Below are 140,081 nucleotides of genomic sequence, written 5' to 3'. Positions count from 1 at the left end.
GGTCTTTTCTCGTTCTTCCGGGTCAGCAGAGTGCGTAACAACTGTTGTACATCCTGCCACGTTGGATTATGTGTCTGCATAAGCAGGTTCGCCATTTCGGTGGGCTTAGTGGTCAGCGGCCCATAGTGTTGTTTCCAGTTTAAAAGGTCAGTAGTAGTAAATGGCACATATTGAAAAAGGGGCTGACGTTCCACCTCCCCCTGCTGGTTCACTATTATCTGATCCACCTGGCGTAAAGGCGCTGTGACTTCTTGCTTACTAGCCTTCAATTTAGCTTTCACTGCGCGAGATTGCATCCCCGCCTGCTCTTTTCCTGTTGCTTCCTTTAACCCCTCATCACCCCGATCCTCTCCTTCACTCCGGCTATCTTCTTCCAGCGGGGGACTTCTCTTAACTTTTGGTATAGCACCCGGATCACTCGTGCATCTTTGATCTCCACCTCCATCTCCTCCTACGGCCCCCTGCAACTGCTGCTGCTGTGCTGGGGGCTGCTGCTGCGCTGGGGGCTGCCACAATGGAGCATACGGGGGTGGTCTAACTACCTCCTCCACGTCCTCTGTCAATACTTTTCTCCTTCTCGGATATTCCTCTGTTATTTCTGCCTGCATTTTTCCTTGCTCACTTCTCTTCCCCTTAATCTTCCTGCCTGATCTAGATACACATAACCTGACCATTTCAGCCTGACACTGCAATAAATCCTCAGCTTTTTCTGTTAAGGCTCTCGCCCATTGATCAATGTATTGAAATTGATCAAGATATTTATCCTGATTCACTACAATCACTCCCCACAACTTATCCACCGTTTCTTCCCTTAGCGATCCCTGAGGGGGCCAGCCCATCCCCATTTGTGGCCACACATGTTTACATAAGAATTTTAATCGATCCTTTGATCCTTTCAGATAGGAAGGGTTGCTAAAATAATTGTCAAAACCTTTTAACATGCATGCCAAAGGAGTATTTGGCATGCTCTGAGCTCCTCCCATTCTATCACACTGCTGCCAACTCGTAGCCCCGGAACTCATGGTCACTAACGAGAACTGCGATGGCTTACCCAACCCACACAACCTGATGGAACTTGCAGAGATAACTAAATTCACTTTGCTTAGAGAAAAAAAAACCAATATCTACATTTATGATTGATTGGAAACCCCTTATAGAGACCCCTTTTTGCATGAAACAGGAAAAAAAATGCACAGATGGTTTATTGTTTTGATGGACAATAGAAAAAAGAGAGAATTTTATAAATATACTTATATTCGCTGCGAAGAAAAACAGAAGCTTCTATTTTTCTTTCTGATTCTTTCTACACTTTTGCTTTTCTTCTTTTCTTTCTTTACTGCTTCTCCACTTTCTTAATTTGTGTTACTTTTGATGTCTTTCTTTCAGGGGTGAAATGCTACAGGTTCGCATCAATTCGGGGCGAACTGGTAGCAGCAGCGGTGGGTGGTTCAGAGAACCGATAGCGGTGGCAGCATGAGGCTCCGCCCACCCACCCAGACGTCATTACTTCCTGGTTTTAACCAGGAAGTAACCTGTTTTTTATTCTGCGCATGCGCAGAGAGTCCAAAATCACACGTGACACGCATGCGCATACTTCCAAACCGGTAGGGCAGGTAAGTAGATTTCACCCCGGTTTCTTTACTAAAACTTTAGTAAAATGTTTACTAAATGTAATAAAATGTTTATTAACTTTACTAAAATGTTTATTAAAAAAGAAAAGAATCACATGTATCTCAAGGTCAAATTCGAGTAGGAGGTCGACTGTATTTAACTATTACAGCTGCTTGAAATATGGAAAAAAAATCTTTCTAACGTCATGGTGTGTCTGCCCTGTTGAAATCTAAGTGAAATTTCTTCATTTCTTTGAGCTCTGCTTTGCTTTAATTTAACGCACTGTCAACATGTCAGGAGTCTTCTTACTCTCTTTTTGTCACACCATTAAAATACGCTGACATATTTGTCTTTTGTTCTGGATAATTTAGTTAATAAGAAAAAAGCAAGACTTCTCTCCCATCAGAAATTGAATAAACCCAGGTTTCCCTTCACTGCTCAAGAAGTAATAGATTCTCTGTTTTGGTCTCTGTGGTGTCCACACAACTACTGCTTCTATATAGAAAATACAGACAAAAAATCCATCAGTAAACCTTCCCCCGGTTCCCACCATTTTTCTTTTCAACTTAAGAAACACTTGGTAAAGAATTCTACAGGGTTTGCAAATGGGGATATGCCAACTGGTAGGCTATTGATTTTCCTTAAGTGACTGTAGAGCTGTGAATCAAGGCTCCTTTGAGGAACAGCCTCAGTTTTGCATTCCAAATTTGATTGCTAACTTTGAGGGCTTCCTCTTAATCTTTAGGGGGCCATGACTCCCACTAGTCTTTGGAGAAGCCTTTCAAAACCCCCAAACCCAACCCTTCTCTAAGGTGATCCTTTTCAAATGTATTGTCATTTCCTCCAGTGAACAGAGACAAAGATAGAAAACTGAACAGAAATACATCTGATGGGCATCATGTTGCTGAAGACTATTATAGTTTATATGTCATGTTTTAAGCAAAAGACATAATAACATTTAGAAGTTCTCTTTGAGAATCTGTTTCTCCAATACCTTATAAGGCAGATGGGCAGCATAAAAATGTAATAATTAATTTTAGAGCTTCAAATAAATGTCACTGAAAATGTATCCAAGGGTATTTTTTCAACAAGTCCTAATTAAGTTAGAGAGGTTGAACAATGTGGTTGTGGCAGGCCTGGTTGCTGTATTCTGCCCTGCTCTGCTAGAATGGAATTGGTGGAGCAAGAAATGATGAAATGTGTATTGTGACATCACAAACAAATCAGATAATTCACATACGTATGTCTGTTGGAAGAAATATGCATCTGGTTCACTTCCGAGCCTGAAAACATGGAGGCTGATTGGAAAGATGGTTTAATGGTGAAGCAGAACCACCAAGCACATAGTTCTGGGCAGCTGACCACATGGAGTTGAGAGTGAGTGGGTTTTATACCTTCTCTTGGGCCTTGCACTTGAACTTCCTGTTCCTGTGCAAGAACATGTATTCTATTGGCTGTTGTCAAACTCCCATGGGGCCATGTGGGGTCATGTTTATCTGAGCCAAGTTTGGTTGAAGTGTGCTGATGCAATGTCCTTAGGAGATTGTGCAATGTAGTGAGATCTGCTGCTAGTGTGTTAATCCTATTATGTCCTGGAAAGTCATGTCTTAATCCCATCACCCTGGAGCTGAAGGTCTTTTGTCTTCTAGATAGGACGGCCCAGTCTTTCTTAATGGGCACTAAATAACTGCTGGGGGCAGGGGACTGAAGCTCTGAGTTTCTGTCTCCCTTAAGATGTTTATTTCTCTTTTGGGGGAAATATTTTATCCTGCCTTTTAAAAAATATTTCTCAAAATATTTCTTTCTTCTAGGAGGGGTGGCTTCCCTCATGTCTGATATCTGGAGCAAGCAAAAAAGGGGCTGGTTGCATTGCAACACAATACGGACTTTGTCAGTATCCATCAACGTAGTTTGTACCTGATGCTTGTATTTTCACTGGGACGTGTGTGTGTGTGTGTTTCTAATATATATTTGCCTTGCTGTTTGACTTTAGGAAGGTCATCTGCCCTCTTCCTGCCATCTGTGAGGTGTCTGACAAGTAAACCTCCCATGAAGAGGTGCTGAAAGGCTTAATTATGAATTGTGGCAGGGACATCATTTTAAGGAACACCATGGAAGAGTGATGAAGTGAAGGGACAGCAAAAACTTTGATCAAAAAGTGCCTGGCCATTCAACCCAATATAGCACAACCAACACAAGCCATAAAAAGAATAATATTGGCATACATCAAGAACATCTCAGAAACCACCAACAGACTACTACAACCACATGGAATCAGAAAAAAAAAACAGGAGTCATCTACAACATACAGTGGAATGATTGCAACAGCCACTACATAAGATAAACAGGCAGAAGACTGACAGAACACATCCATGGACACCAACTAGCAGTCAGAGAACATGATGAAAACTCTTTAATTTCAAAACATATGGAGAGAACTAACCATAATTCCAGCTGGAAAACTATGACTCTCCTAGACCAAGACAAGTCCAAAAATGCCAGGGAACTTCTAGCATCCTGGCACTCTGACAAATTAGCCATCAATAGACACATAAACATAAACAACATCTACATATTATGCAAAAGAGACAATCAACAAGCCAAAATAGAACAAAAAAACCAAAACACCTCCCCACCAGCAATCAGCACCCAGATGAGTATAGATTAACTCCAGGATTAACATCAGATCTACAATAAGGAGTAAACAATACCCCAATCAAGGAACTGCCAAAGAAGCTGGCAGTAAACAGCCCAACCAAAGAACCTCTAAGACAGGGGTGTCAAACTCAGGTCGTCACGGCGGCGTCACATGATGCATTGGGACTTTTTTTCCCTTCGCTAAACCAGGCATGTGGGAGCCATCATGTGACGCATCCAGCCTGCGGCCCGCAAGTTTGACACCCCTGCTCTAAGATCATTCCCACCAATGCTGACAGGCCACAAGAATATAAACTGAGGGCAAACCCCACTCCTTACTAGCACTGATCATGTTACCTAGTTTGGGTAATAAAATGTCTGCAAGAAAACAAGCAAGCTCAGAGAGCACCAAGAATCCCTCACAGCATAAACTACTTGATGCCTCCCAACTCCTTGTCTGAGGGGGGGCAAGGACCTGGAATCTCTTTTTCTATGCCACTGAGTATTGCTGTCATGCCAAAGAATGAGCCTCTGGACTGATGGTTAGAAGCTGGGTCTGGATTCTTAAAATGTCCTTAAAAACCTTAAGCAACTGTATTGTGACGATCGGATGCTTGAGGTGCAATCTGGTCATTCTAAAGCTACAGGTTGTTTTGTTTTCTTTATAAAATCCTAATTGTCATCAAGTATAACATCCGGAGAGCTATGATAAATGTAAGTGCAGATTATAGAAAGAAGCAAGTCACCATAGAATAAGAGACAAATTTAGAGCGGCATTTATAACTGCTATAAAGAAGATTGGAAACTAGTTTCTTTGTACCTTTTTTTCCTTTTTTTTCTATTTTTCTTTAACTTTCCTGCACTTTTAGTTTTCCCTTTGATTTCTTTTTTAAAGACTTTTATATACTTTATATAATTTGTATTAGTTTTATCTTCCTCTTTTTTAAAAAAAAATCTTTAATAAAACTTAGATAAAATTTGTAGGTGCAAATATAGTAATTCTCCTCCTCTTCTGTCCTGAGTAGCATCTAACAGTCTCCTCTACTTTGCCTTTGTAAGTTCCTGAGGAACAAATGGTACTTGAAATATCGTAACACAAAGAAATCATTAATCCTCACCCAGCATATCTAACAGCTCTCTGGAAATTATAGATGGTCTAATACGTCTGCAGGAAAAAATTTCCAGATGGGAAAAATTGATTTATGAGTTTCTGCATGTCATCTATTGCTTATAAACTCAGATAGAAGAAGGTTGATCTCTCCTGCAAGAGAATGTTATCGTAAAGCTAAATCCAGAAGATATGTATGGAGTTGGCTATCGTAATGAATAAAAAACATGTATGAAATTGGTTCTCCAGATAGGAACCCAAATCTTTCTTAGCTATGATTGATACACGAAACAATGAAATACCATGATTACCAAAGCTTGTGAATATTCTGGGGTCCAAACTTTAGGTTTGAAAAAAAATCAGTGTATGTATAAGTCTGTCTCTTACCAGATGCTTTGCCTCTTGTTAGCTCCTGCTTGGTAGTAGTTGAATAGAAGTGACATAACTATCCCACAAGAAGCTGAGTGTATTGAAAACTGGATGCTAATAAGGTTAGAGACGGGGAGATGGTCACAGGAAACTGAGCAATAACCCCCATGGAGAGGAGCTTCTTTTCATCAAGGAATTTACAGTGGCAATTAGCTGTCTTTGCATTTTGATGCTTGCTCTTTCAAGTGAGCCAAATTGGTGGCTGCTTTGACAAGCCGTTTGCTTCCAGCCTCTCATCTCTTTAATTTCATTGTGACAAATGCTTCCGGCCTGATTTCATGTTTAAGCTGCTGCTTTCTCCTTCCCAAACCCCCTCCCCTCTTTTCTGACAGGGCAGTTTATAATAATTGAGGTTATCGCCTATTCTCCCACCACCTTCCCCAGCTGCAGGGAAGGGAGTCCCAGCCCTGAGAACAGTTTGCAATCTGTTGGCTGGACTCCCTCTCCCTCTCCCCCTCTCCGTTTCACCCAAACGCTTAAAGTGAAGATTGACTTCATCCTGTCTCTCCAAGGATACTAATGAGGAGGCTACTTGTGCCTTTGCAGGGTTCTCTAAGGAAAATAAGCTGGCTGTGGAGCCCAAGCAGCAGCAGAGTTGGTCGTTAGCCTAGTTCAAAAGAGCATTTATAAAACCTTTCTGGTTCGGTAAGACAAGCCTTGTCAAAAATGCATATAAAAAGCTTTCTCTATGTTCTCCTTTAGGGGAAATATTCTATCCTGCCTTTGTTAGTATCCCCCAAAATATTTCATTCTTCTGGGGAGGGGGGGCTTTCTACAACCAGATAACTGCAAGGAGGAACATTAAACTCCCCAAACCAGAATATATTGTGCAATAAAAATAAAAAGCAAGAGTGGGTTTTGATATAGTAGCTATCAGACAAGTGTAGTTGGACAGCGATGATGGTAATAACCGCCCTATCCTGAGCAGATGATGATGATGATGATGATGATGATGATGATGATGATATCCATCCAGTCAAGTCTGACTCTTGCTATTCTATGGGCCAAGTCTCTCCACATCTTCTGATCTTGCACTACTTATGTTTTTCTATGTTTTAGCATAGCTTTGATGGTGTCCAGCCACCATGTTCTTTGGAGGCCTGGCTGGGTTCCCTTTTTCCGCTAACTCTTCCAAACATAATTGCTCTCTCCAGTGAATTCCCCTGCAAGACATGGCCAAAGTAAGTGAGATGCAGTTTCGTGATTTTGCCTTCTAGTGACATGTCTGATGTGAGCAAACAATAGCAAGTTGCAACTGGTTTTATTATAGGGTTGTATGTAATTCAAACAGGCAGGTAGAACTTTTGGCTGAACGGTTGCACACAAAGTTCAAGGGGAATTCTGGGAAGGGAAGGGAAGGTCTGTCTGGTAATCAGGGCACAGCCAACTTGATACTTCAAGATCCAGAACTGGAGTCAGCAGTAAGAGGCAGATCTAGGAAGTGGAGGGCCCAAAGCATAAAAATAGGAAGAAGCAACAGCAGAGAAACCAGAGTGGCCTGTCTAGCTAGAATTCAGACACACAAGACTTCTATAAGCTATTCTGAGTTGTAAACCTTGAGAGCCAAGAGTAAGGATACAGGTATGCAGATCTGACATCACAAGGCTGATTTCAACAGAGAGCAAGACTTGGTAGCTACTTCAAAGTAACCTCCACTGTGGGCACAACTCAGGATCGCCTTTGTTCTGTCCTTCAAAATTGGGAATGTGTCTTGGAGCTGGGTGTCATGTTTGAACTTGGCCCCTCGTGATCTGAGTCTGCCTTCCCCTGCTCTGCTGATGGTCTCTCTGCTCTACTTCAGGTGACTGATTGCTTGCCGGTTCCCAAACTGACAACACATCAGATTAGGCCCTTCAGCCTCTGACTCGGATGAAACAGAAGAGAACATAACTGTGATAATCAAGAACAGGAATAGGAACATCACCAGACTACTGTCACCTGTGGCTGCATTCTGAACATGCAGACGAGTGTACCCTTTTTATGCATTTTATCCAGGACTGTCTGCTCACATTTGCTGAGATGTGAGCTGTGGTTTTCTGAATAATTAATCTACTCATTTGAAGGGATGATAGCAAGTTCCAAGACGTGGGATAGCATTATAGCACTTCTAAAGGCAAATTATATTAGGTCATGGATTCTTCAGTGTATTTTAAGGTCCAGGAGAATTGTGCCCAAAGGTGGGAAGCAAATCTGGCAGACTGTTGATGTCTAAGAGAGCTGAGCTACTGAGCATGGGGGCTTGATGTGGAAGAGACAAAGTCTCTGGGAGAAGAGAGTCTCATTATGCACATGGTCTGGGCTACCATTATAGCTTGATAATACCCAACATTATTAAAGTGAAAGCTGAATGTACTGTACTGTACTGTACTGCCAGGTATCTAAGCCAGTGGACACATATTCACAATCCAGTTTTATAGCACTTTACTTATTTAAAGCGATCTACACTGGTCTTTTGCAAACTGGCCTTAGTTTCTTCTTGCAGAATGTTTCTGGGGGAGAAAGAATCGAGTCCAACTCAACATAATTTTGACTGCCTGAATTAGATATTCAAGCCTCACTCTAGGCTGCAACTTATGAATTAGGTCCTTTTCTTGGGGCCGTATTTATTAATTGCTGACTTGCAACATTCACCAACCCTGAGCACAGCCGCTCTTTTTGGAGGTTGAACTAGCAAAGTGCTTGAGGAAATGTGATTTTTCACATCCGAGTTCAGAAGCAGAATAAATGAAATTGTTTTTTAACTGTACAATGATATATAGCACTTAGACTTATATATTTATTTATTTATTGGTTCGATTTATATGCCGCCCTTTTCCGGAGACTCAGGGCGGCTTAAGCAATAGCCTTCATACTTTTGTATATACCTGCTTAGTAGGGCTTTCGGCCTCCCCTAAGCGGTGTTCTTTTCTATACAAAGTCAGCTTATTGCCCCTACAAACCGGGTCCTCATTTTACCTACCTTGAAAGGATGGAAGGCTGAGTCAACCTTGAGCCTGGTGAGATTCAAACTTGCAGTAATTGCAAGCAGCTGGTGCTACTTAACAGCACTTTAGTCTGTTGCGCCACCAAGGCTCTTAATATACTGCTTCATAGTGCTTCCCAGCCCTCTCTAAGCAGTTTACAGAGTCAGCATCCTGCCCCCAACAATCTAGGTCCCCATTTTACCGACCTCATAAGGGTGGAAGGCTGAGCCAACCTTGAGCCGGTTAGGATTGAAGTCCTGGCTGTGAGCAGAGTCAACCTGCAAACTGCATTCTAACCACTGTGCCATCAGAGTTCTTATACATGCATGCTGTGTGTGTGTGTGTGTGTGTGTGTGTGTGTGTGTGTGTGTATTAGTATTGGCATCCTTCAGTCTCAAGAGACTATCATATCATGCTCTGGAAAGAGATCCTAAAACAGCATCTAGTGTGACTAAAAAGGCCAATTCGAGAGTGGCAATCCCTTCCACACTGAGGGCAGATACATTATGTCCCCTGCCCAGCCCCCAGATTTCGCTGGTTCTGGGACTGCCTCTTTGCCTCAGCTTGCCAAACAAGTGTCTCTTCGAATTGGAGAAGGCCATGCTGTGTCTTTAGCCTCCAAGCTGAACGATCGGAGGTCAAGGTTTCCCAGTTGTTAATGTCCATTCCCAGGGCCTTTAGGTTCTTCTTGCAGATATCCTTATATCGCAGCTGTGGTCTTTCTCTGAGGCACTTTCCCTGCACTAATGCTCCATACAAGAGATCTTTTGGAAGCCGACCATCAGCCATTCTCACGACACGCCCCAGCCAGTGTAGACGTCGCTGTTTCAATAGTGTATACATGCTAGAAATTCCAGCACGTTCAAGACTGTGTGTGTTCCAAATATGTGTGTATGCATATGTATATGCATTATGGATAAAATGAAATTAATCTGTTATTAGTGGGTCTTTAATTGAGAAATCAACAATCCTGCCAATTATCTCTTGCACATGTTCTGGTGGCTGCAGTTTAGCCTGAGATCCAGCCTGTCTTGGGGTTACATCATTAAGAGTGCAGGTTGGCCACTCATTCTACATCTCTGTCGCTGACTTTTGCCCACTTGTGAACTTTCCTTTTTCTAATAGCTCCACAACATCTCTCAATTTGGTCTATCTGCAGTCAGGTATTATCTCTATTTAAAATACTCCAGAGAAGGGGGAAAAAAATCTGCCTAGTTTTGCAGTGCTGGAAAAGAGATGGAGATGTCAAGCTCTCAGCTTGCCCGCTCAGGATAAAGTCTTTGATGGAAGATGCCATAGGAGACCTTTCAGTCAAGCAAGTACTTTATTTGAAGTACCCAGTTGGGTTTCTTGTAATCAACAGAATGTAAGCATGAGATGAAATGTTTTACAGTCCCAAAGGAAGACGGTCCGGTGCTTCCAGTGGGCATCTGTGTACTAAATCTGGATTAAGGGCTCTGTCTTTAATTTATTTATTTTATTTATTTATTTATTATATTTCTATACCGCCTTTCTCCCATAGGACTCAAGGCGGTGTACAGTCAAGGAAAATATAGACACACAAACATCATAAAATTGCTAATTAAAATTGTGTCTACCATCAAATCTTCCCCCTTTTAATGTTTTAATGTGGAAATTTTAAATTTGTTTTAATTATAGGGTTATGGGTAAGGTGTTTTAAATTGGGGAGCCATTTTGGATTTAATTTTGTTTTAAATGTATTTTAATGTTTATATTGTATGTTTTTTAATCTTGGCTGTTCACCGCCCCGAGTCCTTCGGGAGAGGGGGGCGGTATAAAAATTTAATAAATATAATATATAAAATATAAATATCCTCTCAGCCCTCAGTGCCACCTCTTAATTTGTGGAGGCTCGGGCTTCCTGGCCTAGAAAATAATAACTACCTGTGACTTTTTAAATCAGAAAGACGGCATCCTTTATTGTTCATCTCTTTCATAATCTAAAATCCCTTCTGCTCTTCCTTTTCCACGATGTTCTGAAAGGTAGTGTTCAACTGATTGAAAACAAAATTGTGGTGATAAACAAATAATGCTTAAGTCATCTGGCAGGCTATAAAGCAAACTATCACCCTGATAGTACACGCACCCTTTCAGCTGGATAGGGTAAAGGGCAGGGGTGAAATGCTACCAGTTCGAGCCAGTTCACCTGAACCGGTAGTAAAAAATTGCTTTAAAAAATAAAACAAAAGTTCCAACAATCGTGCGGCACAACTGATTTTTTAAAGCATTTTTTTTACTACCGGTTTCGGGAGAATAGGTAGTAAAAAAATGCTTTTAAAAAGTTAAAAAAAGGTTCCAATGATCAGCTGTGCCGTGCGATCGTCGGAATTTTTTTTTTTTTTACTTTTTAAAGCATTTTTTTACTACCTATTGCCCGAACTGGTATTTTTGTGTAAAGCATGATAGTTTGTTTTTGAGCTCTCTGTGTCTCTGTGAGGTTCCTGCTTGTTGCAGGGGCCATTTTGTGTGAAGTCCAGCTGCTTTTGCATTGTGTGTGAGTCAGTTGTGTAGCTTTTGTGTTATTTTTGTGTAAAGTGAGATAGTTGGTTTTCCCGGTCACATGACCACCAAGCCACGCCCATCAAGCTGTGCCCACAGACAATTTTTGAATTTCACAACTGGTAAAGGGGAAACTGAAGGAGAAGAGGGTGATGTATTTGTAGAGACTGTTCTAATCAGAAGTGAAAGGACTTCCATTTTTTTTTCACATAATATTGACCCAGAGAAGAGTCAAGGAATTTGTTTCAGCATTGTACAAAGAACATCTTTGCTGGGTATAAGAGTCCATGGCCATTTTAACTTTCTATTTAAAAAAAAATGCATCAAGCAAAATGTCCTTTACATGCTGTTCCTAACATTGGAATATTTGAGATCTTCATCTAACTATGAAATCAATGCGGAACATGCAGTTGAGGGAGGGGAACAGTAAAAAATTGCAGGAAGTTTTCATTCCACCACCTGCATTGCTGTGAGGATAGCCAAATATTTTCTTTCCCCTATTCCAAAAGCCACTCATGTATCATGAATAATAGTTCATGTATCAATGAATAATAGAAACAACTTGGACAAATACACTACACCTGTGTTTCTCAAACTTGGCACCTTTAAGGTGTGTGGAATTCAACTTCCAGAATTCCCCAGCCAGCCAAGTTTGAAAAACGTCAGACTAGATCCTAGACTAGGAGTGATATGATAGCAGTGTTCAAATATTTGAGGTGGCTGCCACAAAAAAGAGGGGGGGGAGAGTGCTATTTTCCAAAGCACCTGAAAGAAGGACAAGAAGCAATGGGTGGCAACTAATCAAGGAGAGAACCAACCTAGAACTAAGGAGAAATTTCCTGACAGTTGAGAACAATTAATCAGTGGAATGACTTGTCTCCGGAAGTTGTGAATGCTCCAACACTGGAGGTTTTTAAGAAGTGTTTGGACAGTCATTTGTCCTGAATGGTATAGAGTCTCCTGCTTGTGCAGGGGATTGGACTAGAAGACCTCCAAGGTCCTTCCAACTCTATTGTTCTGTTATTTCTCTCCTTCTATAGGAAGGATTAGAATTGTCTTTTGCTGACATTCCAGTTTCATCGCAAATAAAACAAAACCTCTTGAAATTAACATATGCAATATTTATTGTATGCAACCAATCTCTTTTCTTCTCTTTTTTTGTATTGTTCCCATATAAGGTTATCTAATCACCCCAAACTGGACTTTGAGGATGCAGCTCTATTTCATGGTTTATTGCTTGGATAACATGATAGCTTTTCAGCAGCCATCTAGGCAAGCAGTGAGAGTTACTTACCTGGACCATCTTTTGCAATAGGCTCCATTTTTGCATTCCTGGCCTTGCAAATGTTCTGGAGCTCCACAGGTTTTAAGGCAGGATGAAAGTCATTTTTTTTGTTTTTTATATGGATATCGGGGGATTTGATGCTTTTTGTGTGTGTTTTTAAATTTGATAGAGTCCAAGGGGGCGAAGGGGGTAATTCCCCTCCCCTTTTTTGGATAATGATTTTCTCTTTCTCTGACAGTGTGATGGATTAGAGCATGAACCAAAAATACAGTAGACATTTAGAAGTGCTTTCTCCAGCAGATTAGATGTTATTTTCAATTTTCCACTATGTTGCGATAGTGAAACACATGTTTAGGGGAAACTATTGCAGCATTTTGAGTTGTGAAGCATGCATTTTTTTAAAAAAAGAAGTCTTTGAAGGTCTTTGAGTGAAACTTTGGGTTTCCTACACATTTTCATCCAGTTCTTACGGATGGTAAACTTATATTTGCGTACTATCACTATAGGAGAAGGCTCTGGCTATCTTCCTCCTCTGCATATAGAATCTTAATAGAAACATTTACCCCCTTAACTTCATGGTAAACATTTATCTCAAAGTTTGCTAAACATTTCTTTCTTGCATAAGATAAAGAGCAAATAGAGAAATGGGTTATCTTAGAAATGCAAAAAGTAAGGAATCATTAGATGCAGATATTAGATATTTAAGCATTTTCTTACCGAATCTAGTGGTCAGCTGGATTTTTGCAGCTCATATCTGATAGCCCTTTCAAAGTTGGAAAAACCATACCCTGCAAGGACACAAAAACTGGATCTGCCAATCCAAATTCTGGTGAACGGCAGTTAGACCTGGCATTTATCTCAGGGTCACCAAATTCCAGTGACTACAAAAGACTACATGGTGGCAAAGCAGAGGAGCCTCAAAAAAGTGAAACCGCAAACTGAACTAAATGTACCAACAGAAGAGATTATTTGTCACTCGGTATTGAACTGTAGGGTCCTCGGTGCTCTCTGAGCTCGGTTTTTTTCCTTGCAAACATTTCATTAAACGAGGATCCAGATTGTTGGGGGCAATATGCTGACTCTGTAAAGCACTCAGAGAGTGATGTAACCACTGTGAAGTGGTATGTAAGTCTAAATGCTGCAGTATTTAGACTTACATACAGTACGATCTACAGTATGGGCTTAATAAAAAGATCACAACTCTTGGAGAATAATTGCTCTGCTCCTCATGGAGTGTTTGAATATCACTTAAAGTGGGGCTTCTTTACAACTGAAAACTCCAGGTGATTTGTTTTCAAAAGGTGTATCATGCAGATTGCCTTTTGTCTACAAATTACCTTTAGGTTCTTAGAAATTATTGCTTTATTACTGACATTTATACTATATTGAATTGGAGCACCGTGATCTTTAGAAAAAAAGAAAAAAATATTTCAATAAAAATATTGGCATTATTATTCAGATCTCTGTCATTTTTAACTCGTAATACTAAAGATTTTTATTACAAGGGTGGCATTTTGTTGTATGCTGAATGTTATCAATTTGATTTTCTTTTTATTGCTTAATGCGTATCATTTGTCAGAATGCCAAAATCATTGACTGATGAACTCTCCTTGGTCTGGTCAGTGAATGAGGTAGTTTATAGGAGAGTCATTTTGATAGTGAGATGGGTGGCATATAAATGTATTTATAATACATGTCTAAAGTTCATGACAAATTAAATGTAGAGCAGTGTTTCTCAACCTCAGCAGCTTGAAGATGTATGGACTTCAACTCCAGCTGGTTGGGGAATACACACAGTTGAAATCCACACATCTACAAACTGCTAAAGAGGAGAAACATTGGTGTAGAGGAAAAGAATGGAGATGGTTAAGAGGATTCTAGGTTGCTTTCCTTTGGATACCAACCACAATATTTTCCACAGAGAGCAAACAAATAATCTCCAAAAACCACAATACTATAACATCCAGTTTTGCAGGACTTAGTGAGAGTTGAACTGAATAGCTGGAAGTACAACAAGTTGTTCATTCCTCCTTTGAGCAGTACCGATTCTCTGCCAGAGCGTTCGCATTTAAAGTAAACGCTAAAGGTTGCATTGATTAAACCTTGACCTGTTCTACAGAATGGAGCTATGAAGTCAGCTTATCAAATTTACAGAAAGCAGAAAACAGTTTGAAAAATAAAAGAGAAGATTCAAAAATATCTAAGCAGGCTTGAACAATGACCTGAAATAGACAAGATGAAATATATCATCTGGGAAGAAAAATAAATTTATACAGGATGGGGGAGACCTGGTTTGGCCGGTGGTGTATCTGAAAACAAACTACTGCAGGTTGTTCTAATATATCATGAATTAAACATATGGCAGCAGGGGCCAAAGAGGCATGTGCTATATAGAGTTGTATTGATATAGTCCAGATCACAAGAAGTAACTAATCCAACCCCCTCTAGCTTGGTCAGACTCTGTTAGGAAGATTGTACTGTGTCCAATTCTGAGCACTGCAGTCTAAAAAAGAAAATTACAAACTGGAAGAAACTAACTCCTGTGAGATTGTTAAAAAAGGAATTGGGTCTATTTAGCTGCAGAACAGAAGATTGAGGGGAGATGCAACAGTACTGTAGTCTTCAGATATCTAAAAGAGTGTCATGTTGAGGAAGATTTGTTCTTTGTCACCCCAGAGGTCAGGACCAAAACTGTTGTGTTCAAATGATAGAAAAGTAGATTTAGATTAAGCATATTTATGCACCGTAAGTGCTGCGGACCAATTGAATTAGATGTCTTGCGAAGTGATCTATTCCTCCTTCAGCAGGTCTTCCAACAGAGACTGGATCACCTTTTGTCCAAAATGGTTTAGCAGATCTAGCATTGGACTTGGTAACCTCTGAGATCCCTTCCAACTCTGATTCCAGACAAAATCACCTTGCGTAATAAAACGTACACCACGCACACATTTTACACTCTGCGTAAATACATATGCACACATGGAATTCTAGTAAGCTGTTGTGAAGAACAGATTGCCATCTCATATTTTGTAATATGAGATGTTTCACTGATCGGATATACATTTCAAAAATAAGTAGTAAATCAGGCTTCAGTAACAATTGCTCCCTTGTAAAGGGATAGGTGAGAGCCTGTGTGGTGTATTGGCTAAGGCATCAGGCTAGAAACTGGGAGATGGTGAGTTCTAGTCCCATCTTGGGCACAAAGCCAGCTGGGTGACCATGGGCCAGTCACTTTCTCTCAGCCCTAGAAAGAAGGCATTAGCAAACCACTTTTGAGAAACTTTGCCGAGGCAACTACAGGGATCTGTCCAGCATTTGTGTTGAGAATCAGACTCAGTTAAACAGACACGCACAAAGAAATGCATTTTGGGGGATGGAAAGTGTGTTGGAGCAGGGGTAGGTGTTTCCCATTTTCTCTGCTCAAATTAGGTTAATAATAGTACTGCTCCAGTAGTAGGTTTCCAATATTCTTACCACTGGTTCGCCCCATGCCAGGGGTGAAATCCAGCAGGTTCTGACAGGTTCTGGAGAACCAGTAGCGGAAATTTTGAGTAGTATGGAGAACCGGCAAATGCCACCTCTGGCTGGCCCCAGGAGTGGGGAGGGAATGGGGATTTTGCAGTATCCTCCCCCTGGAGTAGGGTGGGAATGGAGATTTTGCAGTATCCTTCCCCTGCCACACCCAAGCCATGCCCACCAAGCCTCTCCCACAGAACTGGTAGTAAAAAATTTGGATTTCACCACTGCCCCACGCGTATGCTCACTTCTCGCACATGCCTTCTGTGCATGCAGCTGGCCTTTCGGGCATGCGTTTTGCTCTTGTGCATGCCTTCTGGTCTCAAAAACGTGGCTAAATAGGATGGCATTATGCCGGGGTGAAGTGGTGGGCCCTCCTGCAGTCGCCCAAACATGTCCAAACTGGCTGAATACCACCTCTGTACTGCTCCTGCTATCAAGTGTTTTGTGTATAGAATAAGCATCCATGCTTGCTATTAGTGAGAAGCTCTAAGACATGGTCACAGTATCTCTTCTTACAGAGGAGAACAGCAGCCCCCAGGATCTCACTGCTGAGGTCGGGTGTCAAAATGATTAATTTGGGGGCAAAATCATTGCACACAACTAGAACAGGAGACTAGACCCCTGGGAGGCCAAGTGTTCTCTGCCCATCCTTCAACCACCCCCCCCCCCAGACTGGTTCCATATCCTTGTGATGATCATTTGATGCCAGATTTTAGCAGCCCAATTTTAGGAGGAGGGTGAAAAGGAGGCAGTTGAGCTGTCAGGGATACCCTGCTTTCAATTTGCTCCCATTCTTAAAAGCACTTTTTTAAAAAAAGGCTGGGAAAATTGGCACTGCTCTTTTGGATGATGTCATTGAGTCACCAGATGGGACAGAGACAGCAATTGTGGGCACGTTGCTCACTGTCTAGGAAGTCATCCTCCCCCTCAATGTGAAAAAGTTACCCTGAAACTAAGCCAGCATGCAAAACACCTAATGCTGAGCTTTAAGGTGGATCTGTCTTAAAAAGTTTCAAAGGCAATGGAACAAAGGACCGTGCACTGTTATATTTGCTTCCTTGTTTTCGTTTTTAAGTCAACTGGATGACTCATTTGCAAATGTTACTCTGAAACAGAGTCAGACAATTGTGTTTAGTTTGGAAACAACACTTTTGTGATTTGTGAAGGCTTCCAAAGATCACCTGGAGAAGATGGGGAGTGTTCGTGACACAAAGATATTTATTTATTTATTGGTTCGATTTATATGCCGCCCTTCTCTGGAGACTCAGGGCGGCTTACAATGCGTTAAGCAATAGCCTTCATACTTTTGTATATACCTGCTTAGTGGGGCTTTTGGCCTGCCCTAAGCGGTGTTCTTTTTTATACAAAGTCAGCTTATTGCCCCCACAATCTGGGTCCCCATTTTACCTACCTCGAATGGATGGAAGGCTGAGTCAACCTTGAGCCTGGTGAGATTTGAACATGCAGTAATTGCAGGCAGCTGGTGTTACTTAACAGCACTTTAGTCTGCTGCGCCACCAAGGCTCAGCACCAAGATAGCACATAGCAATAGCACTTATGCTTATATACTGTTTCACAGTGCTTTACAGTCCCCTCTAAGAGATCTACAGAGTCAGTGTATTGCTCCCAACAATCTGGGTCCTTATTTTACCAATCTTGGAAGGATGGAACGCTGAGTCAACCTTGAGCTGGTCAGGATTAAAGTCCTGGCTATGAGCAGAGTTAGCCTGCAATACTGCATTCTAACCACTGTGCCACCAGGGCTCAAGGTTGTGGGATAGGAGAGAGAGAGAAAGAGGGAGAGAGAGAGAGAGAGAGAGAGTGAGATGTATGCATTTCCCTTATCACATCTGAGCTTGTCGATCAGAAAGGTTGGCAGTTCGGCGGTTCGAATCCCTAGTACAGATCTCCTGCATGAGCAGTGGGTTGGACTAGATGACCTCCAAAGTCCCTTCCAAGTCTGTTACTGTCACTGTTACAATCTATTTCTGTTCTCCCTTTTTGTGAAATAAAAACAGCCCCCTTTGCTGACAAATTTAACTGTAACAACTTCAAGATGGGCTGTGCACTGCCCATCTGCACAGGCAGACAAGTGTCAGTCTTTCCAAAAACAACTGGAGGGCCACCAATGTCGACTCTACACTAACCCACTATAAAAAGAAAATTTGGCACAGGAGAAATGATTCTCCTCTACCAGCAGGGAAAGCAGGAACTCCCAGGCCCCTTTTCAGTCCAGTTGTGCTGCTAAGTTGTTTTGTCTCAGGTATTTTGCAGGCCGCTTGGGCACTCCCGGCCCCCACAGATTCCATCTGGAAAAAGGGCAGCTCCATCACTGAAGTCAAATGAGCCCCTAGCTAGCAGGTGACATTAGTGAAAAATTAGCAAGGAGGTGATCTTTCCTTGAGACATTTTTGATCCTGCTGGGATTATAATGAGGCAAAGTGAGTGAAACACAAAAAAACAAGCTTTGTGGAAATGAAGAGACAAAAATATCAAAGGTCCTTCCCCACTCCCCACCTCCAGCAACATACTGAAACTAAATTAAATACATTTCTTTTCTTTTCTTTCTGATTTCTGTTGAAAGCCTGAACGTTCATGCTGTCAGGTTGGCTCTGAATATATTCAACCAGGCAGGGGGAAACTGAGGTAAAATATATTCCAGGAGCAGCACTGGCGAGAGCTAGTTTAGTCAGCAGTTAAGCCGTCAGGCTAGAAACCAGGAAACTCTGCCTACAGCCTTAGGCACAAAGCCAGCTGGGTGACCTTGGGGCCAGTCACTTTTCCTCAGCCCTAGGAAGGAGGCAAGGGCAAACCACTTCTGAACAATCTTGCCAAGAAAACTGCAGAGACCAGGGCAGGCAGTCACCACTTCCTCTCATTCTCTACATTTCTAAAATTAGTAATAAATCAGGCTTCAGTAACAATTGCTCCCTTGTAAAGGGATAGGTGAAAGCTAGTTTGGTGTACTGGCTAAGGCACGGGTGCGGAATGATGGCCCTTTTATGACTTGTGGACTTCAACTCCCAGAATTTCTGAGCCAGCAATGCTGGCTCAGGAATTCTGGGAATTGAAGTCCACAACAGGGGTGGGTTCTACTTACCTTTACTACCGGTTTGCAATGGGATCTGCGCATGTGCAGATCACCTATGACGACATCCAGGGCAGTGGGTGGAGCCTCCCGCCGGTTTTACTACCGGTTCTTGCGAACCGGTCCAAACTGGGGGCAACCCACCACTGGTCCACAACAGTGGTAGGTTTCAAAAATTTTTACTACCGGTTCTGTGGGTGTGGCTTGGTGGGCGTGGCAGGGGAAGGATACTGTAAAATCTCCATTTCCTCCCAATCAGCTGGGACTTGGAAGGCAGAGAATAGATGGGGGCAGGGCCAGTCAGGATTTTTACTACCAGTTCTCCGAACTACTCAAAATTTCCACTACCAGTTCTCCCGAACTGGTCAGAACCTGCTGAAACCCACCTCTGGTCCACAAGTTATAAAGGGGCCATTGTTCCCCACCTCTGGGCTAAGGCATCAGGTTACTGGGAGATGGTGAGATCTAGTCCCACTTTGGGCATAAAACCAGCTTGGTGACCACTGGTCACTTTCTCTCAGCCGTAGGAAGGAGGCAATGGCAAACCACTTTTGAAAAACTTTGCCAAGAAAAATTCAGGGACTAGTTAAGCTAGTCACCAAGATTTGTAAAACTGACTTGAAGGTGCACACAGACACAGACACAGACACAGACACAGACACAGACACAGAGCAAGTTATCCTCTTCTGAATTTTTTTTAAATGTAATTTCTCTTTTCTAAAGCAGCAGAAATGATGTATGGTACCCAGCTGCATATCCCATGCCTTATAAAACCCTGCCCCTATTGCATATTCTTTTATATTGTAATTGATCCTGATAAATGTATTGCCCTCGGTGGGGATTGGAGTGGGGGGAGAAGTGTCAGTACAGCTGGTGTTACTTTTAAAGTGCCTTGAAAGGGAAAAAAAAGTCAGCATTGCAAATCTCAGTGTAATTTTCACAGTTTATGAAGTATGAAGGGTAAACAGTTTTTTCTTCATTTGTTAGAAATGTTTCCCAGAATATTATAGAGAGGACTGAAGATTGATTATGCATGAAGGACATAGATTACTTCCTATGTCCCCAAGATCTACCCACAAACATACATATCAAATCCTGTGCTTTAGCCATGGCCATAAAATCCCAGGGGTTTGCAAGCAAAATATTTGCAATTGAGAAACAGGATTCACCTGGAGGGGGAAAAAAAAAAAAAGAAATCTAGCAACTTCAATGACAATACATTTTGAAGACTCAACACAGCTCTTTGCTGTCGTTGTATTGCTCAGAATAGAATATTTTTTTTAATGTAATGTTTTAGTGGATGGCTTTATGGTCAACAATGCTTACATAAGAGAAGCCAAACGAAAACATGAGCGTTGAGTTAGTTACTGTCCCTTTCCTAATTTTTCATCAAGAATTTCTCAGTGGAGCTTACTTTCACAATGGTGAGAAGGAAAAATGAAAATGAAATCCATTGGTCCATTTTGGACATGACCTGGGGCAGGACGTGGACAGGAAGAGGATAAAGTTTCTGGTCCTGCCAGACCTCTTGACAATTTTCACTACCATTAATTGATATATTCTCCTAGATTACCTGCAAGGTTAGGAGTGGGAAACACTGAGCTGTCGTGGTTCTCTTCCTTCCAGAGCAGGTGGGGCACTCGGCCCCTTTTATTATTTAATGTCTAACCAAAGTTTCTAGGGGAGGTCCCCTACTGGCATAGGTGAGGCATCTTTAATATGCTGATGATAATCCAGTTGCATACCTACACCTTGAACCAAATAGGCAATGCTAAGGCCTGATCTGGTGCCTATAAACTGTTAAAAATTGGAAGGGGAAAGAAACAGCTTGGGTTTATCCCAGCAAAATGGAAGGCTGTTGAATTAAAGTCTTCCGATTCCAGAAAAAAAAAATCCAACTGACTCTAGAACAAAGCAGTACTCCCCTTGTGGAGAGCAAGTTTGCAACCTGGAGCTTCTCCTGTGCTCAAGACTCCTGCTGTAATAACAGTGGAAGTCATGGCAGAGGAGTCTTTTTCCAGCTTCAGCTGATACATTAGTTGTGGCCTTTCATGGAAGAAGAGGTTTTACTATGGTAATTCATGCTCTTGTCACTTCATAACAAGAGGAATGTAATTCGCTCTATATGGGGCTGCCCTTGAGGGCCAATTGGGAGCTACAGCCAATTCAAAATCCAGCTGCACAGAGTAACAAGCGAAGCCTGCTTTAGTCATGTAACAGTTGGTAACACCACTATTGCAGAACTGCTGTTGATTGCCAGACAGCTTCTGAGTGGAATTTAAGGTGCTAAATGTCTATGGAGATTCTCAGTCATCCAAGTCATGGTTGTCTCAAAGGTGCTTTTTCAAAAGGCAGCTGGACTTGGTTTTTCAAACGAAGGAAAAACGAAGTCCAGTTGCCTTTTGGAAAAGCACCTTTGGGACAATTTAAGGTGCGGATTAAAGCCCTATCTGGTTTCAGGCTGGCTATCTGCTCTGAGTGGCATATGCCCATCTGATAAAGAGCCAGCAGAATGTGCATGCGATGGATGCCTCCTCCTGCAGTTTCAGCAAACAGTCACCTGGGGCAAGCTTCTCAAGGACATCTCAAGGGATATCTAAGGGATACAGGTTTTCCCATCCCTAAACAAAAGATAGTAGCAAAAAATAACATTCCTTTTTGCAATTCTGTCCGCAGACAATGTGCGTGAAATAGCTACCAATTGTTTGTTTGCTTGTTTTTCTCTAGGCTCAACTGTCTAGCATCAGTATCCTATTAGTTCTGGAGTCCTTGCTGGCTCCCAAATCCCAAACCTTTGCCTTTTAATTTACAGCTCTAAGCTTCAGCATGCTTCTGGAATTCTCCAAATATATAGAAAACTTGTATGTTGGTGATCTCCTTTTATTTGCAAACCAATAAGCCAGTCTGCATTTGCTGTTAACATAAATAATTTTTAAAGACAGTCAACAGGGCCACCGAATGCCTCTCTGGTGATCCCTTTTAAACACGGAGCCTTCACTAGGCTGCTACAAATATCTTATCTGAAACTGGGAAGCTACACAGCTGCTTCTTCTGATGCCTTCTTGATATATAAGAATATTTCTGCCTGAATTTGAATTTTTGGTCATGCTCTGGGAGTAAGCAAGATGCCTGAATGAATCTGGAATATTAGTCTGCATAATAAGACAATAACATTCTCACGAATACTTTCCTGTCACCTGTATTTGCTCAGCAGTTCAAATTTGATGTGGCAATAGCAGCTACTGTTTTAAATATGTCTTTTATATGATGCTGTACTTTTAAAAGGAAAGGCAAGAAAGCCTTTTTACTGTTTTAGGGATAATGTAAAAGACAAGATTTGCCAATGCAGCCAAAAGCTACATGAGAAAAAGAAAGGGGAAGTTAATACATTTTAACACATGGCATTTGAGGCTCTTTATGAAGAATCAGAGGGTAATGTAAAACACTAAAAATATAGTATTTGCCTGTTAATCATTTATATAGTTCCATTTATACCAGTGCATAGGGATAAACAAGATAGTCCTAATTTTTATTAGGATGCTGTCGGCCGTTTCCAGCTGTGTTACGGACAGCATACTCTGAAAAATTGCTGGCACTGCGTTGTAGATGTTTGACACTGGAATCGATGTGTTTTAAGCTATCCACACAGAGGCTGCATGCTGTGAATTGCCACCAGGAGCCTTTTGCATGAAATGAGTGCTCCAGTGCTCAGCAATGGAAGACTTTGGAATGCAGTCCTTAAAGTGCCTTCGACTGGGCTTTGAGTGTTGCTTTGATCTTAATTCCAGCAGGAGATAAAAGAGAAAGGTCACTTGCTCTTGTGTGTACAGAAGAGACCGTGACTTTTTCTTGGTACCGGTATCATAGGGAGAAGGAGATCGATAGTTCAAGATGGTTTGTCATTTACCCATACATGTCTATTTCTAGAGTGCCCCCACAGAAGTGGTTTCTTGTGCATGGGAATGATAAGTTACGCATCAAGCGCAGGCACTCTTAGCGTCATCCTCTCCCCGCTCCACCCCCGCCTTTTTTCCATGATCAGACTTCAGATTCTAGGCTAGATATGCGCCTCCATGATCTTGTTGCGCAAGGGCTGTGCATCCTCGGGGTTGTCGACGTATTTCTCCTCTCAGTGTTGGCCATCTGAATAAATGTTGGATAAACCCTGCTCTGATTTCTGCAGTCTCTCTGTGTGCTATCAAAGTACGTGGCCCTCTGTCCGTCCTCATGGACCAAGAAATCCCTGCTGCATGAGGGCCAGGATGCCTGGCTGAAACAGTGCTGGGAGGCACTGGATTGTTCACATAGGTGAGAAGAGCCTGGATGAAAGCTTCTCCAATAAACAGGTAAATTTGGGTACGAGTTCACATAAGCATATTGCTTCTGCACTACAGCTGAAGAAGCCCTGTGTATGCCTGAGATGTACGGTAGACAGGCCTCTCGATAGGATGGGAGCCGCATAGATTGTGAATGTAGCAGCTGTTTCTCCTTCCAACTTAGACCGTCGGCCTGCATACATTTCCTATTGCACGCATTGCTTGGCCTAAGGGCATCAGGAGAATGGTGGTGGACTCCATGATGGATCCCAGGCAGCAGTTTTGCTTTGGGGATCAAGCTAGCTTTGGGAAAGAAGTCCAGGACATCCCTGGAACTGGAACACTTTGGTGGATGCTTCCAGATGCCTAGAGAATGGAACTGTTCATGCTGTTCCAAGGTTGATCTTGAAAGGCTAGCTGTATAGGTCTCCTTTTCTCTCCCCAGCTCTAGTGGGTCGTATTCTTTATGTGCAAAGGGTCTACAAGTTCTGTTGTCCTTTGGGAAGGAATTATATATACAGGGATGGGGCAAGTAGTGAGTTTCCAAATTCTTTTTCTTCTCAGAAGAGAAAGCTAGCCTTGAATCCTGGATTGCACTGCTATGCTCACCTTCTTTATACAGGGGATCATTCTGGTGGAATTTTTGTTTCCCCTGGCCTCTGGACACAGGGAGCGTATACTTATGATTATGTGGAGAAAGTTCCTGAAGAGCCCTGATTGGAGAATGAGGAGCATCACTAAGAGGACTTCCGATGTGTTTTCTGAGGTTAGCCTGAGATGTGGTTACCAAATACTGTGGAGCGTGGTACACAGCAAAACCTGGAATAATCTTATCTTCAGAGCAGTTGCCTCCTAATTTGAGTGGATGCAGTATCGGTGAGTGCTCAATTGTCTCTCCGCAGCTTTCACTGGTTGGTCCCACAGTTTGCTGAGGTGCCAGAAGCAAAGGTGGAAGGTTTCTCCCTAGCTTCTCACTTGTTGTAGTGTTGGAGGAATGAGCTGGCCTGTTTGACCCACTAGTGTTTTGAATCACAAATTGGGGAGTCCTTAAGGAGAAAGTTGTTTGGAAGTTTTCACTCCTACTAGACCAGTTCTCTATAGTGCGTGTAGCATTTTCCAGTGAGTTTCCAACACTGGCTGTTGATACCATATTCTTGGCTGCCTGCAGCATCTTAAGCACATTGGCTTGAGCAGAGTTAGCAGTGACATCTGGTTTGTAAACATGAACAGGACTCTCCAGGTTCTGGACTCCATTAAAACAGCTGTAAATACCCTGGGAATACAAGATGAAACAAGAAAAGAATGACAAATTGTCTTGAGAAGGAATGACCCATGGTGATACTAAATTAGCCTTTTTTTCACAGAGAGAACTCATAAATATTGAATAATTTCCTTTATCTGAGCAAAACTAAATGCCAAAACCATATAAACCTGTATATCAGATTCTTCATCCTTGAAATAGGAAGATTCAGAGAAAGCATTTTCTACTAAAATTAGTTAGGGAAGATTGAATAGAACTTTTTAAAAATTTCTTTTCAATTGTTGGTCTTACATAGAAAATCTGGATTCCACAATGAAGACCCAACAGCTCACTAAATAGTGATTGGAAAGAACTGTTCCCTCTTCTACAATGAGCTGCTCATTCAGGCAGATGTTGTAGTATAATGAAGCTATCTTCTCTTTATCTCTCAGTATGGAATCTTGTATTCAAGTTGTTAGCTTCATAACTGTCTTCAATCTGTATTTTAAAGTGTTTGCTGCTTAATTAAATTTTGTAAAATATTCCTTGAGGACACTAATAATGATTGTTATGAGATGCAATGAATCTAGTGGCTGGTTAAGAAATTTCATGTAACTAGAATTCAGAAAATGCTTCTCAAATACATGACTTTAATTTAGGCATTTAAAGCATTTAACAACAAAAGGAAACGAATGTTTTAATAGGTAAAAACTCAAATTGTATAAATAGTTATTTTCTGTCTGGTTTCTATTTACGCAAGACTTGAAACATAAGTGTTTTTATTGTTTTTTTATTGCTTAGCTAAGGTGTTTATAATGGAAAAGACAAAAGGACTTGGAAATGTATATGCAATATAAATGTAATAGAACTCAACAAGCAAATAAATTCTTGTTCAATAGCATGATTGTTTTCTTTCTTAGTAATTGTGGAAACTGTTTTCTAATCACTTTATTTTCAAATAAATTTCACACAAATTCATATTAGTGGCACCTTTCTAATTTGCTTTTAGAAATCCTGACAGCACATCCCCACCTCATGAATCCATACCAGGGATGTTTGTTAGAAATTATGGGATTATTAGTAAGGCTGAAAACTCTCCAAAAGCAGTTTAGAATAAGTTTTTGGGGCCTTGCCCAAATATCAGAACCCTCTGCTTGGGGCAAGTTCGAAAACCAGTGTAACCATAGTTGAGATATTGGATGGAAAATGTTGTACTTAAAAATATGACAAGTTATGAACAGTGAAAATCCTTGAGTCTTATATGCACAGGAGTCATTCTCATAGTCAACTTCCAGATTTTATTGCCAGATTTATCATCTGAATTGGCAATCATTTTAGTTTATATAAACATTGTATTGCCTAAAACACTTATAATTTGCAGCTCTTCACCTCTACACATGTTGTGAGTGAAGACAGCCAAAGTATCTTCCTACCCACTAGAATTACTGAGTTGTTCAGAATCAGACTATTATTATTCACACAATTTCATGAAAACTCTTACTAAGCATTTAGGCTGTCACAAGTTTAATAAGATTTAAAACACCTAGAGGGAGCAGGAGGCCTTATGTGGAGGCGGGACAAATGATTGAATAACAAATAAGATTGCCCCTTATGCATCAGCTAGCTGAAGCTAGGTTTAATTTATTTATGGCAGCACTTTGACTAGACAGACCTAAAGCTGCAATCTTGACAAAGGAACTGAGAGAAAAACAAATTTATTACTATTTATTATTAAATTATTATTTACTGTATTAAATGTGTTATTCATGTTGTGACATATTTATCCCATAATTCCCAGCCAGTTCTGCTCCAAAGGATTTTTGGGGTGAGGGTTTGATCACAATTTCCACTCCAAACAGACTATTGAAAACGTAGCCCATCAATTTAAGTCCTTAGTCCGTAAACTGACATTCAAGTACTGTGTTTCCCCCCAAAGTAAGACTGAGTCTTATGTTAATTTTTGCTTCAAAAGATGCATTATGGCTTATTTTCTGGCTAGATATTATTATTATTATTATTATTATTATTATTATTATTATTATTATTATTATTATTATTATTATTATTGAGATTTATATGCCGCCCTATCTCCAGCCGGACTCAGGGCGGCTCACAACAGTAAAAAACATCTAATGAAAAAGTAAAAAAGAAATTAAATCCAGCAGCTGAATCCATATATTACTGCTTAGTGCAGTATGTGGAACTCCGCCTCAGAATAGTTGTGGAGAAAGGAGCACACTGAACAGTGGGTGGAATACAAATCTAATGAACAAATAAACAAATAATTTAAATGGTTCTTTTTTAATGAACATTTATACAAAAGAATAAGAGTATTTCCTGGAGGAATAGAAGAAGGATTTTGATTATGATTAGTATGATCATTAGATTTGTATTCCATTTTTATTTGTGCAACTCAAGGCCGCTTGCATGTTTCCCGCCTCCTATTTTCCCCACAACAACCCCCCCTCCCCCCAGTGAGATGGGTCAAATTAAGAGAGTAAATGGCTCCAAGTTTACGTAGCTGGCTCTGATGCCTAGAACAGAAGACTAGAACTATCAATCTTCTGGTTTCAAGGCCAGCACTTTCATCCACACCAAGAGCTGGACAGCCCCCGTTCTACTCGTGCTTTGAAGATCTGCTGCTTTTCTCAGGCCTTTGGCGAGATTGAATGAAGTTTCCTTGAATAGTATGGATTTGTTTCTTTTTTCATCCCTGTCTGGCTCTTGTTATCTTTGCCAATCTTTATTTTGGTTTATTATTATATACAGGTAGTACTTGTCAATTTACAACCGTTCATTTAGGGACTGTTCGAAGTTACAATGGCACTGAAAAAGTGACTTATGACCATGTTTCACGCTTATGACCATTGCAGCGTCCATATGGTCACAAGATTAGAATTTGGAGGCGTGGCAATTAGAATGCATTTATGATGTTTGCAGTGTCCTGGCGTCATGTGATCCCATTATGTGAGATCATTTGGGCAATAAAAAATGCAATAAAAAAACAATAAATAAATAAACTGCCTGTGCAGGAACATTACTTACCCTGCTTATAGCTAGAAGGAAATCAAGTTTGTGGGACTTTGGCACGGAATGCCGCAACTTCCAAAACACCAGGTGTTCCCAAGCAAAGACAAGCAGGCTCAGCCCCATTGCCACCAGCAGCATATAAAAGACCCCCGCCATGTTATCAATGTCTAGCTTACTGCTCATCACTTCATTCTTTTCATTTTGGCAGATACCAGACAACCATACAGTCTCCAGTTTTTGGGTATCACCTGCAAAACGACACACAAATAGGCAAAGGGTAGGCGAGGGAATGCTTTTAGCTAAAGAATCCATCCGACATTAAAGATCATCCCCTTTGTGGGCCAACTCTTAACATTTCTGGGGGGAAAAAATGATGTTTGGGGTGCACGAATTTCGCCGAAAAGAATTAAAAAAGGATTGTCTTGTTTTGAAAAGGGTTTTTGCTATTTGTTTTTGTTTTTTTTTGAAAAAAAAATTATTTTTAAACAAATACATAAAAAAACAAATAAAAACCATCTTCAATACAAATGCAAACAGTGTGTCGGTTGGTTACAAGTCTTTTGTGCATCTTCACTCTATTCATATATATCCATGTATTATTATCCTCATTAATCATATGTTTAACTATGGCTGTTTCTTCCCTCATTTCATACAGAATAGTCTTAAGATTTAAGTTAATTTGTATTATGCCATTCATTCTCCTAAATCATTCCAATAACAGTACATCTTTGTTTTTTTTTAAATGTCTGTGCAAAGCGATCATTTTAAAATGGCCAGATCTGAGGTGAAAAAAACAAACACGTGGTAGCTTCTTCTCCTACAGTGCATCATATTTGCTTGTTTTTGTTTATTCTGCTTCTGCATTTATGTGGCTGAACTAATGATGTAGGCAAAACACAATTATGATTTCAAGTTTTAACTTCCAAGCAGTGCAAATGTTCAAGGGAACCAGAGTGTAGCTATCATCTTCCTTTGCTCCTATGGAGTTCACAACCGTGAGCACCTGGCAGGTGCAGCCTTTTAGATCAGTGGAACAGCATGAGTGGGTAGTGACCAGCTCATTATCCTGACCGCCGGTTTCCCATTTAAATCAGAAGATTAAAAGCAGTATACATGAAGCTCTGCATCGATGTCAAATCTCTGTATCTCAAGCAGATATTGAAAACGTACCAAATGTAGTGGTACTCTCAATTAAATTGTCAGACAATTAGAATTGAGCTAAAAGGGATCTCTATAAGCTTCCAAGGCAGACTTTTTCTGGAGCACATTGCCGTATTGACACTTTCCATCTGCTAACAAATAAAGCTATAATTTAAGACAGAGATGTCTCTAAAACCTGCAAATGCAAAAGTACATAACTCAATATATAAAAGTCTTCTGTTCACATGCATTGTCTATTGGTTAAATCAAACTCTCCCATTACATTTATCCCATCTGATGGGATAAATGATTTTAATTTGGTCTTAATGGGGTTTTAAAATTGGTTTTAAAATGGGAGTTTTAAATTCGGCCCATGATTTAATTATTTTAATCTGCTCTTAAATTCTATTTTTGTACATTGTTTTTATTATGGCTGTTCACCACCCTGAGTCCTTTGGGAGAAGCGCGGTATATAAATAAAATAATAAAATAAAATAAAATAAAATAAAATAAAATAAAATAAAATAAAATAAAATAAAATAAAATAAAATAAAATAAATAAATAAATAAATAAATAAATAAATAAATAAATAAATAAATAAATACATTAATTTGGTGTCTCTTTCACAGGAATGGCATCCAGGCAAGTAGGAGTCAGTGATTTTATTTATTTTTATTTTTTTTGAATAGGCCACTGCTGATAACTAGGATATACCCACCTAGTGCTCACGCTTGCTACAGTAGATCAGAAAACCCTGGGAGATTAGATCTAAAGGCATACCTAGTTCAGCACTGTGTTTGCACAGTGAGCTAATGAGAACCCTAGAAACAGGAACTGCAATAGAATTTCCATTCGGATTCCAAGGAGCTAGAATAGAATAACAGAGTTGAAAGGGACCTTGAAGGTCTTCTAGTCCAACCCTCTGCTTAGCCAGGAAACCGTATACAATTCCACACAAATGGTTATCCAACCTCTTCTTAAAAACTTCCAGTGTTGGAGCATTCACAACTTCTGGAGGCAAGTTGTTCCACTGATTAATTGTTCTAATTGTCAGGAAATTTCTCCGTAGTTCTAGGTTGCTTCTCTGCTTGATTAGTTTCCATCCTTTGCTTCTTTTCCTGCCCTCAGGTGCTTTGGAGAATAGCTTGACTCCCCCTTCTTTGTGGCAACCCCTGAGATATTGAACACTGCTATCATGTCATCCCTAGTCCTTCTTTCCGTTAAACTAGACATACCCAATTCCAGCAACCATTCTTTATATGTTTTAGCCTCCAGTCCCCCAATCATTTTTGTTGCTCTTCTCTGCACTCTTTCTAGAGTCTTCACATCTTTTTTACATTGTGGCGACCAAAACTGGATGCATTATTCCAAGGCATTATAAAGTGGTATTAACACTTCACATAATCTTGATTTATGATCAAGATGCCTTCTGCCTCCTTATAAATAGTCCTTGACTTACGACCACAAATGAGCCCAAAATTTCTGTTGTTAAGTGAGGCAGTTGTTAAGTGAATTTTGCCCCAATTTTATGACCTATCTTGCCATAATTAAGTGAATCACTGCAGTTTTTACATTAGTAATAACGTTGTTAAGGGAATCTGGTTTTCCCCTTGACTTTGCTTCTTAGAAGGTCACAAAAGATGATTACATAACCGAGGAAGGAAGCAACTGTCACAAATACCTTCTAATTGCCCAGCATCCAAATTTTGATCATGTGACCATGAAGATGCTGCAATGATTATAAGTGTGAAAAACTGTCATAAGTCACTTTTGTCCATGCTGTTGTTAACTTCAAATGGTCACAAAACAAACTGTTGTAAGTCGAGGACTACATATTCATATATGAATATGAATATTTTACTACTTAGACAATAAATAAGAGCTAAATAATAGAGTTTTGGAGAAAGACACATTCTGTGTGTGTGCCAGGACATATCACAGGGATCCCAAGTTTGTTTTTAACTTATTGCACTTCCTGTAAGTGGCATAAATATTTATTTTGCTTTCCTCTTCTCTTTCTTCTCCTTCTACATCTGATTAATAAAATACTTCTCCTAAATTTCCCTAGTCCTAATGCGTATTAAGCACATGCTTGCATATTTACTTATAGTATATCAGCCACTTATTAAAGCTGCTGAAGTAGCGGAAAATTTAATTCCTGCTGAAGTGAAGCGAGAGAGAAAGACTTTTTCAGGGAATTGCCAGGAGTTTGGCTTCATTTAATATGAATCTTCGCAGGGCAGAGGAGAGCAGTTTTCTAAAAACTTTTCAACATTTTCTCCAATGACTAAGGAATTCATCATCAACATTCAGCACCAGAAATTTGAGGAAAATACAGAATGGGCAAAATGCATGTTGGTGTCTAGGACAACATTTAGCCCATATATTAGGAAATAAAGAGGAAATAAGAACTAATGATGCCTTTCATAACTATTGTGTTACTGTAATAGGAAAAAAAAATAGCTGAAGTAAATCCTTTCCATTTTAATGAATTTCACTTTGCTGAAGTTTTGGAGCTACTTTTATTTCCATCTTATAATTCAATTTTAATTTATATGTAACAGAATAATAGAATTGGAAGGGACCTTGGAGGTCTTCTAGTCCAACCCCCTGCTCAGGCAAGAAATCCTATGCCATTTCAGACAAATGGTTGTCCAATCTCTTTTTAAAAACTTCGAGAGTTGGAGCATTCACAACTTCTGGAGGCAAGTTGTTCCACTGATTAATTGTTCTAACTGTCAGGAAATTTGCCCTTAGTTCTAGGTTGCTTCTCTCCATGATTAGTTTCCACCCATTGCCCTCAGGAACTTTGGAGAATAGCCTGACTCCCTCTTCTTTGTGGCAGCCCCTGAGATATTGGAACACTGCTATCATGTCACCCCTAGTCCTCCTTTTCATTAAACTATGTGAACAGTACATTTGCAAATGACCAACGAGAGAGTGGGAGTAGCCATTTGTCTTCTGGTGAAAATATCTGCCCTCTTCCCATCTTGCAGATGCTGCTTTATCCTGCTTTGTTTCTATCAAAGGAAATGGGAAATGCAGATGTGAAGATGAAAAATCATTGAGTGGAAGGACTGAGAGGAAGCTTATTCACATGCTACAGGCATGTCTCACTATCTCCTATTTTTATTCGATATCCATACTTTTATATGCCACAAATTCTGCAGATATTTTTCTATTGCAGGTAGACCTTGACTTACAACAGTTTATTTAGTGACTGTTCAAAATTACAACAGCACTGAAAAAAGTGAATTATGACTGTTTTTCACATTTACGACCATTGCAGCATCCCCATCGTCACATGATCAAAATTCAGACGCTTGGGAGCTGACTCACATTTATGACGGTTGCAGTGTTCCAGGGTCATGTGATCCTCTTTTGCGATCTTCTGACAAGCAAGATTCACTTAACAACCTTGTTACTAATTTAACAACTGCAGTGTTTCACTTAACAATTGTGATAAGAAAGGTTGTACAATGGGGCAAAATTCATTTAGCAAATGTCTCACTTAGCAACAAAATTTTGGGGCTCAATTGAGGACTACCTGTATAGACCCCCAAAAAATGGAATTTATCATATATGAAGAATGATGGATTTATCAAGCTTGAGGTGTAACAAAAACATTTATTCTTAGATGTTGGAAAGTTGCGGCCTCAAGGTTACAGTCTTGAACCTGTGATACGTGTTCACTATTTATCTATAAACTGGCTAGTGTAATGGAAAAAAATCATCAGTATTATTCCATGTGATCAAGGTTTAATGATTGTTTCAAAAATGGACTGCACGTTCCCTATTTTAATCATTGTTTCCTACAGAACATGGAATATAATATCTTTTTGTTGTTTTCTTTTTCCTTTGGTTCTTATGTTTGGGGTTTTTTTTGTTGTGTTTTTGTTTTACGCCTCTGTATTATAATAAAGAAAAAGCTCTACTCTGAACTTGGCAAATCATTGTGACCCTGGAAGAAAACAAATAGGATGAAGCAGTAATTTCTCCTAAATATTAGGTAGCAATGTGTGACTAACAGAGAAAACAACCCACCGTCTCCCAGGAATTGCAGGAGAGCTAAATCAATTGTTCTCTTCCACTTGGAGTCCTTCTGGAGGGCAATGCCATAGCCAGTGGTGGCAAAGACTTTCCCACTGCCAATGGTTACCAGCTTGCAACCCTCATCCTTGCCAGCCATGTAATTGAGCACTGCAGCATCATAGATAAAAGCATCCAGCTTTCTGGAATCAAGCACACAGAAAAAGCAGATTAGGGAACAATTGCTATGAAACACAATAGGAGGAAACTAGGGACTCCATCCAAGTTGGGAAAAGCTTGTATTAGACAATAGGAATGTTCCCATTTTTAAAATGACTCTGAAGAAGTGCTTTGAGCTTTGTAGCACTATAGCGTGTCTCTGTTAATTAAGGGAGTCTGATCTGTTTTTAGGCTTCTCAGACAAGTCAACATTTCAAGGCAACCTCAAAGCTTCTCCAAGCTCACTTGAAATCCAGGTAAAAGTCAGAATGTGTTAATGAATATTTGTCTTCGTGTGAGGTCTGAAGCCATGTTCCAAATCATTTTCAAAGCATGCACAATCCTGCTGTAGATCGGGTACTGCTGGGTTTGAACTTATCAGAGAATGCCAAGGCTGCAATTTCAACTGGACTATAGACTATTGGGCCATTCTTCACATAGAAAGAATGACCCATAGCAGAGGTGGGTTTCAGCAGGTTCTGACTAGTTCTGGAGAACCGGTAGCAGAAATTTTTAGTAGTTCAGAGAACCGGTAGTAAAAATTCTGACTGGCCCCACACCCATCTATTTTCTCTGCCTCATGAGTCCTATCTGATTGGGGGGAAATGGGGATTTTGCAGTAACCTTCCCCTGGATTGGGGAGGGAATGGAGATTTTACAGTATCCTTCCCCTGCAACGCCCACCAAGTCATGCCATGCCCACCAAGCCATGCCCACAGAACTGGTAGTAACATTTTTTGAAACCCACCATTGACCCATAGGCCAGGTGAGTACATGAAACTGATCAAGACATCATTCATCCCATTAGCATTTTCATCAAATATTCTATCTGTCGGGCTTCCCACCAGAGTTAATTGTAAATTAATTCTTGCTTTGTTGATTATTATTTATTCAATACTGATAGACAAGCTCCTGTATATAAATAGGGCGCAAACCCCACACTCACAAAGGAAGGGGCCAACTCGATATAGCCAACTGCCATGGCCAACTCACCATGGCCAATTCGCTGTGGCTAACTTGCCACAGCAAACTATGTAAAATAATTTTAAAATAATTTTAATTTTTGTAATTCACTTTTCATTTTGTCCCTCCTTTGGCATACTTTCTTTCATGATTCTATTCCACTATTTCTTTGATATTAGTATAAGTCTTGTCCCACGGTGAGTTGGCCATGGCGAGTTGTCCAACATTGAGTTGGCCACAGTAAGTTGGCTTTGGTGAGTTGGCCATGGTGAGTTGCTGTAGACCCCGCTCACTAGCATTAATTACGTTTCTTAGCAAGTAATGAAATCAGTGGTGGGTTCCTCCCGGTTCGGCCCGGTTCCGCCGAGCCGGTAGCAGTGACAATATGACGTCACTGAACTGGTTCTGCCCCCCCCCGCCCCCCCTGCATTATTCTTACCTTTTATTTGGCCCCACCCCCAATCTATTGCTGCCTGCTGAGTCCCAGCTGATCGGCTAGAGGGAAAAAAAACTGTTTAAACTCTTGTCGCAGGGCTTCAAAGGGTCGCCCTACAGCTGATCAGTGTTAAAAGAAAAGAAATGAGTAGACCGGTGCCTACAAAAATAAATGGGTAGACCAGTGCCTCCAAAAACAAATGAGTAGACCAGTGCCTCCAAAAACAAATGGGTAGACCAGTGCCTCCAAAAACAAATGGGTAGACCAGTGTCTCCAAAAACAAATGAATAGACCGGTACAGCTCTGCAAGCAGTTAAAAGCCTGGTAGACCAGTACCTCTGCTAAATCCTAAATAATTGTCACATGACCATCAAGCCATGCCCACAAAATAAGCCATGCCCACAGAACTTGTAGTAAAAAATTTTAGAACCCACCCCTGGATGAAATGTCTGCAAGCAAGACAACCCAGCTCAGAGAGCACTAAGGACTCGACAGTTCAAACCTAAACTACATATATGCTCTTCTATTGGGGACATCAAATTGTTTCTTCACAGGTTCATGTTTTCAGATGGAGAAGGGACTAAGTAAGGTGAGAGCATATGAGAGTATGCAAAAATGCTATCTGTAGGCTGAAGACTGGTAGAAGTTCCATTATAGTTAATGCCATAAACATTAGCAATATATAGAAAGTTTGGGTATCAAGGACGTTTGAACACACAAGGAGGCTATCATAGGCTGCCCCGTCTAATATGGTGTTATACTCAACACATATGCCTACTATTTGAAAGCAGCTGTAGATACAGCCACTCAAATTGGAATGCCTATGTAAATTTTTCCTCGCTGAAACAAAGTAATTACTACAACTTGAAAGGACTAAGTCCTAGAAATCAATGTTGGTGCTACTTCAAAAGGACTAGAAATCTTGTCCTAATTAGATCTGGTTAGAAATAATGTCATTGGACACAGAAATCTTGAGGATGAAGAAACGGAAAGCTACCCCATTTTGAGGCTGACGAGGGCGTCTTCCACCGAGCGCTGGTTGTATTTTACCATGTGGGTATGCATGTCGTGGTAATTGCTCCGGATATTTCTCTCTGTACTACCATTGGGAACTGTTCCAAATCGGAACGGAGGGTACTGCTCTTGAGGTTTTTGGAACTGAAAAGGAAGACCAAAAGAAAACAGTTGGTGTATTTTATTCAGCACTAGAATCTGGCCCAGAAAGAGCTATGTACATACTTGTGTACCTTCCATTTTACAGGTTGAATAAGGAGGTTATGTACACATTTATTTTATTTTAGCTGATAACTTAGATTGCCACAATGTTCCATTTACATTTTACAGAGAGTCATGATACATTCAAGGAAATGAAGAAAGAAAAACTGCTATCTTCACTCATAAAAAAGTCAAATATAGGAGCACAAAATGGTTTCCCAGAAAATTGCTTTGTTGTAATGTAGATACAGAGACCATTATTTTTAGTAACTTTTGCTGTTAGCCAAAAATGAGTTTTCACATGACTGTTCTCCAAAGACTGGTTTCCTATGGTAACAAATACTTATGTAAATTTAGGTTCTGACAATGATCACACCCATGAAAGACAACTGAGTGGTCTCCATGTGTCTTGCATTTTGACTCCCCCCCCCCCCATTTTTATTTATGTTATGTTATTTGGAAAATTTATATGGCCATCAATCTGAAAGAAATAACTTGGAGTGACTAACAAATAATGCATTAAACTGTGTTTATAAAAAAAACCAATGTAAAACTATATAGAGTGCAATAATAAAATATTAAATAATAATAAAATAATATAAACATAATATTGTAATCAAGGGAATTCACACGTTCTTAGCAACTCATACACTGTCATATATATTGGGCTTTAGTATCTTGGCTCTAATACCTGAGGAAGCCAGGTTATCCCATCCTTTCAGAGCAGGGTCTGGTTATCTGTAAGTTCAGGAGTAAGACTGTCCCAGGGGGCAGGTTCTGAGGTAAAGAAAGCATGTCTCCTGGGTCCCATAAGATGAAGTTGGTTCAGAGGGGGTTTTGTGAGGCGCAAAAGACCAGGTCCACACAGAAAGTTCAATTTAAGTGATTTATTGCTAAAAGCCTATGCACATGAAACCTTCTCAACTCTCAGCATCTGCTTAGAGTTAGATAAGGATCAACGAAAATCAAGCGGGGTTGGACTTTGTTTGTGGCTATGTAGTGATTCTAGGCTGAGTCCTCTTTTTATCTCTTCGCCTGACTCTGCCATTCCTTCTTTGATGGACCTGGTTGAAACCACTGGAGAAAAAGCTATTCCAAAAATAACCTGTCTCTGTGCCGTGCAGGGCTTGTAATGGTGATAACAAGCACCTTGAATTGAATCTGGAAATATTTTTGGAACCAGTGTGTTCCTTGTAGTATTGATGCATTTATCAATTTATTCATTTATCACTCTCGAAGAGCAACTCTGGTGGTGTACAAATAAAATATTAAAATATAATAACAATATATAACATATAAAAAGAGGCAAATGATTAAAATTCAATGTTAATTAAAAGAAGGGGGAGGTTCTTCAGGGCTGCTAACCAGCCCCATGTCTGCATGATCCTCTGTGAACTCCCCAAGGAAGACAGCAGAACAGTTATCATGTTGTGCCTCACATGGCCCTAAACTTCTATTTAAAATGACTCTGGAGATAAACCAAATCCAACTTCACAAACCTTCACTGATTAGCAATAGCATCTTAAACCATGTCCTAAACAACAAACCTCAAAACCGTACTTTGAGCTCATCAGCTCCCAGCAGCATGGTCGATAAACAAGGGATCCTAGGACAAATGGGAAGGAGGCATCAAGTTGCTACCATTGATCTTTCTGGTGACATACTCCAAGGTCATTAATGTTGGTTACCACCAGGGTGAAATGCTACCGATTAGGGCCAGTTTGCCCTAACTGGTAGTAAAAAAAGAAAGTTCCGAAGATCAGCTGAGCGATGCGCGATCGTCGGACCTTTTTTTAAAAACTTTTTAAAGCATTTTTTACTACCAGTTCACTGGTAGTAAAAAATGCTTTTAAAAAGTTAATAAAAAGGTTCCCAAGCTCGCGTGCCACCGCTGATTCTCTGCCCCCCTCGCTGTCTACTTACCTTCCCAAGCCTCCTTTTAGTGCGCACCGCACATGCATGCACACAGCACGTGCTTGGCATGCAGCATGCATGCGCAGCCAGCAAACCGGTGGCAAACCGGTTCAGATTTCACCACTGGTTACCACCTTCGTATCATATTAATTAAATCATCATTATTGCTCACCTTCCTATCGCTCAGCCCAGAGACGGTATCAATATATTGCTCCTGGATCATGAATGCTGCCAAGTTTGCAGTGTAGCTGGCTAAGAAGATGACAGCAAAGAAAGCCCAGATGAGGACCATAATTTTACTGGTGGTGCCTTTGGGATTTTCAATGGGAACAGAATTGTTGAAAACCAGAGCCCAGAGTAGCCAAATCGACTTGCCGATAGTGAAGGATGGCCCACCGGACTCTAGAAGGAGGAACATAAATAATGAGTCTTTCTTGCAAAAAGAAACAGGTCTCTTAGCAATAAAATAAACCTGTAAGGCATGGTTCTCATCCTCAGTATTATGAGTGCCACCTGAGGGATGCAACTCTGAAGACTTTTCACTCATTGATACAAAATTTTGTAAAGATGAGCATTTTTAGTAGTGTACTTTGGAATTTGCATTGCTTTGCTTACTTTTTTAATCACACGATCACGCTTGGAGATAAAACTGTCTCTTTAGAACTAAAGCTAAATGTTGCGGTTTATTTTTGCTAGCTGATGGGAAATAACTAGAAATATTCAAAGGCCTCAAAATAAAGGCAAATTAGGGAACAGGCAATGAACATCAGAGTCAGGAGGATCAATTTAGCTGTGATATAAGAAAAAATCCTAGCTACTTGGGATGGATAAATGTGCTTATCCTTCTTGTGGGTTACAAGCTGACCATTCTGGAGAAAAGAAAAGAAAAAGGAGGCAAAGCACAGAGTCGGTCAGGAAAGGCTGAATCAGAAAAGGTGAGATCTGCTACTGGGACACAAGTGCTCTGACCCAGCCTTAGCAGAAGCAAGAAACAGTCTCCTTGTCACGAAAAACCCCTCTTTATTTACCTCTTGTGAATTAATTGCATTCACCCACCGAAAAGTCCAGGCAATAGTCCTTCAAAGAGTTAACTGCAGTAACAGATCTTATCAGTTCCTTGCGATAATTGCAAGGCCATGAGCTCCCAGCCAAAAGGCTGAAAATTAAATTCTTTAATTTAATTTTGTGGTACGAAACACAATGAGCAAAATCTTCAGAAATACGAACTGTTATCTCCTACAACAACTACTCCCCTTTCCTTCTATTTATTCCCCAGCCAGGGAGGGGCCATTCAGCGTCCACGTGTACTTTGCTCCCCGAGTTGACTCCTTGTCCTCCGTTGCTCACCTTTTCTAACTGCTCTGCACATACGTGCATCAGGAACAGGCCCCAGCTGTTCTTCCTCCTCACTCATATCAGCCTCCAAAAGCAGCTGCCTCTCCAGTTGCTGGGAAATGTCGGACAGCCCTGGCTCTATCTCTGCGTCTGATGCAGTGCATCCATCAGAGCTTTCTCCGGACTCCAGAACTGGCCCAAGTTCCTCCCCAATCTCCTTATCATCTGAGTCTGCCGCCAGCACATCTGGCAGCTGGCGGACCACAACAACAAGAGGATAAAAAGAACACGGGTGTGGAGAGGGCAGAAGATCATAGCTGTGTTCCAGATACATGTGCCCACCCTCTCTCTAATTATCCCCCAGCTTCTCTAGCTCTACAACTCATCTGATCAGAATTCCTGTCGGCCCCTCGACTGGAATCTTCAATTGGATAATCTGCTTGAACTTTGGAGAGAAGAAATCCTCCCTATAGGATCTCTGTATGTTCTTTGACTCAGTGTAACTTGCTTGCTTGTTGTTGAGTAAAAACAGATTGGACTGATTTTGCTTTTGTATATTTGGTTGTCATTCTGTCCTAAAGAGGAGAAAATGTGGTTAGGAGATTCTCCAATGTATTTAAGTGTAGATAACTTTGTCTACAACCATGAAAATACCTGTAACTCTAATTAAACCATAATAATGAGACATTTCTGCAAAATATACTGCTCAAAAAAATAAAGGGAACACAAGCAGAAGACATCCGAGATCTGAATGAATGAAATAGCCTTATTAAATATTTTGTTCTTTACATTCAGTAGTTTATACACTGCTCAAACAACTAAAGGGAACACAAAACTACTGTATGTAATGAACAAAGTATTTAATAAGGCTATTTCATTCATTCAGATCTCAGATGTCTTCTGCTTGTGTTCCCTTTATTTTTTTGAGCAGTGTACTTCGGAATAAAGAAGCCTAAGGGTTTATTAAGTATTCCAAGAGATCAGCCATTGAGTGTTTAAATACATGAAGCTTAGAAATCTTCTAAGTTTAGCCTTAATGTTACTGTGTATGCCATTAAACATACATATATTATCCAAGAGCTGAAGAAGCTTCTTGGATTAGAAGCGAAATGTCTTCAAAGAAAAACAAGGGAGCCCAGTTGCCTCTTGAAAAAGCAACTTTGGGACAATCATGACCTGGATGACTGAGAATCTCCATAGACATTTACCTATAAATGTATTAAATTTTTAAAAATTAATGGCTACGTTTTTGCCATTTCCCTTTGACCAGCTGGATTGGGCCAGGCCCCTACATTGGTGTTACATATCCTATAACTGCTCCTATTTATTGGAGTCATCGGAGAAGGTGAAGGAGTAGGACCAACATAATCAGCTGCCTGGAGTAGACTCTGGACAGAAAACGTTGATAGCAAAGGAGAACCGAGAGTCAGAGGTAGAGAGAGAGGAATAAAGATGATACTGGCTTACAGGCAACCCAGACTAATAGAAAGTTATATCCCTCTCTGCACACACGGAAGGAAGGCAGCAACATGCTGAACTTGGCCAAGCACTGCAGATTTTCCCTGGGATTAGAGCTGCAACATTTCAGCCACTGAAATGGGCAGGAAACGATTCAGTCTTACGTTGTGGCAGGCCATCCTACCCAAGAAATGTGTGCCTGGTAGGTCTTACTTTTTCCTCTAAACATTCTTTCAGGCTGCAAAAAATGGCTTGGAATATATATATATATATCCTTCAGACATTAATCTTGAACTCGTTAATGGCAATGGTTTGGAAGGAGTTAACGGATTCAGAATTCTGAGAGTCTTCACAGTTTTCATGTTCTTGATCTCTCTACATTACACAAAAGTCTCAAAAAAATCACCACAGGACATTTGGGTATGGAGCAGTGGTGAAATTCAATTTTTTTTTACTACTGGTTCTGTGGGCGTGGCTTGGTGGGCATGGTGTTGCTTGGTGGGCGTGGCTTGGTGGGCATGACAGGGGAAGGATACTGCAAAATCCCTATTCCCTCCCCACTCCTGGGGGAAGGATACTGCAAAATCTCCATTCCCACCCCACTCTGGGGCCAGCCAGAGGTGGTATTTGCTGGTTCTCCGAACTACTCAAAATTTCCGCTACCGGTTTTCCAGAACCTGTCAGAACCTGATGGATTTCACCCCTGGTGAAAGGGGATTCCTTCAATTTCTAAGCAAAGTGGTAGGCCCAAGTTCTGAATATTTAATTTCTCCCCCCCCTCTTATATTAGGACAGTCTTTTTTGCTTTAAATGAAGAATGCAACAAACAAAACAACAATCTGAAAATGTAAAATACTCTGTGTGTGTGAAAGAGAGGGGAGGGGAGAGAGAGAGATTCCAATAAAGCAATCAGGAACATCCAGGTGTCCCGTACCCTGCCAAAGAACATGATGGAAGCTAAAAAAAGATTGCTTATTTTTACTCTGGTTTCTTCTCTCCTTCTAATTAGTTTGCCATCTCATTCCAGCATCCTTAACTATGATCTCTGAACGATAGCAAATTTTCCAAGGTGAGAAATTCAGAGAATTCTCTGGAAGGTGAGATGACTGAACAAAAGTGACAATGGACAGTTGGAAGGAATTCATTCTACTCACACCCTTTTCATTATCTACATGTCAGGATGTATAAGTTTTATCAAGGATAGAGGTCAACAGCAGCTTGCATCTAAAAGCAACTGTGAGAAAGCTCTCGAAATCTCTAAGAAGTGGGACCCACTAATTGGAGAATCTGCTCAAGAAGCCTACAGGCACTTTCAGAGGCAAAGAACTGTTGAAGAACTGACCAGGACTAGAATGGAGGGATTTTCACACAATGCTTAGCCGCAACCTGGGTCAGAATGACAAAAAAAATAAAGGACAAACTACCATGTGGCCTGCAATGTTTTTTACTGTGGATCAAATCAAAACAGTGTCACGGGTATGATGTTTATAAGGCTACCTACAAGATTCAAAGGAGAATCTTTTAATTATTGTAGAGAGGTCAGAATTTTAGGAGATGGTGCAGTTAATCATACAGGTGGGAGAAAAGCCGTTTTCTGACATTTCCAGTTCTATACATACATTTGAACATCGTTCTTTTTTGCATTTGATTGGTCTGTATAGCTTGCCCAAAAGATTCTTGGATGGCTGTTTTCATTAAAATAATAATAATAATCCACTCAGTCGTAACAGATTTGGTTTCTTGAAATCTAGTGTGTTCAGTGTTTAATATACTGTAAAAAATACCTTTAAGCTTTTGAACAACCTTTAGATTTCTCACTCAAGATTTGCTAAACTTCCAATTTATTGTGCACGTTCCTGTTTCCTGTCACCCATGTATATATGAGGTAACAGTAACAGAACTGGACGAGATCTTGGAAGTCATCTAGTCTAGAGATGGGCTGCTGCTGGTTCAGACCGGTTCGCCCATACCAGTAGTTCCGACCAACCGCCCTGGTGCTATCCCATCCTATATATCTCATTCTCTGGCTCGCTCGCCCCGCCCATGCAGCCCACTTGATTTCTGCGCCTCGCCTGCTCTACTCACCACGTTTGCCCAAGAAGGTGTGCTGGAAGCCACACACATGAAATTGCCGTGTGTTTGAAGCCACACGTGCTCACATTTTGGATTCTGCACTAGGCGAACTGGTTGTTAAATTATGTGAAGCCCACCTCTGATCTAGTCCAACCCCCTGCTCTTGTTGGAGACCTATACTATTTCTGATAGATGGCTGTCCAGTCTCTTCTTAAAAGCCTCCAATATTGAGGCACCCACAATTTCTGAATGCAAGTCGTTCCACTGGTTAATTGTTCTCACTGTTAGGAATTTTCTCCTTAGTTCTATATGGCTTCTCTCCTTGATTAGTTTCCATCCATAGTTTCTTGCCTGCCCTACAGGTGCTTTGGCAAATAAGTTGGCCCCTCTTCCTTGTGGCAGCCCTTCAAGCATCGGAGTATTAGAGATCAATGGTAATTGCCAAGTTTGCACTTATGACTGTACAAATCTGGGAACAATTACAAATAAATTAATGTCATACACTGCTTCATTGCTGCTTTGCCACTGGATGAAAATTATCCTATTAACCAGACATGTGCAGCCCTTCAGAATTAATATTGGCAGATATGCTACACTTGCTGGTGCTTCCTTCAAAATGTTGTGTCTTTTCCTGGGCTTACATGGCAGTTGCACAATCTCAGAGAAATAGATGTCCGAGACGCAAAGGTCCAATAGCAAGTCCACACTTGCTCTGAAGGACTGCACATCCCTGTAACTAAGCAGTATAAGAATTCTTATCCTGAGAATCAGACCAAAGGGGATCCTGGGAGGAACAGAAATGTATGACTCTTCATTGGCAGGGACTGCAATGGGTTCCATGCAAAATACAGAAAGTATTTATAAGCTAATTGGAGACATTATCTTTTGCAGTGGCAAACCTTTTCCCTTATGCATGTGGTTTAATACAGTGCATCTCAACCTTTTCTTCACCATGGACCCCCTTTAAATAACTTTTGTAGCCATGGACCATGGCCATGGAACCCCCCCCCCCCAACTTAACTCAAGATTTAAATCATAATATTTCTTCAAGCCTTCACGGACCCCCTGCGATGACATCCTGCTGTCCCCCCTCCCGGGGTCCCCGGACTCAGGTTGAGAATCACTGATTTAATAGATTACAATAAGACAGCACGCTCTATATTTCTTCTACTCCTTGGTTACTTCAAACCTTTCTGTTTATTCTGGGCTGTCATTCTTCTTAGGGTGCTTGGAAAAGGCCAATCGAAAAGTACCTTTGGACTTCATTAGTCTATTTCATTGAAATAACTGGCAAGAAAATGCTTAATAAAAGAATAATCCCGCTTTTTGTCCTTTCGTCCCTCACCACCCAAGTAAAGCAACTCATTCACTGAGCCATTTGGAAACTTACTTACTTTTGCCACTGGTTAAATTCTGGTTGTAGCCAACAGGACTGAAATATTCAAACACGAAGACTGTGATAGCAACAACCGTGAGACACATCACAAACATCATCACCCACACAGCTGGGCTGTAAGGCTCTAGAAGATGAGAGGAAGCCAATCAACTCAGGATAACAGGATTGATTAGGAAAAATCATTTGTTTATGCATTCTTACTGCAAGCTATACATTCTTCCTATTGGAAGGATAACCCAAATTACATGAACCAAGACTTATATGCAATATCTGCTGAGATTTTAAAAAAATTGCCATCACATCAGTGGTGAAATTCAATTTTTTTTACTACTGGTTCTGTGGGTGAGGCTTGATGGCAGTGGAAGGATACTGCAAAATCTCCATTCCCTCCCCACTTCAGGGGAAGGATACTGCAAAATCCCCATTCCCTCCACACTCCTGGGGGAATGATATTGCAAAATCTCTATTCCCACCCCACTCTGGGGCCAGCCAGAGGTGGTATTTGCCAGTTCTCTGAACTACTCAAAATTTCTGCTACTGGTTTTCCAGAACCTGTCAGAACCTGTTGGATTTCACCCCTGCATCACATCTTTTATAACTTTACATCGTCATAGACAACAATGAGATCTATAACAGGGAAGGAATACAAAAATGTTGCAATTTATTGTCACAAGCAGTTTGACCTGCCCTACCTATTTCATTGCCCCCTTCCCTTTTCTATTCTCCCTCATAACCCCTTTGTTGTGGCTCCATCCTCCAAGCCTATCTTATCGGAAGAAGAAGGCTCTGAACATGAAGGAGAGGAGATGGCCAGGCCTCCCTCTCCAGGACCCTCCTCTCTGGCAATGCCTCAGGTGTCTCCCGAAGGAGAAGAGATTGGCCAGGAACCAGGTGTTTCGGATAGTGACGAAGAAACATTGTGGTTGGATCCACGCCAGCGTCGGAGAGACAAGCGTGAGCAGCAGAAAAGGAGGCGTGCCAGAGATTAAGCTGAGTCACTGGACCACACCCCACAGGCTATAAAAGGGAGTGTGGTAGCCATTCGGATTCTGTGACGGACAAAGCTAATCTCTGGCGAGGCACTTGCACCTTCGGACACAACATCTATTTGCCGTGGATTTAATTCAAACTGTGTGTATTTTTGTCTGTGTTATCAGAGTAAAAGCTCTTGGCAGGCAGCCACGGAGTTGCTGCCAAGTTCCTTATCACTGATGTTGTGGGTTTGAAGAGTTTATTTAACCCTCGGCTGGCTGGTTGGGTGTGTGCATGGTACAGGGACAGAACACCCTTGCTGTCATCTGTGTTGAAGGACCAGCATGCTAAATTCTCATTTGGAATTTGTTTTACACACTGCCAAATTGTGTGTATCTGTGTCTGTGTGTTTCCATATCTCCTGATGTCTCCCTCTTGTGCATAGCTAATAGGGCTTAGTTCCTCATTTCTTCTTACTTCTGAATATTGGCAATAAGGAAATTGAAAACAGCTCCAAAACATTGTTGGTGACAAGACTCACTAGAGATTGGTCCTAAGGACCTGAACTGAGACAGACAGACAGACAATCAGAGGGATAGCTATAAATAAATAGATGATAGAATGAATGGATAGATATAGAAAATAAATGATAGATAGATTTCTATCTATCTACCGTGTTTCCCTGAAAATAAGACCCAACTGGAAAATAAGCCCTAGCATGATTTTTCAGGATATTGTAATATAAGCCCTACCCCCAAAATAAGCCCCAGTTAAAATTGTCAGCCAGACGGATGCATTTAGTACCATATTTCCCTAAAAATAAAACCTAACCGGAAAATAAGCCCTAATGCGTCTTTGGGAGCAAAAATTAATATAAGGCCCAGTCTTATTTTGGGGGAAACACGGTAGGTAAGTAGGTAGGTAGGTAGGTGGGTAGGTAGGTAGGTAGATGGATAGATAGAGGATAGATAGATAGATAGATAGATAGATAGATAGATAGATAGACAGACAGACATGGATGGATGGATGGATGGATGGATGGATGGATGGATGGATGGATGGGATGGATATAAAAAATTTTACCTTGACATGAGAGTCAAACAGTAAGCAGGACTAGCATATACTATATCAGAGAAGTGCCTTTTTAATTCATGAGTTGTTGCTTCTCCAGGAGCAAACTCAAAGTATGGATGCTGGCAGAAGTAACATTCAAGCCCAGACTATATACTGATTATTGAGAATGGACTTGTGTAAATAGAAGGGAACAAACTTTCTCCTAAATTCCTAAGTAGCCCTTGCACACACAAGTAGCAGTGCCACCTATATAGAGAGTGAGTTATTTACTCTGCTGTCTTCCCAATGGGTTGGGAGTCAATTCCAAACATTCCCCGTCCAACTAGGCATACGTGGAATCCAATAAATCTCCAGGATATAATTTTGGGAAAGGTAGAAGACTCTGCTGGATGTAATTTCATTCACTTAGATGCTGCATGTAGAGCTGCCATGGTTTGCTGTGATAGTTGCTCTCCTGATGACCCAAGAGAGCCTAGAAAATGTCTGTAGAATTCCCAGCTTCTCTTGTTTCCCCCAACTTTCTTTTCTCTTCTCCCTGTGCTGTCGGGAGGCTGTCACTCACAATCAGAAGGATGATGCTTGATATGCAGCTCCTGATTTCACAGAAGGCTCCCATTTCAAAAACAAGCATTTAAACCGTAGCTGCATGCTTTTTTTCCCCCTTCTGCAGTCACATGTTCCACATTGATTCATTGTTGAGATGTGGCAGTCTAGATACATCCCTCATCTCAAAGACAGAAGAGGCATGCCCCTGAAGACACAAGTGGAAGTTAAATCCCAGAGGAAGCTAACACTGAATCTAACCTGACCCCTTTTCCATTGAAACTCAAGACAGGGGATCCAGACTACAAGAGATTCAAGTAAAAGAAAGTGACACTGGGAGGGGAACACTTACATTAGCTCCAATCAGAACAAATCACACATATATCAAATTCATATCTGGAATGATTTTATTCACCCGCTGAGGAAAGACCTTTGCTATACTCCTGCTATATATAGCATTTTTTTAAAAAAATAAATAAAACCTAAACTGATAGGAGAACAAAAAGGAGAGAACAAGAGTTTTACCCAATAGGAGAAACATTCACTCGCTAAAAGGTTATTCTGCAGATAATCACGGAAAATGTATGCAAGGAATGAGGGAAGATAGGCCTATGGCACAAGATTGTCACTAGCATTTAGCAGTCAAGGAACTAAGGGTGAAACATTTTCATAAGCATTTAGAAAATCAAAGTCAAATTTAAAAAAGGACAGAACTGAAAGAGGCTCTTTTGGTATTGTCATTTTGATATTGTCCTACAAAGAACCCCAAAGATAAAGGGGAAAATAAATATTGCTTTAGAGATAGGTACTAAAGGATAGTATAGAAAAGAAACCATGGCCGGTTGGGGATGATGGGACTGCAACAACAAACCAGAATATTCTCCTCAATCAGCCACAAGCTAGACTACCACACAGTGGCAATGAAATCAAATCCTCCTTAATTATAACCTCCAATTGATAGAGGATCGTGTAGGATAAAACATAGAGCACAAGTTAATACTGTTAAAGTAACAGTTCACACTCATATATTGTTTATTGAGGTAAGAAGAGACACTTTCATAGAAAATATGTCTATTTCATTGCTAGCCACAGATGTGGGAATCTGACACTGGCTTAAGAAGTTCCAGCATGAAAGTGGATGTTTTCCTCTTATCCCAATTCAAAACTCCCTAATGTAAAATTCACATCTCAAGGAAGCTTCGAATGATATAGTCAGAAATTCACTCGGGTTTAGTTCATCATTGTAAGATGACCACTCCTGTCCAATCAATGGGCCATGGGTCTTCAAAGCCATTTAACAGTGGCTGTGGCAGTCCAATCTTCTCATTTATACAGCCTATTTTTTTCTTTTTTTGTTGGGTGTGTGTGTGTGGAGGTTGAACATGGGAATGTTGATCTCATGAAAGCAGTATTTTCTATGAGATCAATATTCTCATTGGTAAACATGAATAAACAATACGTCAAATCAGCTCCTCCAGTCACTCAGCCTTGTTTTTTCTCATGGAAGAGTTTGTTTGATTTATATTGAACATATATTTCTTTGATGGGATTATCAATATCATAGCAGATCATTGATTTCACAAATTTATTTTTACTTATGATTAAATTTATATGCTGCCCATCTTGCTTAGAGGCAGCTCGGGGGTACCTTACAATGATAATCCTGTCACCTGGGGGTTGTCTAATAAATTACTGCAGATAGGGGTGCAATCTGTGGCTGTTTTCCGACTCTTCCCACTTCTCTGGGCAATGTCCAAGGTTCTGGATGTGCTACCTAACATGTTAGGATTGAAGAGGAGCTACAGGAGATGGATGTGGCAGAGGTAAAGAGATGATTATTAGCCTTGCGGTTTTCAAGGGGCAGAGAGAAAGCCAACTCTGCACATCAGGCCATACAGGTTGGGACTCCCATCTTGTGTTTGTGACGAGTAGACAGTTGTGAGAGACTGCATCATTGGTGTCAGAACACCCACATGGACATGATCAATATAGGGAAACAATCACAGAATCACAAAAACATATGGGATGAAGAAAAACAGAATGTGAGTGTGTGTGTGTGTGTGTGAGAGAGAGAGACCAGGCCATTTTCAGATGTTGGCAGCAACAGAGAGACACTGAGAGCTCCAGCATTAAAGGCAGACTGAATAATGGGATTAATTCAGTCCCCCCAAATACCGTCACTGAGGGCCATTTGTCAGCTTGTCCTTTCCTGTCATAAAGGACATAAACTTTATCTGATGGCATCAGATGCATTTCATTAGCATACTGAGAGGCAGATGAAAGGGAAGGGAAGGAGGTTTCGTAATAGCAAGAAGAGTCCTCCATTTCTATTGAGTTTAGGTCTGTCCCTCAGAAAGGACCCGAGGGAAGGAAAAATTAAATGGATACAGATTGCTCTCTAATAGTATATCTGTTCGATAGCATACATTTAAATACTCTTAGGCTGGCGTCCTAGTTGCATTTAACTGGGGACACACCCTCTGCTAAACACAGAAAGACACTGTCCCAAAGGCCACCACAACCTGGCGCTGTCCAAAGATGCCACACGAGGGGGAGGCAAGGTATGGAAAAGATTTAACAGTGGACAAGTGGGCATATTAACTGGAATATTAAAATATGTTTTTAACTGCAAGCAAGTGCACATTCACACAGCTGGAATATTTAAAAACTTGCTGGGACACTAATGGAATTCTGCACAAGGGCACCTTGTATACCAGCAGCACCCTTGGTAAATGAATTGCAATATTTAATCCTGTTTAAAACGGACCAAAAAAATCTTTCTGCTGGCAAGAGAAAACCTTTTGCACTGGCCCAGGGATCTTCCCTAGGCAGCTCATGCTCACCCAAGGGGGGCCCTGCTCTTCCTCTATTAACAATAGTAAAAGTACTATTTTGAATGCTTCTGACTTTTTGAAAACATGTTACATTTCTTTTGCACAAAATAGGGCATCACAAAATTTGGAATTATAAGAAACTGTAAAGGCATACTGTACCTTAATCTGGAACATTGACTACTATTGACTACTGTAACACTCTCTACATAGGGCTGCCCTTGAGGACCACTCGGAGGCTTCAGCTGGTACAAAATGCGGCCGCGCGGGTTGTGATGGGAGAATCCCGATACTCCCATGTAACACCCCTCCTGCGCGACCTGCATTGGTTGCCGGTTGCCCTCCGGGTGAGATTCAAGGTGCTGGTGATGACCTATAAAGCCCTACATGGTTTAGGCCCAGGATATTTGGCGGACCACCTGCAGCCAGCAACAACATCCCATCGCCCAGTTCGCGCCCATAGGGAGGGCTTGCTCAGGGTGCTGTCGGTGAGACAATGTCGGCTGGCGGCCCTCAGGGGTAGAACCTTCTCTGTGGGCGCGCCCACCCTCTGGAATCAACTCCCCTTGGGGCTTCGGCTGGCCCCTGACCTTCGCACCTTTCGCCACAAATTAAAAACTTGGTTATTCGAGTTCCCCGGCCTGGACTGATGGGGTTTTTTTTAATGGGTTTTTAATAGTATTTGATCTAATTAGGCATTTTAACTTTGCATGATTGATTATTGTGGTTTTATTGTTGTGAGCCGCCCTGAGTCCGTTGGAGATAGGGCGGCATATAAGCCTAATAATATACATATAATATATAAATATAAATATAAACATGCAAATCAAGTCAGTTTGTACAGCCTCTCTTTTACAAAAAGCAAATGCCCGAAAGCATCCCTAACTATTTGTTCGGTAGGTGACATGCTACCTATTAATCCCATTGAAATTATAAATCCTAAACAAAATACTCCCTAGGGAGCCTACAATTTTCTTCCTAGAAATACCAGTTGCTGGTGTTCATTGAACTTGTATTTGAGTGGGAATTGGTTTGATGAAATCTCTACTCATCTAGGAATTAGCCGATAAAACATTCTCAAGAAATACTGTCTTTATGTGAAAAGATTCATTGTGGAAAATAATAGAGTCCGCTCAATTGTCAAGCAACCTTCTTTTGACATTCTAGGCCAATGAATCACTTGTCAGCTCAAAAGGCAAACACGGCTGTACATTTTAAGGATAGCATTTCAGTTCTTTCAGGAAAATGACAGCATTGTGAGACGAAATTCACTTGTTCAGGATCACAATGAGATGCTAACTTGTACTTGTGTGTGATAGGTTTTAAGCTACAGCTGATGAAAGGTGAGATACAATCATGAGGAGCTGTACATTCATCACATGAACTACTATAGTCTTTTGGTCATCTGCTAGTTATTCTTTCTCAGCCCAGCCTCTACCTCAAAGGGTTGCTGTTGCAGAGATAAGGAACAGGAGGAAGAAATGCTGCCAGTCTTCCTGAATTCCTGAAAGAAAGGCAATGAGTGAATGAGTGGAGACAGAGGGGTGAAGGAGAGGGAGGGAAGAAGGAAGGAAGGAAGGAAGGAAGGAAGGAAGGAAGGAAAGAAGGAAAGAAAGAAAGAAAGAAAGAAAGAAAGAAAGAAAGAAAGAAAGAAAGAAAGAAAGAAAGAAAGAAAGAAAGAAAGAAAGGAAACTGTTGTCCTCCAGAACAGAACAGGGTAGCGAAAGATGAGACAGGTAATCATCACCGTTACTTAGACTCTGATTACAAGCTCACTAGATGATTTTCTATAAATGATAAGATAGCAATGCTGGATAAGTCAAGCTCTGTTAGAATACAGTTTCATATTTTCCATTTCCTCAAAGCATCAGAAGTTCTTGAAACAGTGTTGTTTCACTTCGAGAGGCTCACAGTTTATTTTTCTGTATTATTTGCTTATTTATTTATTTTTTTAAATGCAAACAGAGGCAACCTGCACTCCTATCAAGCAGCAAATCCATATCTTGGGAATGAATTTTGAGAGAAAGGCCATGATGCTACTCATTCTTTCTCCTGTTTCCATACTTAATGGTTCCCTTTGGGACAGACATAACTTATTGTTTTTGTAGCATGTGAGAAACCAAGGTTGTTCTCTTAAATTTTTCTTGAATCTCTTTTGTCCTTTGTCTCTCACACACAAAAGCATAACACACACACACACATACACACATCCATCTCAAAAGGATAAAGATCCGTACAGCAATGTCTGTAGCAGTTTATAACTTATCAGTTGCTGGCTGCTGTAACTGAGTTTTCACTTTGAGGGCGAATGCTGTTACTTCTTAAGGAACAAGAGCCTTGGTAGTACAGTGGTCTAAAGCACCCTGTTATTAAGACCAGCTGCCTGCAATTACTGCAGGTTCGAATCTTGCCAGGCTCAAGGTTGACTCAGCCTTCCATCCTTTCTAAGGTAGGTAAATTGAGGACCCAGTTGTGGGGGCAATAAGCTGACTTTGTGTAAATATACAAAAGGATGAAGGCTATTGCTTAGCACATTGTAAGCCGCCCTGAGTCTCCGGAGAAGGGCGGCATATAAATCAAATTAAAAAAAAAAACTCTTTGTACAATGCAGCCCAACTGACCTTAAGAAATTAAGAAGAGTCAAGTCTGGATGAAAGATTATCAGAAAAACTCAGTTGAAAGACATCCCAGAAGGCAGCAATAGGGAACACCTATATGGATGCAGCCGAATCTGATTTGAAGGAGATTTGATTTTATTACCTGTCTTAACAGCTCTAGGAAGGAAGGAAGCTTTCTTTGTGGCTTTCCATTCAGTAGAATCGTATTACCGTTCCTTTCTTCCACTCTCTTGACATATTCCTAAAATAGGTCTAAACATTTCCGAAGTTACTGACATAATTGTGAAATGGCATTTTATGTCACTTATTTATATGCACGTGGTGCACGTGGCACAGAACTCTAAGATCTTGGTGGATTCACAGCTTGCCTCTCTCACTAATCAGTCTCTGCTGAAGATTAAATTCCCTCTGACCATTTTTGCCCGAGTCTTTTTGACTTTGTCAATGTTGCAGCTACTTTTGACATTGAGGCTAAAAGAGAATATCTGTGGCTCAGAGTTGAACTGTGTGGCCCTTGGTGCTTTCTGAGCTTGGATGTTTGCCTGCACATATGCTCCTGTGCACTGATGATGCTCCTGTGCACTGACAATGTTACCTACCCAGGAGATGAAACATCTGCAAGCAAACAACCAAGCTCAAAAAGCACCAAGGACTCCACAGGAAGTCCTTGTTTCTGCAACATCCAATGAACCAGAGAGCCTGTTCAGTTCAGAAGCCAGAATGTTGATCAAGAAGCTATCGGGTGAGGTCAGAATCATAGGCCCTGGGGATAAACTACAGAAGTGGGCTTTGAGGTAAATATATATTACAGCATTTCATTCACTGTATTGCTAAACCATGGTGAACATTAACTATGGCTTGTTAATATTAACAATAATTGTTGCATGACACAACTAGAGCTATCCATCCAGTCATTTCCAACTCTAGAGGGCGGTACTCATCTCCGTTTCCTAGTCAATGGAGTCGGTGATGTTTCCATGGGCATGACTATATGCCGTGGTGCATGGAATGCTGTTAATTTCTCAGCAAAATTGTATTTATTTAACTACTTGCATTCGCATACTTTCGAACTTCTAGGCCAGTGATGACGAACCTTTTAGGCACTCAGTGCCCAAACTGCACATGCATGCCCATGTGAACGAACATGCACATGTGTGGGCATGTGTGAAAGTGTGCATGCGTAAACATATGCGTATGCGTGGACATGTGCACATGCGCAGCAAAGACCCGAAGACTAGCTGGCCAACAGGAGGTGGGGCAAGATGTAAGATCTTTTTCTTTCGTAAGCTTCTGTTTCGTCATTTGCAGGGAAACAGAAGCTTCCGAAAGAAACGCCATGGAGATCTGATCTGGGGTGACGGCGCGTGTGCCAGAGAGGGCTCTGTGTGCCACCTCTGGCACACGTGCCATAGGTTTACCATCACGGTTCTAGGCTGTCAAGAGCTGAGGCAAGAACAGGAGCTCACCCAGTCCTGTGGTACTAGAGTCTCAAACTACCAACCTTCCAGTCAATGAGCCCAGCATCTTAGTCATTTCACAACTATCTTCCATCTGTTACCCAAACCTTCTATAAGGAAAGTGCTGTGCCTTTTTCAATCTCTAACAACTCTCCTATTCACAACTTTCCAATGAGATGTTATATCAGGAAGTGGTCAAACAAATAGCTCCCATAAATTGAGCCATTCTGGACTATTAACCATCAGTCTCTGAAAAAGAAAAGGATTCCTCCTTTACAATTATCCGATAAAAGTCACTGACACTGTCATATGTTCTAGTTAATATATAACAAGTACATTATTACAGGCTTTTAACTTTCTCTCTCTCTCTAGAGAGAGGGAGAATGAACCCCAAACAAAAAGAAACACTGAAGCAAAAATATATTGATATACAATACTATAAATTGAGGCTATTAAGTAGCATTAGATGATCAACACTAAACAAAGATTTTGACAGGGGGAATGCTAACAAGCATGAGAAAAACAAATCTTGCTTTTATTTATTTTTTTCCTGTCAAATGAACTTTCTCCAATCTAGTTGATATGACATCCTAGTTTAAAACTTGCCCTAGTTTTCATTTCATGCCTTTTCCAAACTACTCTTAAGAATCCAGAAGGGGACTGATATATATGAGAGCTGATATGAGCTCAGCCACACAAATACAGTGGAGCAATGATCAGTCAGAATGAATAATCAGAGCAATAAATTTTTATCTTTTCTCCAAGAAGCATTAAATAATTCATAAAATCAGTGATGAAAATGACTGAATCTTAGCTTTGTAAAGTCCTTTTGCAAATTAGGATGAAGGCAAGAAACGTAAAATATGTACCTTGCTAAAATTTACATATCAAGGCGTCAGAAAAATAACAGATGATGAGAGAGACTAGGCCTGTGAAGCCAGATGCACAGAATAAGTTGGCTTAACACCTAACCTTGTTCAGTTTCATGCATACTTATGAAAACAGCCTTCAGTGCCCAAAGTAGAACCCTTTTTAAGAAACACATTAACTACTTAACTATACTGTAAACAATGTCAACTAGAATACAGGCTAACCTAGGTCCTCATCTATAGAAATCTGATCAAAGACTTTGAAGGTGGCTCTGGTTCATCTCGAAGGAATTCAAGAATTCTTACTACTTAACACAATCCTTCGAGAAAAAAAATATTCTCATTTTCAAGCACTCGAAGAGAAAACCAACAGGATAATATTAACCCCACCTCTTCTGGCTGGAAGGGAAACCTCAACATTTTATTTATTTTTTTAATTTAGCTATCCAAGAGAGGCTAACCCCTCCGTATCAATCTTTAACTGTCTCCTGAAGTAGAATGGGTTCAAGAATTCGTGGTTCTATTTTAGACTGAAGAATCCAAAAATGGGAGGGAGAGAAACAGCAAGGAAGAGAATAACCATAAGATGAAGAAGTGAAGAGATACTTTTAGAAACGAAGAAGACGCCAAACATCTTGGCAGAGAAAGATCTATATCTTGTCCTTTCCCTTTCCTGCCTCCCCTCCACACACCACCTCCCCCACCCCAGCCTTTTCCTTGTAGCATTAGCAAGACTTCAGAGGGCGATGACAGGAAACAAGGGAGCTGGTGTCATCAGTCCGTTTTTGTTCCAGACCATCTCATTTATTCCTGTTCCAGAAACAAAAAACTGCTGATCCCAGCTGTGACTTACAGAACCAGTTCCTTGTTCTGGTGACTAGAGTCAGACAGTCTGACAAGAGAGATGCTATTTAGACAGCTGAATGGAGAGCAGCTGACCACAGGCTGGGGAAGTCATCTTCAGTCCTGTTCAGTTGAAGGCCAATAGTCCCAGTAAGAAATGCCAATTAATTACCTGAAACTGAGGGCAGTTTTGTTTGGCACTGATGGACCTGGAGTCTCTGATGAGGGGAAGAGATATTCAGATAAAAAGAAGATCACAGCAAAGGTCTACATTTTGACCCAAGGAAGAAGGATATGGATAGATGCAGATAGGTATTTAACCTCCATGTTGGCAGAATGCAACAAGATGTTTTTCAGGGAGTAAGGATACTACATCCAGAGATATTTCAGAAAATATTGAGAGAGAGAAAGTTTGCTTAGCTAACCTATTTGCAACAGTGACAGTAATGGTCAGCAGGTAGCTTAGCTGTCTATTCTCCTGTTTCTGGAACAGGAGAGGGAATGGATAACACCAATGCCAGGGTTCTCTACACTTTTTCTTCCAAATACCAACCCTGCCCAATACACCGCAAATAATAATGTTTCTCAGGATGCCAGTAAGCTTGTTTATCCCATTCTGTTCGAGGAAGCCGTTGTTTTCAGCAGTAATGAAAATGAAAACGACCAAAACAAAAACCACCCTTTTATGGCACCTCCCAATGAAAACAGATATGCTGAGCCAATAACTAATCCCTCATCCTGATCCACAGTGGTTATGACTTTGTGCCTGGAGATTGAACAGAGGCATTTGTTGAATATTAGCCAACTAGAGTAAACAGTAGAGATCATCTTGTTTCCAAACATTCCCTCACAAGGAAGATCTGTTAGAAGAGTTGATGGGCATTCAAGCAATGTTTTAAGAGAAGGAACTTTGTGACAATGATAATGGAATTATGGACATTATAGATTTCTTATAAACCAAACTGAACAAGAAAATGGCAGCAAATACCTTGTGAGGCAGGGCATAACAACAACAACAACAACAACAACAACAACAACAACAACAACTTTATTATCATTGTACGTGTATACACAGTATACCCATACAACAAAATTCACTTAACACCCAAAGACCAGGTCCAACACACATAACAATCCCCAAACACCCCCCCACCCACCACAAATTCCCCACCTCTAAACCACCCAAACATCCATATAACAGACCAAGTAATACTGTCCAACAGCTCACTGATGGTAGCCCTTTAGTTCATTGTTGAGTGCAATTATAGCTCTGGGATAAAAATATTCAGAAAACGTGTGGTCCTAGTTTTAATTGTTCTATATCTTCTGCCAGAAGGCAACAGTACAAGGCATCATTTTGGCTCTGCCTTTTATTGGTATGGTCTGTTCTATTAACTGATTTTTCCATATTTGTAATGATCAGCTCAGATATTAATTTGTAACTCTTGCCCAATTCTCTAATGCAAAGGATTGGATGTCATGCATTTCAAGAATGTTCAGAACATCTTCTGTTTGGCAGGATTCAGACAGACTATATTTTTGGGTGTAATTATTATTAGCAACATTACAAAACACTTTTTTTAAAATATCTGACACTGTGTTCATTTCATTGACACTGTTCTTCTCGTTCTCAGTTAAAGCCATTTACTGATGTCTTTACATAATCAAATGTTTGACTATGCTGCATTGCCTGTCATGCTCTTCGCTGTATGATACCAGGTTACATGCAAGAAAAAGTGTCTTTATATGCAAGCCATTTGTAAGCTGAGGAGAATAGGACAAGAAAATCCTGTTGATGATATTACCTAATCTGGTAACGAAACCTTCAGAAACTAAATTAAAAAAAGCTTGGAAAACAAACCACTGCCAAAATCTAAAACCTGAGCTACAAGTATTTTCTATTATTTTAAAGTGCCTTCATAGTCAATTACCTTTGTTTTCTTCCAATGACCATAATTAAAATAGCCAAATCTTATTAGGTATGCAATATTTGATATCATATTCATTATATGAATCCCCAATCTCCAGATACCCTATATTAATATTTTAAGAAGCAAATAATGAAAAGTTGCTTAGAAGAAATAACAACAAATATGATGGCAAAAAACGAATATTGTTGTATTATTTGATATTATTGTCAACTGATAATCAATAAACTCCTGCCACAAAGGAGACACATGGGTAACAGGAGCACTCTGCCAGTTTCAGGACTGCTTTGAGACTACTTGGTGGAGTATGTTTGAACATTTGGAGCTGCAATAATTCACTGATGCTGTACTCTCTTACATTAAAACATGCACAGACAATGTAACAGTGATTAACTGCATTAGAGTTTACAGTAATCATAAACCCTGGATGTCAGCAGAGATACAATCACTTCTGAGAGCCTGAAACTCCACCTTCAAGGCAGGAAATAAAGACGAATACAATGAGGCCAGGGCAAACTTGAGGAGAGGTATTAAGGCAGCTAAACAGGAATACAAACAAAAAGTAGAGAAGCATCTGGCAGATAATAACCCAAGACAGGTGTGGCCGGGGTTGCAACATCTAACCAATTACATGGGAAATACGATGAAAACAGCCAACGCAGATGCCCTGCTGGTGGAGGAGCTGAATAGCTGCTTCTTCCTCTTTAAGGTTAAAAGACCTGTCTCTGTGGCTCTAGCTCAAAGGCCCTCTAATCTCCAGCCACTCACCCTGCATGAACATCAAGTGAGAGCTGTGCCGAAGGCCATAAATCCCAACAAAGCTGCAGGTCCAGACGGAGTGCTGGGGAAAGTGGTAAAAACCTATGCTGACCAATTAACAGGGGTCCTGACAAGGATTTTTAACATCTCCCTGCAATTGGCTAGAGTTCCATCTTGCTTGAAAGCAGCCACAATCATTCCAGTTCCAAAGAAAGCAGCCATAAACAGCCTGAATGACTATAGACCCATTGCATTGACGTCTATAGTGATGAAGTGCTTTGAGAGACTGGTTCTACAACACCTCAGGTCAGGGGTGAGTTCTACTTACCTTTACTACTGGTTCGCAACGGGATCGCATGCTTTATTATTTAAACATTAATGCCCAAAATATGACATATGCAAAAACAGTGTTTTAGAAAATATTTCTATTCCCCAAATCACTATTTTCATACTGAAAATTTAAACTAGGGGATATCAAACTAGGGGGGGGAATAGGTAGTTTAAGAATAGTTAGGCTAATCTAGTTTATGATTGTTAATTGAAATACCCTGTATTTTGCTCTGGGAAGTCTGGGGGGGAGGGTGGGAAAAGAGTGGGGGGAATATGGAGGGGGGGAATTTTCTTTGTAAAACTTTTCAATTAAAAAAAAACAAAAAAAAAACATCTAACCGTACGTTAATATTGCAAGTCAAAACTCTTCACCTCATATAAATTTACATTAGGAAATCCTCTCCTTCCTTTTTTATTGCTGGTGTGAGTGGTGTTCCTTAAGTGGTCAAAGCATAAGTTATGCAGGCCCCCAAAATACTTAGAAATAACTGCGTAAAAGTGATTTAAGAAAATCTTAAAACAGTTCAGTAGGGACTGAGCTTGCTCAATATAGGACAGGGAACAGAGGACACTATCAATGTTTAGGGCCAAAATTATTTACTTTCTTACTTGCTTGACATTATAGGCACTCCTATCCTAAGATTTTGTCAAAAAGAGCCAGGTCTCTGAAATACAACAGGAATGGGACTGCATAGCACTTAGCATTTAGACTTATATACCACTTCACAGTGCTTTAGAGCCCTCTCTAAGCAGTTTACTAAGTCAGCATATTGCCCCCAACAATCTGGCTCCTCATTTTAGAATAGATAGAATAGAATTTTTTATTGGCCAAGTGTGATTGGACACACAAGGAATTAGTCTTGGTGCATATGCTCTCAGTGTACATAAAAGAAAAGATACGTTCATCAAGAATCATAAGGTACAACACTTAATGATAGTCATAGGGTACAAATAAGCAATCAGGAAACAATATCAATATAAATCATAAGGATACAAGCAACAAAATTACAGTCATACAGTCATAAGTGGAAGGAGATGGGTGGTGGGAACAATGAGAAGATTAATAGTAGTGCAAACTTAGTAAATAGTTTGACAATGTTGAGGGAATTATTTGTTTAGCAGAGTGATGGCATTCGGGAAAAAATGTGCTTGTGCCTAGTTGTTCTGGTGTGCAGTGCTCTATAGCGTCATTTTGAGGGTAGGAGTTGAAACAGTTTATATCCAGGATGCGAGGGGTCTGTAAATATTTTCACAGCCCTCTTTTTGACACGTGCAGTATACAGGTCCTCAGTGGAAGGCAGGTTGGTAGCAATTGTTTTTTCTGCAGTTCTAATTATCCTCTAAAGTCTGTGTCTGTCTTGTTGGGTTGCAGAGCCAAACCAGACAGTTATAGAGGTGCAGATGACAGACTCAATAATTCCTTTTACCAACCTCGGAAGGATGGGAGGCCAAGTCAACCTTGAGCCAGTGAGAATCAAACTGCCGAACTGCTGAGAGCAGTCAGCAGAAGTAGCCTGTAGTACTGCATTCTAACCACTGGGCCACCACATCCTGGATGAACTGTTCCAGAGAAAGGGAAAACCAACCTATCACTGATATTCTAATATGCCCCTCTCTTAATTCTCACTAGATAGAAAACAATTGGAGTAAGCAGCCTCATAAGATACTCCGGCCCAAAATTATAAGGTTTAAAGGTAATAATTATCTTTGAATTGCACCCAGAAGTCATCTGATAATCAATAAACTCCTGCCATAAAGGAGACACATGGGTAACAGGGAGAGAACCCATCACTACATGAGCTGCCACATTTTGAACCAGCTATAGATTCCAAGAGGTCTTCAAGTACAGTCCATGTAGAAGTAATTACAGCAGTCAAGAAATGAGGTGAAAAGGACAGTGAAAGTGACCTTCCATAACCAACACAGAAACATTCCATATGGCTATATTCTGTTACAAATCTCACTTTTTTTTTAGTATTTATAGCATGTTTGTTTGCTCTTACCTAGAAAAGCAGAGGGTGAGACAGTCCCGTTGCTTCTGGCTACCATGACACTAATGCCCGTTTCCACAAATGGTACAGAAAAATCAATAATTTGTGAGCGTTCCTCGTTGATGGTGAGTGATCCAATGGCCATATCTGCTCGCTTGTAATATACCTGGGAGGGTGAGGAACAGAGAGAGAGAGAGAGAGAGGGCATGAATAATAATGTCCTTCAACAGAACCAGCTCCAAATGGATCTTATACTATAGTGATAAATTTCTGCTTGCTTTCATTCTAATCTTAGCAAACTAAAGGGTGAAAGGTAAATATGAGCTGAAGTTCAACTGTGACTCTTGGTGAGACTGTGAATATATCTGTAGGAAGTTAGCACCCACCCCTTTCCTGGAAGAGTGAAATATTTTAGGAAATATGAAAAAGGCAGAATATTATATTTCCCTGGATGAGAAATATGAGAAGCATATTTTACAGACAAAGCAGCTCCCACCTTCCTGCCCCCCACCCTTTGTCAATGGGCCATTAAGGCTTGGGCCAGTCTATTCTACATAACAAAGATCTACCTCCTTCAGGCAGAGCCATAGTAGGAATTGCCAAAGATAGGATTAGCCCTCTACACAATAGCAGCAGAAACTCACCACATGTGACCTGGGAAGCACATGTGACCATCAGCCAGCAAGGCCCCCACCCCCTGGGAGTCTGACAACCAATCAGGATACTCTTTCAGGGCCCCAAGAAATGCAGAGCCAGAGAGAGCATAAAAACCCGAGGATTTACTGTATATGCCCTTTTCTGTTCAGGAACTCAAGCCATGTGATCCTGTCCACCATTAAACCATCTTTCCAAGCAGTCTCCATGTTTCCAGTGTCTGTTTTCTCCACTTGGAGCAGAACCTAGAAGGATGTTTCTTCCAACATATCCATATAGTTTCTTGAAAACAGTATATACATGGTTTGGTTGTCTTTGAGCCAGAGTTGTGCTTCAAGATAAGCAGCCATAAATTCTGTTAAATAAACAAATGTGTCTTCTTCCACAACTTCTTTTTAAAACTTCCCAATGTAGCCCACAGCCCTGTTATTTTGTCTGGAGGTCTCCCAATTCAAATTTTAACTATGCCCAACCCTTCCAAGCACAGACAAGATGGGACGGGTGCTGCCCCCTGTTGAGGATGAGCCTTCGTGTCTATGCAGACTTGCTTGGGAATAAGACACACAGAACTCTGTGGGACTTATTTTCAAGCGGGGGGGGGCGGAAGGTTGTACCTCAAAGAGACCTCTTTGCATGGCAACCCTACAGATAGAATGATACTACTGTAGGAAGTTAGCACTCACCCCTCTCCCAGAAGAATGAAATGTTTTAGGAAATATTAAAAAAGGCAGAACATTATATTTCCCTGGATGAGAAATGAAGGAACATGTTTTAAAGACAAAGCAGCTTCCTGCCTCCCCCACTTTTGTCAATGGGCCATTAAGGCCTCAGCCAAGCTCACTCATTTCCCCCCACTTTTGTCAATGGGCCATCATTTGCAACAGAATAGGACCCATCTAGCAACAGAAACTCACCACATGGCAAGACTCGAGCAAGCTTGAGAGACAACCTACAAAGTTAACTAAGACCCCTAGACCACCTGGGAGTTTGACAACCAATCAGGATACATTTCTTATACAGGAACAAGAAACTCAGAGGTGGGGCCCAACAGAGGGAGTTTGACAACCAATCAGGATACATTTCTTATACAGGAACAAGAAATTCAGAGGTGGGGCCCAACAGAGGGCATAAAACCAAGGCATTCCCAGCATCTCGGATCTCAGGAACTCAAGCCATGTGATTCCTGTCCACCATTAAACCATCTTTCCAAGCAGTTTCCATGTTTCCAATGTCTTTTTCCCCACTTGGAACTGAATCCAGAAGGATATTTCTTCCAACACTACCATTACTTCAGATCAAGTGTGTGCATGTACTTAAGAAGAGTTTTCTTGATTGAAAATTTCTGTACCTGGATGAGTCCAACCCTTAAAAATGTGTTCACGCACTATCAAGAAACAATTCCCCACCATATATCGCTCTCCCAACCCCATTTTCCCTTCTGCATGTCAGGATTGCCATTGATGTCCTTTCAGTAGAGACACAAACAAGGAATAGATCTGGCCAGAAATAGTCTAATGCTCGATTCTTTCACAACTCTGCCCTTTTTCTCTTATAGATGGTTCTTGAAATGCTTCTGAATAGACATCCAGTTCAGAAGGATTTAGAATTCCTTCTGGGACTAACACAAAACAGGAGGAGAACCCCAAAGTGCAACATCTCTCTCTCTCTCTCTCTCTCTCTCTCTCTCTCTCTCTCTTTTTTTTTTTTTATTTCTTTTCAGGCAGCACAGAGAAATCTGTCCCCTGTCACTCACCTAGGTGAGAAATCCTAAACCATGCTGCTAGATTAGGAGTCAGTCTAAATATCCCAATCAGCACCAAGAGGTAGGGCTCTTGACACTCAAGCAGCCTGTTATCTTATTCAAAGGATGGCCTAATCACAGAGCAGCGGGGAAGCACAGGGATGAAGACAGATTCTTAAGTTGCATGTAATGGAAGGTATGCCTTTTACACATGCTTCGCCAAAGACAAGAGACTTCATTCCCAGGTTAGCATAGCTCAATGCCAACCTGACTATAAGATTCTAGCTCCATTTCACATTCCATAAATTTGCCCAGGAAAGAGAGTAACTCCCTATTTCTAAAGCCATCTTCTTAAGCCTGCCATCTCTTAAGGCTGAAGCCCACAGACAAAGTTGAGGACTACTGAGTGGTGGGTCTTCTTTCTCATTGAGGGATGTATGTGCAGGGAAGTAGTTATAGAGTTTTCATTGCCTTTGGTCTAAGCTAAGTCAGCCTTTAGGAATGTGCTACAGTTCGGAAGGATTGCATTACTTTAGAAGAGAACCAAAGTTGCATGTCTGCTTTTATTTTCTCCACATGGAGAACTTCTGACAAATACCAGTGTACTAAACCTGTAGGTGTACATGGTTAAAATCCAAACAATGAGGCTTTTAGGATACCTAATTCCTTACCTCACCAATCATGCCATTCCAGAAACCATCCACTATTTTACCATGTTTTCCATTTGTCACCAGGTAGAGATCATAGGAGAACTTCACCGTCTTGGCTAGTTTCTTTAGGATGTCAATGCAAAAACCTTTGCAGCAGAGTTTGGTATATGGGTCCATAGGTTCAGTCCCACTGAAAAAAGATGAGAAGGCACTCAACAATCACACTGAACCTCTGTGTCTTCCAAGCAAATCATGCCAGGACTATGTACAATTGCTCAAATCAAAGCATTGCGACATCCTGAACCTAAATCGCTATGCCCTGATATGTTTCCTTAGGGTGACATTATAGTCACTAGCCCAATTCCTCTATTCCAAAATAAAAATAACTAACCATTACTGGGATGTGGTAGTCCTGTATCCTTTTTGCTATCTATAGTCCTGTTGTCTTTAGAAAAACACAGTCATAAATAATCAGCTTGCCAGCTTAGCATGGCACTGAATAATGGGCATGCCATCACAGGATATGACACATTGTAAATGAGCTGTGTAACTTCATCAGTGGTTAGAATGGGTAATGTTCCACATTTGTTATTTTCTGGAGCATCTCCTTGGTGTGAGGGCCATAACGGAAGGCAGGGATGCCTACACACAAATGCTCAGACACACTCCAGCTGTCAACATGTACTTTTTCTATTATTATTCTCTAAGCCAGGGATGTGTAGTCTTAGATGTGTATGTGTTTGTGTGGATATATATATCTATATCTATCTATATCTATCTATCTATCTATCTATCTATCTATCTATCTATCTATCTATCTATCTATCTATCTATCTATCTAGAGAGGGGTGGGGAGAGAGAGGCAGACTGACAGACCGACAGACAGATAATGGATGGATGAATAAAAATACCAACTCCAATCTAAACATCTGGTTAGCTGTGCAACGCACCATAACATATTTTTAAGAATGTTTACATAAGTAAAAGCAAATATAAAGAAAAAAATGAAGAAAAAAGAGAAAGAATTATAAAGAAGAAAATAAGTGCAAAAGCAAAGAAAAATAAGAAAGAAAAATAGTTAAAGAAACAAGAAAAATATGCTACTTCTAACCTTTTCAATAGTTATACTCATTATTCTTTCTCCCTCTCGATATTACAAAAATCTTTTCAGTCAACTCTGATATCTTTACAATCAGTTCCTCCACTGTAAGAATTTCAGTCTTCCTTCAAAGAAGCTCACTTTCATTAAACGAAACATAAAAACAAAAATCCTAAGATTCACCATTTGGAGTGAAGTAGCAAATAATGACTCATAAGGGCAAGGACTTATTACAAATTCAGAAGTAGGATGCTCCTGAGAATTTTAGAATGATTCCAGACTCTAGCTCACTAGTCCTTTTACACAATAATCCATTTTTTGCTTTTCCTAAGCAATCAAATTTAGGGTGGGAAAATATGTTAATTTTGCAAAGTACATTACAATAAACTTTAGGAGATGATATGCTACCTTTGTCATCAAGACGGTTGTTAATAACATCTGTGACAGCTTATGGACCCAAGAGGAGAAGAAAGAACATAAGGAGGGCCTTGATGGATCAGGCCATTGAACCCAGGATCCTATGTCACCTAGTGGGCACACATCAGAAGTATCCAAGATTTTTATCAATAGGACTGTGGGGGAATCATATGATATTTAGCGTACTATCCAGCAACAGCAGAAGATATGATAGGAAAGAAGTTGGAGCCCCTGCGGTTGAAGGAAAATTTACCAGGCAAATCTCCTTAAACAGGAAGCACTCACAGCTTCCTCCTTACAAGGAGGCTTGGAATAATGTTTGTTTTTATATTTTTAATACTGTTGCATGGATCGGCTTCAAATTTGCTTCCTGATTGGGAGAAGGAGGCCTCCTCTTCCCCTTCTCATATTTATTTTTGCTATTGAAAATTGACCATTTTGCAGACTGAAGACATCTTTATGAAAACAGAACCAATGAGCACAGTTAAGACCAAGGAACTGGTAAATAGACTGATTCCTTGGAACCTCTCCAGATAAGGAGAGGATGAGAGATCACCCACCTGTGCTCCAGATGGCTGTTTCTCATGAGGAGACTGCAAGACAGCAGTTTCCCACAGGTTTGAGTACACAGGATGAAGAGATTATAAATGGAATAAGGGTCCAGATTAATTTGGAAAATTGTCTTTTACTATAAGATTCTGAAATTTAGTATACAAAATAAATAGCTTCTTTTGGGAAACAGACATATTTTAGCTATCCTGGTTATGGTTAAGTCATAACAAAGAGATTTTAGAAACTGGACACTAGAGGAAACTAAAGATTCTAAGCGGAAAGAAAAAAATTATAAGCCTGTTCATGATGTCAGTTAAAACTGGGACTTACAGAATGACACAAAACATTATAGCATCAGAAACATTAAAGAGGATCTTTGAAGAATGAAGCCAGAAACTTCTATTGGCTTTCAGTTTAAATTTATTAGGGGAGAAGTAACTTTCTCCACTGAGCAGGAACGTTGATGACACAATCTTGATTAGAGAATTGCAGAGGTCAGCAACAGGCAAATGATTAAAAAGCTCAGCCTCTGGGCCCCAACATGTATGAATGCAGATTGATTGCTAGTGCCAGCTACTTACCTCCTTCAACCAGCCATAGCCTTTAATCTGCAAACCAGGTTATCCACTGTAAGCTTCCAGGAATCATGACTGATTATTCACCGCTCAGCCTGAAGCAGAAACATGAACCTATTCCTGGTTCTGTTCAACACTGACCAAGGAAACCCCCTTTAAACTCTTCGATATTTTAAATCACAGCTAGATAATCTCAGTTTTGCAATCCTGAGAATCTGAATTTAACTGCAGAATTCCAATAGCACAGCTGCAAAAAGCATGGCTTCTTGCTACTTCAGGAAATAGTGGTCAAAATAGGACAAACACACTTTAAATGGCAAACTATTACTCCCAATCCTTTCTCTTAAACTTGGGAACAAAAAGAGTAATCTGTTATTCCCCCACATACATAATATAGCCATACTTGTTTTGCATCACCACTCTATCTTGACTTGACTTCAGTCATGAAAATTACCCATGTTTCAGAGGAAACAGCATTTTCTGCTCCTCTAAAACTATCAATGTTTTATTTTCAAACATCACTACAAAATTACAGCTACTTTTATTAATATGAAGCAGAGATTCTTAGCCTGGGGTCTACAGACTCTTGGGGAATCAATGAATAAATTTCACAGGGTCCATAAACTGGGATGGGGAAAAAAACCTTCATTTCCATAACCTATAATTGAAATTTAGCATTCAACAAATAATATATATAATAAAATGGCCTCTAGATTTCAAAACTGTTTGTTAACTTCAATCTCATTATCTAAAACCAATATGCCCTTAAAAAGCATACCCAATATATGTGGTTGAGTGAAGTACTCTCAAAGGAGGCCATGGTATCTGGTGTAAAATACGTTGAAATTGAAGCCAATAAATGACAATAGTCCTAACATGTAGATACTTGCAACTGTAAAGGCCCTAGGTCATGCCAAAATGGGGAGAAAGGTTGGTAAGAGTAAAAACAGTTTGCAGCTAACTAGCATTTTGACTGTGGCAAACAGGAGTAATTTTCCCTGTTAAATGTTTCAAAATTGAGATCTCCATTGACTGATAATCATTTTCATCAATCAAAACAACTTTTACTTCTAGTATCACCTTAGGAAGCGCACAAATGGCATTCCAAACAAATGGCAACTATTCTTCCATCCATGACCTAATATCCATCATGTTTGTGTTCATTTTATGCAAATTTAGTTAACAGCATGAGATCAATTAAAATATAGCAATTCTATTCATGTACCCTGCTCTTTATATGCCTCTATTAGGATTCATATTGTTTCAGACAGAGGTACAGAATAGGCACTAGGGAATATATTTTATCATATTACCAGTGCCAATCATTCCTTGACCCTGCTGGCTGGGAGGGATGAAACCTATAATCCGACACATCTGATGGGCAGCACATAAGGAAAGGTTGCACAGTAGCGTCTTCTGGGCAATGTGGTTGAATTGAAAGCCATCCCAACACTACTGACTTGAATGCTAAACTTGGTCCCTCCCCCCATGATTTAGAGGGGTTGCCTACCCTGAATTCATCCTCTAATTTGGAAAGTTTCAAAGCTTGCAGCAGTTACTGTTCAGTCTTCCTCACCATTCCTTCTTTCATGGAAAATCCAGCAGAGTGAAGGATTGGCGTTTCAAGCACACTGTCTAAAGAAAGGACACGCTCTCTCAGATGTTTATCCAAGTTGGATAAACATTTCCATCTTACTAGTATGCCAATAAGAAGATAGAAGCAGCAGCAATACTGGATAGACTAATGCATAAGTGACACACAGGTTCTGATATTGAGGGAGATACTTGGCTGATAACCTTTAGTTTCAGTTAACCTAAAGGGTTAAACCTAAATTATTAAAGCTGCTTCAACATTTATCTGATTCCCTTGGTGAATCATGGAAAATGGACATCGGGGTTCCAAATTTCACTATCATAATCATAAAGTTAATAGATTGTGCCTCCCTTTCTATGACAGATAAGTAGGGTTAAATCTCCCATAATTCCTAGGCAACACAATCAAAGACTGAGGGATGTCCTGGTCTGGAATTGTGGAGGAGTTGTCAATCCTATCTGAAGGACACCAGACTGGAAAAAAATTTATAATGAAACAGAAGGCAAGTAAAAAACAAAAACAAATGAATGATGGTGAACAGTGAAGTTAGCAATTAGTTTAGGAATAAAATTAATGTAACTGGTCTTACATGAGAAAACATGTTGGGGTTTCTGGGAAAAGATATACATTGGAAGCCAGCCCCCTCCTCCCTTTAGCAAGCCAACCCTCTGTTGGCTCCAGTACTGCTTTCTCCTGTTCCATCCTTTGAATTCTTCCCTCTTGTTTACCTTACGGAGGAGTTGGTCTGTTTCCGGCAAGGGACTGTATTGCGGACACATACTCCAGTGGAAGGATCTGTGTTCTCCACAATCACAAATGGTCTTTCTTCAAGGGTAGCCACTGTGAGGTGGCGATTATCTGACATGGGCTGCAGGAAGGATCCATAGCGTGGCCACACTGGATATTCCATACGGATAATTCCCTTTTCCCATTTCCCCACCTGTGCAGTAGGAAAGGAGTGGGGGATGCTGTTTGAACCATGTAAATAGAGTGCTTTTGGATTTTTATATACCATTATCAATAGGTTATGTAAACAAGGCTCCTTGAGAATCGTTATCATCATCATCATCGTCAACAACATCAGTGGAGGAGGAGACCGTAGGGAAGAAGAATCAACTCTCTTTCTTACTTTATAGTTTAAAGCAAACCAGCAGCATGAAGTGATCCCTACAAAATTAAAATACTGTATATATACCAGGACAGATTCTAGAGCTCTGGGACTGGATACCGTTGACAGTCTTTGCTCTACCCAGAAAAATATCTATAGCCTTTGGGTAATCATAATCTAGAACAATTTGCCAAACAGTTTGACAGTAATCACTGAATAATGAGTGATCTGAGACTATTAAGGTTCCATCTGTTTTATATGGCTACAGCAGTTAGACATTTTATTTCTGTTATCCTCATGGATGGTGATCATTTTTGCACTCGTGCTGCAAATGGCATTAAGCTACAGCACTTCGCAAATAGATAATACTATATTAGCTTTAAACTGTGCTGGATTTTTAAATGACCCCATGGAAATAGTCTAGGTAATTATATTTATTTACAAAGATTGGAAATGAATGGGATGTAACTCCTAGCAGAAAAAAATTAGATTTAAAATGGAGTAATGGGTACACAATTGTTGTTGTTGTTCCGGGAATATTTGAGCAACTCCAATAAGTAATTATAAAATGGACAACCTTGCCATTAAGCCTGTTCTCATTAGGCTTCTGCTCTCCATTTGCGCTGTTACTTGTATTCTTTTTACTTAGACACTGCAGCCAACCACTGAGAAATGCACCACCGCAGAAAACTTGAGGGCTAGTGTATTATTTTCCTTACTGAAATAACAATTGTTCAAGAAAAAATATTATCACGGCATAGGTTAAAATAAAGAGCTCTGGTGGCATAGTGGTTATAATTCATTACTGCAGGCTACTTCTGCTGACTGCTAGCTGCCAGCAGTTCAGCAGTTCAATTCTCAAGGTTGACTCAGCCAGCCATCCTTCCAAAGTTGGTAAAATGAGGACCCAGATTGTTGGGGGCAATATGCTGACTCTGTAAACCACTTATATAGGGCTGTAAAGTACTGTGAAGCATTGTATAAGTCTAAGTGCTATAATCACTCTACTTATTGCTATAATCACTCTACTTATTGCTATAATCACTCTACTTATGCATGGAAAGCAAGGGGGGAAATCTATTTATCAATATGCTAGGATAGTCATCCCCCTCATGAATAACCTTTTGTGTGAGAATAGATGAGGGAAAAACAGAAAACAGAATAACAGAGTTGGAAGGGATCTTAGAGGTCTTCTAGTCCAACCCCCTGCTTAGGCAGGAAACCCTACACCACTTCAGACAAATGGTTATCCAGTATCTTCTTTAAAAAATGCTCCAGTGTTGGAGCATTCACAATTTCGGGAGGCAAGTTGTTCCACTGATTAATTGTTCTAACTGTCAGGAAATTTCTCCTTAGTTCTGGGTTGCTTTTCTCCTTGATTAGTTTCCGCCCATTGCTTCTTGTCCTACCCTCAGGTGCTTTGGAGAATAGCTTCACTCCCTCTTCCTTGTGGCAGCCCCTGAAATATTGGAACACTGCTATCATGTCACCCCTAGTCCTTCTTTTCATTAAACTAGACATACCTAATTTCAGCAACCATTGTTCATATGTTTTAGCCTCCAGTCCCCTAATCATCTTTGTTGCTTTTCTCTGCACTCTTTCTAGAGTCTCCACATCTTTTTTACATCGTGGTGACCAAAACTGGATGCAGTATTCCAAGTGTGGCCTTACCAAGGCAGAAGGGGAGGGAGGGAGGGAGGGAAGGGGGGGAAGGAAGGAAGGAAGGAAGGAAGGAAGGAAGGAAGGAAGGAAGGAAGGAAGGAAGGAAGGAAGGAAGGGACCAAGGCTTTGTATGGCTAGATCAAAGTCGTAAAAATGTAACAGACACTATAATATGGCCTTGTTGGATTTTGTGAAATAGCAATAGCATTTAGACTTATATACCGCTTCACAGTGCTTTATAGCCCTCTCTAAGCAGTTTACAGAGTCAGCATATTGCCCCTAACAATCTGGGTCATCATTTTACCCACCTCAGAAGGATGGAAGGCTGAGTCAACCTTGAGCCCTGTGAGATTCGAACTGCCAACTTGCAGGCAGCTGGCAGTCAGCAGAAGTAGCCTGCAGTTCTGCATCCTAACCACTGCGCCACCATAGAAATACCAGAAATGAAGTAGGATGTTTTCAAGCTTTTAAAACATTCTTAAAATTCTTGCTAGTTTACAAATTATGTTTTTACTAGATAGTATTAAAATATATAGGTGTATGTATATTCGAGTCCATGCATCTTATATATACACATATGTACATATAATAAAAATGACAATTAAAAAAAAACTTGTTGCATTATCATGGCCCAAGAAAACAAGAAGCACTTAGGAACATTTTGTTTGGGATTTCCAGAGGCTCACCAATCTTAGCTTAAGTATAGAATGAGTATTATGCCCCCTGTTCTAACTTATTTTTTTTAAACTATTGCAAAAAGAAAGAAGAAAACTGGACATTTAACACATTACTAAAGTGTTGCAAAAATCAAAAGGCTTTCATTTAATAGTTACACAACATTACAGTAGATGCAGGTGTTTCCCCTCTTGGAGAAAACAGCATAATAGAAATAGGGCCTTTTTCCTTAGTCAATGCACATTCTGCATATGACAGCAAGAGCCTTTGAAGGACAGCCCTCAAAATTATGTTACTCTTCCAGAAATACTTCCCCAAAAGCTTGAAATTCATTAAGCATTTCTTTTATTTTTTAAAAAAAGTTTAAATTAAACCTTACATTTTTCCATTGTGTTTCAAGCCAAATTCTATTTATTTATAATTGTTTGAGACCTCTAAATAATTCCTTTCAAATTTGGTTTTACTCTTGTTCTCAGTGGAACTCAATAGAATATTATGATATAAGAAAAAAGAGTTAATATAAACTGGAGAATTGGGGTGGGGGAAATTTTGTTTATCATCTGGCATGTCTCCTAAACCCTTCATCCATGGAGTATTGGAAGCAGCTAAAAGAACAGTTTACCCTAAAGTTGAAAATGTAGATAAATTTTAAATGTTTGAGTAGAATTATATTCTTTATTCCTAACAGAATTATTGAAAACTCAGTAATAAATTACTATGACATATGGAAAACACTTGAACAGAGAAAGTCATATCATAAAGGAAAAGTGATAATGGAAAGCAATTATACAAATAGCTCATTTAATTAACACCAGTATCTTTCTACTAATAGTGTTCATCTCTTTCAGATTATTTTTGTAATTATCCAAAGATAACATAAAACCCAATCAGATATACTTAGATAATCCGCAAAGAGGGAAAATTGGAGAAATACTTAGATACCACAAGCAACTTGTTTTCCTTTGTGATTTTTTTGCCAGTTGTAATATAGAAAATTACATTGCAGATGCTTAGATGTCCATTTGTGTATATGGAGAGCAGGAGAGTAACCTCATCAATATTCTCTCATTAAGAGAAATACATAATTGCTGGAATAGATTCTAGCAAAATTGATGGTGCAATCTAAATGCCCAGCTAGCTAAAATCATTCTAATATTCCTCCAGTTTTCTGGAATATTCTAAGGAAATGAGATGAGAGCTTCAGAGCTAACAGATATGGAACATTCCTCAAAATTAAAAACCTGGTCAGAATAAATGAAATGACCTTGGAATGGCAGAAATTGCAACAAAAAATTTAATGTGGGCTCAGGACATTTTATTTGAGATGCAGCAGCAAACAAAACATCACATTATTTTATATAAAAATAGTCCCTTTTGTTGCTTAAATTGTTGCCTTGTTTTAAAATGTGATCATTTGGGCTGATTTGTGAGGAAGAAAATAAATGGACAGTTGCACGTTACTCCTACAACATAATATGCAGTCTTTCTCACACGAAAGGTTATTCATAAAATAAACACAAGTAAAAATTCTTTGCCGTTTGAGATAGAACTTAATTCAATTACTGTTGTCCCTTCAGGATAAATGAATATGACCTACGGTGACCTACGGTGGCTTCCTCACTTAGCTTAATGGTACAACCTACCCTGTGAAGCCTAGGCTACATCAAACATGGACACGATATGTGATATAACAATGTAAATTAACATGCAGAGTTTTGAAGCCAAATATCTAAATAAATTTCTCTCATTGAACACTTTTTCTTCTGAAGAGCACTGATCATACTCTCCAGAAAAAGGACAATTTGGGAAGCACTTATCTTTTGGATTGACATCGATATTAATGATGTTGTGGTTGACTCTTAATGAAAATTTATCCTTTTTTTCTGGGAAAACAGTAATTTATTGGCAAGCTTTATAATATGCCTACATGTTCTTTAAAACCTAATCCCTGGTACATAAGCAGTTTAAGCCAATCTGCTTTCACAACATTTGTCGAGTTTTATTTTTTAATTCAATTTTTAATGACTGGAAAGAAACAACAAAGGTCATCTTGCACAACGAGCATTCATCCAACTGAGTTATGTGCCTTATGGCATGTGATGCATCAAGCCTCCATTGCAAATTAAATAAATTAGTTGCAAACATACAAAATAAACGAATCTAAAAATTCATTTCATGGTGCTTCAATTTGTTTATCAAATGAAATTATTTATTTTAATGACAGAGTAAAAAAAAGCCTGCACTGCGCAAGTAAGAAGGACAATAAGAGTGACTTTTGGGGACAGTCGCCAATTCTTGCTCAGAATTCTCAGACCTGCCAGCCTTCTGTTACAAAAGCCAGAAAGAAATTGGGCTGTTTTAATGAATTCCAGAGAGGTGCCTTGGCCTGACCTAGGTATAAAAGCAGTTCTTACGAATCATATGTCAGTTGTGCGTAGCCCTAATATTCATAACAGAGATAAGATTTTAAATACGATCGAAGAGTTTTTGAGTCAGTCTTTCCCATTTGGCATTTTCCAAAATGTTGGTTTTGTGGTCTTGCTGGCTGGGAATTCAGATAGACATGGTCTCTCTGTATCTGAAGCAGTGGTGGTTTCAACCGGTGTTACCACCAGTTCGCTTCATGCACGCACTCCATGCAAGCGCAGAGTATTAAGGAACAGCTGAGATGCGGCAATCTGCTCTGCCGCACCTTTCAGCTGGCTAAAAATGACTGAATATATGGTATGTATAACGCAGGGGCGAGCGGGAGGGCCAAACTAACCGTCAGAGAGAACTGGTTCTCTCTCACCTCACCAACTCCGTTACCAGTTCGCACGAACCTGGGAGAACCGGTAGCAACCCACCACTGATCTGAAGAAGAGGTGGCAGTATCTTAATCTAAAGAACTCTCAGGTACCTAAATATCCTCCACTGTTTCCAGTTGCAAGTAAATTCAATGGAAAATAAAAGTAGACAAATGATATGAAGCCAGATTGGCTTCATCTGCTTATGTATCACAATTAGGTTTACATTAGATCCAAAGCAGTTCTTTCAATCATTGTCAAAGCCTGCATAGCCCTAATAGATATTAGGGGATGTTGCAATGTAAACTTAAAACTGGGGGTGAATTATAGACAAACCCATTTGTAGAACAAGGAAACTATAGTTCTAAGAGACTATGCACTTAAGGCAAGATGATGGGCAGGGATGGAGAGAGGGACAGGGGAAGGGCCTTACCATCTCCCAGAGTCGATGCCGGTTCAATGAAATCACCACCATGGTGGGCCTCACCAAGTAACCACCTCTGTTGAAGGAGAAATCCCTGTTGTCCCATGTCACATTGAGTAAATGCCTATGGAGAATGAGGAAAGCCATTAATCTTATGTTTTTTGGTATAACACTTTCATTTCTTTTGAAAGCAAATGCTCCCAAATTGGCCTGGCTTTATCTTGTACAAGATGGCAAATGGACACTTTATACCAAGGCCCGTCCTTGCTGCCAGCTAAGATCTCTGAGGTCTCAGATGCCAAACATAAAGTGGAAGAAAGTATTTTAATTTTGCAAATTAAATTATTTTGCAGATCTGGCTATGAAGAAGATATTTATTAGCTAAAGCTGTACGGTGATCTTTTCATTTCCAAGACACAGGAAAGGAGCTTCTCTACTTTTAGCCTCACAGGCCTTCAAAGTGGATGAGGCTGGAAAAGCCACTCAGCAATTACCACCAGCAAGAGAGAATTCCAAACCAGTAGCATCCACTGTCCTAGCACCAGTTCTCAGTGGCACTGCCATCCATTCGTTGCCCCATGTAAAAAGGGGCACCATCCCCATGTGATTGGTGGTACTGCAAAGTATCAGCAGCAGCAAATATTGATCTGCCTATCCAGTGGACTTCTCCCAGACTTTGTAATTGCTACAAGATGACATTGTCTTTTTGTGGTCTACATTTTAAGTGTACGTAAGAAAGATCTGTTTTTTAGTGCATTCAATGCAGCTCTTAATTCTAGATGATGAACCAATTTAAAAATGAAGATAAAATTAAAGTAAAATAGGCTCAGAGTGCTGCGATTATATTCTGAGTTCCATTTTTTTTAAACAGAGGAGCATCAGTGTAGCATAGCTACAGTGCTTTGCTTCAGGACTTTGCTGGTTGCTCACTCTTACTGTCGCTGCTTCTTGGAGATGAAGTTTCCTGGCGCAACTGATCTCAAACAGAAAGGAGTGTTGGGTGGGACGGCAGTAATAACCACTTGGTTTGATCTCTCCACATACTTCATCCTAGTATTCCTCTCTTCCTTCACTCCCTTGGTGGTATAGGTAGTCCCCAACTTATGACCACATTTCTGTTGCTAATCACGTGATCCCGGGATGCTGTAACCATCATAAATATGAAACAGTTGCCAAGCATCTCAGTTTTGATCAGGTGACCATGGCGATGCTTAAATGGTTGTAAGTATGAAAAATGGTCATATGTCACTTTTTTTCAGTGCTGTTGTAACTTCGAAGGGGCACTAAATAAACTGTTGTAAGTCAAGGACTAGCTGTAATTATAATCCCTCTTCTTTGAAAGGGAAGAGAGAGTGACTCTTCTGTGGTCTAGATCCGGTCCTTGGGGCCACCCTGGAAACATCAAAGGACTGGCCCGTGGTACCTCTGCCAGCGAAAACGGAGATCGGGAGCCTGTTTTCGCTGGCAGAGTGCTCAGGCCACCACAAGTGCCCCCGACATGAGTGAAGTGCCCACCCTGGCCACACCCACCCCAGCTCTCTGAGGTCAAACACAAACCTGATGTGGCCCCCAATGAAATCAAGTTTGACACCCCTGCTATAGCTTAGTGGTATGATGTCAAATGTGTCCTTGTTCCTACAAAATCAAGTGCTCTGAATTTCAGAAATAAAAGACTTGGGTCATTCTTTAAGACTAAACAGTTATCATGGCAGATACACTTCATCAACCCACTTCATCATGATTGAGAATGTCATTCATTCCCAAAGTCCAGAAATGATAGAATTTGGGGCATTCTTGAAAACTTTTTTTTTTTTTTTTTAAATTTTTTATTGTAAACAAACATACACATATAGACATAAACATTAAAACAAACTAGACATAAACTAACTATACAATGAAATCAAGTCGCATGACTTGAACTTTGAAAGTAGAGCTACTTCGGTAATTATATATCAATATATCTATATATATTATCTTTCATCTTGTATCAATGTTTATATAACGATATTTCCTGTTATTTACTTATTTTTGTAGTATTGGGTGGTAATCTCTTATTTCGTGTCTTTTTTATCTAACCATTTGTACCATTCTTGCCAAATTAAGTAAAAGTCTGTATCTTCTTTTCCTTGTATTTCTTTGGTCAATTTGTCCATTTCTGCACATTCCATAATTTTTTGTATTATTTTTTCTTCTGGTGGCGTGTTTTCCAATTTCCACATTTGTGCGAAGACAATTCTAGCTGCAGTTAGGATATGTATTATCAAATGTTGTGTCTCTTTTTTATAGTCCTTTGTCAGTATACCTAATAGATAAGTTTCTGGTCTGAGGGGTACTTTTTGGGCGGTAATTTCTTCCAGCTGACTTTGAATTGTTTTCCAAAATTTTTTGACTTTGGGGCATGACCACCACATGTGGTAGTAGGTCCCCTTCTGTATTTTACACTTCCAACAGTTCTGATTAGTATTGGGAAACATCCTTGCCAACCGTGCAGGGGGGAGATGCCACCTATAAAACATCTTGTACGTATTTTCTTTGTAGGGCACGGACATTGTCAGCTTAGTATTTACTTTCCATATTTTTTCCCAATTCTCTAGGTTAATATTATATCCAAAATTTTTGGCCCAAATAATCATATTTTCCTTCACCACTTCTTCTTCCAATTTGTATTTTAATAGATAGTTATATATTTTAGCTATTAATTTGTCATCTGATTGCATTATAATTTTATCTAATTCATTTCTTTCTTTTTGGATTCCAAATTTTTCCATATCACTTTTATATCTTGATTTTATCTGTAAATACGGCCACCAATCAATATCCGTGCCTTGTTGTCTCAGTTCCTCTCTTGTTTTCATATCTCCCTCTGTGTTCAACAATTCGTCATAGGTTTTCATCCTGTCTGTGTCCATTGTGTTCGGGTAGATTTGGGCCTCCATGGTTGATAGCCATCTTGGGATTTTGTCGTAGTGTTTTCTCCTTATTTCAGTCCAAATTTTTGCCAGTGCTCCTCTGATATAATGTCTCCTGAAGTGTTCATGTTGTCTGGGCTTTTCTTCCCATAGAAATGCGTGCCAACCTTTTGACAGGTCAAATCCTTCTAGTGCTAGTGTTCTTTTATCTTTAAGTGTCATCCAATCCTTAATCCAAGTTAAAGCTGTTGCAGTGTAATAGGTTTGCCAATCTGGTAGTCCCAGACCACCCCTTTCTTTAGTGTCCTGCAAGTGTTTCAGTTTAATCCTGGCTCTTTTTCCATGCCATAAATACTTTAATATCATTTTGTCAAGGTCTTTGAAGTATGATTTTCCTGGGTTTATCGGTATTGTTCTAAATAGATATAGTATTTTTGGTAGAATTGTCATTTTAATTGAAGCAATTTTGCCTAGTAGTGATAATTTCAACTTACTCCATACCTCTAAGTCCTTCTGGATTTGTTTGGCCAATTTGATGTAATTGTCTTCTTTGAGGGATGATATCTTATTGGTGAGCCAGATTCCTAGATATTTTATTTTGGTTGTTGTTTGTATTCCTAATGTCTCTTCCAATTCTTTCTCCTGGGTTTTTGTCAAATTTTTGGTTAGTAGTTTAGTTTTTTGCCTATTAATTCTCAATCCTGCCACTTCGCCATATTGATCTATCTTCCTTAGTAAATTCAGTCCTGATTGTTTTGGTCGTTCTAAAATGAATACTACATCGTCTGCGAATGCCTGTAATTTATACTCCTGGTTTTTTGTTCTTAATCCTTTTATTTCATTGTCGTTCCTGATTTCATTCAACAGTGGTTCCAATGCTAATATATATAATATAGGAGAGAGGGGACATCCTTGTCTCACTCCCTTAGATATTTTAAATTGGTCTGTTGTCTCTCCGTTTATCCATATTTTTGCAATTTGGTCTGAGTATATTGTTTTAATCATATTTAAAAATTTGTCACCGGTTCCCATTTTTTCTAATTGTAGTATTAAGAATCCCCAGTTAAGATTGTCGAACGCCTTTTGTGCGTCAAGGAAGAGTAGAGCCATCTTTTCATTCGATTTTTGCTCATAATATTCCAGTATATTTATTATTGTTCTTGTGTTCTTGTTAATTTGCCTGTTTGGAATGAATCCATTTTGATCAGGATGGATGTAATTCACAATGATTTTCTTCATTCTCTGGGCCATGATTGATGTAAATAGTTTATAGTCTACGTTTAGAAGTGATATAGGTCTGTAGTTTTTGGTTTGGGTGAGATCTGAGTCTTCTTTGGGTATCAGAGTGATGATTGTTTCAATCCATGATTTGGGAATTTTGGCTTCTAAGATTGCTTCATTTAGGACTTGTAATAAAATATCATCTATTGGCTGGTATTCAATTTTGTAAAATTCCGTTGGGATGCCGTCTGGACCTGGTGTTTTATTGTTGTTCAGCTTCTTCTTTGCTTCCATTAATTCTGACATCGATATTGGTTTGTTCAAGAGTTCTCTTTGAGTTTCCTTTATTTCTTGAATGTTGGATTTATTTATATATTCTTTCACTTTTTCCAATTGAATTTCTTCCTGTGCATATAGTTCCTGATAAAAATTTCTTACGATTCGCTTTTTTTCTTCGTCCATGTGCTGTAATTGCCCTTGTTCGTCTTGTAGTTGGTGTATTATTTTTTTTTCCTTTTCTTTCTTTAGTTTATAAGCCAACCAACGTCCTGTTTTATTTGCGAATTCAAATTGGTTTTGTTTTGCCATTTTGATTTTCCTAGCTATTTCTGTTGTTGTTATTAAATTTATTTCATGTTTGATGAGATTTATTTTCCCCTTGATCTCTTTCTTGTCAGGTCTGTTCTGTAATTCTGCTTCCTGTTTTCTGAGCTCCGTCAATAAATCGTTTCTTCTTTGCTGTTTCTCTCTGTTTTTCTTCGCCTTAAATGAGATTGTTAATCCTCTTATATATGCCTTTGTAGTGTCCCATAGGACTTGCAATGATGTTTGTTCCCTGTTATTTATTTGGAAAAATATCTCCATCTCTTTCTTTATCATCTCTATGTATTCTTTATCTTTAATGATCTCTCTATCCATCATCCATCGTCCCCTTTTTGGTTGGCCTTTCCAGACTATTGTTATAGGACTATGGTCCGCCCATATATTCGGTGTGATTTCAATTTCTTTTATATTTTCTCTTAATTCTGCGGTCATCCAGGCCATGTCTAGTCTGGACCAGGACTGATGGGGATTTGAATAATAAGTATACTGTTTTTTAGTTTTATTCAGTTCTCTCCAGGCATCTTTCAATTGTAACTCTTGAGTCATGTCCTTAAAAGAATCAGGTAGTGTCTTTTTCCTAGAGTTATTTTTTTTATTACTTTGGTAGTCATATTCCATATCAACGATTGCATTATAGTCCCCTATTATACATAGATGTTCGTAGTCTAATTCTTTAATTTTATCGTGTATCTTTTTAAAGTATTCTTTTTGGCTCCCATTCGGGGCATATATTGATATCAATAACATATTTCGGGTCTCCATCTTAATATCTATCATTAGTATCCTGCCATCTTCATCTGTGTAGATTTGTTTTGCCTGGATGTGGCTTTTAATGTATACTGCGATACCTCTTTTTTTTTGATCTGATAGTGAGGTGAATAGTGTTCCAAGTTTTCTGTTTTCTAGTAACTGTTGATGTTGTTTTTTGATATGTACTTCTTGTAGGTTGATAATATCTATGTCTAATTTTTGAAGTTTTCTGAAAGTGTGTGTTCTTTTGGTTGGTAGATTAAGGCCGTTTATATTAATTGAGATTAATTTCAACTCTCGTCCCATTTCCTTTAGTTTTTCTTTATTAGTTTAAGTTTACTTGTGTTTCTTGTTACCATATGCGTTTTCTCCCTAGCCCCTTCTCTCTCCATCTTCTCCCTTTCCCTAGGCTCCTTCTCTTCCTTCCCTTTTTTTGTTTCCCCCGTGGGGTATTCCTGGTTTACATTATCTGAATCACGTCTAGTTTCCTGTTCCTCTTCTATTATAAAGTGAGTATCAAAGAATTCTTGTGCCTTCTCTATCGTATCGATTTTATATTTTTTGTCGTCCCAGGATATTAAGATTCCCTCTGGCACCAGCCAGCGGAACATTATTTTGTGTTGAATCAGTAGGGTTGTCAAAAAGTTGTAGTTTTTTCTGTATTCTCTTATTCTTCTTGGAACTTGTTTTAAGGTTATTATTTCTTTCCCTTGGTAGCAGGGTTTTCCCTCTCTCATGGACGTGTAGATCTCTTCTTTTACAGTTTTACGTGCGAATCTAACATGTATTTCTTTAGGTAGTTTGTTCCTACGAGCATAGTTCGTATGGACTCTATATATTTCGTCAATTTCCCTACTAATTTCGGTTTTTTCCTTTTGGGTAGCCTCTACTAATATATCTGTCATCAGGTCTCTTAGATCTTCTCCTTTTGTTTCTGCAATATTTTGAAATCGTAAGAAGAATGATGCTTTTTCTAATTCTAAATGGGTAATTGACTCTTCGAGTTCTCTAGTTGACTCCATTTGATTTTGTTCGATATTGTCCATCTTTTTCTCCGTTAGAATCATTTTGGCTTCCATGTTTTGGATTCGTTCTTCGTTTTTAACTATGTTTTGTTGTATTCTCTCAATCTTATCGTCCATTTTTTTAATATTATCATTTATTTGTCCTACTTCTGATTTCAATTCCTCATGGTTCTTTTTTGTTTCTTCGTGGTTATTTGCAATTGTTTCTTGGGTTTTGTTCATCCCCTCCTGAATCATAGCTAGTATAGACTGTATATTCTGTATGCTGTGTGCACTAGCAGCTTTTTCTTTGTCTGTCGTTAACATCGTGTCTATAGTTTTTTGTTGTGCGGGTGAAGATTGTGTAGGTATTGGGTTTGTTGTTAATTTTTTCCCTGATTTAGTTATTGTTAGTGAAGATGTTGCCATCGTTGTCTTTTGTATTAATTTTCCCCAAATTTTCATATACTAATTGGTTGGGGGTGGGTGAAATATCGTTATATAAGGATCAGGATAATTAATTCGAAGGGGTTAGGGAGAAAAAACAATATTTTAACAATTCATTCTTCTATTCTTATCCCTAAACAATATAATGCAATTAATACTTAAATAGTAAATAATCACAATACTTAAATTCACTTTAAAATTAAACAATCTCTATATAACCTTTCTATAATAGATCAGTGGGATTAAAGTTCTCTGTAAATCATCTAAAGTATTCTATTGAGTTGTATCACCGTTACCAATATATGCTACCTATATTAATTATTACAATTATTATTCCTTAATGATATCTATAACAATCTCTATGCAATGTCTATATTAATATCTAACTTTCTAGTCAATATGCAATATAATTCCACTTAATCAATATATTATTTTGCAATCTATATAGTTGTTTCAATAGGGTAGGAAATAGTAAGACAATAAGAGAAAATAATAATAATAATAATAATAATAGTAATGTTAAATCAATTCCTTATTATGTATTATAATAATTTCAAATTGGATATTAATATTCTTTAAGCAAAGTTAAGTAAGTTTTAAAATAGATGAAATTTAGTAGTTTAATATTTAAAGTTCTCAAGTATATCACTCTCAAACCAATTGGGGTTGCTTCCTTCTCCTTTCCTTCTTCCTTCGTTCTTCAGTTCGCCCTCTTTTCACTCAGCTGTCCCAGTTCTGTTTCAATATCCTCTATTAAATCCATAAGTAAATCAAGTAAATCAATTGTTCCAATATTCCTGTGTAGCAGGTTGTATCTCCTTTGGCAACAGCGTCAATGTATCTAATGTCTCACTACACGTCTCGTGTCTGTAGTTGAATTTACTATTGTTGCTGGATACAAAGTGAAAGTTTCCTTCTCCAAATCCTCAGTCCGCCATTTGCTACTGTTCAGTTGGTTTCCTTCCGCTCACAACGATCTTAAAAAAGTCTCAGTTCTTTAGGTTTACTTTCTACAATCTTTCTCTTAAATAATCCTTTTTTCCTCTGTTAAGTCAAATTGTGTTATTTTAAAGTTATAATCCACCGCTTACTTATAATCCTCTTTGTCTGTCACTCGTTCCTTTTGCCTGTCAGATCTGCATTGTCATTGTGTGTATTGAGCTTCGCTCCAATCACTGTCTCTCGCCGCTTGCTTGACGATCTTGCCGCCGCTTTTTGGAGTCCTATTCTCGCCAATGTATTTAGGTCCTTATGATTATACCTTTATATCTCAATCTACTTAGTCTTTACCGATGTTTCTCTTGAATCTTCGCTTCCACACTTATCGGTTGACAGCGCTCCGGCCAGCCAAAGTGGCTGGTTTTTTTCCTGGCTGGAATTAGGAGGGTTTCCTCTGAACCTTCAGGGTGATTGCTGTCGCCCCCGAGGTCCTAGAGAGTCCTCCTTTTTCTGTCGACCTCTCCGTGGTCGATAGTGCCAAAAACGGCTTCCAATCAAGAAAATTGAAGCTTCGGGGACGGAGCCTCGTTCCCCTCGCTCCTTACACGCTGACGTCACCGCAGGAAGTCCTCTTGAAAACTTTTTTAAATTAATAGTTATAAAGTTTGAACTGATTCAGAGCCCATCCATTTTAAATCAGAATTCAGAAACAAGAATTTGTTCTTAGGCTGTTGAAGAGCAGGATAAGTGTGCACAATGCATATAACTTCTCTGATTGCTCCTAAAACTGCTAAGCTTCTCTTGCTATGGTTGCACTCTTCTCCACTGACTATACTCTTCCATTGGATAAACATGCCTTTTCACCATTTCAGAAATTCTCACTGTGCATATATTCAGCCTGAAGAATTCTTATTATTGAACATGCAAATATCTGGCTGTGAGAAATGCTGAGGAGAGATGTGTGTTAATTTTTAAAGCTACGGTTATTAAATTATAGAAATCTAAGAAGCCTTATTAGGATTACCACTAAACTGCCTCTCACATAGATGAAAATGCCCATTATTTCATGATGAAAGATCATTGTCAATCAAATTCTGATTTCTAATACACACCCACAAGCATCGGTTTAAATCAATGTTACCTCTATACCGACCTATAGAAAGTGTTTGTTGGTGCGCTAGAAGGGGTTTTGCTATTGCAGTCTCTACCCACGATGGGGAGATAGCCATGGGCCTTGAAATAGCTCTCAGCTCCGATAGCAATGATAGCCACTCCATCCCGGACCTTTTGTCTCAGGTTCATTTTCCAGCTTTCAGTGGCCACGCTGACGAGGCCAATAGGGAACGAGGTAGGTGGCACATCCATGTTGCCCACTGTTAGACTAGGCACAATCCAGACATAGCCAGGGCCGATCAAACCGGCCTGCTCGACCACCTGGAAGAGGAACTCTGCCTCATCTTGTGAACAATAGACGATCATGACTTGAGCGTCTATCTGGCGCAGCAGCTTCTGCAGTTTGGAAATGCTCGTATCCTGGGACATCTCAAAGGTCAAGACATCCTGGATCTCCCAGCCAAAATAGCTGGTGTCTGTGAAGGACCGAATTACATCCAGGAAGATGCTATATCCTGGATAGAGGCTGGTGATAACAGCAAAGGAGCTCCAGTCGTATTCCTCCAAGACTTTGAAGATCACTTGTATCTGTTGTTCAATTGAGACACCCAACTGTAGAAAGGCAGAGCCAGGCTCCTAGGAAAGAGAGAGAGAAAGCGAGAGAGAGAGAGAATGAAAGAGGATAAGCAAGATTTCAGCAAACAATGTATATTTCTTGATATCTTAACTAAGCCTCCCCCAACTTGGTGCTGTACTTCAGTTTCCATTATTTTTTCAATCAGCATGGCCTCTATGCAAGTGAATGTGACCTACCTGAAAAATTGGGGAAAGCCATCCATAGCCATTATCTCAGAATAGTGGCCTTGATGAACATTTTTGTTATTATTTCTAACACTTTCAAATTGAGGACTGGTATAGCATGTTGCAGCTATGAAGTCAGAAAATTCATCCTGCTTTTCAGCCTTGCCACCTATTTGCTTCATAAAAATGGGGCATATCAGGATATCTGCTTTCATATGAGTCATTTCCAAGTAAAATCAGAAAGCATTATCACCACTACAATCTCTAAATCTATTGTGAACTTAAATTATAGTAATCATTTCTTAACCAATACCTACTAAGTCTGCTTCAGCAACCCTGTATCGGGTATTCTGACTCATTGTGCCTTTTTAAATTCCTAATTCCCACCCTTTATGTTTGATTGCATTTCACACTATTTCCCCCTAATATAGATGTAGACATAATACACATACATAGGAGACCCATGTAGAGAAAACAGTAATTTTCCTGAACTCTAAACTACTGAATAAACACCACACAGCAATGGAATATACCATAGACTTTAAAACAAAACATGAACCTTCACTTTTTCTTCCCAAACTTAAGAATGTTCAGTGTAACATTTTGTAGAAAGATCATTTATCACATTTTAATAGTTTTCTAAAGAAATCAGTATTAATCTTTATCCTTGATATATTGTTCTTTATAGTAAAACCTACAGTCTTAAAATACACATATACAGTACTAATTAAGCCCTTTCTTAAAATATGTGCATTGATTTTTTTTAATCATTTAGAAAATGGGGGGTATGCTTTTGTTGCTTGCGAAATTCAAATGGAAGTTCCACATAACTTTTCAGAGCAATTTACTGTAATCTCCAAATAAATTGTGTTGTTTTTCTTTAAAAGAAGAGAGAAATCTAAAACAATCCCAGCAAAGTGAATCATTAGAAAGCAAAGATTTAATATGAAATAAATTGGCAGAGAAGGTGGGAGACAAGCTGTCTCAGAAACTAAAACCACAAGCTTAGAGTTAATGACATATTTAAGCCTTTTTAAGTACAGTTACTGTACCTTTATGTATCCTAATATGACAGTATTTAAATTGGCTTTGTCTCTAACTATCCTTTCATTTAAAGTGAGGAATTTTTGTGAACTTGTTCTCTTTAAAGGAGAAATTATTTCTCTTTGTCATGTTAAATTTCAGTCTTTTCTTCATATTAGGATAGTGGGACCGCTTTATGCCTCCTAAATGTGGATTTGCTTACTGTTAAGAGTGCTGTATGTTAATTAATGTTTTTAGACTCTGTTTGGACTTTTTGCTGACACCTGAATTGGAGAGAACATTACTTATTGGATTTGCCTATAGTTAAGAGATGAGTTATGGGAAGAAGAACTGTATCTGCTAATTAAGAGGTGGTGAAGAGATTGGGAAATTGTTTAGACACCTCAAGATGAGGGTGTGAAGTTGCTTTCTTAGGGTTTTTCTTTCATTTTTTTTCTTTCTTCTTTGCTTCCTTGCACCTTTTTTTTTCTTTTTAGTTTGTATTATCTTTTACTATTGCAATTAAAACTTTTAATATTTTATTTTAAAAAAGGAACCTGAGACAGCAGAAGGAATAAATTGTTCTTGCAGAAGAAAAGAACATTTCTTCAGAATAGGAAATTGTCATTGTTCTGTAATTCCCAAATTAATTTAGCAAGGAAGGTAATGAATATGAACAAAACATATTGTTGCAATCAAATGCAAGCCAGCTAAGACCTTGAAGAAGATTATTTCTTTAAAAATAAGCACGCCAATAAAATTAAATCTCTGGTTTAGAATAGCAGCCATCTTCCTTAGGGAAGACATATAGGTCAGCAGTATTGCATATGCTTTGCATGACAAAAGAACCAGATGCACTCCTTACCATCTCTACAGAGATGCACTCATCAAAATCCCACCTGTCTGCTGTCAAGTGGTGCAGATATTCTTGAGCTTCTTGGAGTCTTAATTAGACTTGACCTGAAGCACCTCCATATAATCTTCAGCTCTCAGTATAATGCAGGTTCCATGCATAGGTAGATAGCGATAGATAGATATAGTATCTAAATGAGATCTACTTACACATCTACCTAAATGGAATATCTAAGAGTCATAGGGAACATTCAACTTGCCTATTTAAGAAATATATACATTCTAGTGAAATTTAAGCATAGGCACCTAAATACAATCCATTTAGTTTAGTTACTGAATTAACCAATTTCCTGGGTTAATCATGGGTTGCCACAAAGAAGAGGGAGTCAAGCTATTCTCCAAAATACCTGAGAGCAGAACAAGAACCAAAGGTTGGAAACTAATCAAGGAGAGAAGCAACCTAGAACTAAGGAGAAATTTCCCCACAGTGAGAACAATTAACCAGTAGAATGACTTGCCTCCTGATGTGAATGCTCCAACACTGGAAGTTTTTAAGAGGAGATTGGATAATCATTTGTCTGAAATGGTATAGGGTTTCCTGCCTGAGCAGGGGGCTGGGCTAGAAAACCAAGGTTCCTTCCAACTTTGTTGTTCTGTTCTGTTCTGTTCTGTTCTGTTCATAATACACTGGAGCAGCTAACTGGGGGTTATCCACATTAACCATTCACACATAGAGATCAATACATGAAAACAGTTAAACCTAGCAAAGATGTGTAACTGACTTAGTGGAACCTGTTGTGTGAATACAACTAATTCATCACAACATTGGTCATGTTTAAACAAATGACATAATTATTATCACAATACTTGAATGAAATGATAATGGAAAAACGGATCTGAAATTGCATCCCCACCCCCCAAACTGACAAACAGGCAGGCAGGTAGACAAAAGCAGCTAATTTTATAGAAATGTTGAATGGTATTACATCATACAATATATAAGAAATTCTAGGGATTCTTTTTGTGACAAGAGAAGACTACATTCCAGTTTAGCTGTGATGATTGTGTCAAGCAAAGTCAAACTTAGTGTCAAGTTAAGCCTTAATTCTTTTTCCCCCTAAAATGGAATAGATGCCCAATATTTTAAGGTCTACCATAACTTGAATTTGATATTGTTTTTTCCTTTTGCTCATAAATTTATTAAACATTTCCTTATAAAAATGGACAGTATATCCATGTAATCAGTGGCTTAAAGCACTGGCCACATACATTTCCTCAACACCACTTCTGTGGCCCTGAGAATATTCCCAGAGAAGTTGAGGGGTACTTTTTGGTGGTTATCTGAAGATTTTAAGGGAGAACTAGAATCACTTATTTCATCTTCTTAAACCCCAAAGCAGCAACAAAACATGGCCCAATTTTTCCAATTAGTTTACAGGACGAAAGAGTTGGCTTTCATTCTTTCAAGCACTAAAAATATTTACCCATCCCCAAAGGTTGAAATGGTTCTCTCCCCCATTGACCTCCTAATATCAGCAACTGTGATCCATGTGATTTCTGGAAGCAAAGCATTTCTTTAAATAAGCTGAATCATAAATACATCTCTCTTTTTCTAGTTGATGAAGTAAAGGGAAGTTGTGATGAAACAGGAATGGATTTTTAGTAGCCCATCTCCTGCACATTCTGGGATTAAATATATGCTCAGAGTACTATTTAGCCTTCCTTAATTTCAAATGACTTAAATCTCTGCAAGATTTAAATCAAACACTTTCATTCTTTAACATGCCTCAATGAGCTATTATGCAAACACTTGCTGTATGTCAATTACCCAGCAAATATCTCAAAGTAAATCCCACAAGCCTGAATTCCACCCATCCCTACTCAAAGGATTATATTGCTAGCATGCCTGAAGAAAAGTATGATCATTTGCAATGCACTCTGCTTAGAAGAGGAGGAAAAAATGGATCACTTTCCTCCAAGATTGGGCAGAACAAAAATATTCCCAACTCCAGTCCTTTATATACCATATTGCCATAATTGGTAATCTTTGTGATGACTTATCCTTTCTTTCTCCAAAACGATTAGCCACAGAAATATATTCATGACTACGTAATACAGCACACTTTCTTAACCCAATTCAGAAGCCATCAACAATGGGTAGCGTGTTTCTACAAAACCATTTTTGTAAGGTGGGATTTGAGGAAAAAGACCACCAAGAAGGAACTTTTGTAACTATCTCCAAAACAGACAAAGATCCACTGAGTTAACAAAAATGAACACCTGCTAAGAAACTGGTGACTTTCTGAAGTGTCGATTAATTCAGCCTGACGATACTCATGCTGGCTAGTTACTTATGTCAAGTCAGATAGTAACCTATCTGAACCAAAGCCTAATGTACCTGGAAGATAACAAATTAAATAAGGTTGTTACGTTCTCTGCTTCCATGCAGCAAGCTTGCTCTTTAGAATAGTGGACAGTATACCTAATATTTCTGCCATTGACTGCCACAAACACATCATCTCCAGTCAAGCTGAGTTGCTATGGATAAATTGCTTCCAGGTAGAAATTTCCTTTCAATAACCTAAAGCTTTTTTTGACTGGAGAGCAAGAGCTTGTCATTAGTCATCTTTGCACAGTCCTATATATTACTTTACTTTCTGATACAGGAATTATTATTAACAAAGATCTGGCCAAGCCAGAGGAACAGGCTGAAGAATATCCTCATTATTTCTAATCATGTCTGAATGGGCTTTTCTGCCTATACATAACACAATGATCCAGGATCAGTCTTAGACAAATAAAACCACATTGTGTTGGCTGCTAACAAGGCACAGAAACATAGCCTATTTTCCTGTGAGAAGTTGACAGTAACTACCACTGACATTTGTGACAGGTGAGCAAGCTAAAAATAATTACCCAACTGCATAGCCCATCTGTAAAAAAATTTCAGTGTGTCCTACAGTAGTCTCTGCAATGTAGTTGCATGTGCCCTAAATTAGTGATTTAAGACAGAAGCGCTGCTTTTCTAGAACGAAGCATGGGACAGGATTTTGCGTTTGCCAACATGAGCTGCATCCCAATCGTACAGGTTTATTGATCCAGAAATCAATAAAAGATGTTACACATTGACAAGACTTTGACTGTACTTTACTCCATTCCTGAAAATTAATATATTCCAGTTTTCTACCTGTTTCAGCAATATAAACAGTTATCAAAAGGCTTGCCATAATTGTACAAGATTTATTAGTTTCTATTTTCTTGCTATGATAGTTTTAACAGCATTCAATGAATACTGGTTGACCTGCCTGACAAAAATATTAGCTTCTACATATATATTGTAAGAATTCTGAATAATCTGGTGAAATAGTGGTCAAAATACTGTGCCTTCTTCCTTACTTTCCATAATTCTATGTTATAGTTTGTGTCCATAAAAGAATAGCCTTACAAACATATCCATCAAAAGAATAGCCTTAAAACCTTAATAATTCATAACTCATAACATTACAAACTTGATAAACTCCATAAAAAGAATACAAATTTCTCCATAAAAAATAGCCTTACAGAAAATGGGAGGGAGGGAGGGAGGGAGGGAGGGAGGGAGGGAGGGAGGGAGGAAGGAAGGAAGGAAAGAAGGAAATCACACATAAATGCTATGGCTTGGCTTCGCTTACATATGGAGTGGAGTGGTATTTAAAGGATAGATTTCACCTTTTTATTCTGCGAACAAAAAGTTACATTTTAAATAGTTTATATAAGCTATTCATAATACAGATTATGTTTAGAATTCCCATATCACCCACCCCTACAAAGACATGCACAGATAAATAATAAATCCACTTTCACTACCCAAACTGCAACTCCCCAAAAGAAACCCAAACTATTTAGATAGATTGCTGGATGTGGGGTCTGGGAAGCAGGAGGGCAGCTGTGGGGTGGGGTGGGATTCATTGTATCAGAAGTGACTTCAGGTTAGCAATCATTCAGCTACCTGCTGAATTAATGTTACTATAAATACTTAGTAGATCCCAAGCAATCATATTGGACTATACTAGCAATCCTGTTTGATATGATACACAACCGCAACTGCAATTGAACTGTTCTCTCTGGGTTGCTCATCCAAGAACTAGATTACTTGTGCTTAATGATTCATTGATCAACTTCTATCATAATACTGTTTAAAGCAAAATAATTGCTTTATTTTCTTTACATTTTTCTTCAAGAACCTTACTTTTTAAAAAAAATAATTCCATGTAAATGGAGCCACTCTACCATTAATATTACCAACATTTCTAGATATTATAAAAAAAGAAGAAAAACTATTTTCCTTCTTACAGACATGCCAAAATCAGAAGCCAAGGTATTCCCATGCCTATTTTTAAAATACTCAATGGGAAATATAAATCCTTTGCAGTGATGACTTCCCATTTCAGCCTTTCGGTCAACATGGTGTTCATCAGGACTTATTGGACAGTAGCTAACAGCTGGCAAAATGAAAGGGATTTCTAATACCACAAATCTGTAGGCATCCAATGGGAAGAGACTGTTGTTTAACCACTCAGAAATATACCTCCTTAATTCACATCAGGGCCTCCACATTTCTCCTTATTGATCTTTGCAAACTTGTCCTTCAGGTAAAATTCCACGGTCTTGCTCTTTTCATCCTGGTAGAGAAGATGGAAGATTTTTTCCCCAATTCTGTCAGGGAAATACTTTAAGAGCTGACCAGCTGCTACAATGGAATGAATCAGCAAGGTTTTTGGGGTGATATGACTTTAAGAGGTTGTATATATAAGAGAGGCCCTGTGAGAGCGTCTCTCTCTTCGTGTGTGTTTCTGTGCTATAGTTGATGATTGATTGCCTGATTTTTGCCTAGTACGTGTATGTATATATTCCTTGTAAATAAACCACTATTTGAAACACAAACCTCTGTTTACAGTATTTTGATCCTGGGTTGTCTCAAAATAGTCACACTGTGAACACTCTGACAAATTCCTTTCCATTTTAAATTCTTATTCATTTCACTGTGGTTATAGGCTCAAGTGCTAGTTCGTTAAAAAAAAAAGTTGGCATTCTTAAAAGAAACCATTTGAATGAGAAGAGGAACTGCTCTGCCTGCAAGGAGTGGCTCTAGGTAGAAATAGGTTCTAAATAATTGAGCAGAGAGCATGACCATGGATTTGTCATCAGTGAGTAAATGTATAATATACTCTATGCAGCACCACCAAGGCAGCCAGTATTCAAGAGAGCATTCACAAAATAATATCCTTTTTGGTCTCCTTGCTGTGGCTTCCTAGCCAAATCTACTTAAGTCTTGCATGATATGTGCCTGGAGCTTGCATAGCTGTTTTCCCTGGTTGTTGCTTAATCTTTTGTTGTCAGTTTCCCTTGTCAAGCCTTGTCTTCCTGCCCAGCTAACTAACTAGTGAATCTCCCAATCTGCACTGGCACTTGCAGGTGTTAAGTGTACAGTGTGACCCAAGTCTAGATTAAACAAAATTCAGTATTGTTTTAAAAAGTCAGACTCTTAGTGAACAACAATTGCTTTTAGTCGTTTACTGCAATAGAATTATACCACTGTTTAAGTTAAGAGAATATATATCCTGAATGGTCTTGTAGAAAACTGTGACAATAGATAAATAAATGAATACATATGAGGTATCTGAGAATAATCTACAGGCCCATTCCAGCTCAATTTCCCAGAATAACAATGAAATTTCACCTTAGGTGTAAGGACTACAGCAGATCCTCCACTGATACTAACGATAGGTACATAGGTCTGGGATGAGATGAAATCAAGGATCTGTGCCACAGCTTCTGTACCAATGTTGTCCTCAAAGACAATTCCATGGATTTTTGTGCTGGAGAGCATGTCACAGATTTGAGTCAAGAGTGTGCTGGGATTAGTGTCATTAACCACCACGGTGACTGGATGGACCTCTAGAGGCATGTCCAGGAAGGTCTGGTATGTTAGTCGGCTCCGGATATGGAGAGAGTATGAAGAGCTGCTGAAAACCACAGCCACGTTTACCACAGGTTCCCTGGAGTTTGGCACCGAAGTATCCATTAGGGCAGCTGAACAGCCCAGCACCATAGACAGCACCAGGGTGTTTGCCAATGTTCTGTCCATGGCCATTAAGGAGCCCCTGAAAGTCAGAACAAAGATAAATTATGGAAAGCGTCCAAGGGAGGAATGAGTGGAAAGTACAGATGATGCATTTTATCAGTTGGATCTTGGGGAGCTATTTTACACAGTGTATTTCAAGAAACCTGACTACGTCTCTTAGCATACAGGACCCAGAGGGTCAATCACAACTCTAGGATAAGCACATTTATTTATTTATATTCTGCTTTTATTATTACATACCAATATTCCTTCCTCCTCCTATTTTCCCCACAACTACTACCCTGTGTGGTAGATTGGGCTGAGAGAGAGCGACTGGTCCAGAGTAATCCAGACAGGACTTGTTGAGAAGAACCCAGGCTGACAGGGAGCAAGGATCAAGCACATATTTAGCCTGGAGTTACTGCATAATACAATAGTAGCTAGCTAAAACTCTGCACGTGTGGGTCTGATAGGACTAAAACTCATGATCTCCCAGTTTCTAGGCTGGTGCCTTATACACTAGTTCAAACTATAATCTATGGTTTCCCAACATTGAATAGTTTCTTCAGTTTTATCTGGGGGAAGTCTTAAATAGGCATCTAAGAATATGTAATGGGTGAAACAGTCCTGAGTTATAGAAAAATAAATTCTATCAAATACTGCTAAGCAATAATGGTATGGGGAGATTGCTTGCTTCTGAGATTGATACCCCATCATGTCTCCATTCTCAAGGGATCTTCCACAAGAATGTCTCCTCATTTTATCCTACAATAACAATTCTGTGAGGTCCATTGGAGTGGGAGAGTACCTGATCCAAAGTTACACAGAGCATTTTCATGGATGAAGTGAACCTTGGTTCCCAATCCTAGCCCAACATTTGAATTATCTAGCATTTCAACCCTACTGACTCCCATTCTCTCATAATCCAAGACCTCTTTGCCTCATCCATCCCTGCTCTATAATTAAGCATGTCATCTGTTCATCAAGTTTCCCTCCCCTATTTCTATTTTCCTTATTGTCATCCTTATTAAGGCTCTTCCTTTGTTTTATCAGTTGAACCATTGCAATGCTTTGTACAAGGAAATTCCCCTGAAGAGTATCCAGAAGCTTCAGCTGGTACAGAATGCCACAGCACAGGCAATTATGTGCACTCCTAGAACAGCACATGTTATACCTCCACTCCACGAGCTGTATTGGTTGCCAGTTTGCTTTCATATCTAATTTAAATGCTGGTTTTGACCTGTAAGGCCCTTCATGGCATGGGATCAGCATATCAGAGAGACTGCCTCTCTTTGGTAATATAAGCCTTCCCCAAGAGATTTGACAGAAAAGACATGCTATGGATACCATCAGCTAGGAACCTTCATTTGGTGGGTCCCAGGAGACATGTCTTCTCTGCCATGGCATCCGCCTTATGGATCATTCCCCCCCAAAATTAGATTAGATCCATCCTTTTTGACAGTCCAAGACCCTCAAAACCTGATTAGGTTATGGCTCCATTGCTGAGTTGGCTATTCTTATCCTCTTTTCCCTAGTATTTGTATTTCTCTTTTTTATACCAGTAGTGGGTTCCACTTAACTTTGCTACCGGTTCGGAATCGGGAGCAGATGCACACTCGCTTCACTCGCAAGCGGTGCTACTGCGCATGTACAGAACCTTTTGCACATGCACAGAGCGTCCGTGATGACGTCCGGATGGGTGGGCGGAACCTCCCGCCACCACCACTACGGTTTGCCCAAACAGGGGAGAACCAGTAAAAACCCAGCAACTGTTTTATACTATTTATTTTTAAATGATGTTTTTATTCTTATATCTGTTGATTTTATATATGATTTTATTTGTTGTTGTTTTTTACACTACCCAGAATCGCCTTTGTTGAGATGGGTGGCTATATAAAGTTTATTAATAAATAAAATAAGTGTGGAGGGCTCTTGATATTCTGTATTCCATCATTCTGTTTTACAGTCACCTTTGATACAACATATTACATCTATTGCCCCCTCAATTCTCTCTCCATCTTCATATTTTACTGCATCAAATATTTGGTTTTTGTATTCTGAGAATCATTTTTGTCTATTGAAGAAACTATCACTTTCTCACTCTACTTTGAACTTCAGACCCAGTTCTAGTTTGTGATTTTTTTTGAGCTTATTTTATTGTTGAAAGGTGTCAAGAGATGTAATTTTGGAGTCCTTGGTGGCCTCTGAGCTTGGTGGTTTTCTTGCAGACATTTCATTACCAAACTAGGTAACATCATCAGAGCTAGGACTGATGATGTTACCTAATTTGGTAATCAAACGTCTGTAAGAAAACCACCAAGCTCAAAGAGCATCAAGGACCCTCAGTTCAATCCTGAGCATATTTTTTCCTAAAGATGTAATACTTGTTCCTGGCGTTTTCTGTTATGCCTCTCTTGAACAGCCTCACAACTGCCCACACTTTGCAATCCAGAAAAGGCCCATGAGAGGAAGTCTGTTGTGTGGTGAGGTGCAAAGAAGGCAAACTGTATAGTCTGTCAGACACAGAATCAGAATCGTTAAAGATACAAATACTGTAATGTATTATTAAACGCCACATTCCCACATCCTCCCAGAAGAATATCATAAAATTCTATTATTCTATCCTGTTTCCCCCAAAATAAGGCATCCCCTGATAATAAGCCTAATCGGGCTTTTGAGCGCATGGCAATAAGGCCAAGCACTTATTTCAGGGTTCAAAAAAATATAAGACAGGGTCTTATTTTCGGGGAAACATGGTGCTTCATAAATATCTTTTCTTTGGAGGAAAATAATCCATCAAGCCCAATGAGAAAGGGGGAAAATGCAGTATAAATTCTTGGCACAACATTCTTTTCAATTGACCGGAAGCTTTCTTGGGAAGGTCAGAGGTAAGGCTGGTATCTGTCATGGTAAAGCTGTTGCATCTCTCTATCCCCCTCCCCATCCATCCTGCATTTCTTTCTTTCTGTCTGCCTTTTTTTTTCTGGCTAGATTAGCCATTTTTCTAAGATGATAAAATTGGGAGTGCCAAGTGGGGCTGCTTGGCGGGGGGCTGTTTCTATATTGTCTGAGGTCCATTTATGCAAGAGGAACTTTGAGTCTTTTTCCCTCCCTAAATGGTTGAATAGAGCTAGCTGTAGTTTCTTTCTGAATAAAACCTCACATTGTTATTCAGATGACCTGTGAAAGGATCCCCACTGAGCAACACATGAACAGCTTTTCTTTTCAAAAACTAAGCTGTGCATATTTATATGGTTAAATAGAGAATGGCTTATAATGGAAGACTTCTCCCACAATAATCTTTTACTCACTTCATTATCCCCCCCATTAAAAAGAGCAAAAATTAGGCTGACTAATCTGCTCTCTTTCCTCCATTTAGGCTGCTCCAATGCTAGCCTATTCTCTCTTTCTCTTTCAGACACACACACAGACACACAAAAACAAAAAGATACAGCAACACAACTCCTCAACAATGGGGAAAGAAAGGAGTCACAGAACTCTGGGTACAACTAGGACACAAAGGGGGAAAAAATTCAAAACCCGCTGCAGTAGTGAACATTTGCATTTATTTTCCAAAATGTGTCTTATTCAATTACTTTCACAAAAGTAATTGAATAATTTTGTGTTCGTGTGGCTGCACACAAAAAAGCTTAGCTTTCCCCCTCTTTTTTCTTAAATTTGAATCCTTTCCCTTCTCAAGTTCCCTCTATTGCCACTCAGTGGCCAATCTAGATGCTTCCTCATTGTATAATTTCCATATAGATTCACGATCCCTTTGAACTAATGTACCCAACCTTAGTTCATGTTTTATTTCTTTGAATTCTGCCCAAGAACTATTATGCTGTTCATTTTTATTCCCTATTCTTATCCTGGTTACTATGATGCTTCTACAGCTATGAAGCCTTTTTCTCTCTCCCTCACCTCATCCAGTGCAAATTACTTAAGGATAAATTGGCTGATGCTTTGTACGCTGAACAAAGTGTACATATTTAAGGTAAAAGACAATAATTCCTTATCCATCTCAACGATAACACCTCTGAAAGGAAGCATTGTCACCAGGTAAACACATAAGGCACTGGAATGTTACTCTCTTTCTGTGTAGATAGGAAGAATAGTGCATTTTAGTTAATATCAGTGGGAACACTCATATCCAATGCAGCCCCTTTTGCTGAATTATGTTTCTCTTTTAGCAGAGATACAAATGTAAGAACCTAATGTATGAGAACAATGGTCTAGTCTAGAGCAGTGTTTCTCAACCTTGGCAACTTTAAGATGTGTGGACTTCAACTTCCAGTATTTGAGGGGCTGCCACAAAGAAAAGCGGGTCAACTTATTTTCCAAAGCACTAGAGGGGAAAACAAGAAACAAGGGATGGAAACTAATGAAGGAGAAAAGCAACCTGGAATTAAGGAGAAACTTCCTAACAGTGAGGACAATTAACCAGTGGAACAGCTTGCCTTCAGACATTATAGGTGCTTCATCCATGGAGGATTTTAAAAAGAGACTGGACAGCCACTTGTCTGATTTGGTATAGGGTCTCCTGCTTGAGCAGGGGGTTGGACCAGAAGACTTCCAAGATCCCTTCCAGCTCTGTTCCTGATTCTGATTCGGAACTCCTAGAATTCCCCATCCACTGTACTGGCTGCAGAATTCTGAAAGGAAGTCCATAATGTTGCCAAGGTTGAGAACTCTGTTCTAGAGGTTCAGATCATTATGTCCTGAGGGCTGATAACTAAACTTAAACTGTAATATCGAGAAAATTTCCATACTTCCCTTAAGATGGTAGCAGTTTTACATTATTATCTGATGAATTCACTAATCATAAGTAATGGTTTTAAATGAATTTATATGTTACTTTTTATATATATTTTAATTTATAATTTATATTTACTTATTTCTAGTACTGATATGGCTCCCAACCAACATCACGTGGCTCAGTGTTGTACAATGGAAATAAACAATATTTAATTAAACAAAATAAATTAAAATTATATTTTATCTTTAAGGGAAGAAACACTTGTGATCGATAACTCCTTCCTCCTTTACATTTACTCCCCTCCCATACCCATGTTCAAAAAAAAAAAAAAAAAGAATAAATAGAAGCTAAAAGCAAACCAGAAATATTTAATATTTATATGACCAATCTCTCCCTCTCCCCCCCCCATCTCTTGTCACTAGGGATTGGGATTAAGGGGTGTCAAAATGTATTTATTTAAGAAAATTAATATGACCACTCAACACACTCTCAGTGACTCCAGGCAGCTTACAAGGATAAAAACCCAGTATAAAAAACAATAAAAAGTAATAACCCCCACCCCTTTATGGAAATTTATGAAGAAGGAAAATGTTAGAGGGCTGCAGCAGGTTGGATAGCCCTGGAAGATAACTAGGATATTTTGAAAGAAAGGGAAGGAGAACAAAATTGGAGCACATATGTTGTCAGTTACAGTTTAAGAAGATTTGAGGGCAACTTATAGGGTTTGTCAAGCAGCACTGTGCAGGGAATTTGACACTCATGAAACAACAAAATGTTAAAAAGTAATGATATTTATGTAGTTACTTACCAAGCACATCTAAATTATAGTAAAGTAACGAAAATACATTTACAATCTCCAAGGCATGTCACATCTTTTGAGCACCCCCGTTTGGAAATTGAATGTTGAAAAATTTGACACGCCCTAAAAGTAGTGGGAAAAACCACAAAGACCACATTCCTCTTGTATGTGCCAAGAGGAAGAGAAAGATGACTTTGGCCCAATCCTACGTAATTTTCATTTATAATCCTTGTATTCCCTTGTTATCCCATTGTGCAACCATTTCTTACTCCTGAAATACTGAAAGAATTCTTTGCTTTAATTTTACAAACAGTAAAATTCAATTATTCAATTATTATATTTCTTACTATTTTTCACTCCTGAAAGTTATTTATATTTCTACTGTTAAAATCCACACTCTTTTTTTGTTATTCTTTCTAGCCCAATGGCATATTGGAAGGAAATTATGTAAAAAGACCTGCTACTTCAGACAGAGAAGATCATAACTATAGTGATAAATTATAATCACCATTACTATATTGCCACCTTGTGCCATATATTCTTGTAGCTTAATTTTTTATTGGAAATATAGGAAACCGTTATTTGTTTAAAATGATTATATTCCTTTTAGCATGTTGCCTAAATGTCTAAAGCAACTAATATCACAAACTCTAAAACCAAAAATATAATATTAAACCAGTTGATCATAAACACACATACCTATCACCCATCTAACTGCTTCAGTTTGCTTCATGATAAAGCTGGCCCTCCATTAAATCCATCTGGGCTGATGCCTTCTGGATTATCCCTATATGTTGTTGTCCGTATGATCAGAAGAAAATCTGATGCTGGATTGGATTTAACATCTGCATGATGACTGAATAACCTCTTAATGTGCATCAGGTAGGCAGAGGCCTGGAATGGGCGAAGAGATAAAGGGGGAGGGGTTGGGCTGAACTTGCTTTCAATATACCTCATTCTCATTTCATTGGACATAGATCTGAGTCCTGATTGGATTTGGCCCTCCTGTTATTTCCATCTGCCATCCACATTAGGCTACCTGGAAACATTTCAGCAGCCCCTAATACAAATATTTAGAGCAATATTTGTATTAGATTGTACAGTCTAAATTTTGCAGGGTACCCATATTTGCTGGCAAGATACATATTACAGTTATGTATTTTCTGAAAATAGAAATGAAATGACTGAATCACCCAATTTAAATATTCTAAACCACCGTAAAGTCCATGCAAATACCTTTTCCTCCTAAGGAAAATAATGAAGAGCAAATAGCTTGCAGGTGCTTTAACAGAGGTGGGTACATAAAAGTGATTGTCCATCCATTGTAACATTTCTGAAATTATGTTTTAGAATACCCATGAAACATAATAGAATTGCCACAAAAGTTATTAAATTTCTGGGCATTTGCAATATTAAAACTTTCACATAGAGCTAAGCACAAATGCTTTATGGGGGTTTCCTACAATTGGCTTGAATGGAAGAAATAAGATATTCTTGTTGGGAGAGGAAAATGTTTTCCACAAATAAGCAGCAAAATCTAATATATATATATATATATATATATATATATATATATATATATATATATATATATATATATATATATATATATTCCTTTTAATTCATAGGTATAAATGTGTGATATTTTTGTAATCAGGGTTTTTCCTATGTTGATATATATATATATAGTGATAAACATGCTGCTTTGATTTATTTCAAAGAATCCACTAAAGATATCTTTGCGTGTTTTTTTTCTCGTCTGTTCCTGATCACTAGTTGTGTTCCTTTACAAACCAATTTATCTGAACAGTATTAGATAAGATGTCAATGCATTAATTTTGTATCATCTTTTCCAAGATGATTTGCATTGTTTTCTTCTTCCCAGAAACACAAAGAGACATTAGTCTTATAAAAGTTCTGTAATTTAGGTTAGGCTACCGAGAGTGACTAACTTCCTGGCCAATTGAAATTTGAGTCTGGCCCATGACTTTTGTCACAATATCATTCATCATGCTGACCCTCTGGGGTCTAGGACAACTCAGTGCAGCCAACTCGCCATGGCCACCTCGCAACAGTCAATGCACTGCAGCCAACTTGCCATGGCCAACTCACTGTAGGATAAGAGTTATACTAATAATGAAGAAATGGTGGAATAGAATCATTTTTTTAAAAAATGCAAAAGAAAGGCCAAAATGAAATATGAATGATAGAAATCAAAATAATTAATAATAATAAAATAATTAAGTACTTAAATTGAATTGTTGAGTCGTCCCGTAGCAAGTTGTGGTGAGTTGGCCATGGCGAATTGGCAGCCCCAAATTATCCCATTCCAGGCCCTTTGTCCCAAGCTACAATAGTCATCTCAGTGCAACAGCCTTCATGTTTTTTTCTGTCTGGTCTTTTTGGTTTTTAACCCCGAGAAAGAATTGAGAATTCCCCCAGTCTTCCTATTTCACAGCCTATGAAACTGTGTTCACCTCTTCTGAACCTAGAGAAGTATAATCTGGTGAAATTGGATGGACTGCAATAGTATTTGCTAGAGAAAAATGAGAAAATGCAGGGCAATTGCTGAAATGAAAAGTACTAAATGAATGTTGGGAGTAATCAAGAAGGATCAGGAAGAAAGTTGAGAAATGAGACATTGTTTCTTGCAATGTGCACCTATCTGTAAAGCTTGAAGAAACCTAGGCTAACAGCAGAATTCAAACGTGACAGGAAAGAACAGTGCGACCAGAGGAAGAAATTCATTGAAAAAGCATTTCTTGCTAAAGTTAAAAGGAAGGGGGGGGGGAAAGCAATTTTTAATTCTGTATATGGACAACTCAAATCCCATTAACACAATCATATTCACCATGAAATGTGATAAAATTTAGGCAAATTGATTTTAGTCAAGGGGTGGTGGCAATAGCATCAGGTTTGGCATCTTCTCTAAAGCCATCACTTGAAAAAAGAGCAGATATATATCAAACGTTTCTTCTACAGGGAATAGGGACTCTGAGTTTTTATTTTAAAGTTAAGATGCTCCACAACCCAACAAAACACAGGCAGATAAATGTGACTTGAAACAGTGTGACATATTTGTCACTTGAAGTATTCTGTTTCGGAAAACACATTCACCTATAATTCCTTACAGATTAACAGAGTCGGAAGGGACCTTATAGGTCATCTAGTCCAACCCCCTGCTCAAGCAGGAGACCCTACACCATTTCTGACAAATGGCAGCCCAATCTTTTCTTGAAAGTCTCAAGTGATGAAGCTCCCACCACTTCCGAAGGCAACTTCTGTTCCATTGGCCGATTGTTGTCACTGTCAGAAAGCTCCTCCTCATTTCTAGGTTGAATCTCTCCTTGGTCAGTTTCCATCCATTATTCCTTGTCTGGCCTTCAGGTGCTTTGGAAAATAGCTTGACTCCCTCATCTCTGTGGCAGCCCCTCAAATATTGGAAGACTGCTATCATGTCTTCCTTCCTTCCTTCCTTCCTTCCTTCTTTCCTTCCTTTCCTACACACATGCTTCTCAATTTTTGAGTGCTAAATTAAAATCTCTTCCTTTTTATATCATAGAGAAAGAGATGATCAATGATCGATAGATATGCATGTATGCATTTATATTTCCCTCTCATATCTACTCTTTCTCTCTCCACTTGTCCTTTGCTTCCAAGGAGTTCAATGCCCTTGTGCAATTTTACATCCTTTGAAGTGAAGCTATGGAGGACTACTGTCTTTGCTTTTCCCATTCCCTTCCTCCTCTGTCTCCCATGGTGTCATCTGCCATGGCACAGCCTGTTTTCCATTCAGTTGTGTATGTCTGGGTATATGAATTTTACAGCCTGATAGGTACCTTCAACTCCATCAACTGAAAGATTAAGCAGCAGCAATAATAAAAAATTTAAGGCACTTTAAGGGAAAGAAATTAGATTTAATGACTTTGGAGAATGCAGCAGTTAAAGCTGCCAATCATGGGTATGCAAAATATAAACAAGTTTGGAAAAGGATTCTTCAGCTAGTCTTGGGCCTGGCCTGATCCTAAGCAATTCACACAGAGGCACTGCAATTGAGAGTTGTGATAGTTATGAGGAAACATAGTATTACAGTGGTATTTCCTACATCCAATGTACCAGCATGTTTGCATGTGCATGTCTGTGTATATCGATATACTCATGAATCTGGAAACCTTACAGGCATGTACATGTAAAAAAAATATCCTTAAGTCCATTTGACCTCTGGAAATGCATCTATGCAATTTTAGTGGCAGCCATACAGGAGTAATTTCATTTTGCTATTGTCTAGGATGTTTTTTCACTTCCCAGTCTAACTAACAGTCATAGAAATCCCAGGTGGTCCTGAGCATCAACCTGCTTTTTTCTACCTTTGCATTACACACTTGCAGCAGAAAATATCAGCATTAAAGATCAATGTTTCCCATAGCATTCAGATAGGTCTGTCCTAAGTGTGCACTGAATAACCTAAGGACTGGTCAACTCCTGAAGCAAAGGAAGCCCTTTACCTCAAGTGATGGATTCGTAAGGATGGCAGGCTGCAGCTCATATGATTCCCTTTCCACGCAGATCCTCAGTGTGTTGTATTGCAGGCAAGATGACCATAGACATTGCCTATGCTGCTATGGCTAGGACTGTCTTCCTGACTGTCTCACCCACAAGTGCCTTACTTGCTCTGATGCCAGCACTCAGGTCAAGATAGTAGAAGCTGGCAGTGGCGTAGTGTGGAGCAGTGGCCTTCCCACCCTAGCTGGCTGGTCCTTTCAGGCTTCACCGGTTAAGCCACAAGGGTATATGTTCTCTATGTCAACCCATCATTCATCAAATAATGACTTTAAAAAACCTGTAAATGATCAGTTAGCGAATGTTTTTTTTTCCTTTTTCCCCCCACTCCCAATTGGTCCTGAGGAACATAAAAGTTATGAATCTGTATCAAAACCGATCAATCCTCCCATCCCTCTTTTCATAGACTATATGCCCACTGTAAGCAATATCACTCTCCTACTGAAAGCTATATACACACTTTTCCTAATCAATGTGAATTGTTACCTTCTTTATATTAATGGCCTTCAAATAACAATTTTGGGTCGCCTCTTAATCTACAGTGGGTTACAGCAGCAACAGTAACTTCATAAAAGTGCATGCTAGAAAATTAAGAGGAGATCTGTGGACCTTCAAAGGTTGAAAAATGTAGATTTACTGAATTACAGTGGCCTGATTTTCACACAATACAAAATCAATGCCTGGGTTCACATAGCATTCTATCTGGGTGTCTGAGATTCTCCAGAAACACCGCCGCTGATGTTCCAGCATGGAATATCCTTCCTGCCTGAGATCTTCCTCAGCATGAGAATCTGTAATAGCATCTGCAGATGCTATAACACCACAAGACCCACCAAGTCCAATCAGTAGGGCTAAAAATGAGGAATGACAACATCTGTAGCTTGGAAATATCTGGAGGTCACAGGCTCTCTATCCCTGGCTTAAGAACAGAATTGTAAACTTATTAAATGTCATACTAGATTAGCTATAGTTCAAATAATGAACACAATGTAGTTTGCTTGGCCTGGAATTAGCTGTGGTCTAGACATCATTGTTTAGGTTTTTAATTACAACTAAATCCATGGCTAAAATACACAATGGTTGGCATCATGAATAAATCCTCTCACTGGTTAATTTAGAACACATAACTTACAATTCCTCCTATGAACTGAACCAACCAAAATTGTCCTGTTGGATTTGCAGCAGAACTTCAAGGTCTGAGGCACGGCAGCTTATTGTGATCCTTGTAATTAGAGAGACCAGAAAGGAAATTTGGAACACTCTGCATGCGAAGCATGTCCTCTATTACCAAGTAGTAGCATAACCCATTACTCATGATAAATTTATTAGTTTCCATTTGATTGTACGCCTTATGAGAAATGGCTTATGCCAATTAAATATATGGACAAACTCTCTTTATAATAAAATTTTATTTATATTAATGAAATCTCAAAATATAAACAGCTGCTGAAAAAGACAAATGAGTGGCAAGCCAAGCAGATCCTTGTTCTCTTAACAGCTTATCCACACTGCCTGGTTGCTCTTTTACCAAAATGGGTCAGAAACATTTTTGGAAGGCTGGAACAGATGATATTGCTTTACACAATTGCAGATGTGCCTCTCAGGTGTGTTTTGGTGTCATTAAAGTACCATTTTATCCCTTATGTTGCCTTGAAATTTGTGTCTAATTGGGATATTGTATGCTTTACTTCATCGCAGTCTAACCTGCAGTTTATTGGCTACTTAACAGAGGCAGCAATGCCCCTTCAACTGAATCAATATTATAGTTTCCCTGTTCTCTAATATTTCAGATATTTCAAAACTTTCAGAACTGTTCAGAGCTTCTAGAGTTACCTTTATCAGTAACGCTATAATAGCACAAGGCTTGTGCATATTGTTTTGTAAGTAGAAGGTTGCTGTTTGGAAACCTGGTAGATTTTTTTCAAAATAGTATCTTTCTCGCCCTGATTGACCCACTTTCCCCTGGGCTTTTTTATTTTATTAAAACCAGTTCTGGATCATTTCACCATTTCACCAGTCTCTTGAGGGGAAAGGATTTCATCCCCTCTTGGTTTCACCTCAAATGACTGGAGAAATAATGAAATGGTTCACCAGAAGACTATAAAAAAAAAAGTAATGAAGTCCAAGAGGTACCTCAGGAATTTTAAAAAATGGTAATAAATTTTAAGTTAGGACTCAAACCAACAACTTTTTATTTGCAAGGCAAGTGTTATAACCACTGCATTATTGTAATTTAACTGATAAGAGTAAATTTAGATTATAGACCACCGGAGTGGTAAGAAAGGATTTTATAAAATGTTAATCTAATTGTTGCATGTGTGCTTCTTGATGTTTTAATGTAGCATAAATTCAATTTATAGTACTTTCAATGCATACATTTTGTGTGTATGTATCTACCTATTTATCTATGTGTGTGTATGAATGCGTGTATGTGCACACAGGTGCACGCACGCACACGCACACACAGAAACACACAATCCAATATAGCCTGCCCATAGAAAGGAAAACTATTGGTGGTAGGATGACACAGGAGCAGGACAATTGTCTCCTGGGGGAATGTGGTAGCTATTATGAAGTGTCTCAGCCTAGACAGAATTTTCTCAGAGTCAAGTAGCAAAGCAGAGCTTAAGAGCACTCAGCCTCAATGCTGCTATTATTTTCTTTCTTCCAAGTTTGCATTTTTAAAAAAACCAACATTTTTCGATTCCATTTATGAATAAATTTATACTTTTGGTTGGTTCTATATATTAAAAAAAAAAAATAAACAAATTCTTAATCATCCCTGCAATATAACCTAAATTATAATTGAATGAACGAACTGAATATTTAATTCAAGGTCAATGGCACCCACATAGAATTCAATGTTCAGTATATTAATTCAGTTGACATTAGTCCATCAAAGTCAACCAGGCTTATTTCGGATGGGAGCACTCATAACATAAACTGTTGCTTCTTTTTTAGAGTCATACACAGAAAGCAGGGAGTTATTAGGTCCCCCACCCCAAAACATTTATTATCTCTTCTGTGCCCACCCCATGAAAAGAGGACTGTCAGACTGTCTCCACTCTCTTCAATGCTTCAGATCATTTAAACTTTATTAAGAGTCCTGCTTAGCTCAGAGGATTCTCTAGTTCAGCGCCCCATTTATGTAGTAGTTATTTCTCAGCTTGTGCATTTCTTCGCAGACATCTCATTAACTTAGTTGAGCATGAGCATCCATCCTGCCATAGTAGAGTCCTATCAGCCACCACAATTAGCAGTCATATCCTTCAAAATTCTGCCTAATCCTTTACAAAATTGTCCATGCTATGTTTAGGAAAAGGGAATGGGTAAGCAATCAGAGTTCTTTGTCCAGAGCTCTCTCTACTCTGAGTTGGCAATGCTCAGAAATAGATGCAGGCACAGAGGAAGTGTTTATATCCATAGTAGACAAAATCTAAACTTCCTTTCTCTCCCATATTGTCAGGTGCAAAAGACCAAGTTCACATATGAAGGTTCAATTAAACGGATTTATTGCTAAAAGCCTATGCACGAGAATTGTTGAAATGACCACACACAGAGAGGTTGAGGATATATGTGGTATTTATTGCTTTACAAAGTGACATTATATAGTTTGTTATTTCCAGCCACAGAGTACTTGTCAGCATCTCATTGGCTCACAAAAGTCTTCCAAGCAACTAAAATCTTTGGTTAACCATTACTGCTTGCTTAAGCACTTATAATGTTTAGCTATAGTTAAAGTATAACATACATCCCACTTCCTCTTCTCTTGCTCCTCTTATTTACAGAGTTGGGGTCTTATTTTCTAATGCCATTTCCTGGCGCCTACGTGCATGTAACCTTCCTTATCTGAGGTTTGCCATCCAAGATAGGAAAATTCCTGCACGTATGCAGACTCCTACAGGGAATCTTCTCAACTAATGATGGGCTCTTGCTTAAAGAAACGAGTCAACAGAACACGAGGGAGGTGGGGGGGGGTTGGACTCAGTTCTCTTGTGACTAGGCAAGGATTCTAGGCTACTCCCCCTTTTCACTCCACCCCTAGGTTCTGCCATCCCTTGTCCTACATATATGCTGTTCAAGTTATTAAGTTTATAGTGAGCTTCTGTTGTGAGTTATGAGTTAAAAAGGTGAATTATCACATTCTTGGTGATGCACATAAATAGCACATGGCCCAATTCAATATAATAAAACATTCTGTTGGATGGTCCATAGAAAGACCCGTAAAAGAGGCACAAGAGAACCTTTAGGTGGTGAATCAGATTCATTTGCCTTTTCTTTTGCCACTTTTACTGCCCAAGCAAGGCAGCCAGCTCTCATCACCTTAGCCATCTTTGGCTAATGAGAGTCAATTTACCTGATGTTATTATGGCTTTTTGCATCCAGTCCAGAGAACAGGAGTTAACAACTGTCACTTGCTACCTGTCCCCATGGAAAGGCAATGGTACAGCTCAGTGAAGAAAAGCCAGAAATCACTGTACTTTATAGCAATCATACCTTCTGAAGAAAGGGTAATAGCCATATGCGGTCAAAAAGATGCTTAATGAGAATTGAACCATGGAGGGGTGAAAATGAGAAAGACAGTAAATATTATCTGTGTACTATTAGGAATTTGATCCTTTATTGTTATTGTTGTTATTTTCCCCATACAGAACATTCTGATATCAGGGAAGGCAATGGTAAAAATAACCCTTGAGATAAAACAGCTAATTAGTTGCTATTGAGTCAAGCTTGACTTCTAGTAATAGTATGGATGAATACTTGCCACCACAATCTGCATCCAGTGATACTTTGTAGCTCCTCCAAGGACAATCTTATGACTTCTTTGATCCCATCTATCCAACTTAAGGCTTGTCCGCCTTTCTAGTTTGTTGAATCTTGCCAAGGTTATTATCTGTCTATGTCACATGCTCAAAGTATATGAGTTTCTGCTTGCTAATAATTGCCTCAAGGGAGCAGTATGCCTTTAATGTAATTCAGGACTAACCAATTTTTCTTGGAGTTAATGATATTCTTATTAATTATTTCCTAATCAATAATTCAAATCCTTCTTTCTTTCTCTTTTCCTTCTCTTTTCCTTCCCTTTTCTTTCTCTTTTCTCTTTTCTCTTTTCTCTCTTTCCTTTCCTTTCCTTTCCTTTCTTTCTCTTCAGCTTTCACAGCTATACATTACCTACCATAAATTGGTCATTGCTTTCCTCCCTAGGTTTAATCCTTCACAAGGTCCATCTTTATTTTTGAATCCCAGACACCAAAACTATCTATCATCTATATCTAACTATATCTTCACTGTGAGATGTAAGTTCATGAAGCATATTGGTTGTGTTACTTTGTCTTAATAATTGACATTTACCCAGATTATTCATTTTTCATTTTTTACTTTCCTTATTTTCAGTTTACAAAATAGCGTCACCTGTGTATTTCAGTGATTCAGCTTCCAATATCGACTCCAGCTATCACATCTTTCAATCTTGCCAATTTTACAATATAGTCCAGATATACATTAAATAGCTATAGAAAAAAATATGTGCCTTTGTCCCACCCCCTTTCCTATTCTGAAGACGTTTCTCCAAATTCAAGTTCTTACATTAGCTTCTTGCTTATTGTAAAATTCTTCAGAATTATCAGATCTTCTCCATTCATGTTAGCTATCTGATTTGAAAGTGGCTTGTTCTTTTGACATTTCTCCCTGTATGAAAGGCTCTGTCTTTCTTTGCAAGATCTTGATTGCTCAAATGTTTATCTCAGTTGAGATTTGAAGATGGCATTTCATCCAAATCTAGGGCTTAAACCCTGCACATATTGATTACAGCAAAAGGTCCCTTTCATGTATTTGGGGGGTGGGGAGATAGTAGATATGAAAGAGGGAACCATAATTATATATGCTGGGTTCTTTTTACTCCCTTCCCCCCTCAACTATCCTGATATTCAGATGTGCATTGATTTGGATTGAACTTGGAAGCTGATAGTTTCCCCCATCCTATTTCATTTTTTAATTTCATTTTATTAAATTTGTATACCGCCCTACTCCCGAAGGACTCAGGGCGGTGAACAGCCATAAAATAAAACATATAGATACAAAATTTAAAATAGAGATAAAACAAATTAAATAAATTTGGCTGAACCATTATTAAAACCCCAATGATTTAAAACCAAATTTAAAATTCCCAGTTAAAAAGAGGAAAAGTTTAGGTCAGGCCAGCTTGATGAAATAGGAACGTCTTAAGCGCGCGACGGAAAGTACGCAGATCTGGAATCCTCCGTATCTCTGGGGGGAGCTCGTTCCAGATCGTAGGTGCCCCCACAGAGAAGGCTCTCCCCCTGGGGGCCGCCAGTCGACATTGTTTGGCCGACGGCACCCGGAGGAGCCCCTCTCTATGGGAGCGTACTGGTCGGTGGGAGGCTATTGGTTGCAGCAGGCGGTCCCGCAAATAGCCAGGTCCTAAGCCATGGAGCGCTCTGAAGGTGATAACCAAAACCTTGAAGCGCACTCGGAAGACCACCGGGAGCCAGTGCAGCTCGCGCAGGAGAGGCGTTACATGGGAGCGCCACGTCGCTCCCATCACCACCCGCGCGGCCACACTCTGTGCCAGTTGGAGCCTCCGAGTGCTCCTCAAGGGGAGCCCCATGTAGAGAGCGTTACAATAGTCCATAATATTTATTTAGTAAACTTATATGCCACCCATTTCATCTAGAGGTAGCTCAAGGTGGCTTAGAATCAATATAAGTAACAAAATAAAGCATTAAAAAAAGAGAGAGGGAGGGAGAGAGGGAGGGAGAGGGGGAGGGAGGAGAAGGGAGGAGAGAGGGGGAGGGGGGGGAGGGGGAGAGAGAGAGATTCCTGATTTGCAAGATTTCTCCTACATATGCTGTGGATATGTATCTGCATGTATTGGACCATAGCAATTCATCCCTCTTATGATTGAAGGCAAGGAGGAATTGGTTCAGTTCATCATAAGGTTGAGATGAGGTCAGTGTACTAGACTGCAGAGATGAGGATGGAAGAAAAGGTGTGAACTACTTGCACCTGCTCTCTGCCCCTTTCAACTGCTCTTAAACTAAAGATGGAGATTAGGTCCTAGCCCCCTTCCAGATTTCTCTAACCCCAATGGAATAGACATTAAAGCCACAAAAATAAAACATAGTGGTGGACCGTAGATTGAGTTCATGATCCTAGAAACTACAAATATGCATAAACATATATCCACATACACATACACACTAATCACAATCTCCATCTAGCCAAATTGCTAGGAGAAAGAATCTCTTTCACGTTTGCAGTAAATTTCAAGTATTTTTAGTTCTGCCATCAATATTTCATGAAGAATATAGCATCAACTACCCAAGAGCTGTAGAGAGAGGGGGGAAAAAACCAAGAGAGCCTTACATCTATGATTTGCCTGTCTTAATTTCTTTTCAAGGCCATTTAACTGTATTGAAGGCTGCATCGGTCCCACTACTACTTTTCTCATGAAACAGAGTTTGATATTTTACTTTGATACCAGAATTCATACCTCATGCTTCAGCCAGTGTGGCACCCCAAACTAACTCAAAGTCAGGTTAGCTCTGCTGTATGGAAGGAGTCATTCATGGCAATCTACAATGACCCTTTCCCCTTCCCCTGGTCCCTTGGGTGCAACAGATTAACAGAGTTGGAAAGGACCTTGTCGGTCATCCAGTCCAACCCCCTGCCCAAGTAGGAGGCCCTACATGATTTCCGACAAATGGCAGTCCAATCTCTTCTTGAAAGCCTCCAGTGATGAAGCTCCCACAACTTCCGAAGGCAAACTGTTCCATTGGTTGATTGTTCTCACTGTCAGAAAATTTCTCCTTAACAAGGCTTGCCAGTCCAATACTTTTGGAGAATTAATCATGGCTTCATGAAAAAGAGGGTAGGGGTGGGAAGATTCCAAAGCACATGCCTAAACAAGGCACCAGTTTCCCTTGTTTTTTTTTAATGCCCTTGTTTCTTGGAATCCAAAGGATCCAGGAGTTTTGTTTTTCTCCCGCCTGGCACAGAGCCAGGTACTAAGCTAACCAAAGAAGCCATGAGATAGCAAAATTCAAGAGTTGTCAGGTTGATCAGGAATACTCAAAATGGAAAAATACTACATGTCTCTATCCTATTCTTTGAGACTGAAGACAAGAATCACAGGGTAGATTTTAAATTCAGGGCCATCAGTTATTTAAAATAACAAAAAGAAAAAAATGAATCCTGCACCATTTCCACATCCCTGCATCCCTCTAAGTCTAAATTGTCATACTCTCTTCAGTAGTAGTCAGTCAGATGTTTAGACTGGATTCCACATCTTTATCCATGAACCAACTTATTGAGTCCTTCTCAAGGACGTGGGACAGGCTGATGTTGTTTGATGGTATGAAAAGTATCGTAGGATGTAAGCTGTTCCAAGTAAAGCTACCTTTTGCAATTGACTGACAGTGAATTTTGTCAATGCTGATGATGTTCCAGTGATGATCCAGATGTTTTGGGATTGTACCCAAAGCACCTTTTAATATTAGTACTACCTTTGCTTTCTTTTGCCACAGTTACTCTATTTTTATTAGTAGGTCTTTATATTTCTTTATATTTTCCCCCCAGTTCTTTCTTTTCTATTCTGTAGTCTCCATGTATTGTAACATCCAATTATTATTGCTATTGGCATTTGTTATTTTGGTTAATCAGAAGTATCATACTAAAATGTAAAAAAAAAAAATTGGTCCGTTTAATGCACTTGAACCACTAAGATGTAGTGCATATTTACTCAATGGCTTTGCTTTAAGGAAAATCATTCAAGCTTACTGAAGCTTGTCCCTTTGGCATTGGCTCTAACTGAGGAACAATGCAATTTCTAATCCATGGACAGATAACTATTTTTTAAATTCAAACTTCTGAGCTTTAAACCTAGATTACATCAGAAAAAACAAGCAAATCTCATTTTGCAGTCCTTGGGACAAAGCAGAACCAGACTAGACTTTCCCTGTAGTACCACTTCTAAACTGATTTCCGATTTCCACACAGAAAAAAAGAGTTCTGCTTTCTAACAGGGCATGTCACATTGTCACAACTCATGCAGAACACTAAAGCATCACCACACCAAACTAGAACATAATATGGTTGCGATGTTCTCAAGAATGGACCAGGGGTGGGTTCTACTTACCTTTTTTTGTTTTTTTTAAAATTTGATTTATATGCCGCCCTTCTCTGGAGACTCAGGGCGGCTTACAATGCGCTAAGCAATAGCCTTCATACTTTTGTATATTTATACAAAGTCAGCTTATGGCCCCCACAAACTGGGTCCTCATTTCACCTACCTTAGAAAGGATGGAAGGCTGAGTCAACCTTGAGCCTGTGGAGATTCGAACCTGCAGTAATTGCAGGCAGCTGTGTTAATAACAGGGTGCATTAAACCATTGTACTACCAAGGCTCCTTTACTACTTGTTTGCAATGGGAGCACTTCTGCGCATTCGCAGAAGCTTCTGCACATGCACAGATCACCCATAACGATGTTGTGGCAGTTGGTTGGAGCCTCCCGCCAGTTTTACTACCAGTTCTATAGAACCGGACCGAACCAGCAGCAACCCACCACTGGAATGGACTTGCCCCTGGCCTCCTCCCACCTTAATGTAGGCTGTTCCAGTTGAAGCCCTCCAGGTGAAGGCCATGGAAATTGCAGCCAAGTCATCTGGGGCTGGATTTGCCATGCAAATTTCAGAAACATATTCTTGAATGTGCAAATTAGTGTCTATGAAGCACTAAAGGGGAGCTAATTGGTGCTGTTCACACAGAGGAGTAGCTGTGGACAAGATAGAGTTCGTCGATCATCTGAGCCGAACTATATATACTCAGATTCATGGGACATTTACCCTTTTTAGCATAACCGGGATCTCTCTCCCAAGTTGAGATCATCAACCAATCTGATTTCCACCTTTTATTGAAAATTAAAAAAAAAAAAACAAAAAAAAAACTAAGCAGACAGATAACACTATGGGTGAAAGAGAAGGACTAGGAGAAGGTATCTCAGCTTGCACTTGTGATTTAAAAAAAATATCTGAAAGTAAACTTCACAAATAATAAAGAAAAGATATATACTCCAGCCTAATGTTTCATTTGTTCCTTTTTCCTGAAGCATAACTGCCTAGTGTGGGAACCCAGATCATGTTCCTCTTAGATCGTTGCACAAACCCAAGTTCTTTAAAAAAAAAAAAAAAAAAGGATTGAGGAGATTCCAAAGAAGAACACAATGAAGCAACATTTCTTCTTAGAAACAAGGGGACCATCTTGCTGCATAAAGCAGCTTTGAAGAGGCGTACAGTCTGATTTTTGAAACAAAACACTGAGATCTTAGCAGTGCTAATATGTAGAACTTCTGGCCTGACACTACTAACCAAGTTTGCTAGTTGAAAATATCCCATTCAGACAGGTGAAAGGGAAAAAGAGCAGTCACCACTCCGACTGACATCTTCAAACAAATGGATGTAGAAAGAAAAATCTATCTCTGTCAGTATAGTGTGTATTTTAGAGGGTTACAATGGATAAATTGTTGCTACAGCAGTAGCAATAAGAAATGTCAAAACTACTCAGTTGAATGTCAGAGTCAATGAAGATATTTCCCAGTTCATAGACATACAATGATCTAAGCAGATACAAGTCTACTCTGAACTGGTACATATGAATTGTGCTACATTCAAACAAGCAAGAGAAAGGAGCATGGCAATCACTTCAAGGCAGTGTATGATGATGTACATTCTACAGCTATCCAAATCAGCAATAAGATTATTTGCCTAGGGAACTGAAAAGGGTGTGGCTAAAATCAAGTCTGTGATTCAAGAAGCAAAGACAAACTGTCCTGATGCATGCTATTTCAAGATTCAGTTTTTTAAAATCATCCATAGGCAACGATGGACAAACACTGAAATATTTACAGCTGCTTCGTTTTTGAAATAATAAAATGAAATAACAGGAAATGTAACCCCTTTAAGTCTGCCTTCATTAGATGGATATACCTTCAAAGATTTCACTACTACTACTACTACTACTACTACTACTACTACTACTACTACTACACATGCACACGCACAAACAAAATAGGTATAGAATATAGAGTAGGTATAGAATAGGTGGTACCTGGCTCAACAGCAGTAACTGCGAGAGGGATCTTGGAGTTGTAGTGGACAATCATTTAAATATGAGCCAGCAGTGTGCTGTAGCTGCCAAAAAAGCCAACACAATCCTAAGCTGCAAAGAAATAGAATCAAGATCACATGAAGTGTTAGTACCACTTTATAATGCCTTGGTAAGACCACACTTGGAGTACTTCATCCAGTTTCAGTCATCATGATATAAAAAGATGTTGAAATTATAGAAAGAATGCAGAGAAGAGCAGGAAAGATTATTAGGAGACTGACGGCTAAAACATATAAACAACAGTTGCAGGAATTGGGTATGTCTAGTTTAATGAAAAGAAGGACTAGGAGTGACATGATAGCAGTGTTCCAATATCTCAGGGGCTGCCACAAAGAAGAGGGTGTCAAACTATTCTCCAAAGCACCTGAGGGCAGGACAAGAAGCAAAGGATGGAAACTAATCAAGGGGAGAAGCAACCTGGAACTATGGAGAAATTTTCTGACAGTTAGAACAATTAATCAATGGAACAACTTGCCTCCAGAAGTTGTGAATGGTCCAACACTGGAAGTTTTTAAGAGATCGGATAACCATTTGTGTGGAATAGTATACGTTTTCCTGCCTGAGCAGGGGGTTGGACTAGAAGACCTTCAAGGTCCCTTTCAACTCTGTTATTCTATTCTAGCTCCTTGGAATCCGAATGGAAATCCTATTGAACTACGGAGAAATTTCCTGACAGTGAGAACAATTAATAAGTGGAACAACTTGCCTGCAGAAGTTGTGAATGCCCCAACTCTGGAAATTTTTAAGAAGATATTGAATAACCATTTGTCTGAAGTGGTGTAGGGTTTCCTACCAGGGCAGGGGGTTGGACTAGAAGACCTCCAAGGTCCCTTCCAACTCTGTTATTATTATATTATAAAGGTGTCAGTTTTCCATCTACCATGTATTTTTGTGTGTTCGTTCAACCAATGTTTTGATATCTTCTCTGCATAGCAGAATAACACAACATAATAACATATATACATATATAGTACATACACACACACACACACACACACGTGTGTATGTATGCATGTCTTTTATGATAAAGGTGGTAGGTTTGTGAAAAGCACAGCACAGCAGTTTCTTCACCCAAGAGCCTGTAGACAAGATGTGCTAAACTACTGCAGAGAGTATTCTATTTCCCCCTAGAAATGAAAACTTTGAAAATCTGTTTAAAAATTAAGGCCTTACTTTTTTTACTTGCTTTTCTCAGATGGCAGCCTGGGCATGTCTTGGAAAAATGCCCATTGGCTGTGTTGCTGCTGAGCACTAGATTTTGTTGGGTGCCAGAAGATATGGATAAGCTTGGGCCCTTCTGGACAAAAAAAAAAATAAAAAACCCTCATCATCATAGGCTTTAGGCCTGATGGGCACTTTGACAAAGTTTGACTTCTCTTGTGTAACACTTGGTTGTTGGTGTTTTATTCACACTATTATTTACATTAGGCTTTAATGTAGAGTGAAAGAACCAAAGACTAACAATGGTAAAAATACAAAAAGGAAGCAAGGGGAAAGAGAGAGAGAAAGGAAATCACAAAACCAAATTAAATTATGTAAGTAAAAATCATTCAGCCCAATTTTTAAACAGGCAATTAAACCTTAACCATACAAACAATACGGTATTGATCAATCTTTGCACTAGGCAGACAGCCAGTTCATAAATGTACAGAGAATTTATATAATCTATCCCAGATTGTAGTCCATGGGTTGTACTTTCTTCCTGTCCATCATCCTTTGCATATCCATCATTCTTGATAGAATTACACATTCAAGAAAGTTGATCTACAATTCAAAAGTGGATTCACTTTATCAAACCACATCGATCTTTCTAACACCATATGAACAACCTAAGGAAGTAGGACTCAGTTCTGTCCAAATCGTGGAGTGTGGGGTTATGTACATTATTGTGTACATTATGTAGCAAAAGCAGCAAACACATATAATACCTATTCCACAGATAGACAAGCCACAAATAAAATGGCATTCACAGACCTACAACCATTTTCTTATTCTTAAAAGTAGTAAATATTTGCACATGGTTTGCAACCACTCTAAAATCATCACATAAAGCCATCTGGTCTTCAAAATGCTTTGCAGAGCTGAAACGTGTTCACAGAACATATCTTTTTCAGGTTATAAACCTACTTTGATAGAGTCCTTTCGTTGGAATCAAAGCACCCTTTCAAAGTTTTGCGTGCCCTGATCTATTTCAGATTTCACTAGTTTGTCTTTTGAGTATATCTTGCCCTGCCTGCTGCCTTGCATCCACTTATCTGGAGGATGTATAATCGATCCTCCAACTCAGGCTGCATGGTCTTTTGGAAGAGGAGAAAAAGATGAGCAAAGGATGTTATTAAGCACTCAGCCAGATGATTAAGTGCAAAAACATTATTAATAAAGAAGTATCGGTAGTAAAGAATTAGTAAAGGAGTAAAGGAGTTATTATTGCCTGGAGTTTGATGCAATATTCAGTGAGTGTAAATGGAACTGTTTCATTTTAACTCACTGAGCATGGAGATGAAGGAGGATTTAATTACCTTCAGTAGGCAAAACCAGAAGAAGAATGTTGAAAAGTACAGCTCCAGTCAATTATCTAGGGCAATGAAAGGTTAAGGCTAAGCTTAAAACTAAAGCATGCCAGTTCTCTTGGCTTCCAAATAAGAGGCCATGGCATGTGATTGCACACCAGATCATTGGAGAGTGACAAAGGGCTCCAGCTGTAAATCATCTATACTTGTATTTCAAACATCATATGTATCTGTGATGGACCGAGTGATAAAAGCCTTCTTAAATCAAGTGGAATGCGACAGATCCAAGAAATACAGAGGTGTAGGCAGATGCATGGCAGATTCATAACCTTAATTCATTAGGACCCTTTGGTTTTATGTCTTGTTCAATTGTTTTGCCATCCATCAATCCATTTCAATCTATCGCAGATGACTAAACAGTGCTGCATTAATTCTGCCAGATTTTCTGTTTTTTCTGGAAATACAAAGTTTTGGGAGGGAGGAAAGGGTTGCTTTTGTTTGTCTGACTACTAGGTTTTGGCTGCACAACTTTTTTTTTCTGATTGTACTTTTTAAAATGATATGAGAAACAGGGAAACAATACAGCTTCTTTAATCCATAGTTCCTAAAATATCACATCATTTTGGTGGGAAAATATTTAAAAGGGAGGTAATGGAGGGGAAACACCTGCTTCTATGCTAAAAGTAGCTAGACTGAATAGTTCAAATAGTTTTATGCAAAGCAAAAATTGGGGAAGCAAGAAGAAATTCCAGAGTTTTGTAAAATAAACTTAAATATGTCACCTTCTCATAAAATACCAAAGCACTGGAGAGAAATTGCCTATGAGCTACAAAAGGATGCATTTCACACTTGTAAATCACAAACAAAAAAAAATTGGGGGGGAAAGGGGAGCAAACCCAGAATCAATAGAGTTTTGACATCTCAAAACTCATCCCATTATATACTGTAGTACCGGTAGTGTATTTTGTGGAACATTTATTTTCTGCAGTGAAAGTGTTATTAACATCTACTTGTCTTAATGTTTCACCCATGCAAAGGTCATTTGTTTGCTTTTTGGGAAATATTTGTTGCAGCTTTTTTTATATATATATATATAAAAAAGGAGTACTCCATTAGCCTGCTCCCATAATTGTTTTGGTACTGCTGTAGGTTTGCATTTGCCATCATATAAATCAAACCAGGCAATACAAATTGTGTTTGTCAAGGAATGCATGAGAAAAAGTGGGTATGAAGAGAACCCCAAAAGGGTAAAATAAAGTGGGTGGGGGAGAAAATCAAGAATCTTGAGGCTAATCCTTCAGGAAGCTCTTAAGCATAAACTCAGGTTCAATATTTATCTCAATGAATGGTGCAGGAGAATAGTGTTGCTTCTGAATAGTCTCTGTGATTTAGAGCATTTTTTGGGGTGTTTATTTGACATTTATTTAACCAACTACGTTGGGCTTATTTGCTCTTTATTTTCACTTCAACCCTTGGCAACTTAAGGAGGTGTCCACCTCTACTTCCTTGCTTCCTTCACTCTCTCCTTCCCCAATGATACCTTCAAAGAGCAAAGCGTCCAAAAAGTCCCCAAAATACTTTAATATTGAAAAGTGAAGGACGAATCTCCCAGCATACATCTTCACATCAACTCTTACACAGAGACTTTGCAGATACCAGAAACAATTTAGGCTGCTGGTGCAAATTTCCATGCACTGACAACAAGGAAGGAAGGAAGGAAGGAAGGAAGGGGAGGGAGGGAGGGAAGGAAGGAAGGAAGGGAGGGAGGGAGGGAGGGAGGGAGGAAGGAAGGAAGGAAGGAAGGGAGGGAGGAAGGAGGGAGGAACCTAGCTTTTCATATTTCTCTCTCTCTCCCTCTCCCTCTCTCTCCTTATCCCGCCCTCCCCTCTTTTCCCTACCGCTGCTCCTCGTCCTCTCGGCTTTGTCCAGCTCTCTCCGCCCATCTGGAAACCTCCAGCTTCCAAATCTCCTTTCCCGCCGTCCGCTTTTTCTTTTCGGCACCGATACTATAACGTGCCTGCGCATCACTAGTTATGATAGTATCAGTCACGGTGTTATTATTTTATAACTTTCCCTTCTTCCCGCAGCAACTGTTGAGGTCGGGATGTGTGAAACAGAGGTGGGGGACACTTAAGCGTTTGGAAACGGCGGTCAGCAAACGGGAAACAACATGGAAGTGGGAGAATTGGGGGCTGAGAGAAATATTGGTCACCGGGACGCAGCTTCCCCCCCACCCCCTCCGCCCACCTTCCTTTCAGGACTCAAAACTCTGGCGAAGAGAAGCAAAATAAAAAAAGCTTAAAATGGTCGCAGAGGGACTATCCAAAAATAAAGGCGAACTGGGAAAAACCTTGTGCCTCCTGCGATATTACTCAAGGTGAGCGAAGAGATTGGACATAGAAACATTCCGCGATTAGACGTAAGGGGGGGGGGACGACGACCAAGCGCGGGTGGGGTGTTTTGGGAAGGACGGGTACTGTTGTATATTATTCAAGGCCCCACTCGCTTCTTTCTCGGCCGAGTTTCAGCGCAGTGTCCTCAGGGCGATCCAAAGGGTGAAACACCCCCTCCCCCGCAGGAGCTGAGCCCGAGGGGGAGGAGAAGGCGGGGGGAAGGATACCGCGAAAGCTTTTGAGGTGTTTTGAGGAAAAATAAAAGCAAAAGTTCATCCTTGGAACGGGTGGGTGGGTGGTGGGGGATTGGGGGTGGGCAGGACTTAGAGGAAGCGCTCAGCGCCAGAGCCTCGGCTCCTCGAGGGCAACCGAGCGCGCCAAGCCATGACATTGGCGAGGCAGCCGAATTCGCGCCTTCCAGGTTCCTATCAGAAACCGCGGCGGCGGCGGCGGAAGAAGAAGTAAACAAACCGGGGTTACTTACTAGAGGGTAACTGGAGCGGCGGGCTGCATCCCCTGCGTTCCAAGGCAGGGCTCGGCTTCTCCGGAGTTCCGAGGGAAGGTGATCCGGAGCGCTGGAGGCGGACACCCCGGCTCTGCACGTTTTGCAGCAACTTCCCGGGCTGGCGCGACCCCAAACTCCTTCAAGTCGTCCTTTTTCGTCTCCCCCGATACCACGGAGGCGGACGAGTGGCGCGCAGGGCTGGTCGCGGCTGCTTGGCTGCTTGTCAGCGGCACATCCTGGAGTGGTGGTGGGGAGGGCTTGGGGGGGGCGGCTGTTTTAGCGGACGGCTCCCGATTGCCGGAAAGGAAAGGAAGGGAGGACGAGCCAACCTGGGCAACCTCCCGAGGCAGGCAGGCAGGCGGGCGGGGGAGAATGGAGAGAAAAGGGACGCGAGGCACCCGTCGAGAGTAGCCCTCGGGAAGCAGCCAGCGGGCGGGGTGCTCTGGATTCCAGCAAGTGTCTCCTTCCCTCACCCTTCATCGCCCTCCCAGCTATCCATCTCCGCGGCCGAGGTGGAAAAGGCAGGCGGGACAGCAGGAAGCAAAAATAATAATAATAACAATAACCACCAACTTCGACAGTAAAGCTGGCAGGACGAGCGGCAGCTGTCCTCCCTCCCTTCTGACCCCGCCTGAACCCTTCAGCAACTTGGCGCCTCGGCTCTCGGCCAGTCCCCGGGAGGGACAGGTGGTTCCGATTAAGGCCACCTTGCCATTTCTGCCCGGCCAACTGTCCCGGTTTGGAGGGGAAAGAGGTGGTGTGGAAGAAGCGCGTGGTGGGGGGCTTTTGGGGGGCTTTTTTTTACCGCCGCTTGCCTGCAAGAGGGCTACTCCGTCGCGTTTCCCTTTCTCCAGCATCACATGGGAAGGACCGGCAGAATTATCCCACGTCTGAAAAGGCCGGATGGTCGCCCTGAAATTCCTCCCGAGCTAAGATCGTCGGCCCGGGTGAGCCAAAGGCTACTAGTAGCACCCTACCTGGAACGTGGACGGATCTCTCAGTAGGAAGAGCTAGTCAGTGGAATGGCTTTGGTATCCCACCGGAGATCTGCAGGCGCCGTGGGCTGGGATCCAGCCACTCAGCCGCCTGTATCTCTTTTCTCTAGCTCTAGTCTTCAGGAGAGCGAATGTGCCCTTGGGCTGCCCGTTTCCCATCCTTCTTCCCGCGGCCATCCTGCGCCCCCTGCGCCCGTCTACATCAAGGACTTAGCGCCCCACTTTGCTCCTGCTCCGCAGCCTTCCTGCTGCTTTAAGGCCACTCGGACCCTTGTGCTTTAGAAGTAGGGTGTGGGAGGGGTCTGAGGAGAGGCGATTGCCCCCTCCCCTGCTACGCAATAGGGTGGGGGGAGGAGAAGAGAAGAGCAAAGAGGCAAAACCCGCGGATTCCAAATCCTCCAGGTGACATCGGGACTCGGGCACTAATGAGATCTTTAATTTGCAAAATAGAAGGAGGAGGAGGAGCATTTTGCGGGGTGGAGAACGACAGGGAGGGAAAAGTGAAACGAATGTTCAGGGAAGAATTTACATACTCGTGGATGGTGGAGATCAGGAAGTCTTGGAGAAGAGGAAAGTTAAGAATATTTTATATCCTTCCCCAATCTAAAACTTTGTTTTCAGACTCGAGGTGCTCAGAACTAGTTTGGTGGGTTTTTACAACTTTAAAAATTGAATACTCCGAAACTAAGTGCTCCTTGGATTTGCCACCCCTCTTTCTATATTTCAGAATTGAGAGGATTAAGGTCTAATTGGGGCAGCTTCACTAGCACCATTAGCAAATTGCTGTTGAACAACCTGCCTTCCTCTTGCATTCCTGACTTCTTCTTGCTTATCCTTGTATTTTGATACAGCCCCTGGATCCAAGCTAAGCAGGGCTGGGCCTAGTTAATATTTGGATGGAAGAGCTTTAGATAATAGTGGGGATGTAGATTATATTGGGAAATTTAAAAATAATTAAGTCCCAGAAACACTTCCCTATTGATGCCAAGAAAACCATGGACGTGTCATTCAAATCAGCAGGCACTGAGCAAAACCTGAAGGAGTCTTTACCTTTACCAAGAAGGTAAAGAAAGATGTTTTTTAGCCAATATAAGGATGGATATAGCCATAGATTCTATTAAAATGCAATGTCCCCAACTCTTTAATACCCAACAAACACATGAATGTTTTAGAGATGAAATGTGTGTCTAGACCATCTGGATTTTCAAAAAAGAAATGTGAGAGCGCGAATGAAAGTGCTAAATTCTTCCTATGTTGTTTAATTCAATGTATTGGGAGGCCACAAAAGATAGTTTTAATGTGAAGATTCTCTAGGACAGTCATCTGAATGTCTAAAGCTGATGAGCAAGTACAAAAGTTTATCTTCAGTTTCTGGAACACCAAGCTATTTCTGTTCCAACAACCTGCCAATATTTTGTACTTAGGGTGCTTTTCTCCAATGCTATGCCTAAGTCCTTAACATATGTGGTTCATTATATATAAAAAGAATCCAAAGTTCTTTCTGCCTTTCATAACAAAGGCAGAAGTTAGGCTATGCAAGTATTGACTTTTGGTTTGAAGGGGAAATTTTTATCCCAGAAGCTCATAAACTGGACATTTTATCTAGCACTGGTACAATTGAGACTTATAATCCTCTTCATTAAAGAGGCCATGACAGATTCTTCAGCAAAACCCAATTAACTGTTTTGGCCAGAAGAAATGTTATTTTTAGCCATGGTTTCAGAAATGCTGGTGGAATCATTGGCTTACTAAAAAAAAAAAATAACTTGGGCTTCCTATTTCTCCCAGGCTTAAATGTTAAGCAACCAAGTGAACTTCCCCATTATTTCGATAGTATGAAATCCATTCATTACTTACACAGGATGCTTAATAAGGACACACATTTTAAAAGTACCATGAATCACGCATGAATCTCATTGAGAATAGCTAAAGAAAAGATTTGTACAATAACAAGGTAAAGTTCTAATGCCAAGTGCTTTTCTTATGCAGCTTTTTAAAAAGCACAGTAAATGTTCTTTCAAATCAAAGATGGTGATGATTGGGTAGAGGATGGAAGCAACTTGGGTTTTTTCTTCCTCACTGGAGGTTTTCAAACAGAAACTAGATAGTTGTCTATTGGGGATGGTATAGTGAATTCTAAAGTGCAGGTAGTCCTTGACATACGACCACAATTGAGCCCAAAATTTATGTTGCTAAGTGAGAAATTTGTTAAGTGAGTTTTGCCCCTTTTTTATGACTTTTCTTGTCGTATTTGTTAACTGAATCACTGCAGTTGTTAAATTAGTAACATGGTTGTTAAGTGAATCTCATCTCCCCATTGACTTTCCCTGTCAGAAGGTTGCAAAAGGTGATCACATGACCCCCACAACACTGCAACCGTCATAAATGTGAGTCAGTTGTCAAGCATCCAGATATAAACCACATGATCATGAGGATGCTGCAATGGTTGTACATGTGAAAAATGGTCACAAGTCACTTTTTTCAGTGCCATTGTAACTTCGAACAATCACTAAATGAAGTATTGTAAGTCAAGGACTACCTGTACTCAGAGGGCTGATTTGTTGACCTCTTAAGTCCCTTCCAATTCTACGATTCTACGATGTGATCAGTTGCAAGTACCAATAAAGGTCACAATTCTCAAATTGGAGACTTGCTTGGAATGACTAGAAACTGAAATACTACCTTCATACCAAATGCTTTACAGCCCAATGGAAATTAAGAACCTCTTGCTTTTATTCTTTAAAAATTACTCTATAATTTTTATTGCTTTATGTGGGAGTTACATTTTATATCTGAATTGTAGCGATTTGGTTATTTCAGATGATAAGTTTTTAAATTTTATTTGTGTTTTTATGTATTGTCTTGACTTAAAGCAATTGGATTGAGCAGTATATTAGCAGATTAATAAACATCCAATCCAAAAACAAGTATATGTCAGAAGAAAAGGGAATTTGTGAGATTTTTGTCTCTTTTAACTGAAATTTCTATATTTTAAGGTTTACATTTAGTTTTTCCTCAGCTTAAAAACAAGAACTCTGTTAGGTTTCTGATATTAAAGAGAATCTTGAGTATATCTGTGGGTTGGGAAGATCCAGTAAGAAAGAGTAGGAAGGAATAGCTAATGATATGCACTCTGAACTTAAACTGAAAGGTTGTTTTAGCATAACTTACCAGCTTGCTTGCTTACTTCATTAATGCATTTTACACATTTCTATTTCACTGCACTTGAAAGACCTTCCATAATTTACATAAAATATAAAAACCAATTAAAATAATACAAACTTTCATTAAAATAGCACCAACCAAACCAAATAAGTTAAAAAGTAGTTAAAAGTGGAGTGATAAAATTAGAGGAAGAAAGGAATTATTTGAAATCATTCTATTTATAATAATAGTTATATAGTATAACTATTATTATTATAATAATATATATATAGTAGTTATAATAACTACTAGAACGTCCAAAAGGGAGAGACTACCTTGTTCTTTACTGGAGATTGTTCTGTGCCATTGGTGCTGCCAGCATCTTCTCACTTTAACTCCCTGAACTTCCTCAAAACGTGGGATCAATAAATTTGCTCTCATTTTCTATAATCAGTTGATCCAATACAATCCTGCAGATATCAGGATGCCAAGCTGGTACTGTATGCTCCAAATAAAGGGAGCTGGAATATATGCAGGCTACAGCAGAAATGCTATAGAAATGCAACTTAAATGTGCAATGGGATCAATGTGAGAAATAACATTGTCTCTCACACTTCATCAAATCATACAGTGTTTTCCCTCATAATCACATACACTTAATTTCTTTGTAGCTCCGGCTACAACTGAGGTGAGATATATGACATGAAACTCAAGAAGGAAACTTCCATGCAACCCAGTTTTCTGACTCCTTTCTGATGGCAGTATAATATTCACCCAAGATTGATCTGAGCTGTTTTTGACCATTGGCAGGTCTGTTATCTTTCTTCTCTTGCAACTCTTCCTGTATATAGAAGCCAAGGTGAAGTAAGCAAATCTGACATTGATCTAATTGACAATAGACAAGCTGAAGCTGTCTTTTGTTAACCCAGGATCATTTTTATGTGGCTTGTTGATTTTAGAGGAAGGCCTTTTCTAGACAAAGGTGTAGATCAATTTTTCAGGCAAGATGAACCCCTTAATTATTAGATGATCCCGTAGCTGCAGATATGCAGTTACAATAAATGTTTAGTTTGTTTATTCTTTCTGAAAAGGAGGAGTAAACAGTTTTAAGGGAGCAGTTACCACTCCTACACAAGGAAATTGGAGGTGCATTACTTTCAAGACCCAATCTCTGTAGCCATGCACTATTTCCCAACTGTTGTCCAGCTAAGGTATCTTGATTTAAAAAGAGGCCTAAATGTTTACTTGCTAACATTTTGAAGGGAACATGGTTCCCTTCAAAATTGCCTGTCCCCACTTTTTTCCCCTTCTTAGGAAGAATGGAAAAAGGATGTAAGCCTTGCAATTAGTTCCTGGACAGCTGCTGATTACTCAGTGGTAACTCCTCTTTATTCTCAGTTATTACTGTACCCAAAAAGGGCAAACACTGATGGATTGGCATGTCTGAATATAGTACTTGCAAATATATAAATACATGTATCCTCATTGTGATTTGGTACTCACAAAGACTGGGAAATAATCTGGTTCAGTCTTGGTGAATTTTAAAGTCAGTTCAAAAGGGTGAGAGACAGAGAGGCTAGTGTTCTGAACAGCTCTGAAATGGAAATTTCACAATCACAGAAACAATGAATATATTTAGAATATATTTAGTTAAACTGCAAGCTCCTGATCACAATATCATTTGATTGCAACGGTTCTTATCTCATACCAAACTGGAATTGTATTTTGTTTCTAACTTTTGAAGAAACTTCTAACTTTTTTTACTAACTTCCAAAGAAAAGAAAGAGCACCAAATCTTGATAATGATAGTTGGTACTACTTTTCAAAGCTCTGTAAAAATAGTCCTATTTTAATTGATCTGACTTCGCCAAAATGTTTTTAGTCCAAACAATTGAAAAAATCCACATGCTGAGCCAGCTTTACCAGATTTGTAAATTCCCCATTTAACCTTCTAAGGGGAAAAAATTATAAATGATCCGGGACAAGAGAATAAATAACAACGATGTTTCCAATGAAAGTTGCCATTGCTGCTAATTAAAAGACAATTCTGAAGTCATTTTATCATTTATTCCATAATAGATTTTATTTCAATATGAAAAAAGATGGGCCAGTGAGTGTAAAATAAACCTTAGCAGGGTCTGGGCCAGGGGCAGGTTTCAAAACCCGTTGCTACCGGTTCGCTCGTGGGCGTGGGCGTGCTCAAGCACGCACACGACGCTTCTACGTATGCGGAGAAGCATCTGGGCGGGTGGGCGGAGCCTCCCACCACTGCCACTACCAGTTAGCCCAATCCGGGGCGAACCGGTAGCAACCCACCACTGGTCTGGGCATTTAAAATGTTTGCAACAAAGCCAGTCTATAATAAAGTAAAACAGGAGCACTGAATCCTTTCCCAGGTGCTATTTCTGCAGTAAAGAAGTGCCAAGAATGTGATCCAGTTATGACCAATTTTTATCACATGGCAGACAACGTTGCTGTTGGTTCACTAACATTTCCTGCTAAAATAGTCATGATGAAATTGAAATGCCATGTTGTAAACTCAGTAATACCTACTGGGAACTGTCCTGAGTTATATGGCCCGACTTTTCATCCAATGTACTATTGTCTTTTGTGTGTGTGTTGGTAACTGATATTTAGAGTAGAAGAAAAATAATAATAAAAAAAAAGACAAGGCCAAAATGCAGAAAAAAGAAAGAAAAGTATATAGAAGTAACTTCCAATTTTCTTTTACAGCAGTTAGTAAATGTAAATTAACCTCTACCTCTATGGTTATAAACATCATTTTTTCTAATTAAAATTATATAAGTTCACATTTTTTCAGTTTCATGCAAAAAGTCCAAAGGGGGTTTCCAGTTGGCAATACTTATTTCACATTTTCTCTAATCAACCCTGTTATTTTAAACCATATCACCAATATATTCTTCTAAGGGCTAATTTTTGTGGTCTAACAAACTTTGGGATCTGGAGGCCTCTTAAGAATCCCAGGACTTCAGTCCAAAGTATTTCCTTAAAACCTTTCCAGGATATTCTTGTGAAGTAGTGTTGGAAGAAATTTCTCTGGTTCCTTCCCAGCTGGGAAGCAGTCACTCATGCTGAGAAGAAATAGACATGGAAGCAGCTGCCAGAAAAGGGAACCTTTAATTCAGGAAGGCAAGAAAAGTAGTGACACAGCTCAAGTGTTCCTGGCTTGCAAGCAAACTTGGAAGTGTGACTCTGAGCCTTTTATTCTTAATTCCCCTTTGAAGCTCCTGCAGCTTGATGGGTTTATTTGTGTGCCTCTAGTTAAAGTGATTGCCCTGGATCCTATCTTCGGTCCTTAATAGGTTAATCCTGTTCCTGGGGCTTTGTCTGGGGGTTAATTCTACCAGGAAAGAGGAAAAGGGGAGAATTCAGCCTGATTCCCCTTATCTTAATGGCTCTACTTAAGTATTTCTACTGTTAGCTCTGTTAGCAGGGCTGTTCTGTGTTTTTCTTTCAGATGGTGCTTCTTGGTTTTCTTAAAGTGGGGAGGGCTGGCTTGAGTCTCTGGCACTGTTTTCTGAGGTTTCTGATGCTACGAGGTCTCTATCACTGTCCCCCTGGGGTACACTTCACACAGTAGATTTAAGCCACTCTTCCCAACTGGCTTCTTCCACTAATAGTAGGCCACAGCTCCCATCGTTTTCTTCAGACTTCTAGAACAACAAATCACATTAAATCCTAGAAGATGTCAGTGTTTCCTTAGTAGATGGTGTGAAGACATAATATACTTTGATTTCAGCAAAGCATTTGGCAGGCTGATTAGCAAGCCAGCTAAATATGGAATGGGTGGTATGACAATTAGGTGGAAAATCATCCTTAAAGAGTGCTTATGAAGTGCTTCTCATCAACTGTGGGAGTTACTGAATGAGACACTGCAAGATTCAATCCTGAGTCTGATATTTTACAACATTTTAAATTCAAGGCTGGAAAGAATATTTATCAGATTTATAGGCAACATAAAAGAGGATAGATAAGTTAATACCTTAACAGGAGTAACATTTAAATGTATCTGGTTGGGTTCAAAAAATATATTGAAAACAATAGAACAAAATTTAGCAGAATTCAATGTAAAGTTCTTGACTTGAAAAAAAAAATCAAGTTCAGAAGCATAGAATGGGTTACCTCAGGCGTGGTAATCATAGTTATGAAAAGGATCTTGGAAGTATCACTGATTGCAAGCTGACTATGAATCAGCAGTGTGACATGACTGCACAAAAGCTAAGCATAATTGTAGACAACATCTTAGAAAACTAATTGCCAAATCACAGGAAATGAAAGTTCCCACTCAATTCTATTGGTTAGATTCCGCAGTCAGCACTGTGTTCTGCTCTGGGCATCATACTTCAAGAAATATTCAAACAAGATGAGGCAACATCTTTTTAGAAAAGGGCAACATGTATGATTAGGAATTAAAAACTCTGAAGTATTGTAAACCTCTTTCCAAATCGTTATACATTTGAAATACCTCCAAATTATTTTGTTTTTTTCAAATGTGACAACAAAGGAAGAGTAATTGCAGCTTTTTTAAAAAATAAGAAAATTAAAGTCTCTGGACAAAGCAGATCCATGGTGATATAACAGTAAACATGTATTCAAAATTCCTTTCAAGTGTCTGAGACCATACATTATTAACAAGATAATGAATTTGTTTTCAGAAGTTCAGTGAGGAAGAGGAGAAGATCTAGTATAAAAGTATATACACAAATAAAAGATGCTGGAAAATTTTAAAACTCTTCAGGGGCAGAGAGGAAATTAAAATTTATTTCAGTACTCTTGTTTCCATGGAGAAGAGACTCCTTCATCGGCTGCAGAAGTAGCTCCTTTCGATTTTGTGTTTGTTAAATCAGCCACTGGAAAACTTTCTCCTTTGACAGAATAAGACAGTGTCTGGGTAATCTTTCTATTCTATTCTATTAGAAACCACTGAGGGTTTCTTAAACTGGTAAATTTGGCCTGGAGAAAAGACAACTGAAATATATGGGAGCATTTTCAAGTACTTGAGTTTGCCACACAGAAGAAAGCCACAACCTCTTCTTTGTGCCCAAGAGTGTGAGACATGGAGCAATGCACTGAAGTTACAGAAAAGTAGATTCTGTCTGAATGTCAGAAAAAGGTCCTAATCATAAGCCACACTTTCAAAGAGGAACTGATTCATGAGAGAAGTGGTAAGATCCCTTGTATTGGATGTGTTCAAGGAGAGTTTGGATGGTCATCTTTCCTAGATACTTCATTTTGAATGCTTGCACAATTTAGGGCTTTTAAAGCTCTTGAACTCTATTAAATGAATTTACTAAAATTTGCTGCCACCCCACCCCCTCCATAGCAATTCATATCTAGTGCTCTGGGATCACGAATCCTAATTCTTCTAGAGTACTATAAGTGAAAGTACTTGCTTTCATATTAGGCAAGCATTATGGGCTCCATCCCATCTCTCATTATTATTCTGGAAGTTTGTGTGGACAACTGCCTCCCTTAGCCTGCAGACCTTCCTATGCAGTAATGCTGTAGCATCCACGATTCCCAGCATGTGAAATGGGAATTCAGGATGGGAAGCTGGTTCATTTTGGGAATTCAGATTCAATTTGGGAAATGGGGATTCAGGAAGCTGGTTCATTTTGCTCTGGAAAAATCTCTCTTACTTTTCCTCTCATAAAATCATGCTGTGCAGCACTTTCAATTCAATAGTGAAAAAGATTCTTGGGGACACATAAAGCATGAATCTATAGCTCCTTTCTGTGATTCCGTAAATCTAATGTATTTTTTTTTTTCTGGATCACAGGCAGCTTCAAAATACAGCCACATAATCCCAGGAAAAGCAGGGCTTCACTAAGGATTTGCAGACAATGTTGTATAGCCTGATCATTTATATTCATATTGCCTGGTTCTGATTTTTTTTTATCTAGCATTTGTAGCCAATTGTTAAATAAACCTGCTAATCAGATACTTCTGTTTTCTAAATATAAGGTTTTCTAAATATCGTACTTTATCATTTATTTTGTTTTTTCACATGAGGTCATTTGGAAGTGTAAATTTGTTTGTGGCATTTGCCCTCCAGCTTTTAGACTAATTCAGCAAGCTGTCCATGATGGAAAGAATTGGTGTAACTGTCCTCATATTCCAGGTAGCTGTAGAACAGGGGTGTCAAACTCAAGGCTCGGGCCGGATCTGGCCCACAGGGTACTTAGATCTGGAAGTATCCCTGGAAACAGTGAAGGACTGGTCTGCGGTGCCTCTGCCAGCAAAAATGGAGCTCGGGAGGGTTGCAGGAGGCCGTTGCAGCCGAAAACAGAACTCGGGAGTCTGTTTTCGCTGGCAGAGTGCTCGGGCCACCACAGGCATCCCCAACATGAGTGACGTTGAGCTGGCCATGCCCTCCCTTGCCCCCCCCAACCCCCCAAATCAAACACAACCCTGATGCGGCCCTCAATGAAATCGAATTTGACACCCCTAATATAGAAGAAACCTGAGACTGCCAAAGTTCGGCTTTTTTTAATCCATTAGATTAGTTCATGGTAGAGGGTAAATTCAGATTGGGTAATTCCTGACCCAAGACCAAATTGGTTTACTAGTTAAAGCCACTGGCTAGAAATTGGAAAACTACAAGTTCCAGCAGTGATTTAGGTATGAAGCCAGCTGGGTGACTTTGGATCAAACACACTTTCTCAGCCCTAAAAAGGGCGAAAGAGCAAACCACTTCTGAAAATGTTGCCAAGAGAACTGCAGGAACTTGTTAATGTAGTCACCATAAGTCAACACTGACTCAAGGGCACTCATGTTAAGGCACTCACTTTCTACATGGGGCTCCCCTTGAGGAGCACTTGGAGGCTCCAACTGGTGCAGAATGCGGCCGCGCGGGTACTTATGGGGGCGACATGGCGCTCCCACGTGACACCTCTCCTGCGTGAGCTGCATTGGCTTCCAGTGGTCTTCCGAGTGCGCTTCAAGGTGTTGGTTCTCATCTTCAAAGCGCTCCATGGCTTAGGACCTGGTTACTTACGAGACCACCTTCTGCCTCTGATAACCTCCCCCCGGCCAACACACTCCCACAGAGAGGGCCTCCTCGAGGTGCCGTCTGTCAGGCAATGTCGGCTGGTGACCCCCCGGGGAAGAGCCTTCTCTATGGGGGCACCTGCCCTCTGGAATGAGCTACCCCCAGGGATACGACTAATCCCGGACCTCCGGACCTTCCGCCGGGCCCTGAAGACTTTTTTATTTCAGCAAGCCGGGCTGGGTTAAAAAAAAATTTTAAGTGGGGAATTTTATGGGCAAGGGGTTTTAAATTGGAGAAGCCAAAGATAATTTAATTTCGTTTTAATGTATTTTAATATTTGTATTGTGTGTTTTTAATTTTGGCTGTTCACCGCCCCAAGTCCTTTGGGAGAGGGAGCGGTATAAAAATTAAATAAATAAATAAATAAATAAATAAATAAATAAATAAATAAATAAATAAATAAATAAATAAATATGCACACTCACAAACACAAAAGATTCCTGATCCCAATAAAACTTTTATTTGCCACTATCTTTTAGCTACCACTACCATCTACACAAATAGATGAACATCAGTTGCTGGAGATTCCCATCAAGTGTTCTGATAGTGACTTCAACTTCAGAGGGTCACACATAATCTGATGGATTTTAAGGGAGAGGGCAAGTTATTATATATTGACTACTCTATATCAGCCTATAAGCAAGGCCACTGAGTTGTATGTACCTATGTAGTTATTTGTTTATTTTATCCTGCCTTTATCATTTTTATAAATAACTCAAGGCAGCAAACATACCTAACATTCCTTCCTTCTATTTTTCCCACAGCAACAATTTTATGAGATTAATTGGAGTGAGAAAGAGTGACTGGCTCAAATTTACCCAGCCAGCTTTCATGCCTAAGGCAGGACTAGAACACACAGCTCCTGGTTTCTGGCCTTATGCCTTAAACACTAGACCAAATTGGTTCTCCCACTAGATCAAATTGAATCCCTGAAAGAAAATCCCTGAGGAAAATTCCAGAAAGTCCTAGCTAAGTCTGCTGCATACTTCATCCCCTTGTCTAATCCCATTCCAGTGTTCTAGCTGCATCAACTGTGTTTTTTAAATCATACAATGGACTAAGGAGAGGTCTTTAGAGCCAATTTGGTCTAGTGATTAAGGCACCAGGCTAGAAAGTAAGAGATTTGTGAGTTCAAGATCCACCTTAGCAATGAAAACTGTCTGAATGACCTTGAGCCAGTCACTCTCTCTCAGCCCAACTCATCTCACAAGGTTGTTGTTGTTGTGGGGGAAATAGGAGAAGGAAGGTATGTTGAATATATTTGCTGTTATTTTGAAAACAATAAAGGTGAGACATAAATGAATACAAAAAAATAAAATTACCCTTTTCATATCTTATTTATCTCACAGGTATATTATCATGAAAACTGGTAAAACTTGCTGGACTTGTTTAATATAAATACGTTGTCAGCGTCGAAGCGCCAAAATAAATGAGATAGCATCGAAGTCTGACATATGTTCTAGAAGCAGATTCAATTGTCATTGTAAATAATGGTGTGCCATGTGGATAGGGTTGCTTGCACAGCTGAGTAAACCTCAAAAAACCCCATGAGAAATGAGATAGGTAGAGACTTATGGGTAGCATAGCCACTTTACCCTATGAACATATTTTGACAATGCATCCTGTGTTCCAAGAAAAGTTCATCATTCTAATGGTTATTTCGCTATTTGGGGAAATGTAATTCAAGCATTAGCTTTGTGTAAATAGACTGTAACAGACTGGGACATTGAAAAACACATTACAGAAAGCAGTGGAGAATAATGTTCCTGAATAGAGACAGTCAACAGGAGTCCAGCTTGCATTGATAATGATGGTAGCGATGTGGATGACCAGCAATGCATACAAAAATGTACACATTGAAATAAAGACCAAAAAATATCTGCCCAATGAAGCATGTAATGCAAATCTGGAGGGTTTATAGCAGGACTGTCAAACTCATGGCTTGTGGGCCGGATGCATCATGTGGTCGTGATACGTCACATGACGCCGTGATGACATGAGTTTGATACCTCTGGTTTATAGGAAAGACTAAAAGTATAGAAGAGAAAAAAAGGACCAGGACAAGAAATGCAATGCAGAAAATTCAGTCATGTAGTTTATGCACTTATTTGTGGTATATGGAATAAAAGAGCCTGAGGACTAGTTGCTCTGAAGATGCAAATTCTGATACATATATTTTGGAGCTTGAGGGGAAGAATTCAGGACATTTCTAAAGACCATCAAGTTTGTTGCCATAGGTTACTGGAAATATATCAAAATAAAATGAATAATCCTTGGTTGCAACAATCCTACCTGGAATTTGTACATTGAGCATAACATTCTCACTATCTTCCATCATAGACCCATAATTGTGGCTGGATGGACAATACATTTCTGGAACATCTGTTGGGAAACAGGGATGCTTAAGAGTAACTTATACTTTCACCTTTTAGATTTATTTTTACACCATTTATTTAAAATATGTGCCTGCACCCTTTGCCCTATCAGGTTGCAGAGTAGCGTGCAATTTAAAATTATTTTATCCTAAAAAAATAATAAACCAGAAACCGAAGACGATGAAATTTAAAATCTTCAAGCTAAACTAAAACGATACCTAGGAAAACACAAGATTGTTATTCAGGTTGCGACAGATTGTAACCAATGAAACATTGATACCTAAAAGTAAGGATTTCAGAGCCAAAAAACATAATCAAGTCAGATTTTTCTCCACCAAAACTGTGGATGAGAAGAAGTCAGTTTGTGTTGTGAGATATATACAATACTTTTTACTCTGCTTTCTGTATTCATTCTGCAGTAGATCAAAGCCCAACACAGCATGTAGCCATACTGGAAAAAACCCACGGCCTTGGTTTTACAAAAATAGAATATGCAAGAATCGACATGCATGCCACTGTTAGATTTCAGAACAAATCCCAGGATGTCCCTTGACCCTGATCTTTCTACAAATCCCTCATCATCAGTCCCCCATCCACGCCTATCCTTTTCTCAGAAGACAAGAGTTTGCCTGTATTCATTTCTTCACAGCCAGAGATTCAGACACTGATTACTTTGACTTTGTCATTTGAACCTTGAAAACTTAAGTTTGATTACATTCATTCCTCTCACTTCCGAGAAAGAGACTGATGGAGCTATGTATCCATATGACCATCTTTTGCAGGTATAAATCAGCAATCTGCAGCAGCTCCACGGGTTACAGAAGCAGGCTGCTCTTGAGAAGAAATTAATTCTCGCTAACCACCAATTTAGCAAAGGCATTCCCAGCAGCCGAAAATAATAGAGGGAATGTTTACTGGGCTGATCCAAAGGAGAAATGAGGAAGTCTGTCTCAACCAGTTGGTCTTCAGATTTGTCACAGGCCTTTGCAGGTTCTCAGGATTTGGTATGGGATACAGCAGATCAGACTTCATTTGTGATTTTTTTTTTTCCTGATTACCTCGGCAATCAATATCAACCAAAAATAGGTTTGCACTTTCACTTTTAGCTAGCATTTCTTTGCAAGAGTTATTTATAACTAGATAAGCCCAAAGTCTTCTCTCTGCTCTCTTCATCCACATGATTGATAAGCAGGAGAGAAAAGGTAATAATAATAAATCAGAGGCAGGAGGGAAATCATTCTAAAACAAAGCATTCTTTAATAGATATGTGAAGCTTCCTGCTTCGGGCCATGTCTATCTCATTATGTGTTTAGCCTAGCATGTCAGTCAAATCTAAATAGTTTACTTGTATGTGTTGTTTCAACTTTTTGACTTAAATATAAGAAAGAGGTTAGTTATTCTCTCTGTGTCTCTATCTCATTGGCTCCAATCTTTGGCTTGGAGAATTCAGTCTCTCTCATCTCAATTTTTGTTGTTGTTAGTTGTGAAGTTGTGTCCAACCCATCGCGATCCCATGGACAACATTCCTCCAGGCCTTCCTGTCCTCTACCATCCTCTGGAGTCCATTTAAGCTCACACCTACTGCTTCAGTGACCCCATCCAGCCACCTCATTCTCTGTCATCCCCTTCTTTGTCTCAGTAGTTTTGTCCAGCTCATCAGCTTATCTTGTGATTCAGTGCTTTTCTCTGGGTTTTACCTTCTTGTGCTTCAGATGTCTTCCTCAGGGCACCCCACAAACAATCATTTATCTCTGGATCTCTAATTGCCATTATTTTTCCTTAAAATCAACAAGCTTCAACCACCAAGTCTGTCTGGAATCTACCCTGGTTTGCCGTACTTCCATTTCCACATCTCTTTCTAAAAGTTATTTCTTCCCACAAGTCCTTAGCAGCTGCCTACTCCTTAACCTCTGGGAAAAATCCTCCAGTAGCAAACTAAGCTACTTTCAACTCTCCCCTTTTACTTATTAGTTAACCAGAACAATGCCTATTTGGGTTTCTGAATAGCTACCCAACCAGATGCTAAGGAGCTAAAGGTGATAGCAGGGGGTCACACACTTCAACTTTCCTTTTTTAAAAAAAGATATTTTTTTATGCCACTCATCTCCCCTACAAGGTAACCCTGGGTGGCTTGCAAAGTTATAAAACAAGTAAAAACTAGTTAAAAAATTAAACCGACACAGATTAAAATGCTGTTAAAAACTGTGCTAGTTTTTCTAGTTGGCATGTTGATAGCTCACAGAGATGAAGGGTGGCGCAGTGGTGGCACAGTGGTTAGAATGAAGTACTGCAGGCCACTGCTGCTGACTGCCGGCTACCAGCAGTTTGGCAGTTCAAATCTCACCAGCTCAAGGTTGACTCAGCCTTCCATCCTTCCAAGGTTGGTAAAATGAGGACCCAAATTGTTGGGGGCAATACGTTGACTCTGTAAACTGCTTAGAGAGGGCTGTAAAGCACTGTGAAGCGGTATCTTAAGTCTAAATGCTATTGCTATTGCTATAATGTTCAGCGTACCTGAAAACCCTCATGCTGAGGAAGACTAGAGCAGGGATTAATTTAAAAGCCAGATCCCATAGCTACTTGCCAGATGTGATAGCCTTTTGATAGGAAGAGATCAACCAAAGCAAAAAATACTACCCGGTTTCCCCCAAAATAAGACATCCCCTGATAATAAGCCCAATCGGGCTTTTGAGCACATGGCAATAAGGCCAAGCACTTATTTCAGGGTTCAAAAAAATATAAGACAGGGTCTTATTTTCAGGGAAACACAGTACCACAGGGGTAGAGGGTCATTAGACTTGCAGATACACAGTAAATTACAGCTGAAATTCTACGCTATTTATTTACTGATTGCAATTTAGCAATTGTGGTTCCTTGGCTAATTCTGGATACTTTCTCCTTTTGTTCCCCCATCTAAACCTATAACCAAACAAAGCAGCATTTAGCTAAGACAGCTGTAGTTGCTCATGTGAGAGACTGATATTGGCTTGGTTCTCAATAGGTATTAAACTGCAATTTGCTTTAAGTAAGACTAAGCACAGCTCTGGGATATTTATAGAACAGTGTGATAAACTGTGGGTAAAAAGCCACATTCACACATTGTGCTAAGTAAAATATACATCCACATGCACAAGCTACGTTATTGGAATGTGTAATTCAAACACATGGGTTTAACTGAACTATGGTTAAAATACAAAAAAGAATTAAAATGTGTTTTTTAAAAAAACAGGTAAAATGCAACAAAATAAAAGGGATATTTTAATAATAAATAGTTACAATTCTATATATAGTTATATAATGAAATTATTAAATACATATAATACATATTATATTTTGTTTAAATGAGGCCCACATTTCATTATATTTGCCCATATAAACTATTTTTATCTTTGCGTTTTGTTGTTTTTTTCTGTTTCTTTTTGTCACTATTTTAAAAACCATGAAAGAATAAATTTAAAAAACCCACTATGGTTAAAATAAAAAAAGGGTTAAAAACATCACATGAACATATTCTCTTCAATAGAAACAGTTCCCAAAACTAAGAAGGTGTGACTCTTCCATTATAAGCTACAAAGAAAATGGAAAATGACTTTCCATGCTAGCTATTGCCATTCCTTTATCTTTTGAAAAGAACGAGCTTTTGACATGGAATAATGACTTAATCAGCGTCTATGTGGACCTATCTCATTCAGCTCCTGTAAAAGCTGAAGGGCTTGTCTTGTTTAATAGACAAGACCCATTTTATATATTTGGAAAGAATCTGATGGTAAAATTTTGCACTGAATTTTATTTAGAGTACAAGTGAAAGTGGCAGAGCTGTAGATCGGAATACTACCCCACAGATAAAGTACCCTGTTGTGGCAAAACCTGACTCACCTAAAGCAACTCAATCACTCTGAGGATACAGCATACTTTTATTTGCATGCATGCAAAAAATAATGCACTATACTGGATCCCAATACTGGACTCAGCTTTGAAACTTTGCTGAGTGGCCTTGAAAAAAAAAGCAGAACCAGGGCTTATATACCTTTGGCCCATTTCATTGCAGTGAAATGAAAAAGAAAAAGCCAGACACAGTGGAATTATAGCATGATGCTGGAATATTTTGTATAAATCCATCTGTGTGACCACCTTATTGCAAGTAGTCCTCACGTTATGACCATAATGGAGCCTGCAAATCACAGTCACAAGTCATGATGGTCATTAAATGAGGCAACCATGTAACTGCCTCACTTAATGACCCCCATCCCTGGTCTCCCTGATGGGTGAAACCAGGTTTAATAGCAGCAACTGTGAGAGGGATCTTGGAATCTATGTGGACAACCAATTAAATATGAGCCAACAGTGTGCGGTGGCAGCCAAAAAAGCCAATGCAATCCTAAATTTCATTAACAGAGGGATACAATTGAGATCAAATGAGGTATTTATACCACTCTATAAAGGCTTAGTAAGACCACACTTAGAATATTGCATCTAGTTTTGGTTACCACACTACAAAAAAGATGTTGAGACTCTAGAAAGAGTGCAGAGAAGAGCAACAAAGATGATTAAGGGACTGGAGGCTAAAACATATGAAGAATGGTTACAGGAACTGGGCATGGCTAGTCTAGTGAAGAGAAGGACCAGGGGACACATGATACCAGTGTTCCAATATTTGAGGGGCTGTCAGAGAGAGGAGGGGGTCAACCTGTTTTCTAAAGCACCTGAAGGCCAGGCAAGGAAAAATGAATGGAAACTGTTCAAGGAGAGATTCAACCTAGAAATAAGGAGAAATTTTCTGACAATGAGAACAATCAACCAATGGAACAGCTTGCCTTCAGAAGTAGTGGAAGCTTCATCAATGGAGGCTTTCAAGATGAGATGGGATTTCCATCAGTCAGGAATGGTGTAGGATCTCCTGCTTGGGCGGTGGGGAGGGGTTTGGTCTAGATAATTTACAAGTCCCTTCCAACACTCTTTATCTATCAGAGTCTCCTGCCCCTTGGGGTTACCATAGGCCTATGGCCTTCTCACTAGGTCTCACTCCCTCATTCTCACCCTTCAATTGCTCCCTTCCTTACCTTACCTCCAGAGTTTATATTGGGGAAAAGAAACAGACGCCTCTACCCCTCGGCTTCTCCGTCCCAGAAATGAGTGTCATTTTTTGAGTAGCCACAATTCATTGCAGCCAAAATGGCAACTGCTTCCGAGATGGGGGTGAGGCCTATAGGGACTCGATAGGGTGGGATGGGGGAAAAGATAGGCATGGGTGTGTATGTGCTGCAGAGTCTCTGCAGTTGGTCTTAGGGGCGAATCCACCTGAATTCTATGCATGTGACTGCAGGGGCACTGCAGCAGCCATAAGTTCAAAACTAGGTTGTAAGTTGCTTTTGGAGGGGATCCATCACAACTTTGGACGGTTGCTAAGCAACTGAGCCACAGGTTCCTGCCTGAGTCTTCTCTCTGTTGCTATCAGGGTCAATTCAAGGACACTTTCAGTGGATTATACCTATGGAGGAGAGGGAAATCTCTGAGGTTTGTTAATGGATGCAGGTGACATATGTACAGGGGTGGGAAACAGGTAAATCTTCTCCATCACAACAGAAAGATAAAAGGAAAGCCAGGCTGAACCTGAGACCAGAGTTATAAGAGCACTACATGTTTTCTGAACATGCCAGCTTATATCTGCAGGAAGACAACTGCTATGACACAGAAGCAGTCCAACGTGAAGCCGCACAGCTGCTCTCTTTGTAACCCAAAGGGGCTCTCAGGAAAATCCCTTTGTGTCCCTTTGTGTAAGAGCTCTTTTCTGATGCTTCCACATTGATCTACCCTTATTCTTCCCGCTCAAAATTGCAATGCAAATCAAGTTTCAAGTTGCTGCTGGTCTGCTTCCTATTATTCTCTCAGCAGCAGTGATTTTATTCTAGTCTAGAACGACCCTGTAAACTTTTAAGAAGGAACAGGTTTCACGAGAGCTGGTAAAGTGCCAGGTACACTGCTACTGATAAAAAATAATGACTAAGGCTGGCATGCAAGAGATACGTGCACAAGGGGGCTGAAAGGGACTTCTCTCAAAACAATCTCGGGCAGGGGACTTGAAATGGGAAAGGCAGTAGCCCCTCCTGCCATACTCCTTATGTAGACTTTTGGCTTGTGGCTATGAAAGATGTTGGAAGAATGGGAAATGCATAAATTACTTTGCACCCAGCACACTCCCTATATCCAGATCACAGTAAGTCGACATACCACTCAGTTCAACTAGCTAAAAGAGAGAGAGGGAGGGAGGGAGAGGGAGAAGGAGAGAGAGAGAGAGAGAGAGAGAGAGAGAGAGAGAGAGAGAGAGAGAGAGAGAGAGAAGCTTTATTAAACATCAGCAACACATCAAAATATTAACTGGCAAAAATGGGACAAAAAGCAGGCAAGAGCAGGGTGAGGGAAAGAGACATAAGCAAGCAACAGATAAAAGGACAGCAATCTGATTAGCAATGATCTTCGTTATCCATATTTATATCAAAAGATACAAAACATTCCAGAGCTACTGGAAACAATGCAGTGGCTTGTTAATATAGCTGGTCCCAAAGGGAGAGACCTTTGGTTATCCCAGCTTTCATCTTTTCAGGCGCACAGCAGCAGAAAAATAGAGATGGAAATTAGGACACCAAGTGACCCCTCCTCTATTCTGTACCTTAAAGCGAACAATTTGATGGATGGTGAGGATGTAAGCCTACAAAAATAAAATAGCTGCTTCTCTTAATTCATGTACTGTAGGTGAACAAATGCAAATGGCCGAGGGGGTGGGGGGGAATCACTTGTAGATATTGTAGAAATGACTGAGTAAACAAAGGACAAAAATGCTGATCTGAATTTAAGTGGTGTGAATGTAACATAGTGACCATTAGAAGTTGATAGCACTGGAACTGGCCATCTCTGACAAGCTAACTTTGCTAAGTAGAAATGTAAATTCTCCTCCAAGTCAACTCAGTTCCTCAGGAGTTCATGGATATGTAGCCTTTTTGGGGGGCAGCAGGTTGGGTGTAGTTACCCTTGCTTTCTTCCACTAAAAAAGTTTTTTAAAAAAGTTCGGGCAACAGTCTTACTGTATATTTGGGGGTTTCCCATCCAGGAAGCAAAGCCCCCAACTGGGTTTTAGTAAGATGCTAGCAACATTCTTGTTCTGCTAAGGCACCAGGACCATGGCACTATGGTAGCTCTGATGCTTCTCCAGTAGTCTGGGATTTGCTCCAGAGATTTATTTTAATTTCTACAGTGCCTGATGCAGGCTATGCTAAGGATTATGGGTAATTAAAAGATCTGGGATTTTCAGCAGCAAGTACTGTATGTTGGGGGCAGTACTCTCATTGATGTGGGAGACCAACTAGAACAGGGGTCACCAATCTTTTGGACCTCAGGGACCACTAAATTCATAATTTTAAGTCCCATAGACCACTAATATTATCTGCCTAATGACTGGCTGGGTGGGCATGGCTAGGTGGTCATGTGACTGGGTGGGCATGGTCAACTCAATGTCACTCACATCGAGGGGTACCTCGCCAGCCTCTTCTTGCCCCTCCCCTCCCAGACACTTCTCGCCTCCTCACCCGGGCTCCTTAGGGCCCCAACAGGAAGCAGTTGTTGGAGCTAAGCAGCCACCATGAGAAAGAGTTGGCAAAACAGCTCAGTTCAAATTGGATCTGACCAAGAAGGAGGCTCATCAGAAGCACCTCACTGAGGACTATGAGCATAGGCTTTCCAAGCAGAGGGAAGACCTGTGGGAGTGTAAGGCCAGGTACTGGTGCCTGGAGGCTCAGCGGTTTGAGATGGTTAGTCAGTTCCAGGCCATGAGGCAGTCCCACTGGAACAAGGCCCTCTGGCTCTTCGCCACCAGCTGCACTTCCCTCCAGCCTTAGCCCAAAGCCCCACACTAGGAAGCTGAAGCAGACCCCAAGTTGGAATTTCTTCCCCC

General features: G+C 39.7%; 1 protein-coding gene across 1 annotated transcript; it reads right to left on the bottom strand.

The window, feature by feature from the left end:
• Window positions 1-23,198: 23,198 nt before the first annotated feature.
• Window positions 23,199-97,415, bottom strand: GRIN2C (glutamate ionotropic receptor NMDA type subunit 2C). The gene is made up of 14 exons (XM_070937587.1): window positions 97,407-97,415; window positions 92,537-92,607; window positions 91,459-91,882; window positions 83,104-83,699; window positions 74,087-74,201; window positions 68,151-68,362; window positions 63,207-63,375; window positions 60,153-60,306; window positions 43,924-44,049; window positions 37,836-38,065; window positions 35,532-35,692; window positions 32,932-33,119; window positions 27,762-27,994; window positions 23,199-24,749 (listed from the first exon to the last, which is right to left on the bottom strand). Exons 1-14 carry the CDS (start codon window positions 97,413-97,415, stop codon window positions 23,199-23,201), a joined length of 4,239 nt encoding a protein of 1,412 aa, XP_070793688.1.
• Window positions 97,416-140,081: the final 42,666 nt, after the last annotated feature.

Source organism: Pituophis catenifer, unplaced genomic scaffold (genome assembly GCF_029215685.1).
Source record: "Pituophis catenifer annectens isolate HBS135680 unplaced genomic scaffold, rPitCat1.0.hap2 SCAF_2, whole genome shotgun sequence".
Classification (NCBI taxonomy): Eukaryota; Metazoa; Chordata; class Lepidosauria; order Squamata; family Colubridae; genus Pituophis; species Pituophis catenifer.
The sequence above is the reverse complement of the archived record's forward strand: the minus strand, read 5'-3'. Positions and strand labels throughout refer to the sequence as shown.

Excerpts from the sequence above, each read along its gene's own strand:
- GRIN2C (XM_070937587.1), bottom strand. Across the intron at positions 68,363-74,086 it reads GGCATCGACTCTGGGAGATG|GTGGGGAAATGGGAAAAGGG; the intron begins GTAAGGCCCTTC and ends CCTACTGCACAG. Across the intron at positions 60,307-63,206 it reads GGAATGGCATGATTGGTGAG|GTATATTACAAGCGAGCAGA; the intron begins GTAAGGAATTAG and ends TCACCCTCCCAG.